Source organism: Hordeum vulgare, chromosome 4H (assembly GCF_904849725.1).
Source record: "Hordeum vulgare subsp. vulgare chromosome 4H, MorexV3_pseudomolecules_assembly, whole genome shotgun sequence".
Lineage (NCBI taxonomy): Eukaryota > Viridiplantae > Streptophyta > Magnoliopsida > Poales > Poaceae > Hordeum > Hordeum vulgare.
Window position 1 is genome coordinate 565854766 of NC_058521.1, and position 144179 is coordinate 565998944.

At 44.1% G+C, this 144179-nt stretch overlaps 2 protein-coding genes and 1 pseudogene across 2 annotated transcripts in view; 2 read left to right on the forward strand and 1 right to left on the reverse strand.

The window, feature by feature from the left end:
* Window positions 1-14046: 14046 nt before the first annotated feature.
* Window positions 14047-71067, reverse strand: LOC123450766 (annotated as a pseudogene).
* Window positions 71068-89521: 18454 nt separating this feature from the next.
* LOC123449571 (alanine--glyoxylate aminotransferase 2 homolog 1, mitochondrial) lies at window positions 89522-92913 on the forward strand. Its single transcript, XM_045126844.1, has 9 exons — window positions 89522-90005; window positions 90442-90672; window positions 90786-90956; window positions 91349-91492; window positions 91641-91820; window positions 91903-92128; window positions 92253-92366; window positions 92448-92534; window positions 92633-92913. Exons 1-9 carry the CDS (start codon window positions 89763-89765, stop codon window positions 92674-92676), a joined length of 1440 nt encoding a protein of 479 aa, XP_044982779.1. The 5' UTR covers window positions 89522-89762; the 3' UTR covers window positions 92677-92913.
* Window positions 92914-140325: 47412 nt separating this feature from the next.
* Window positions 140326-144179, forward strand: part of LOC123449572 (nuclear pore complex protein NUP96) — a 4625-nt gene continuing 771 nt past the window's right edge. The window contains exons 1-4 of the mRNA XM_045126846.1: window positions 140326-143123; window positions 143282-143405; window positions 143681-143829; window positions 143900-143997. Coding sequence (XP_044982781.1) covers window positions 140664-143123; window positions 143282-143405; window positions 143681-143829; window positions 143900-143997 — 2831 coding nt within the window. The 5' untranslated portion in view covers window positions 140326-140663. The remainder of the gene's footprint in view (window positions 143124-143281; window positions 143406-143680; window positions 143830-143899; window positions 143998-144179) is intronic.

Here is a 144179-nt window from a genome sequence, read left to right on the forward strand (position 1 = left end):
TCAATTTGGCACGAAGGCCTCGTCAGGGATAGAAGCGCATCTCGTCGTGTCGCAAGAATGGATATCGTTACAAATACATGCACTGAAAAGAAGAGATATATATACAGAGTAGGCTTACACTCGCCACAAGCTACATCAGGGTCACATCAGTACATTACATAATCATCAAGAGTAAGAGCAGGGTCCGACTACGGACGAAAACAAACGAGAAAAATAAGAACGACGTCCATCCTTGCTATCCCAGGCTGCCGTCCTGGAACCCATCCTAGACCGATGAAGAAGAAGAAGAAGCAACTCCAAATGAACAATCAACGCGCTCGCGTCAAGTAACCTTTACGTGTACCTGCAACTGGTGTTGTAGTAATCTGTGAGCCACAGGGGACTCAGCAATCTCATTTCCAAAGGTATCAGGACCAGCAAAGCTTAATGAGTGAGGTATGGTTAAGTGGTGAGGTTTCAACAGCGGCTAAGCATATATTTGGTGGCTAACTTACGAGTACAAGAAATAATAGGGAAGATCTACGCATAACGGACGTGAGCTACTGATGATCAAAAGAATGATCCTGAACACCTACCTACGTCAGACATAACCCCACCGTGTCCTCGATCGGAGCAGGGCTCACGAAAGAGACAGTCACGGTTACGCACACAGTTGGCAAGTTTTAATTAAGTTAACTTCAAGTTATCTAGAACCAGTGTTAAACAAAGCTTTAACGTTGCCACATAACCGCGGGCACGGCTTTCCGAAATATTTAACCCTGCAGGGGTGCTCCAACTAGTCCATCACAAATTACCACAAGCCGCATAGAAATCCTCAATCACGAAGCTCGCGATCTCGTCGGATTCCCTAGTGGAAAACCTCAACTCTGAGATTACCCAAAACATCACCGGAATCCCGATGCACGAGATATCTCGTCAAAGGCAAAACTAATCCAGCAAGGCCGCCCGACGTGTCGACGATCCCGATATGAGTCGCGTACCTCGTTCTCAGGACACGACGGATGAGCGATGGTTACCACGCCAAACGCCGAGTTGCCCCGGGTAGCATTAATAAGCTGCTCTGTTTTGGACCAACACTCATGAGGAGAACTGGCCCGGGGGTTCATTAAAATAGTCCGCGGGTGCCGGCGGGTCCCTATGCATTATTATTAGGTTATTAGGCAAATGTAGTACCAAAGTTGGGCCTTGCCAGACCAGCTTTAATCTAAAACGAATTATCAAGGGGGTCCCCATAACAACCCCGATCGTGTTAGGAGCGCTCGATTATGGAACATAACACCGGTAGCCGGAAACTAAGGGGGCAAAGGTGGAACAAAACACCAGGCTAGAAAGGCCGAGCCTTCCACCTTTTACCAAGTATATAGGTGCATTAAATTAAATAGCATTTAAATATGGTGATATAACAAGGAACCCATGTAATCACATGGAAGCAACTGCACCTGCAACTAGCAACGCTATCAACAGGGTTAAGCCAGCAGTAACATAGCCAATCAGTGGTTTGCTAGGTCGAACAGGTTGAAGGTTTCATGGCATTGTTGAGAGGCTAATATTTAACATGTGGTAGGCAACAAGACATAAACGGTAGCAACGGTAAAACTAGCATGGCAATGATAGTAATGGTATCTGGGGAAATGGTCATCTTGCCTGAGATCCCGCTTGGAAGAAGAACATCTCCGTGAAGCAGGCGAACCAACGTAGTCGAACGGGTCCTCACATTCCGACACGCTTGCGGAACTCTATCGAGACGGAGCAAACCGGAAACAAATATCAACACAGATATTCACCACACGATGCACAACATGATGCATACCCTAATATGATGCATGATCAATTCAATATGCAAGGGATGGCATGGCAAATCACCTCACGCAAACACTACACATCAATTGAAGCTCGATATGCAACGGGTTACATACCGACGAAACTCCACGATTAATTATTTAGTTCACTCCCGTTTATTTACACGGCAACATTAAATGTTGTTAACATGGCAAGGGGTGAAGCGATGATCCTACGTGTCATCCTAGTCGGTTTAACTCGCGGAACAAGAGCGGAACTACGGCACGGGAGACATGCAACACAAGATCATATGCCATGAATGCGTCATGCACGCAAGTTCAAACATCACGGGCAAGAAGAGAAGGAAACATGTGTCGCCACGGCAAGCGAGAGGGAACCATGGCGGCAAGACGGAAACGAAGCCACGACAACGTTCCCATCCCGATACTCGTCGAGATATCGTGCCAACGATCTGGAAGCGTGTGCGGGATCACTAAATAAGAATGGGGTGATCCCGTATATCGGGTTCCCATGTGTCGAGGCACGACGAAAGAAGACAACGGGCAACGGGCCACATACGGTGCAAACATACATTCAACTCATACAACACATGCATACGGTTCTCGACGCGTACCAACGGTATACCTTCGAAGCGTGCATATCGGAGCGGATCGGTTCGTAGCGAACGTCGTGGAAGTCGTGGTCGTCGAGGAACTCGGGTCTCGTCGACGGTAGTCGTACTCGGCGTTGTGGTACACGGTCTTCGACGTCGGTAGTCGATCATGTCACCGTCGATGTTCGGGGTTCGTCGAGGACGACGTGGTGCTCGTCGAATTGTCGGCTCCACGAAGGAGGGAATGGTCTACGCGGCGACGGCAGGCGACACAAGAGCATCTAGCGGGCAGCGGCCGACAACAACTACAACAACTAGCTTTGGCCACAGCACAGCAAGCTCGGCAACAGCATGGGACAACAACACCAACTAGCGGCGGCATAGCAAGCATCAAACTGCAGCACAACAACTAACACCTACAACACGGCAAACATCACCTAATCAACTAACACTAGCTAAGCAGCACACAAGCAGCAAAGCAAGCAACTATCTAGCAGGGCAAGCATCTAGCAGGCATCTACTAGCAACAACGCAAGGCAGCAGCAAACAACAGCAACTAAGCAGCAACGGCACGCAAGGCATCAACTACAACTACAAGCAAGCAGCAGCGGCTACAGCCAGCACAGCGGCTATCTATAGCAACATCAGCAAAACACAACAGGCAATATGGCACAGGCACGGCAAGGTTGCAGCAACACCGGGCAGCAGCTAGCGCGACAGCAACAGCAGCAGTAGGCGGCACGCGCGCATCAGGCCAGCAACGAGGCGGCAACGACGGAGGTCCTCGGGCCGTGGAGACTTCGCAGCGGCGCACCAGGTGCTCGGTATGGGGCACGACGGCCGGGCGAGCACGGCGGGCGCGCGGGACCTGTGCGGGAGGCTAGCACGACGGGGCGAGGGGCGACGCGGGGAACGGCGAGGTCGCCATGGCAGGGAGGCTGCGACCGGGGCGGCGAGCTCGAGGCCGAGGGCGAGCACGCGGGGAACTCGGGGGCGAGGGCGGCGCGCAGGTCGGGCACCGGCGGCGATGCGGGCGCAGGGGACGGGGAGCAGAGAGGCGGCTCGACGTGCAGATGGACGGCTGCGCGCGGGAGACCGCATGGCGAGGAGGACCAGGGGAGGCCGGCGAGCAGGGGGCTCGGCGCTGGCAGGGCGGTGCGGCTCGGGCCTGGGGCTGGCGGCGCGTAGAGGGGAGAAGAGAGGGCGAGGGAGGTGGCCACGGCGAGGCAAGGGGACCTGGAGGCGGCAGGGCGGAGCAGGGAACGAGGAGACGAGAATCGGGAGGAGACGGCGCTGTGGGTGACGAGGGAGAGGCGCAGCACGACGCTAGGGTTGGAGGGGGCCTGGGCCTTGGCCGGCTGGGCCTTGGTCTGGGTCCTCTCCTTCTAAAAGAAAAAATGTCTTGCACAAAAAAATAAAATAGCCGGTTTAAAAAAAGGAAACCACAACCAGAAGAAAAGGAATTTACTAAAACAAAAATACTTTTGGGCTCCTTAAAACATGCTCCAACTATAAAAATAGATTGGGCTCTTTAAACAAATAAAAATGAAACCTTTTCGAAGAGTAAAATGAAACCTTTTAAAGAATTAAAAATCAAAACCCTTTTTTAAAAGAATAAAATAAACCTATTTTATTTAAAGTGTAAAATAAAAGTTCTTTAAAAGAGATAAGAAAATGAGATTGTTTAAAGATAAAACAAAAGGAGAAAATGAAGAAAACCCAAGGGGTTGCCTCCAAATTAATAAAATGATTTTTCTTTAAAAGAAGACGAATCTTTAATTTTGAAAATAGGGATTAAAACTAAAGTCTTTAGCCAAACCACAAAAAGGAAATGAGAGGGGAGAGAAGGTTTTAGGTCCGCGGTGCAACAGGGCTTAGCGGTGGCTCTCACGCACCCTCTCTCATCACTCCAACAAAACAACGCCACTCACGAAGCACTATCACCCAACAACACGGAGCAGCAGGCGACACCGACTAAACACAGTTGACATGATGCCATGCATGATGCGATGATGCAAACTACATGACGATGCAACGAATAAATCTAATCACACGACGGAAACGGAATTGAAGGGGGAATCTTCTGGAATGTCGGTCTGGGCTGTCACAACTCTCCTACACTACAAGAGGACCTCGCCCCGAGATCCAAGAATGAAAGGGGGGAGAGGATAAGAAAGAACAAGATGTAAACTTAGTCGCTTCTTTGACAACGAGTGAAACAATGATCCCTGAAGGTTGCAAAGCGATGAGGAATGAAATGAGAAAGAAGTAAAATTCACGGAAAATTTCGGCAGCACTTCGGTAGGAAAATGGGACAAAAAAATTCGATAAGACGAGAGAATTAGACAATATACACAACAAATTAGTAAATAGAACAAGGGAACACCATGATCTTGATAGAACGACATGATAGACCCAAAAGAGCAACATCACAATGCCTCCGGAACAAGAGAATATGAACTAGCTCAAGCAGAAAAAGAGAATGAACAAAAGAATGCCAACTATCATCACCATAGGATTGAAGAGCCTCCGGACAGAGAATTGACGTAGCAATTGGAAAACCAACAACGAAAAGAACAAGAAAGTAGTGGGCTTATGAGAATCATCTCAACAAATGTGAAGTGACAACCAACCTCTAAAAGAAACAAGAATAGAAGAAAGAAAAGATATCAAAACTTCTTACACCAAGAGGGTGCATTGAGAACTGGGATTAATGACAAGCACCATGATAGCACAATCCATAGGAAAAGCTTTAGGTGAAGTCCAAACCAAGATAGCTCAATGAAGAAATCATGGTTGAAAATATCTCATGATCAAAGAATCGGTGGATTTAATTATCTCATTCTCGAAAGGAAAACTCTTCGAGGCTCCTACACTAACAAGAATGCTATAATACCACCGCAAAGGATAAAGGAAGAACAATTGCACATAGAAATGCAAGAGAAAGGATACTTGAGGTACTCCAACAAGAATCTTGAAGAACACTTGAGAATGAATTGATATCATGACGAACCACCATGAAGGACCTCCGTATACCAATGAATGATGCAAAGATATGAAGGTAGAAAAGAATAATATTATGACCTTGCTAGGATTTAGATGAAGCTTCACAAAAAGGTACTTGATAAAACTTGGAACTCCAGAAAAGAAAAGATAAAAACACTTCAGAAAAAGGAATTGATATCATGAGCCACTCCGGAAGAAGAATTCATATCTCTTGGAAGAAGGAAGAACAAGGATAAGAATTATGTTATGCTCATCCTTCATCAAATTAAATTTATGACAAGCAACGGATTTAGCGTACCACTTATTCCTCTAAAAATGAGTCTTGGAGAAACAGAGAAAAAAAAACACCACTTGAAGCATAATTGAAGGAAGCACCGGTAAGAAATCACAATTAAATGGGAATACCAAGGAAGCATGGAGACACATGAGAATGAAGAGATCATAAGCCACCTGAGAGAAAACTAGAACAAGGCACCGGATAAACGAGAGACGAACGAAGAGACAACAATTGAGAAGAATTGAGGATGAAAGCTGAAAGCTGAGAACGAAGAATCTTCTAAAATGATGGCCTTCGGAGGAACGAGAATGAAAACAACTCAGAAAACCACCGGATAGCGAGAAAGGGATACTCATGATTGACAATAGTTAAGATGATGGCACAAAGCTGAAATGACAATCTTCAAGAGAACGGACCAAGATTTGAGAAAACACACCTTCAGACTGTAAGCTGAGAATGATGAGAAAAACACCACCAAGAATTACTGAGACACTCCGGAATCATGAAGAATGAAAGGTTGAGCCAAATATGAGAATTAATTCAAATTGATCTTGAAGAAGGGATATGACTGATGAAATTCATACTTACATCATAGCTGAAAAGAATTAAGAGATCTCCGAGAAAAGATTAAAAGAGCCAGGTAAGATCCTGGGAAAGAACCTGTGGGTTATGGGCCCACTCAAAGAAACCACCGTTAGAAAAGATTGCTTAGAAGAGAGATAATGCACCGGTATGAAGAGAACTAGATGAGGTTAGCACCTCGAAATAATGAAAGATCTGAAACAAGAAACTCTAAGATGTCTTCAACACACCGGATAGAATAGAGATAACTGAATAATAGGATAGGCTGATAAGAATCTCCAACATGGGAAAGAATTACAAGGATGAATAGGATATGAAGACACGGATAATTAAATTGAATTCACCGGAAAAGATAACAATATTGAATACAGATGAACACGAAGCTCCTGAGAATCTTCACAACGAATCACCGGATAGGACACGGAATAAAAGATAGCGGAAGCAACAATGAAAAGAAAACTCTTGGATGAAAATTGAATCATTGACGAAAAAGGGTGGGATGGCGGGGAAAAACAAAGACAACTTGAGACAGATGAGATAACTCCGGAAAGAAATGAGACATTGATCTTGCAAAATTGGAGAGGATAGAATTCAGTTGAGGAGACGCACACCGGTTCGAAAAGAATTAACATGACGACTCCGGTTGACAAAATTGATGAGACAATTGATTGAGCAAAAGGATTAGCACTCTCACATAAAAATATGAGAACACAGATTAGGAAAGATTTGAAATCACCACTTGACATCGAAGCAACTTGAATTACCATATTCCAACAAAACAAAGGGTGAGGCTTATGAAACAAGCCAGAACAAACTCATGAGAAAGATTTCGTCCGATATTTTCGTGGACAGGAATCCACTAGATGTCGAACCCCAACCTAACATCATGCATTTGTTGGAAGATTGTCCTATAAGCAACTACTTAAATTCCCACCTAAGAATTCTCGAAATATCTGGTCATGCAATCTGGTACACGGATACAAGGAGTAATATCACACAACTCCTATACTAACCCGTCACCTGTATCACATCCGTCAACACACAACCAGAATCTCGGACCTTCATCTACAACAGACCCTCGTGATCACAACGATACCAAGTATGGCAATACTCCCAAACAATCTGCACCAGTACTGGGGACATCGGGGTTATCTCGCCACTACTAGTATTGAAGCAATTACGAACATCCTTCGTTATGAGATACTAAGAAATCTGAATGATAACGATGTGCTCAAGAATTCCCTGGAGCTCAACGCCCCTGAGACTTAGAGCAGATAGGAGGCACCAAGACAGAACTCCGTCACATCGGCATCATATAGATTCCAAAAATATCTGCATGATCCTAAAAAAAATGAGTGAGAAGAGAAGTAGAATAAATTATTACGTCAAGATTCCTCACGAGAGCATAGAAGAGGAGAAAAAAGAATCCTGCTCTCTGATATATAACTAGACTCAAATCAGTTTTTCGCTAGACTCGACTCGGCCAAATTCGATCAATCAAGGGGGCTCCTAGGTCAGTACTGCTCTGATACCAACTTGTCACGCCCCAGATGTGACCCTATCCTCAATTTGGCACGAAGGCCTCGTCAGGGATAGAAGCGCATCTCGTCGTGTCGCAAGAATGGATATCGTTACAAGTACATGCACTGAAAAGAAGAGATATATACAGAGTTGGCTTACACTCGCCACAAGCTACATCAGGGTCACATCAGTACATTACATAATCATCAAGAGTAAGAGCAGGGTCCGACTATGGACGAAAACAAATGAGAAAAATAAGAACGACGTCCATCCTTGCTATCCCAGGCTGCCGGCCTGGAACCCATCCTAGATCGATGAAGAAGAAGAAGAAGAAGAAGAAGCAACTCCAAATGAACAATCAACACGCTCGCGTCAAGTAACCTTTACGTGTACCTGCAACTGGTGTTGTAGTAATCTGTGAGCCACAAGGGACTCAGCAATCTCATTTAAAAAGGTATCAGGACTAGCAAAGCTTAATGGGTGAGGTATGGTTAAGTGGTGAGGTTGCAGCAGCGGCTAAGCATATATTTTGTGGCTAACTTACGAGTACAAGAAATAAGAGGGAAGATCTACGCATAACGGACGTGAGCTACTGATGATCAAAAGAATGATCCTGAACACCTACCTACGTCAGACATAACCCCACCGTGTCCTCGATCGGAGCAGGGCTCACGAAAGAGACAGTCACGGTTACGCACACAGTTGGCAAGTTTTAATTAAGTTAACTTCAAGTTATCTAGAACCGGTGTTAAACAAAGCTTCCACGTTGCCACATAACCGCGGGCACGGCTTTCCGAAAGATTTAACCCTGCAGAGGTGCTCCAACTAGTCCATCACAAATTACCACAAGCCGCATAGAAATCCTCAATCACGAAGCTCGCGATCTCGTCGGATTCCCTAGTGGAAAACCTCAACTGTGAGATTACCCAAAGCATCACCGGAATCCCGATGCACAAGATATCTCGTCAAAGGTAAAACTAATCCAGCAAGGCCGCCCAACGTGTCGACGATCCCGATAGGAGTCGCGTACCTCGTTCTCAGGACACGACGGATGAGCGATGGTTACCACGCCAAACGCCGAGTTGCCCCGGGTAGCGTTAATAAGCTGCTCTGTTTTGGACCAACACTCATGAGGAGCACTGGCCCGGGGGTTTATTAAAATAGTCCGCGGGTGCCGGCGGGTCCCTATGCATTATTATTAGGTTATTAGGCAAATGTAGTACCAAAGTTGGGCCTTGCCAGACCAGCTTTAATCTAAAACGAATTATCAAGGGGGTCCCCATAACAACCCCGATCGTGTTAGGAGCGCTCAATTATGGAACATAACACCGGTAGCCGGAAACTAAGGGGGCAAAGGTGGAACAAAACACCAGGCTAGAAAGGCCGAGCCTTCCACCTTTTACCAAGTATATAGGTGCATTAAATTAAATAGCATTTAAATATGGTGATATAACAAGGAACCCATGTAATCACATGGAATCAACTGCACCTGCAACTAGCAACGCTATCAACAGGGTTAAGCTAGCAGTAACATAGCCAATAAGTGGTTTGCTAGGTCGAACAGGTTGAAGGTTTCATGGCATTGTTGAGAGGCTAATATTTAACATGTGGTAGGCAACGAGACATAAACGGTAGCAACGGTAAAACTAGCATGGCAATGATAGTAATGGTATCTGGGGAAATGGTCATCTTGCCTGAGATCCCGCTTGGAAGAAGAACATCTCTGTGAAGCAGGCGAACCAACGTAGTCGAACGGGTCCTCACATTCCGACACGCTTGCGGAACTCTATCAAGACGGAGCAAACCGGAAACAAACATCAACACAGATATTCACCACACGATGCACAACATGATGCATACCCTAATATGATGCATGATCAGTTCAATATGCAAGGGATGGCATGGCAAATCACCTCACGCAAACACTACACATCAATTGAAGCTCGATATGCAACGGGTTACATACCGACGAAACTCCACAATTAATTATTTAGTTCACTCCCGTTTATTTACACGGCAACATTAAATGTTGTTAACATGGCAAGGGGTGAAGCGATGATCCTACGTGTCATCCTCGTCGGTTTAACTCGCGGAACAAGAGCGGAACTACGGCACGGGAGACATGCAACACAAGATCATATGCCATGAATGCGTCATGCATGCAAGTTCAAACATCATGGGCAAGAAGAGAAGGAAACATGTGTCGCCACAGCAAGCGAGAGGGAACCATGGCGGCAAGACGGAAACGAATCCACGGCAACGTTCCCATCCCGATACTCGTCGAGATATCGTGCCAACGATCTGGAAGCGTGTGCGGGATCGCTAAATAAGAATGGGGTGATCCCGTATATCGGGTTCCCATGTGTCGATGCACGACGAAAGAAGACAACGGGCAACGGGCCACATACGGTGCAAACATACATTCAACTCATACAACACATGCATACGGTTCTCGACGCGTACCAACGGTATACTTTCGAAGCATGCATATCAGAGCGGATCGGTTCGTAGCGAACGTCGTGGAAGTCGTGGTCGTCGAGGAACTCGGGTCTCGTCAACGGTAGTCGTACTCGACGTTGTGGTACACGGTCTTCGACGTCGGTAGTCGATCATGTCACCGCCAATGTTTGGGGTTCGTCGAGGACGACGTGGTGCTCGTCGAATTGTCGGCTCCATGAAGGAGGGAATGGTCTACGCGGCAACGGCAGGCGACACAACAGCATCTAGCGGGCAGCGGCCGACAACAACTACATCAACTAGCTTCGGCCACAGCAGAGCAAGCTCGGCAACAGCATGGGACAGCAACACCAACTAGCGGCGGCATAGCAAGCATCAAACTGCAGCACAACAACTAACACCTACAACACGGCAAACATGACCTAATCAACTAACACTAGCTAAGCAGCACGCAAGCAGCAAAGCAAGCAACTATCTAGCAGGACAAGCATCTAGCAGGCATCTACTAGCAACAACGCAAGGCAGCAGCAAACAACAGCAACTAAGCAGCAACGGCACACAAGGAATCAACTACAACTACAGGCAAGCAGCAGCTTGGCAGCAGCATAGCAAGCAGCAACGGCTACAGCCAGCGCAGCAGCTATCAACAGCAACATCAGCAAAACACAACAGGCAAGCTGGCACAGGCACGACAAGGTTGCAGCAACACCGGGCAGCAGCTAGCGCGACAGCAACAGCAGGAGCAGGCTGCAGGCGTGCATCAGGCCAGCAACGAGGCAGCAACGGCGGAGGTCCTCGGGCCCTGGAGGCTTCGCAGTGGCGCACCAGGTGCTCGGTATGGGGCACGACGGCAGGGCGAGCATGGCGGGCGCGCGGGACCTGTTTGGGAGGCCAGCACGACGGGGTGAGGGGCGACGCGGGGAACGGCGAGGTCGCCATGGCAGGGAGGCTGCGACCGGGGCGGCGAGCTCGAGGCCGAGGGCGAGCACGCGGGGAACTCGGGGGCGAGGGCGGCGCGCGGGTCGGGCACTAGCGGCGGCGCGGGCGCATGGGACGGGGAGCAGAGAGGCGGCTCAGCCTACGAGTGGACGGCTGCGCGCGGGATACGGCATGGCGAGGAGGACTAGGGGAGGCCGGCGAGCAGGGGGCTTGGCGCTGGCAGGGCGGTGCGGCTCGGGCCTGGGGCTGGCGGCGCGCAGAGGGGAGAAGAGAGGGCGAGGGAGGTGGCCACGGCGAGGCAAGGGGACCTGGAGGCGGCGGGGCGGAGCAGGGAACGAGGAGAGGAGAATCGGGAGGAGACGGCGCTCTGGGTGACGAGGGAGAGGCGCAGCACGACGCTAGGGATGGAGGGGGCCTGGGCCTTGGCCGGCTGGGCCTTGGTTTGGGTCCTCTCCTTCTAAAATAAAAAAATGTCTTGCACAAAAAAATAAAATAGCTGGTTTTTAAAAAAAAAAGAGGAACCCACAACCAGAAGAAAAGGAATTTACTAAAACAAAAATACTTTTGGGCTCCTTAAAACATGCTCCAACTATAAAAATAGATCGGGCTCTTTAAACAAATAAAAATGAAACCTTTTCGAAGAGTAAAATGAAACCTTTTAAAGAATTAAAAATCAAAACCCTTTTTTTAAAAAGAATAAAATAAACCTCTTTTATTTAAAGAATAAAAATAAAAGTTCTTTAAAAGAGATAAGAAAATGAGATTGTTTAAAGATAAAACAAAAGGAGAAAATGAAGAAAACTCAAGGGGTTGCCTCCACATTTAATAAAATGTTTTTTCTTTAAAAGAAGACGAATCTTTAATTTTTAAAATAGGGAACTAAACTAAAGTATTTAGCCAAACCACAAAAAGGAAATGAGAGGGGAGAGAAGGTTTTAGGTCCGCGGTGCAACAGGGCTTAGCGGTGGCTCTCACGCACCCTCTTTCATCACTCCAACAAAACAACGCCACTCATGAAGCACTATCACCCAACAACACGGAGCAGCAGGCGACACCGACTAAACACAGTTGACATGATGCCATGCATGATGCGATGATGCAAACTACATGACGATGCAACGAATAAATCTAATCACACGACAGAAATGGAATAGAAGGGGGAATCTTCTGGAATGTCGGTCTGGGCTGTCACAGGTGTCCTCATGAGTCATGTTGAATACTTTATCGACAACCTCAAAGAAACCTAGATCCATCATTATGGAGGATCAATGGTCAAGACCAGTCACTTTCCAATCGAGTACGTCATGACGGCCAAGAAAGGGAACGGGTAAAGTATTTTTGACCCAACGCCCATGGGTTTTCTACTTCATTTGATTTTTAGTTTTCCTAAAAGTTTTGTTTGTTGCATGTGTTGCCTTGCTTTTCGTCGTAGATGTGACCGCGTCTACTATATGTTGGAATACCTTGCAAAGTGGGAAGGATGAAGGGTTCTTTATATCACAGATGCAAGTGTAGCCGAGTTCCATAAAATCTTGACTTGGAACTGGGTCAGGAATGTAGATTTTAACAGGCAGCCTTCAGCACGGGATTTCATTGAGGGGGTTGTCAAAGCCTCCAACAAGAAGTATCAGTGATCACGTGGTGGTCGATGCCCATGTATGCCTTACATTCTTTTGCCGGATGAATGTAAGGTATCATCTATGTCTTTGAAACCATGTCCATGTGGTACGTTATCTCTTTCACTATAATCGCACTTTTTAATGGCAACTTGTATCCCCCTTTAATCATGTAATATATGTGTACAACTTGATCTGTTAGGTATAATAACTACTACTGATGTTTCTTGTGTTGTGATTGTATTAATGTCTAGAAAGGTATGGTTCTTGCATCGTTTGTGCGCTGGTCCGAAATGGGCTTTGAAATTCTGATGCCATCTGTTAGCTTGTTCATGGTCTTTTTGGGACGCGGCAGTTGGTTCAAAACTCTAACAAAGAAGTTGTGTACATTTTGCAACTGTTTATCTATAGAACTCGGTCAATCATGGATGGTGCACTAAGTCAGCCTAGTATTTTTCATTATAGTATGAGCACGTAAAAGGTTTATGAACTTTGTTAAATTCTTGTTATGCGTGCATTTACGAGGCAAATACCTTGTAGTCTCGAGTGGATGTGATGTGTGATTTTCTACTAGGAAATTGTAGTTTATTATGAGATATTTTCCTCATGGCAATTGTAGTTTATATCACATGGCATTTATAATGCACGACACATGGCAAATATAGGTCAACGCACATGGCGGCTTTACCTACATGAGTGCGGAAAATATAGTGATGTACATGTTGAAATTTCTACATATTGTCCACATGGGAACTACAACATTTTTGAAAACTTGGCAAACATACAACTGACCACATGTCCACTTCTAGATATGATCTTGTTTTAATTACTCTGCACTTAACACATCAAGTATATTACTTCATGCATTTGCAAATGTGGTTCTCTCCCACGGCAATGTCAGTAGTACATAGATGGCAATTATTTTTTGTCAATGATTCGTATGTGGCCAATACAATAATACTCACATGATGGGTACAGTAATAGCTATATGACAATTATTATTATTTTCCAAGAATGTGTGCACTGCAAACGGCGTTGCTATCCCATGGCAGTTCTAGTAATAGATACATGGCTCCTTTTTCATTTTTTATAATCCAATACCAATACCGCTCACTCTTCTAACTCATAATCATATATGTCGCAAAATTTTCACTAACCGCAAATCTAGCATCCCCCATGGTTGCCTATGGGTTGCCACCTCATTTCCTTGGTTTCTTGTGCTTTGCTTGAATAACTAACCCTGACTTGTATCTCACCTACTTTGGACGCCCTTTTGTGACGGACGGTGGCGGGTTCCTAACATGTGTCTGTGTGTTTGATGCTCCAGACCCTACTTCTGAGTTTTCAGAGGACGGCCCCGTGGATGTAGGTGCACTAGAACTATGTGAGGATCTATGTAAGGCCTCCTGAGCCTCCCTTTTTTTGATCTCATCGAGCTCTCTTTTCAAGGTCTTTATGTGTTTGTCTACTACCATTGCCATATCATCACTCTTGCATGGGTCATCTATTAGTTCAACATATTTCTTAATCAAGACCATGTGCCTCACGGAGTCCATGGTTGCCTCCGGTGTTTCCTCATGCACAATGAAGACTGCATTCGATGTTTGTGGCCCTAATGCATCGTTAACGTCCCAAGTCAATCGAAGGCATATGAAATGGCAGGGAAAATGCTTTACCGTGTGCACATCCGTAACTTTGAATATGTGGCAGCACACAATATCATCCCCTTTATACTTGCAGCATTCGCAATAGTAATCACCATCATTTATGTTGGCCTTCACAAAGTAGTTTCTTCCTTTGTACGGCTCTCCAGGTTTTGATTCAGACATGTCCCTGAGGTTACACACCGTGAATGTCCATTCGTCAATCTGATAAGCGGCATATGAGGAGGAACCCATTATTTCTTTGTGGAACCTGCATGTTTTGTGTTCATTAATTTCTCATTTCTTTCTAGCAGTATTTGATTGTTTTATAGTAGGCCACAAATAGCAACCATACTAAATTCAACACGGCAAACAAAGCATACTACACATGCCATGTTTGATTGTTTCCACATGGCAACTATAGTTCATTTCATATTGCATTCAAAGTGTGACGCACACGGTAATCATTATGTTTTCTTGCATTTTTTGCACATGTGAATCTAGCAGGTGTACATGGCATGTCATAGTAGGGCAAACAGGGCAATTATAGTGCATTCAACATGGCAAATAAAGTGTAATACTTATGGAAATTATGGTTGTTTTAATATGGCAATTGCAACAACTTTTCCCATGGCAACCATATTTCATCCTAAATAGCAACCACCTTGGATTCTACATCGCAATTACACTACATTTCACATGGAAAATATATTACATTGAAGATGGCAATCACATTTTCAGAACACATGGCAACTGATTTGTTTTCCATTTTGTCATATGTAGTACATTTTCATCTTGCAAACATAGTTCATTCTACATGGCAACTTGATTCGATTACCCATAGCAAACATATTTGTTATTTGTGTGTTACTTTTGCAACACATAGCATACACCATGGTTCTTGCTTTTTCATACCCATTTTTTAATAACGATGATGGTGAATGCATTCTGCCATACACGTTAAATAAGCCCGTACGAGCGTACACTTACTTGAAAAATATTTTCTTGGTGTATATTTTGCTCATCTACCTCTCCATTGGTAAGTACGTGAGTAATTTATGTTTCTTAAGTGTTGTGTTCGCTTCTTGTTGCAGTTTTAAAGCCAGTATTTTCTGCTGCAAAGTTGTATATTACTTGGTAAACTGTAGCAATGAGTTGTTGGGGCTCACATAATGCTTCAAAACAGCATTGAAACCCTCATTGTGTTGTGTAGTTTGCATAAATGGATAGAGCACTCATAAAGTAGGCTAGAACTGTTGGGGAGCGTTGCATGGGAAGCAAAAAAATTCTTACGCACGCAAAGACCTATCATGGTGATGATCATCTACGAGAGCGAGATCGGATCTACATACCCTTGTAGATCGCTAAGCGGGAAACGTTAAGAAACGTGGTGACGATCATCACGTGAGTCGAGTATAGTTTCAGTGGTGAACATCTCCATGTTGATCATATCAACTATATGATTCATGCTCGACCTTTCGATCTCTTGTGTTCCGAGGCTATGTCTGTACATGCTAGGCTCGTCAAGTTTAACCCGAGTGTTCCCCGTGTGCAACTATTTTGCACCCGTTGTATGTGAACGTTGAGTCTATCACACCCGATCATCACGTGGTGTCTCGAAACGACAAACTTTCGCAACGGTGAACAGTTGGGGAGAACACAATTTTATCTTGAAATTTTAGTGAGGGATCACCTTATATGCTATCGTCGTTATAAGAAAAATAAGGTGCATAAAAGGATTAACATCACATGCAATTCATAAGTGACATGATATGGCCATGATCTTGTGCTTCTTGATCTCCATCACAAAAGCACCGGCATGATCTTCATCATCACCGACGCCACACCATGATCTCCATCATCATGATCTCCATCATTGTGCGGCCATCGAGGTTGTCGTGCTATCTATGCTATCACTACTAAAGCTACTATCTAGCAATATAGTAAACGCATCTGCAAGCACAAATGGTAGTTTAAAGATAACCCTATAGCTCATGCCGTAGCATCGACGTGCAAGTCGATATTTAACTATTACAACATGATCATCTCATACATCCAATATGGCACATTGCTACCTCTTGAGGTTGCGTTGGTTTTTCCCTTGAAGAGGAAAGGGTGACGCAGCACAGTAGTAGTAAGTATTTCCCTCAGTTTGAGAACCAAGGTATCAATCCAGTAGGAATATCAAGATGAGGCACCAATGTACCGGCGCAAAAAACAAACAAACTTGCACCCAACGCTATAAAGGGGTTGTCAATCCCTTCACGATTATTTGCAAGGTGAGATCTGAAGGTGGAAAGTGCAACAAAGTAAAAGTGTAGATCTGAAAATATGATGTGAAGTAGACCCGGGGGCCATAGTGTTCACTAGAGGCTTCTCTCATGATAGCAAGTGTTACGGTGGGTGAACGAATTACTGTCGAGCAATTGATAGAATCGTGCAAAGTCATGATGATATCTAAGGCAATGATCATACATATAGGCATCACGTCCGAGACAAGTAGACCGACACTGTCTGCATCTACTACTATTACTCCACACATCGACCGCTATCCAGCATGCATCTAGTGTATTGAGTTCATAACAAACAGAGTAACGCCTTAAGCAAGATGACATGATGTAGAGGGATAAATTCATGCAATAGATATAAACCCCATATTTTTACCCTTGATGGCAACAAAACGATGCATGCCTCGCTACCCCGTCTGTCACTAGGTGAGGACACCGCACGGTATGAACCCAAAACCAAGCACTTCTCTCATTGCAAGAATTATAGATCAAGTTGGCCAAACAAAACCCACAACTCGAAGAGAATTACAAGGATATGAAATCATGCATATAAGAGATTAGAGGAGACTCAAATAACATTCACAGATAATCTGATCATAAATCCGCAATTCATCGGATCTTGACAAACACACCGCAAAAGAAGGTTACATCGGATAGATCTCCATGAAGATCATGGAGAACTTTGTATTGAACATCCAAGAGAGAGAAGAAGCCATCTAGCTACTAGCTATGGACCCGAAGGTCTGTGGTGAACTACTCACGCATGTATGTTGTTCCCTTTGTCCTTCGGTATGTTACTTGCCTGAGATACGATCGTCGGTATCTCCATACCTAGTTCAATCCCTTTACCGGTAAGTCTTTTTGCTCGTTCTGTATTACAAGATCCCATGACTAACTTGTTAGTCACATTGCTTGCAAGGCTTATTGTGATGTTGTATTACCGAGTGGGCCCCGAGATACCTCTGCGTCACACGGAGTGACAAATATGAGTCTTGATCCATGCCAACCCAACAGACACCTTCGGAGATACCTGTAGAGCACCTTTATAGTCACCCAGTTACATTGCGACGTTTGATACACACAAGGTATTCCTCCGGTGTCCGTGAGTTGCATGATTTCATGGTCATAGGAACAGATACATTGACATGGAGAAAACAGTAACAATAAACTGACACGGTCATATGCTACGTTTATAGTTTGGGTCTTGTCCATCACATCATTCTCCTAATGATGTGATCCTGTTGTCAAGTGACAACACTTGTCTATGGCCAGGAAACCTTGAACATATTTGATCAACGAGCTAGTCAACTAGAGGCTCACTAGGGACAGTGTGTTGTCTATGTATCCACACATGTATTTGAGTTTCCAATCAATACAATTCTAGCATGGATCATAAACGATTATCATGAACAAGGAAATATAATAATAACTAATTTATTATTGCCACTAGGGTATATTTCCAACAAGAACCTAGTGCATTTTCTTCTCCTATCGATTTTGAAGTGTCTCATTTGCCTGAACTTGATATTTTTCAATCATACCCATGCAGCCTCGTTCAAACTCTTCCACTATCAAACTATGTCCATGCACAACTCGAATTCGTTATGTTGACGGTCTGATAAGAACAGTAAGAGAGTCTCTTCTACCATCCTTATAATATGCCACCTTGAGTGCGTGTAGACTGCCACGGGCAATACCTCATTTATGCCTCCTCGCATGCTAAAGTATTCGTCTATTATCATGTGAAAGGATGTGGATGTCTCCTTGAGGGGGGTGAATATGCGCTTTAAAATAATTATGCTTTAGGCTTGAACAAATCCGGAATAAAACTACCATTTAATTAGTCAAGCACAAAACCTAAAACAACTAGGCTCACCTATGTGCACCAACAACTTATGCTAAGTAAATAAATAACTAAGTGATAGCAAGATATATAATATGAAACAATATGGATATCACAAAGTAAAGTGCGTAAGTAAAGGGCTCAGGTAAGAGATAACCGAGGCATGTAGAGACGATGATGTATCCCAAAGTTCACACCCTTACGGATGCTAGTCTATGTTTGTAGTGGTGTGGAGGCACACTTCTCCCCAAGAAGACACTAGGGCCACCATAATCTCCTCACGCCCTCGCATAATGCAAGATGTTGTGATTCCACTAAGGGACCCTTGAGGGTAGTCACCGAACCTGTACAAATGGCAACCCTTAGGGACAGTCACAGAACCCCTACACTTTGGCAACCCTTGGGGGTGATCACTGGAACCCATACAAATTGCTCGAGGCAATCTCCACAACCTAATTGGATACCCCGATGCTTGCCCAAAGCTTTCCACCACAATGATTGAGCTCTGGGGCACCACCGACCATCTAGGACGCCAAAGCACCCAAGATGCACAAGCTTTAGGGTACAAAGCACCCAAGAGTAAGAAGCTTCTCAACTTTTCACTTCCACATATCATCGTGGAGAATTCAAACTGATGCAATTAATGCAATGGCAAGAACACACGAAGTGGTCAAGTACCTCACTCTAAAATTCCACCACAATAATAAAATCTAAGGAGGAATATGAGAGGAAGAATAAGGAGCTCATAAAGAACCCAAAGATCTAGATCCAAGGGGTTCCCCTCACATGGAGGAGACAGTGATTGGTCGAAACGTAGATCTAGATCTCCTCTCTCTTTTCCCTCAAGAACTAGCAAGAATCATTTGAGAGATTGAGAGTTCAAGCTTGAAGAAGGTCAACAATGGGGGGCAAATATGAGCTCAAAGGATGAATACCATTGGGAAAGAAGGCCCCCTTAAATAGGCCTCCCCAAATCCAACTGTTATGTGCACTAGTCGTGCACAAGCGCTACTACCGCTTAGCAGAGCAGTACTACCGCTTAGTGTGGTAGAACCAGGGAAAAATGAGCAGGTGGCTATAAAATTGAGGCGGTAGTGTCACCGGAGCAGTACTACCACCCATGCCAGCGGTACATCCGCTAGGAACAGCATGAGCGGGTGAAACCACGGTAGTAGAGTGAGGCATCGCGGTACTACCATAGAGAGCGGTACTACCGCCCATAATTTTAGTTCTATCACCGATCAAAGGAGTGAGCTATCGAGACAGAAAAATATAATCGGAAGTAGCAGTAGTAGCATACAGCAGAAGTACTGCCTAAGCGGTAGTACCATGATACCGAGCGGTACTACCGCCTAAAGAGAGAAATACTATTGTGGCACTAAAACTGCCATAACTTCCGCATACGAGCTCCGAATTGAGCAAACTCAAGCTTATTGGATAGCAGACGACAAGTACTATCAAAATAGTGAGTATGAAAACGCCAATGATATAGATATGTGAAACCTCTATGAATGAAGAACCGGCAAAAAATCCAACATCGAAAACACCATAGGATATGCATATGGACTTCATTTTCGATGAACTCGAGGTTGTCATGAAGATGACCATGTTGGAAATATGCCCTATAGGCAATAATAAATTGGTTATTATTATATTTCCTTGTTCATGATAATCGTTTATTATCCATGTTAGAATTGTATTGATTGGAAACTCAAATACATGTGTGGATACATAGACAACACACTGTCCCTAGTGAGCCTCTAGTTGACTAGCTCGTTGATCAAAGATGGTTAAGGTTTCCTCGCCATAGACAAGTGTTTTCACTTGATAACGGGATCACATCATTAGGAGAATGATGTGATGATCATGACCCAAACTATAAACGTAGTATATGATCGTGTGAGTTTATTGCTACTGTTTTCTGCATGTCAATGTATATATTCCTATGACCATGAGATCATGCAAATCCCGGACACCGGAGGAATACCTTCTGTGTATAGAACATTGCAACATTACTGGGTGACTATAAAGGTGCTCTACAGGTATCGCCAAAGGTGTCTGTTGGGTTGGCATGGATTAAGACTGGGATTTGTCACTCCGTGTGACGGAGAGGTATCTTGGGGCCCACTCGGTAATACAACATCACAATAATCCTTGCAAGAAATGTGACTAAGGAGTTAGTCACGGGATCTTGTATCACGGAACGAGTAAAGAGACTTGCCGGTAATGGGATTGAACTAGGTATGGAGATACCGACGGTCGAATCTCGGGCAAGTAACATACCAAAGGACAAAGGGAACAACATACGGGATTAACTGAATCCTTGACATAGAGGTTCAACCGATAGATATCTTCGTAGAATATGTAGGAGGCAATATGGACATCCAGGTCCCGCTATTGGTTATTGACCGGGGAGTGTCTCAGGTCATGTATGCATAGTTTCGGAACCCGCAAGGTCTGCACACTTAAGGTTCGGTGACGTTTCGGTATAGTTGAGTTATAGGTGTTGGTAACCGAAGGTTGTTCGGAGTCCCGGATGAGATCATGGACGTCACAAGGAGCTCCAGAATGGTCCGTAGGTAAAGATTGATATATAGGAAAGTGGTTTTTGAACTCCGGAAAAGTTTCGTACATTGCTCGTAGTGTACTGGGGGTGACGAATGGGTTCCGGGGGTCCACCAGGTGGGCCCATCCACCCCAAAGGGTCTCATGGGCTGTGGGAGGTCATGGACCAGCCCTTAGTGGGCTTTACGAAGCCTCCACTAAAGCCCAAGGCATATTGGAGGTGGGAAGGAAAGAAACCCAAAGGTGGAAAAGGTGGAAAGGGTTTCCAAGTGGAGAGGACGAATCCTACTCCTAGTGGGATTGGAGTAGGACTCCTCCACCTCCAATTTCGGCCAAACCTTGAGGGTTTGAGGCTGCCTCCTCCCATCCCTCCCTCATATATATACTATAGGTATTAGAGGTGAGGCTAACCCTAATTGCCACGTGCTCCCTCTACTTCTCTCTAGATATGGATTGGTTTTTAGCAGCGCTTAGGCGAAGTCTTGCTGGAATAGATCCACCACCACCACCACCACCACCATGCCTCCATGCCGGAGAACTCATCTACCTCTCCGCCCCTCTTGCTGGATCAAGAAGGCGGGGATCGTCATCGAGTTGTACGTGTGCTGAACGCGGAGGTGTCGTCCGTTTGGCACTAGATCGGGGTGGATCGTGATGGGATTGCGGGACGGATCTTGGTGAGATCGCGGGATAGGCTGCGATTTGAATCGCGAAGATGTTCCACTACATCATTCGCGTTATATATGCTTTTTCTTAGTGATCTACAAGGGTATGTAGATTCACTCTCCCCTCTCGTAGATGATCATCACCATGGATAGGTATTGCATGTGCGTAGGAAAATTTTTGTTTCCCGTGCAACGTTCCGCAATAGTGGCATCGTGAGCTAGGTTCATGCGTACACGATATTTTGAGTAGAACACAAACGAGTTTGTGGTCATTGATGTTCAATTTGCTGCCCTCCTTAGTATTTTCTTGATTCGGCGGTATTGTTGGATTGAAGCGGCCCGGACCAACTTTACTCGTACGCTTACGAGAGACCGGTTTCATCGACTGACATGCAACTTGTTGCATAAAGATGATTGGCGGGTGTCTGTTTCTTCAACTTTAGTTGAATCGGATTTGACCGAGCCGGTCCTTGGAGAAGGTTAAATAGAAATTTGCATATCACCGTTGTGGCGTTGTGTAAGTAAGATGCAATCATGCTAGATACCCATAGCAGTCACGTAAAACATGCAACAACAAATTAGAGAATATCTAACTTGTTTTTGTAGGGTATGCATGTGATGTGATATGGCCAAAGACATGATATGATATATTGGATGTATGAGATGATTATGTTTTAATAGTTAAATATCGACTTTCACGTCGATGGTACGGCAACCGGCAGGAGCCATAGGGTTGTCTTTAAACTAATGTTTGTTCTTGCAAATGCTTTTACTATATCGTTAGGTAGTAGGTTTAGTAGTAATAGCATAGATAGCGCGACAACCTTGATGGCGGCACAATGATGGAGATCATGATGATGGAGATCATGGTGCGGCGTCGGTGAGGATGGAGATCATGCTAGTGCTTTGGTGATGGAGATAAAGAAGCACAAGTTCATGGCCATATCATGTCACTTATGACTTGCATGTGAAGTTAATCCTTTTATGCACCTTATTTTGCTTAGAACGACGGTAGCCTTATAAGGTGATCCCTCACTAAAATTTCAAGATAAAATTGTGTTCTCCCCGACTGTGCACCGTTGCGACAGTTCGTCGTTTCGAGACACCACGTGATGATCGGGTGTGATAGACTCAACGTTCACATACAACGGGTGCAAAACAATTGCACACGCGGAACACTCGGGTTAAACTTGACGAGCCTAGCATGTACAGACATGGCCTCGGAACACAAGAGACCGAAAGGTCGGGCATGAATCATATAGTTGATATGATCAACATGGAGATGTTCACCATTGAAGCTAAACTCAACTCACGTGATGATCGGACTTGAGTTAGTGAATTTGGATCATGCGACACTCGAATGACTAGAGGGGTGTCAATTTGAGTGGGAGTTCATAAGTAATATGATTAACCGAACTCATTATCGTGAACATAGTCAAAAGGTCTTTGCAAATTATGTTGTAGCTTGCGTTGTAGCTCTACTGTTTTAGATATATTCCTGGAGAAAATTTAGTTGAAAGATGATGGTAAAAATTATGCGGAGTGGGTCCGCAAACTGAGGATTGTTCTCATTACTGCGCAGAAGACTTATGTCCTTAATGCACCGCTCACTGTGCTAAACCCCGAGCGTCGTCTGTGGATGTTGCGAACATCTGACATACACGTTTTTCATGACTAATGATACTTCAGTGGATAATGCTTCAATCAGCTTAGAATTGAGGCGCTGAAGATGTTTCGAACGTCACGGAACATATGAGATGTTCCAAGATATGAAATTGGGATTTCATGCTCGTGCCCTTGTTGAGAGGTATGAGACCTCCGACAAGATTCTTTGTCTACAAAGTAAGGGAGAAAAGCTCAATTGTTGAGCATGTACTCAGATTGTCTGAGTGCTACAATCGCTTGAATCGAGTGGGAGTTGATCTTCAAGATGAGATAGTGATGGTTCTCCAAACTGCTACCAAGCTACTAGAGCTTCGTGATGAACTATAACATATCAAGGATAGATATGATGATCGTTGAGCTATTCGCGATGTTTGACACCGCGAAAGTAGAAATCAAGTAGGAGCATCAATTGTTGATGGTTAGTAAAACCACTAGTTTCAAGAAGGGCAGGGGTAATAAGGGATACTTGATGAAGGGTAAACCAGTTGCCGCTCTAGTGAAGAAACCTAAGGTTAAACCCAAACCCGAGACTAAGTGCTTCTATGAGGGGAACGGTCACTGGACCGGAACTACCATAGTTACTTGGTAGATGAGAAGGCTAGCGAAGTCGACAAAAGTATATTGGATATACATGATATTGATGTGTACTTTACTAGTAGTCCTAGTAGCACCGTGGTATTAGATATCGGTTTGGTTTCTAAGTGTTAGTAACTCGAAATAAAAGCAACGGAATAAACGGAGACTAGCGAAAAGTGAGGTGATGATGTGTGTTGGAAGAAATTTCAAGGTTGATGTGATCAAACATCACACGCTCTCTCTACCATCAGGATTAGTGTTAAACCTAAATAAATATTATTTGGTTGAGCATGAACATGATTAGATCGTGTTTATTGCAATACGATTATTCATTTAAAGAGAATAATGGTTATTATGTTTGCTTGAATAAATACCTTCAATGGTTTATTGAATCTCGATCATAGTGATACACATGTTCATAATATTGTTGCCAAAAGATACAAAGTGGTAATAATAGTACCACTTACTTGTGGCACTGTCGCTTGAGTCATATTGGTGTAAAACGCATGAAGAAAGCTCCATACTGATGGATCTTTGGACTCACTCGTTTTTGAATCGTTTGAGACATGCGAACCATGCCTATTGGTATGAACGCATGAAGAAACTCCATGCAGATGGATTGTTTGGACTCACTTGATTTTGAATCACTGGAGACATGCAAATCATGCCACTCGAGCAAGATGACTAAAGGCCTCGTTTTCCAGTGAGATGGACAAGAAAGTAGCTTATTGGAAGTAGTACATTTTGATGTATGCAGTCAAATGAGTGATGAGGCACGCAGTGGATATCATTATGTTTTTACTTCACAGATGATTTGATTAGATACTAGTGTATTTGCTTGATGAAACACACATCAGTATTATTGAAAGGTTCAAGTAATTTCAGAGTGAAGTTGAAAATCGTCGTGACAAGAGGATAAAATGTCTACGATATGATCATAGAGATGAATATCTTAGTTGTGAGTTTGGTACACAATTAAGACAATGCAAAAATTGTTTCACAACTCATGCCACCTGGAACACCATAGTGTGATGGTGTGTCCGAACGTCATAGCCGCGCCCTATTGATATGGTGCATACTATGATGTCTCTTATCGAATTACCACTATCGTTTATGGGTTAGGCATTAGAGACAACCACATTCACTTTAAATAGGGCACTACATAATTCCGTCGAGATAACACCGTATGAACTATGATTTGGAGAAACCTAAGCTGTCGTTTCTTAAAAGTTTGGGGCTGCGACGCTTATGTGAAAAAGTTTCAGCGTGATAAGCTCGAACCCAAAGCGGATAGATGCATATTCATAGGACACCCAAAAAGGTTGGGTATATCTCCTATCTCAGATCCGGACGCAAAGTGTTTGTTTCTAGAAACGGGTCCTTTCTTGAGGAAAAGTTTGTCTCGAAAGAATTGAGTGGGAGGATGGTGAAACTTGATGAGGTTATTGAACCGTCACTTCAACAAGTGTGTAGCACGGCGCAGGAATTTGTTCCTGTGGCGCCTACACCAATTGAAGTGGAAGCTGATGATAGTGATCATGGAGCTTCAAATCAAGTCACTACAAACCTAGTAGGTCGACAAGGTCACATACTGCTCCAGAGTGGTACGGTAACCCTGTCTTGGAGGTCATGTTCTTGGACAACAATGAACCTACGAGCTATGTAGAAGCGATGGTGGGCCCGGATTCCGACAAATGGTTGGAGGCCATGAAATCCGAGAGAGGGTCCATGTATGAAAACAAAGTGTGGACTTTGGAAGAACTACTTGATGGTCGTAAGACTATTAAGTATAGATGGATCTTTAAAAGGCACGTAGACGATGATGGTGAAAAGTCACCATTAAGAAAGCTCGACTTGTCGCAAAGATGTTTCCGACAAGTTCAAAGAGTTGACTATGATGAGACTTTCTCACTCGTAGTGATGCTAAGAGTTTGTTGGAATTATGTTAGCAATTGTTGCATTATTTATGAAATCTTGCAGATAGGATGTCAAAACATTGTTTCATCGATGGTTTCCTTGAGGAAAGGTTGTATGTGATACAACCAGAAGGTTTTTTCGATCCTAAGGATGCTAACAAGTATGCAAGCTCTAGCGATCCTTCTATGGACTGGTGCAAGCATCTCGGAGTTGGAATATACACTTTGATGAGATGATCAAAGTTTTTGGTTTTATAAAAGTTCATGAGAAACTTGTATTTCCAAAGAAGTGAGTGGGAGCACTATAGATGTTGTGATTAGTATGTGTGGTTGACATATTTTTGATCGGGAATAATGTAGAATTTCTCGAATGCATAAAGGGTTGTTTGAAAGGAATTTTTCAAAGGAAAACCTGGATTTAGCTACTTGAACATTGAGCACCGAGATCTATGGAGATAGATCAAGATGCTTGATAAAACTTTCAATGAATACATACCTTGACAAGATTTTTGAAGGAGTTCAAAATGGATTAGTTAAAGAATGGGTTCTTGACTGTATTGTAAGGTGTGATTTTGAGTAAGACTCAAAAAGCCTGACCACGGCAAAAGAAAGAGAAAGGACGAAGGTCGTCCCCTATGCCATAGCCGTAGGCTCTAAAGTATGCCATGTTGTGTACCGCACCTGATGTGTGCCTTGCCATGAGTTTGTCAAGGGGTACAAAGAGTGATCCAAGATTGATCGCTGAACAGCGGCCAAAGTTATCCTTAGTAACAAGTGGACTAAGGAATTTTTATCGATTATGGAGGTGATTAAAGAGTTCGTCGTAAAGAGTTACGTTGATGCAAGCTTTGACAGTAATCCGAATAACTATGAGTAGTAAACCGGATTCGTATAGTGGAGCAGTCATTTGGAATAGTTTCAAAGGGCGCGTGGTAGCAGAATCTATAGGATGACATAGAGATTTGTAAAGCACACACTGATCTAAAAGGTTCATACCCGTTGACTAAAAAAACTCTCTCACAAGCAAGACATGATCGAACCCTATAACTGTATGGGTGTTAGATTCATTAGAATCACATAGTGATGTGGACTAGATTATTGACTCTAGTGCAAGTGGGAGACTGTTGGAAATATGCCCTAGAGGCATATTTAAATTGGGTATTATTATCTTTCCTTGTTCATGATAATCGTTTATTATCCATGCTAGAATTGTATTGATTGGAAACTCAAATACATGTGTGGATACATAGACAACACATTGTCCCTAGTGAGATTCTAGTTGACTAGCTCGTTGATCAAAGATGGTCAAGGTTTCCTCGCAATAGACAAGTGTTCTCACTTGATAACGGGATCACATCATCAGGAGAATGATCTGATGGACAAGACCCAAACTATAAACGTAGCATATGATCGTGTCAGTTTATTGCTACTATTTTATGCATGTCATGTATCTGTTCCTATGGCCATGAGATCATGCACCTCCCGGACACCGGAGGAATACCTTGTGTGTATCAAACGTCGCAACGTTACTAGGTGACTATAAAGGTGCTCTACATGTATCTCCAAAGGTGTCTGTTGGGTTGGTATGGATCAGGACTGGGATTTCTCACTCCGTGTGACGGAGAGGTATCTTGGGGCCCACTCGGTAAAACAACATCACAATAAACCTTGGATGCAATGTGACTAAGGAGTTTGTCACGGGACCTTGTATTATGGAACGAGTAAAGAGACTTGCTGATAACGGTATACAGATTGCTACAGACTGGTCTGCTGTTAACAGATTCTGTTTTTGTTGTGTTGGTTGCTTATTTTTATGAAACTATGGATAGTATCGGGGTGTATTTGCCATGGAAGATTGAAAATACAGTAACCCAACATCAGCATAAGTAGAATTTAAGTTTGCTACAGTACCTAAGGAAGTGGTGGTTTGCTTTCTTATACTAATGTTATCACGAGTTTCTATTTAAGTTTCGTGTTGTGAAGTTTTCAAGTTTTGGGTGAAGTTCTTATGGACAAAAATATAAAGAGTGGCAAGAGCTCAAGCTTTGGGATGCCCAAGGCACCCCAAGATATTCAAGGATGTCGCAAAACTCTAAGCTTGGGGATGCCCCGGGAAGGCATCCCCTCTTTCGTCTTCAAATCCATCGGTAACGTTACTTGGGGCTATATTTTTATTCACCACATGTTATGTGCTTTGCTTGGAGCGTCTTGTATCATAGGAGTATTTTATTTTTGTTGTGTCACAATCATCCTTGCTGCACACCTAGAGAGAGAGACATGCACTCACCGTGATTTTGTTGTGCTTCACTTATATCTTTTGAGCTAGATGCTTTTGCTCTATGTGCTTCACTTATATCTTTTAGAGCACGGCGGTGCGTGGCTTGGTAGTTGATCTATGCTTTGAAAGTAGTCTCAAAGGGGGTAGTTATCCAAAGGGATATGAAAACTTCCACCTTCATGTGCATTGAATAGTTAGAGAAGTTTGATTCATCTCAATTAGTTTTGAGTTGTGGTTATGGTAATATTGAAGTTATGCTAGTAAGGTGTTGTGGATCTAGAAATACTTGTGTTGAAGTTAGTGATTCCCGTAGCATGCACGTATGGTGAACCGCTATGTGATGAAATCTAAGCATGATTAGTCTATTGATTGTCATCCTTTGTGTGGCGGTCGGGATCGCGCGATGGTTTATACCTACCAACCCTTCCCCTAGGAGTATGCGTTGAATGCTTTGTTTCGATTACTAATAAAACTTTTGCAACAAGTATATGAGTTCTTCATGACTAATGTTGAGTCCATGGTTTAGATGCACTTTCACCTTCCACCATCACTATCTTCTTAGTGCCGCGCAACTTTCGCCGGTGCACAAAACCCACCATTTGCCTCCCACAAAGCAGCCACCATACCTACCTACTATGGCTTTTTCAAAGTCATTCCGAGATATATTGCCATGCAACTACCACCATGACATGTGCCACCACTTCCACATTGCCATTGCATGATCGTAAGATAGCTAGCATGATGTTTCCATTACTGTCTATGCCATGCTAGATCATTGTCACGGTACACTACCGAAGCCATTCCATATAGAGTCATCGTTGCTCTAAGTTTTGAGTTGTAAGTGTGATGATCATCATTGATGGAGCATTGTCCCATGTGAGGAAATAAAAGAGGCCAGCGAAGCCCATATACAAAAAGAGGCCAAAGATGCCCACCAAAATAAAAAAATATAAAAAAAGAGGCCAAAGAGCCCACCAAAAAAATGAGAGAAAAAGAGAGAAGGGACAATGCTACTATCCTTCCACACTTGTGCTTATTAAGCACCATGATCTTCATGATTGAGAGTCTCTCGTTTTGTCACCACCATATAGCTAGTGGGAAATTTTCATTATATATCTTGGCTTGTATATTCCAATGATAGGCTTTCTCAAATTTGCCTTAGGTCTTCGTGAGCAAGCAAGTTGGATGCACACCCACTAGTTTTCTTTAAGAGCTATCACATACTCTTAGCTCCAGTACATCATTTTTATGGCAATCCCTACTCATTCATATTGATATCTATTGATGAGCATCTCCACAGCTCATTGATATGCCTAGTTAATGTGATCATCTTCTCTTTGTTTGTCTTGCAACATCCACCACACTCCACACCACTTATAGTGCTAAAACCATGGCTCACGCTCATGTATTGCGTGAGAGTTGAAAAGGTTCGAGAAAGTAAAGGTGTGAAAACAATTACTTGGCAAATACCGGGGTTGTGCATGATTCAAATTCGTTGTGCAATGATGATAGAGCATAGCCAGACTATATGCTTTTGTAGGGACAACTTTCTTTTGGCCTTGTTATTTTGAAAGTTCATGATTACCTTGCTAGTTTGCTTGAAGTATTATTGTGTCCACGTCAATAGCAAACTATTGTTTTGAATCTAATGGATCTGAACATTCACGTCACATAAGAGGAGTTACAAAGGACATCTATGCTAGGTAGCATGAAAGCATCAAAAATTCATTCTTTATTACTTCCCTACTCAAGGACGAGCAGGAGTTAAGCTTGGGGATGCTTGATACATCTCAAACGTATCTATAATTTTAGATGGTTTCATGCTGTTATCTTGTCATCTTTGGATGTTTTATGTACCTTTTATATCTTTTTGGGACTAACTTATTAATTCAGTGCCAAGTGCCAGTTCCTGTTTTTTCTGTGTTGCTCTTTTCAGATCTGATTTTGGAACGAAGTCCAAACGGAATAAAATCCCCGAAATAAATTTTTCTCGAACGGAAGAAGATCAGGGGGCTTGAGGTCCAAGCCAAGATAGCTACAGGGGGCCCACAAGCCCACTAGCCGCCACCAAGGGGCGGTGGCTAGCGGGCTTGTGGCCTCCCTGGCGCCCCCCTGACCTAGCTCCTTCGCCTATATATTCCCTAAAATACAGGAAAAAAATTGGGGAATCCACGAAAACACTTTTCCGCCGCCGCAAGCGTCCGTTTCCTCAAGATCTCATCTGGAGACCCTTCCTGGTGCCCTGCCGGAGGGGACTTGGGAGTTGGAGGGCTTCTACATCAACATCATCGCCCCTCCAATGACTCGTGAGTAGTTCACTTCAGACCTACGGGTCCGTAGTTAGTAGCTAGATGGCTTCTTCTCTCTCTTGGATCTTCAATACAAAGTTCTCCATGATCTTCATGGAGATCTATCCGATGTAATCCTCTTTGGCGGTGTGTTTGTCGAGATCCGATGAATTGTGGATTTGTGATCAGATTATCTATGATATATATTTGAGTCTTTGCTGATTTCTTATATGCATGATTTGATATCCTTGTAAGTCTCTCCGAGTCTTGGGTTTTGTTTGGCCAACTAGATCTATGATTCTTGCAATGGGAGAAGTGCTTGGTTTTGGGTTCTTACCGTGTGGTGACCTTTCCCAGTGACAGTAGGGGCAGCAAGGCACACATCGTGTACTTGCCATCAAGGATAACAAGGTGGGCTTTGTCGTAGATATGAGATTGTCCATCTACATCATGTCATCTTGCTTAAGGCGTTACTCTGCTCTTTTGGACTTAGTACACTAGATGCATGCTGGATAGTGGTCGACGTGTGGAGTAATAGTAGTAGATGCAGAAAGTATCGGTCTACTTGTTTTGGACGTGATGCCTATAGATATAATCATTGCCATAGATGACGTCACGACTTTGCGCGGTTCTATCAATTGCTCGACGGTAATTTGTTCACCCACCGTCTACTTGCTTTCATGAGAGAAGCCACTAGTGAACACTACGGCCCCCGGGTCTATTCACACCTATCGTTTCCACTTTCGCTTTTACTTTGCTTTGTTACTTTGTTGCTTTCAGTTCTCACTTGGCAAACAATATATAAGGGATTGACAACCCCTTCATAGCGTTGGGAGCAAGCTTTTTGTGTTTGTGCAGGTACTTGTGATACTCCTTCACTGGATCGATACCTTGGTTCTCAAAACTGAGGGAAATACTTACCACCGCTGCGCTACATCACCCTTTCTGCTTCGAGGGAACACCAACGCATGGCTCCAAGGCCACCGGGAAATCCTTTGCATATTTGCCTAGGAAGTCCCTAAAGGCGTAGCCATAGCAGAAGGATTCCCGGTGCCGTTGCTGAGGAGTATCAAGATGAGAACAGTCTCCCGTCAGCACGTGTTTCTGGCGCCGTTGGAAGGTCTTTTGTTGTAGTAGCAGAATTCTGGCCTGAAAAAGGAGCAAGTTTGAGATGCCTATTCTGCGCAACTCCAAAAGCCGAAAATCAACATGGTTTTTTTTGGGATTTATAAAAAATACTGGGCCGAAGAAGTGCCACAGGGGCGCCAGCAAGTGGCCACAAGCCTGCTAGGCGCGGCCACCCCCCTGGCCGCGCCTAGGGGGCTTGTGGGCTCCCTGCTCGCCCACTTGCCCCCCTCTTTTGCTACAAGAAGGGTTTTGGTCTAGAAAAAATCAGGAAGAGGCTTTTCGGAGGATTCGCCGCTGCCACGAGGCGGAACTTGAGCAGAACCAATCTAGAGCTCCGACAGGACGATCCTGCCGGGGAAACTTCCCTCCCGGAGGGGGAAATCGTCGCCATCGTCATTACCAACACTCCTCTCATCGGATGGGACTCATCACCATCAACATCTTCATCAGCACCATCTCATCTCCAAACCCTAGTTCATCTCTTGTAACCAATCTCCGTCTCGCGACTCCGATTGGTACTTGTAAGGTTGCTAGTAGTGTTAATTACTCTTTGTAGTTGATGCTAGTTGGATTACTTGGTGGAAGAGTTTATGTTCAGATCTTTGACGCTACTCATTACCTCTCTAGTCATGAATATGATTATGCTTTGTGAGTAGTTACTTTTGTTCCTGGGGACATGGGATAAGTCATGCTAATAGTAGTCATGTGAATTTGGTATTCGTTCGATATTTTGATGTGTTGTATGTTGTCTTTCCTCTAGTGGTGTTATGTGAACGTCGACTACATAACACTTCACCACTATTTGGGCCTAGAGAAAGGCATTGGGAAGTAGTAAGTAGATGATGGGTTGCTAGAGTGACAGAAGCTTAAACCATAGTTTATGCGTTGCTTCGTAAGGGGCTGATTTGAATCCACTAGTTTAATGCTATGGTTATACTTTGTCTTAATTCTTCTTTCATAATTGCGGATGCTTGCGAGAGGGGTTAATCATAAGTGGGATGCTTGTCCAAGTAAGGGCAGTACCCAAGCCCCGGTCCAGCCACATATCAAACTATCAAAGTAACGAACGCGAATCATATGAACATGATGAAAAGTAGCATGACATAAATTCACGTGTGTCCTCGGGAGCGTTTTTCCTCCTATAAGAGTTTTCCAGGCTTGTCCCTTGCTACAAAAGGGATTGGGCCACTTTGCTGCACCGTTGCTACTTTTGTTACTTGTTGCTTGCTACGAATCATCTCACCACACAACTACTTGTTACCGACAATTTCAGTGCTTGCAGATATTACCTTGCTGAAAACCACTTGTCAGATCCTTCTGCTCCTCGTTGGGTTCGACACTCTTACTTATCGAAAGGACTATGATAGATCCCCTATACTTTTGGGTCATGAAGACTCCTTTCTGGCACCGTTGCCGGGGAGTGAAGCGCCTTTGGTAAGTGGAACTTGGTAAGGAAACATTCATATAGTGTGCTGAAATTTATTGTCACTTGTCACTATGGAAACTAATCCTTTGAGGGGCTTGTTCGGGGTATCTTCACCTCGAACGGAAGCACAAAGAGTTGCTCCTCAACCTGCTGTACCTACTGAAAATATTTGCTTTAAATTTCCTTCGGGTATGCTTGAGAAACTGCTGGCTAATCCTTTTTACAGGAGATGGAACATCACATCCAGACTTGCATCTAATCTATGTAGATGAAGTTTGTGGTTTATTTAAGATTGCGGGTTTGACCGAGGATGAGGTCAAGAAGAAGGTCTTTCCCTTATCTTTGAGGGATAAGGCGTTGACATGGTATAGGCTATGTGATGATACTGGATCATGGAACTACAATCGGTTGAAATTGGAATTTCATCAAAAGTTTTATCCTATGCATCTAGCTCATCGTGATCGGAATTATATTTATAATTTTTGGCCTCATGACAGAGAAAGCATCTCTCAAGCTTGGGGGAGGCTTAAATCAATGTTATATTCATGCCCCAACCATGAGATCTCGAGATAAATTATCATTCAGAATTTCTATGCTCGGCTTTCTCATGATGATCGCACCATGCTTGACACTTCTTGTACCGGTTCTTTTATGAAGAGAGATATTGACTTCAAATGGAATTTATTGGAAAGAATTAAACGCAACTCTGAAGATTGGGAGCTTGAATAAGGTAAGGAGTCAGGTATGAATTTCAAGTTTGATTGCATTAAATCCTTTGTTGAAACAAATACTTTTCGTGACTTTAGCGCTAAGTATGGACTTGACTCTCAGATAGTAACTTCATTGTGTGAATCATTTGTTGATCATATTGATCTCCCCAAAGAGAAGTTGTTTAAATATCATCCTCCCTTATAAGTCAATGTAGTTAAACCCAATCCAGTTGAAGAGAAAGTCATTGCCTATAATGATCATGTTCTTCCCAGTGCTTACATTGAGAAACCACATTTCCCTGTTAGGATAAAGGATCATTCTAAAGCTTCAACTTTGATATGTAGAGGCTACATTAGAACACCTACACCCTCTGAGCAAATTAGAGTTGAACCTAGCATTGCTATTATCAAAGATATCATGTCCGACGATGTTGAGGGACATAATATTCACTTCTGTGAAGATGCTTTTAGAATTGCTAAACCTCATGCTAGAGACAAACATAGGCCTCTTGTTGGCACGCCTCTTGTTTCTGTTAAGATAGGAGATCATTGTTATCACGGTTTATGTGATGTGGGTGCTAGTGTTAGTGCAATACCTCATTCCTTATATGATGAAATCAAAGACGAGATTGCACCTATTAAGATAGAACCTATTGATGTGACTATTCAGCTTGCCAATAGAGATACTATCTGCCCTGTGGGAATTGTTAGGGATGTTGAAGTCTTGTGTGGTAAAAGGAAGTATCCTGCTGATTTCCTCGTTCTTGCTACCACCCAAGATAGCTTTTGTCCCATCATATTTGGCATACCCTTCCTCAATACCGTCAATGCTCATATTGACTGTGAGAAGCAAACTGTCACTATTGGCTTTGAAGGTGTGTCACACGAGTTCAATTTCTCCAAGTTTGGTAGACAACCTCATGAAAAAGAGTTGCCCAGTAAGGATGAAACTATTACCTTAGCTTCTATTGTCGTGATTCCTACTGATCCCTTAGAGCAATACTTGCTTGAGCATGAAAATGATATGCATATGGATGAGAGAGATGAGTTAGATAGAGTTGTCTTAGAACAATATATCCTATCCTTAAGAATAATTTGCCTGTTGAACTGCTTGGGGATCCACCTCCACCAAAGGGTGATCCTGTGTTCGAGCTTAAACAGTTGCCTGATACTCTTAAGTATGCTTATCTTGATGAAAAAGAGATATATCCTGTCATAATTAGTGCTAGCCTCTCAGAGCACGAAGAAATAAAGTTACTAAAAACTCTGAGGAAGCACCATGCTGCTATTGGATATACTCTTGATGATCTTAAGGGCATTAGTCCCACTCTATGCCAACACAAGATTAAAACTGATCATGATTCCAAACCAATTGATGATCATCAAAGGAGATTAAATCCTAAGATGAAAGAGGTAGTAAGAAAAGAAATAATAAAGCTCTTGGAAGCAGGTATTATTTATCTTGTTGCTCATAGTGATTGGGTGAGTCCGGTGCATTGCGTCCCTAAGAAGGGAGGCATTACCGTTGTCCCTAATGATAAGGATGAATTGATCCCACAGAGGATTATTACTAGCTATAGGATGGTGATCGACTTTAGGAAATTGAATAAAGCCACTAGGAAAGATCATTACCCTTTGCCTTTTATCGACCAAATGCTAGAAAGACTATCTAAACACACACACTTCTGCTTTCTAGACGGTTATTCTGGTTTCTCCCAAATACTAGTTGCACAATCTGATCATGAGAAAACCACTTTCACCTGCCCTTTCGGTACCTTTGCTTATAGACGTATGCATTTTGGCTTATGTAATGCACCTGCCACCTTTCAAAGATGTATGATGGCTATATTCTCTGACTTTTGTGAAAAGATTGTTGAGGTTTTCATGGATGACTTCTCCGTTTACGGGTCTTCTTTTGATGATTGCCTCAGCAACCTTGATCGAGTCTTGCAGAGATGTAAAGACACCAATCTTGTCTTGAATTGGGAGAAGTGCCACTTTATGGTTAATGAAGGCATCGTCTTAGGACATAAAATTTTGGAAAGAGGTATTGAAGTCGATAAGGCTAAGGTTGATGCAATCGAGAAAATGCCATACCCCACAGATATCAAAGGTATAAGAAGTTTCCTTGGTCATGCTGGTTTCTATAGAAGGTTCATTAAAGACTTCTCTAAGATTTCTAGGCCTATTACAAATCTCTTGCAAAAGGATATTCCTTTTGTTTTTGTCGATGGTTGTGAGGAAGCCTTCGAAATACTTAAGAAGGCTTTGATAACTGCACCTATTGTTCAACCACCTGATTAGAACTTACCTTTTGAGATCATGTGTGATGCTAGTGATTATGCTGTTGGTGCTGTCCTAGGGCAAAGAGTTGATAAGAAGTTGAATGTTATTCACTATGCTAGTAAAACTCTAGAAAGTGTCCAAAGAAACTATGCTACTACGGAAAAGGAATTTTTAGCAGTCGTGTTTGCATGTGAAAAGTTTAGGTCTGTGACGCCCTCGATTTAATCGTACGCTAATCATACACGCAAATGCGTACGATCAAACCCAAGGACTCACGGGAAGATATCACAACACAACTCTAGACACAAATAAAATAACATCAGCTTCATATTACAAGCCAGGGGCCTCGAGGGCTAGAATACGAAAGCTCGATAAACACACGAGTCAGCGGAAGCAACAAAATCTGAGTACAGACATAAAACATGGGGTGCCTTAGAGAAGGCTAGCACAAAAGATACAACGATCGAATGAGGCGAGGCCTCCTACCTGGGAACCTCCTAACTACTCCTGATCATCAGCGGCCTCCACGTAGTAGTAGGCACCGTCGGGGTAGGAGTCGTCGTCGGCGGGAACCTCCATCTCCTGGGCTCCATCATCTGGTCGCAGCAACGGATCGAGGGGACAAGAGGGGGAGCAAAGCAGAGGTGAGTACTCATCGAAAGTACTCGCAAGTCTTACATCAGAACTATTCTAATTATGCATCAGTATCAAAGAACGGGGGGGTTATATGTGGACTGACTGCAGCAATGCGAGAATAGAGAGAGAAGGCCTAGTCCTATCAAAGACTAGCATCTTCAGGGTCTTGCAGCAATAGACGAGAGTAGAACAGGGGTAACAGATTAAAAGTCATATTGTTGCAGCAATATTAAAGTGAGGTCATGCCTAAAGATCCTCCCTCGACTCCCTGCGAGGAAGCAATCCCGAGGCAAACTAATTCCAGTTAAGTAACAATTGTAGTTGTATAAGATCGGGGCACAACTCCAAGTCGTCCTGCAACCGTGGACACGGCTATCCGAATAGTTAATTTTCATCCCTGCAGGGGTGCACCACATGTCCCGTCACGCTCGATAACACTCTGGCCGGACATACTTTTCTGGGTCCTGCCCAGCCTCGGAATATCGACGCGTCGCAGCCCCACCTAAGACTAATCAGAGAGGTCAGCCCGTCGGTCTAAATCCTAAGCGCAAAGGGTTCATGGGCCCAGTTCCCCTCCGCGCTCCTGCACGATGCGAGGGCGGCCGACGTCAGTCCTAGCATCCCTTAATCACAAGCGCAATGCATCTCGGGACCACTCGGGCGCGCGCCACTACGATTGCTGACATCTGAAAAGCTTCGGCTGATACCGTGACGCCGAGTACCCATAATTCTTCCCGTGTAGCAGGTTAGTGCGAAAAGGTCTCCAACCAACCCAGATCAAATACCCAAATCCATTAACATTTTAATTAGGCCAACAACACAGTCTCACGGGAATCCACCCGTCTTACAACTAAACATCAACGATCCCAGTAACATGCACGAGTAACTGTGTGGTTGTAACATCGGGGGGGTCCGAGGTATCACCCTCGTTGGATTCCAAATGATGTACCCGTCAAGGTGGTCTTAGAGGAATCACCCTCGGGGGTCCCACACTTGAGGGGTTGCACGACAGAGGCGTCATCGGGAATGGTGAAAGAGGAATCACCCTCGATAACCACGACCGACTAGCTATACTACAGAGATATCATCACGAGTACTTAGCGAGGTACCCGCTAGTATCAACGAAGGGGGTCTAAGTGGTGTGTCGGGTCTAGCTCGTCGATCAGAGATCGAGATTTGAAAACAAGCGGGGCAACTGGACTACGGGGTCAGAGGGGATGACTGCTCCACCTATACTAAGCAGATTTAAAGTACAGGACTGAAAGTAGCAGTTCATCAAAAATAGGTTATGCATCAGATATAGGAGCTAACTACAACAGTAGCAAAATACTAATGCAAGCAGTAGGAAGAAAGACATAGGCAATATAGGAATGATCAAGGGGGGGTTTGCTTGCCTTGCTGCTCTGCGGCAAAGGACTGATCGGCAGGGTCATAGATGTACCCGGCAGCAGAGTCAGTCTCGGGGCCTACCGGTAAGAAGAGGGGGAAGAAACAATAAATAATAGCAACGGTGTGTTGGAATTATGCCCTAGAGGCAATAATAAATATAGTTATTATTATAATTCATGTATCAAGATAACCGTTTATTATCCATGCTATAATTGTATTGAATGAAGACTTATATACATGTGTGGATACATAGACAAAACACTGCCCCTAGCAAGCCTCTAGTTGGCTAGCCAGTTGATCAAAGATAGTCAGTGTCTTCTGATTATGAACAAGGTGTTGTTGCTTGATAACTGGATCACGTCATTAGGAGAATCACGTGATGGACTAGACCCAAACTAATAGACGTATCATGTTGATCGTGTCATTTTGTTGCTACTGTTTTCTGCGTGTCAAGTATTTGTTCCTATGACCATGAGATCATATAACTCACTGACACCGGAGGAATACTTTGTGTGTATCAAACGTCGCAACGTAACTGGGTGACTATAAAGATGCTCTACAGGTATCTCCGAAGGTGTTCGTTGAGTTAGTATGGATCGAGACTAGGATTTGTCACTCCGTGTGACGGAGAGGTATCTTGGGGCCCACTCGGTAATACAACATCACACACAAGCCTTGCAAGCAATGTGACTTAATGTAAGTTGCGGGATCTTGTATTACGGAACGAGTAAAGAGACTTGCCGATAAACGAGATTGAAATAGGTATACGGATACTGACGATCGAATCTCGGGCAAGTAACATACCGAAGGACAAAGGGAATGACATACGGGATTATATGAATCCTTGGCACTGAGGTTCAAACGATAAGATCTTCGTAGAATATGTAGGATCCAATATGGGCATCTAGGTCCCGCTATTGGATATTGACCGAGGAGTCTCTCGGGTCATGTCTACATAGTTCTCGAACTCGCAGGGTCTGCACACTTAAGGTTCGACGTTGTTTTATGCGTATTTGAGTTATATGGTTGGTTACCGAATGTTGTTCGGAGTCCCGAATGAGATCACGGACGTCACGAGGGTTTCCGGAATGGTCCAGAAACGAAGATTGATATATAGGATGACCTCATTTGATTACCGGAAGGTTTTCGGAGTTACCGGGAATGTACCGGGAATGACGAATGGGTTCTGGGAGTTCACCGGGTGGCAACCCACCCCGGGGAAGCCCATAGGCCTTGGGGGTGGCACACCAGCCCTTAGTGGGCTGGTGGGACAGCCCAAGAAGGCCCTATACGCCATGGGAAGAAAATCAAAGAGAAAAGAAAAAAAAGGAGGAGGTGGGAAAAGGGGGAAGGACTCCTCCTTCCAAACCTAGTTGGACTCGGTTTGGAAGGGGAGGGCTGCCCCCCTTAGCTCGGCTGAAGCCCTTAGGGGTCCTTGGACCCCCAAGGCAAGGCTCCCCCTCTTCCCCCTATATATACGGAGGTTTTAGGGCTGATTTTAGATGACTTTTCCATGGCAGCCCGACCACATACCTCCACGGTTTTTCCTCTAGATCGCGTTTCTGCGGAGCTCGGGCGGAGCCCTGCTGAGATAAGATCACCACCAACCTCCGGAGCACCATCACGCTGCCGGAGAACTCTTCTACCTCTCCGTCTCTCTTGCTGGATCAAGAAGGCCGAGATCATCATCGAGCTGTACGTGTGCTGAACGCGGAGGTGCCATCCGTTCGGCACTAGATCGTGGGACTGATCGCGGGACGGTTCGCGGGGCGGATCGAGGGACGTGAGGACGTTCCACTACATCAACCACGTTCACTAACGCTTCTGCTGTACGGTCTACAAGGGTACATAGATCACACATCCCCTCTCGTAGATGGACATCACCATGATAGGTCTTTGTGCGCGTAGGAAAAATTTTGTATCCCATGCGACGTTCCCCAACAGTGGTATCATGAGCTAGGTTCATGCGTAGATGTCTTCTCGAGTAGAACACAAAAGTTTTTGTGGGTAGTGATGTGCGTTTTGCTGCCCTCCTTAGTCTTTTCTTGATTCCGCGGTATTGTTGGATCGAAGCGGCTCGGACCGACATTACTCGTACGCTTGTGAGACTGGTTTCATCGCTACGAGTAACTCCGTTGCTCAAAGATGACTGGCGAGTGTCAGTTTCTCCAACTTTAGTTGAATCGGATTTGACCGAGGAGGTCCTTGGATGAGGTTAAATAGCAACTCATATATCTCCGTTGTGGTGTTTGCGTAAGTAAGATGCGATCCTACTAGATACCCATGGTCACCACGTAAAACATGCAATAACAAAATTAGAGGACGTCTAACTTGTTTTTGCAGGGTATGCTTGTGATGTGATATGGCCAACAATGTGATGTGATATATTGGATGTATGAGATGATCATGTTGTAATAGATAATATCGACTTGCACGTCGATGGTACGGCAACGGGCAGGAGCCATAGGGTTGTCTTTATACTAACGTTTGTGCTTACAGATGCGTTTACTATTTTGCTAGGATGTAGCTTTAGTAGTAATAGCATGAGTAGCACGACAACCCCGATGGCGACACGTTGATGGAGATCATGGTGGCGCCGGTGACAAGAAGATCGTGTCGGTGCTTGGTGATGGAGATCAAGGAGCACGTGATGATGGCCATATCATGTCACTTATGAATTGCATGTGATGTTAATCCTTTTATGCACCTTATTTTGCCTGGAACGACGGTAGCATTATGAGGTGATCTCTCACCAAAATTTCAAGACGAAATTGTGTTCTCCCCGACTGTGCACCGTTGCTACAGTTCGTCGTTTCGAGACACCACGTGATGATCGGGTGTGATAGACTCAACGTTCACATACAACGGGTGCAAAACAGTTACGCACGCGGAACACTTGGGTTAAGCTTGAGGAGCCTAGCATGTGCAGACATGGCCTCGGAACACATGAGACCGAAAGGTCGATCATGAATCATATAGATGATATGATTAGCATGGGGATGCTTACCACTGAAACTATGCTCAACTCACGTGATGATCGGACTTGAGCTAGTGTAAGTGGATTATGAACCACTCAAATGACTAGAGAGATGTACTTTTTGAGTGGGAGTTTAGCGAGTAATTTGATTAAGTTAAACTCTAATTATCTTGAACATAGTCTAAGTCCACTTTGAATATATTTGTGTTGTAGATCATGGCTCACGCGACAGTCACCCTGAATTTTAATACATTCCTAGAGAAAGCTAAGTTGAAAGATGATGGAAGCAACTTTGTAGACTGGGCTCGCAATCTTAAGCTAATCTTACAAGCTGGGAAGAAGGATTATGTCCTTAATGCTGCGCTAGGAGATGAACCACCCGCTACGGCTGATCGGGATGTTAAGAACGCTTGGTTAGCACGTAAGGAGGACTACTCAGTAGTTCAATGTGCAGTCTTGTATGGCTTAGAACCGGGACTTCAACGTCGCTTTGAGCGTCATGGAGCATTTGAGATGTTCTAGGAGTTGAATTTTATCTTTCAGAAGAACGCCCGGATCGAGAGGTATGAGACCTCCTATAAATTCTATGCTTGCAAGATGGAGGAGAACTCGTCTGTCAGTGAACATGTGCTCAAAATGTCTGGGTACTCAAACCGTCTAGCTGACCTGGGGATTGAACTCCCGCAAGAGGCTATCACTGACAGAATCCTTCAATCACTGCCGCCAAGCTATAAAGGCTTTGTGTTGAACTACAACATGCAAGGGATGAACAAGACACCGGCGAGTTCTTTGCGATGCTGAAAGTCGCAGAGTCTGAACTCCGTAAAGAACATCAAGAGTTGATGGTGAATAAGACCACTAGTTTCAAGAGAAACGGCAAAGGCAAGAAGGGTAAATCAAAGAAGAGCGGCAAGCCTGTTGCCAATCCGACGAAGAAACCCAAAGGTGGACCTAAGCCTGAAACAGAGTGTTACTATTGCAAGGGTATGGGTCACTGGAAGCGCAATTGCCCCAAGTATTTGGCTGATAAGAAGGTGGCCAAAGAAAAATCAGGTATATTTGATATACATGTTATTGATGTGTACTTAACCGGCTCTCGTAGTAGTGCCTAGGTTTTCGATACCGGTTCTGTTGCTATTTGCAACTCAAAACAGGAACTGCGGAATAGACGAAGGCTGGCGAAAGATGAAGTGACGATGCGCGTAGGAAATGGTTCCAAGGTTGATGCAATCACCGTCGGCACAGTTTCACTTCAGTTACCATCAGGATTAGTTATGAACTTGAATCATTGTTATTTAGTGCCTGCATTGAGCATGAACATTATATCTGGATCTTGTTTATTGCGAGACGGTTACTCTTTTAAGTCAGAGAATAATGGTTGTTCTATTTCTATGAGTAACATCTTTTATGGTCATGCACCCAATGTGAGAGGATTGTTCATATTGAATCTTGATAGCGATACACACATACATAACATTGAGGCCAAAAGAGTTAGAGTTAACAATGATAGCGCCATATTTTTGTGGCACTGTCGCTTAGGTCATATTGGTGTAAAGTGCATGAAGAAACTCCATGCCGATGGACTTTTGGAGTCACTTCACTTTGATTCACTTGACACGTGCGAACCATGCCTCATGGGCAAGATGACTAAAACTCTGTTCTCCGGAACAATGGAGCGTGCAAGTGACTTGTTGGAAATCATACATACCGATGTGTGTGGTCCGATGACCGTAGAGGCACGCGGCGGATATCGTTATTTTCTCACCTTCACTGACGATTTGAGTAGATATGGTTATGTCTACTTAATGAAGCACAAGTCTGAAACATTTGAAAAGTTCAAGCAATTTCATAGTGAAGTTGAAAATCATCGTAACAAGAAGATCAAGTTCCTACGGTCTGATCGTGGGGGTGAATATCTGAGTTTCGAGTTTGGTGCTCACTTAAGACAATGTGAAATTGTTTCACAGTTGACACCGCCTGGAACACCACAGCGTAATGGTGTGTTCGAACGTCGTAATCGTACTTTATTAGAGATGGTGCGATCTATGATGTCTCTTACTGATTTGCCGTTATCGTTTTGGGGTTATGCATTAGAAACAGCTGTATTCACTTTAAATAGGGAACCATCAAAATCCGTTGAGACGACACCATACGAACTGTGGTATGGCAAAAGGCCAAAGTTGTCGTTTCTTAAAGTTTGGGGATGTGATGCTTATGTCGAAAAGCTTCAGCCTGAAAAGCTGGAACCCAAAGCGGAAAAGTGCATCTTCATAGGTTACCCAAAAGAGACAGTTGGGTACACCTTCTATCTCAAATCCGAGGGCAAAGTGTTTGTTGCTAAAAACGGAGCTTTTCTCGAGTAGGAGTTTCTCTCGAGAGAATTGAGTGGGAGGAAGATAGAACTTGATGAGGTTGTCGAACCTCTCATCCCTCTGGATGGTGGCGTAGGGCAAGGGGAAACCTTTGTCGTTGCGACGCCGGTTGAGGAGGAAGTTAATGATGATGATCATGAAACTCCGGTTCAAGTTTCTGTCGAACCACGCAGGTCAACGAGACCACGTGCTGCTCCAGAGTGGTACGGTAATCCCGTCTTGTCAATCATGTTGTTAGACAACAATAAACCTGCAAATTATGAAGAAGCAATGGTGGGCCCAGATTCCAACAAATGGCTAGAAGCCATGAAGTCCGAGATAGGATCCATGTATGAGAACAAAGTGTGGACTTTGGAAGTACTACGTGAGGGCCGTAAGGCTATTCAGAACAAATGGATCTTTAAAAGGAAGACGGATGCTGACGGCAATGTGACCATTTATAAAGCTTGACTTGTGGCAAAGGGTTTTTCACAAGTTCAAGGAGTTGACTACGATGAGACATTCTCACCCGTAGCGATGCTTAAGTTCGTCAGAATCATGTTAGCAATAGCTGCATTTTTTGATTATGAAATCTGGCAGATGGATGTCAAAACGGCGTTCCTTAACAGTTTCCTTAAGGAAGAGTTGTATATGATGCAACCCGAAGGTTTTGTCGATCCTAAGAATGCTAACAAGGTGTGCAAGCTCCAGCGATCCATTTATGGACTGGTGCAAGCATCTCGGAGTTGGAATAAACGCTTTGATGAGGTGATCAAAGCATTTGGGTTTATACAAGTGGTTGGAGAATCTTGTATTTACAAGAAAGTGAGTGGGAGCTCTGTGGCGTTTCTAATATTATATGTGGATGACATATTGCTGATTGGAAACAACGTAGAGTTTTTGGAGAGCATAAAGGATTACTTGAATAAAAGTTTCTCTATAAAGGACCTAGGAGAAGCTGCTTACATTCTAGGCATTAAGATCTACAGGGATAGATCAAAACGCCTGATAGGACTTTCACAAAGCACATACCTTGATAAAGTTTTGAAGAGGTTCAAAATGGAACAGTCCAAGAAAGGGTTCTTGCCAGTTTTACAAGGTACGAGATTGAGTAAGACTCAGTGCCCAGCAACTGATGAGGAGAGAGAGCATATGAGCGTCGTCCCCTATGCTTCAGCCATAGGTTCTATCATGTATGCAATGCTGTGCACTAGACCGGACGTTAGCCTGGCCATAAGTATGGCAGGCAGGTTCCAGAGTAATCCAGGAGTGGATCACTAGACGGCGGTCAAGAATATCCTGAAGTACCTGAAAAGGACTAATGAGATGTTTCTCATGTATGGAGGTGACGAAGAGCTCACCGTAAAGGGTTACGTCGATGCAAGCTTTGACACATATCCGGATGACTCTAAGTCGCAGACCGGATACGTATTTACTCTTAATGGGGGTGCGGTAAGCTGGTGCAGTTCCAAGCAAAGCGTCGTAGCAGATTCTACATGTGAAGCGGAGTACATGGCTCCCTCGGAGGCAGCTAAGGAGGGTGTCTGGATGAAGCAGTTCATGACGGATCTTGGAGTGGTGCCAAGTGCACTGAATCCAATAACCTTGTTCTGTGACAACACGGGTGCCATTGCCTTAGCAAAGGAACCATGGTTTCACAAGAAGTCCACACACATCAAACGACGCTTCAACCTCATCCGCGACTACGTCGAAGGGGAGGACGTGAATATATGCAAAGTGCACACGGATCTGAATGTAGCAGACCCGCTAACTAAACCTCTTCCACGGGAAAAGCATGATCAACACTAGAACTGTATGGGTGTTAGATTTATTACAATGTAATTCGCATGATGATGTGAGGGCTAGATTATTGACTCTAGTGCAAGTGGGAGACTGTTGGAATTATGCCCTAGAGGCAATAATAAATATAGTTATTATTATAATTCCTGTATCAAGATAATCATTTATTATCCATAATATAATTGTATTGAATGAAGACTTATATACATGTGTGGATACATAGACAAAACACTGCCCCTAGCAAGCCTCTAGTTGGCTAGCCAGTTGATCAAAGATAGTCACTGTCTTCTGATTATGAACAAGGTGTTGTTGCTTGATAACTGGATCACGTCATTAGGAGAATCACGTGATGGACTAGACCCAAACTAATAGACGTAGCATGTTGATCGTGTCATTTTGTTGCTACTGTTTTCTGCGTGTCAAGTATTTGTTCCTATGACCATGAGATCATATAACTCACTGACACCGGAGGAATACTTTGTGAGTATCAAACGTCGCAACGTAACTGGGTGACTATAAAGATGCTCTACAGGTATCTCCGAAGGTGTTCGTTGAGTTAGTATGGATCGAGACTGGGATTTGTCACTCTGTGTGACGGAGAGGTATCTCGGGGCCCACTCGGTAATACAACATCACACACAAGCCTTGCAAGCAATGTGACTTAATGTAAGTTGCGGGATCTTGTATTACAGAACGAGTAAAGAGACTTGCCGGTAAACGAGATTGAAATAGGTATACGGATACTGACGATCGAATCTCGGGCAAGTAACATACCGAAGGACAAAGGGAATGACATACGGGATTATATGAATCCTTGGCACTGAGGTTCAAACGATAAGATCTTCGTAGAATATGTAGGATCCAATATGGGCATCCAGGTCCCGCTATTGGATATTGACCGAGGAGTCTCTCGGGTCATGTCTACATAGTTCTCGAACCCGCAGGGTCTGCACACTTAAGGTTCGACGTTGTTTTATGCGTATTTGAGTTATATGGTTGGTTACCGAATGTTGTTCGGAGTCCCGGATGAAATCACAGACGTCACGAGGGTTTTCGGAATGGTCTGGAAACGAAGATTGATATATAGCATGACCTCATTTGATTACCGGAAGGTTTTCGGAGTTACCGGGAATGTACCGGGAATGACGAATGGGTTCCGGGAGTTCACCGGGGGGCAACCCACCCCGGGGAAGCCCATAGGCCTTGGGTGTGGCACACCAGCCCTTAGTGGGCTGGTGGGACAGCCCAAGAAGGCCCTATGCGAGATAGGAAGAAAATCAAAGAGAAAAGAAAAAAAGGAGGAGGTGGGAAAAGGGGGAAGGACTCCTCCTTCCAAACCTAGTTGGACTCGGTTTGGAAGGGGAGGGCTTCCCCCCTTGGCTCGGCCGAAGCCCTTAGGGGTCCTTGGACCCCACGGCAAAGCTCCCCCTCTTCCTCCTATGTATACGGAGGTTTTAGGGCTGATTTGAGACGACTTTTCCACGGCAGCCCGACCACATACCTCCACGGTTTTTCCTCTAGATCGCGTTTCTGCGGAGCTCGGGCGGAGCCCTACTGAGATAAGATCACCACCAACCTCCGGAGCGCCGTCACGCTGCCGGAGAACTCTTCTACCTCTCCGTCTCTCTTGCTGGATCAAGAAGGCCGAGATCATCGTCGAGCTGTACGTGTGCTGAACGCGGAGGTGCCGTCCGTTCGGCACTAGATCGTGGGACTGATCGCGGGACGGTTCGTGGGGCGGATCGAGGGACGCGAGGACGTTCCACTAAATCAACCACGTTCACTAACGCTTCTGTTGTACGGTCTACAAGGGTACGTAGATCACACATCCCCTCTCGTAGATGGACATCACCATGATAGGTCTTCGTGCGCGTAGGAAAATTTTTGTTTCCCATGCGACGTTCCCCAACACGGTGCAACACAAAGCATGACATGGCAAGATGCAGGCTAGACATGAGCTAACGCAGCAACATCCGTCATAGACGGGTCGGAAGAATATCTGACAATATTTTCCGGGTCTCGGGCTACTACTGGTCATACTACGATGGGAATGTTCCATGTTTGCTATACTAGGGACGCGTGACACACGAATGGACCGTGTATCCGGGTTCGTCTCGTTCTGCTAATCAACTTTCATGTTGAAAATATTTTGATCTGACTTATGGATTATTTAATATTAATTTTTAAAGTTTTATTCAATAATTAGGAATTAAAAACAGATTTAAATAATTCAATAAAAAGCTATTATGACATCAGCATGATGTGATGCTCACATCAACAATTGACTGGTCAACTGACCAGCGGGTCCCGAACGTCATAGGCACAAGTTTTAATTAAGATTAAATATTAATTAATCAGATTAATTTAGTGGGGGACCCGCATGTCATACTCTAATTATTCTAATTATCCAATTAATTAATTTAACTAATATATCTATTTATTTATTTAATAAAAACATTAACATTATTTTTATTTTTTTAATTATCGCGTGGGGCCTCCCTGTCATAGACAGCGGGTGCGTTGGCCCCACCGGTAAGTGACTTTAGGCCATATACTCATCTTTTTCACACATACATAATCATGCAATTATCGTATTCCTCCAAATACCTATATACGCAATACATACATCGCATCTCATACATACATACATACATACGTATCTTATACATCATTTATTTTATTTATTTATTTTAACTCTCACAACTCTCACCTCTCTGTTAACACACAGAACTTCACACAGAGAGAGAGAGAAAGCTACATCTCCTCGAACTCCTACATGAACCTAACGGCGCCGGATCGGAGTGTCGTTCGTCGGAACGGAACCGGGACGGCGAGGGGAACGAGATCGTGGGAGGACCCCGAGGAGGGGCTCACCAACGTTGATGAGACGGCCCGGTGAAGCCGGAGTTCGCGGGAAGGCGGAGGTGACGGTGGTGATGGCGCGGCGATGACGGTGGTGCCGGTGAGGACGTGTCGGCGAGATCGAGGCCCTCCCGGAGGGGGGCGGCATTGAAGGAGGGAGTCAGCCGAGGTGAGGCCGGCCGGATCCGGCGAGGTTGAGGTCCTCCCTGCCCGGTCCCTCGTGGACCGAGCGGAAGGAAGGCCGATGGGGGTTGGGGCCGGCCGGCGGGGTGGGGGCGCCGGAGCTTGGCCGCCCGGGAAAAAGTGGGGTGGCTCGGTGGGGGGTTGAGGGGCCGACGGGGGCTGGTGCCGATGGGGACGTGAGGCGAGGTGAGGAGGAGGGGGCCTCGGGGTGGCTCGCCGATGGGAGGAGGAGGCCGGGAGGGAGAGGTGGCTCGCCGGCGAGGGTGGATCTGGGAGGGTGTTCGGCCTCTAGAGAGGAGAAGGGAACGAGAGGAGGAGGCTCGTGGGGGGACTGTCGGTGGGTTGTGGGTTACGAGAGAGAGACGAGAGATATTTTCTCTCGTGACCGAGAGGAGCGGAGGGATCGGTGGGAGGGGGGCACGTGGGGGTAGCGAGAGGGGGAGTTGTCGGTGGGAGGGGGCCCCCACGAGGGGAGTTGGTTGCGGGATCGAGGGCGGGAGCCCTGGCGGCGGCGCAAGTGGGAGGGGAGGGAGCGAGGCAGGGGGCTCCCTCGCCCTAGGGTTCCAGCAGCGTGGGATGGGCTGGCTCGGCTCGGCCCCTTTGGCCGAGTCGGCCAGGGGGTGGGGGGTTTTCCTCTTCTTTTTTTTTCTTTTTTTTTCTTTTTTTTTGTTTTTTTTCTTTTTCTATTATTTCCTCTTTCTAATTTCCTTTTTTTAATTTCTTTTCTTTTCTTTCTTTTATTATTATTATTTTTAATACTTTCTTTCTATACATGTCTTCCTTTAATAGTTAATATGAATTTATAAATATACTTTTCTTTTGTTTTCAATTTCTGAATCCGGATAGAAATTCAATGCGGGTCAACGACGGTAATTCTCGATGATGTGGCATCATTAGCGGGTGATCACTGTAGCTTAATTACAATATTTACTGTAGCAAAAGTCGAGGATGTCACAATTCTCCCCTACTAACAAGAATTCTCGTCCCGAGAATTAAGAGGTAGAGGGAAAGAGCCTGGGGTATTCATCACTAAGATGATCCTCGCGTTCCCAAGTGGCTTCATCTTCAGAGTGATTTGACCACTGCACCTTAAGGAACTTGGTGACCTTGCGACGAGTCTTACGTTCAGCTTGGTCAAGAATGCGGACCGGATGCTCTTTATAAGAGAGGTCTTGTTGTAGCTCAAGCATATCGTGATCCACTGCTCGAATAGGGTCCTTGAAGCAGCGACGGAGCTGAGAAACATGGAAGACATCGTGAACCTGAGAAAGGTTCGCCGGCAGTTCCAATTGATAAGCCACTCTTCCACGCCTTTCGATAACAGTGAAAGGACCAATATAACGAGGAGCTAACTTGCCCTTGATTCCGAAACGGTGTGCACCTCTCATTGGTGTGACACGAAGATAAGCCTTTTCGCCAGGTTGATAGACCATATCTTGATGATGACGGTCATACTGACTCTTCTGACGAGACTGAGCAGCCTTCAGATTCTCATGAATAATGCAGACTTGATCTTCGGCATGTTGAATAATATCTGGACCGAAGAGTGATCGTTCCCCAATTTCTGACCAATTCAGAGGAGTTCGACACCTTCGCCCATACAATACTTCGAAAGGGGCCATCTTCAGACTAGCTTGATAGCTATTGTTGTAAGAGAACTCGGCATACGGGAGATATTCCTCCCATTTCTTACCGAAATAAATGACACAAGCTCGAAGCATGTCCTCGAGAATTTGGTTGACTCGTTCAACTTGTCCCTGGGATTGAGGATGAAATGCAGTGCTGAAGGACAGATGAGTCCCCATAGCCTTCTGAAAACTTTCCCAGAATTTTGAAGTGAACAAGCTGCCATGGTCCGAACTGATTACCAACGGAATACCGTGAAGTGAAACAACTCTTGACATATAAAGATCTGCCAGCTGACTAGCATTAATTGTTTCTTTGACGGCCAGGAAATGTGCAACTTTGGACAGTCGATCAATGACGACAAGAATAGCATCATTACCTTTCTGAGATCTGGGAAAACCAGTGACAAAGTCCATTTCAACATGGTCCCATTTCCACTCCGAAATAGAGATAGGTTGCAGAGTCCCAGCAGGCTTTTGGTGTTCTGCTTTGATACGCCGACATATATCACATTCTGCCACATAGCATGCAATGTCTTGTTTCATATTGGGCCACCAGAATCTTTGCCGGATGTCTTGGTACATCTTGGTACTACCCGGGTGAATAGACAATGGTGTGTCATGAGCTTCTTCCATCACCTTCCCGGTCATCCTGAGATTTTCCTTCTTATTTGGGACGAATAGGCGACCCTTGAAATACAAGGCGCCATCTTCATCAACAGTGAAAAAGGAGGGTTTACCCTTCGCAATATAGCTCTTAATCATGTCGACATCATCGTCAAAGCCTTGCAGATTCTTTATGGAGCTCACAAGATCTGGTTCAACCACTAGGTTACTGAGGGAACCCTGATTAACAACACGAAGGTTCATATTTTGACACTCTTCAGGAGGGGGAACAAGGTAACCCTGAGGAACAACGTGGAGGTTCAGCTTACGGAATTCCTCTTGCAGACGATCGTGAACCTTATGAACCTGGAGGTGGTTGCAGTATGACTTGCGACTCAAGGCATCAGCCATTATGTTAGCCTTGCCAGGGGTATATGATATACTACAGTCAAAATCTGCTATACGCTCCATCCATCTTTGTTGACGTAGGTTCAGCTCCGGTTGAGTGAACAAGTACTTCAGACTTTGATGGTCGGTGTAGATTTCACAGCGATTACCGACAAGGTATTGTCACCATTCCTTCAATGCATGAATGACTGTGGCAAGCTCGAGATCATGAACTGGGTAGTTCTCTTCATGAGCACGCAGTTGACGTGAAGCATAAGCGATCACCTTGCGATCCTGCATTAGGACACAACCTATTCCTTGACGAGAAGCATCACAGTATATGACGAAATCCCTTTTCGTATCTGGAGGAGCAAGTACTCGAGCGGACGTACGTTTGTCCTTGAGCGCCTGGAAACTTTCCTGACATTTATCAGTCCACTCATACTTAACACCTTTGTGAAGCAGATTGGTTAAGGGCTTCGCAATCTTGGAGAAGTTCTCGACAAATCGACGGCAATAGCTGGCGAGTCCGAGAAAACTTCTGACTTGCTTAACATTCTTCGGGGGAGTCTAGACAAGAATAGCTTGAATTCGTTCGGGGTTGACCGCAATACCATCCTTGGAAATCACATGACCAAGGTAAGTCACTTCGTCTAGCCAGAACTCACATTTGCAATACTTCGCATAGAGTTTATGCTCCCGAAGCTTATCCAGTACAAGACGAAGATGTTCAGCATGCTCTTCTTTGTTCTTCGAAAATACCAGAATATCATCCAGATATACCATGACAAATTTGTCGAGGTAGTCCATGAATATATAATTCATCAATCGAGAGAAGGTTGCCGGTGCATTGGTTAAGCCGAAGGACATGACGGTGTACTCGTATGATCCATATCGAGTAACAAAGGCGGTCTTTGGAATATCCTCCTTGCGAACATGGATCTGGTGGTATCCCAACCTCAAGTCGAGCTTAGAGAAGACGGTGGAACCAGCAAGTTGATCATACAAATCATTTATCCGAGGGAGAGGATATTTGTTTTGAATAGTGGCCTGGTTGATAGGACGATAGTCTTGAACCAATCGATTTGTCCCATCCTTCTTCTTAACAAAGAGAGAAGGTGCTCCCCAAGCAGAGGAACTCGGACGGATGAAACCCAGACGGAGCGAGTTGTCAATTTCTTGCTTAAGTTCAAGGAGTTCATGTGGTGGCATTTTATAAGGGCGCTTTGCAATAGGAGTGGTACCGGGTACCAAGTCAATGACAAACTCGACAGCTCGAGTAGGGGGAATCCCCGGAAGTTCTTCTGGGAAGACATCTTGAAATTCTCGGACCACTGGGATGTTTTCAATCCCTTCAAGAGGCGACGCATTTAATGCATTCAAAGCATACAACCGTGCCTCAGCATTACGGACGAGATGAGCATGGTAGCTTATTAATTCATCTGAAGGGTGTAGGAGGTGGACGGTCTTGGTGGCACAAACGACCGATGCCGTATGAGCTTTAAACCAGTCCATCCCCGGTATGAGATCAATGTTGGAAGAACTTAATAACATGGGAGAGGCAAAGAATTCCAATCCTTCAATTTCAATGGGACATTGGAGCAGACCATGGAGGGTCGGCATTGGCCCGAGGGGGTGTTTACAACTATTGGGACGTTCATCTCTTCGTACTTAATGCCATGCATGAATGCAAAACTTTCCGACATAAAGGAATGTGATGCTCCTGTATCAAACAATACAGAAGCAGGTACTGAGTTAACGAGAAGTGTACCCATCACGGTAGTAGGCTGGTCTTGAGCTTGACCCATATCAATGTTGTTGGCCTGACCACGAACATAAGCAGGCTTAGCGTTGAAGTTGCGGTTCTGGTTGTTGCCACTGCCAGTTGCGGGAAGTGTCAGCTGATTCGGATTCTGCCTGCAGTCTCTAGCACGGTGACCTGGACGGCCACACTTGAAGCACAGCCCGTCCTCAGGACGGGAAGGAGGAACTCGAGGCGGTGGAGCTGGAAGCCTCGGCTGCCTAGGTGGTGGAGGAGGTAGGCGAGGTGCAGCATAGGACAGCCTCGGAGCAGGAGCAGGTGCATGGTACATGTTGTTGGGAATCCAGATCTTTCGCTTCTGTGCACATGAGCCCGAAGATGAGCCCATGTCACGGTTGCGCTTGCTGCTATCTTTGTATTCCTGCAGACCAGTCTCAACCTGAATAGCCTTGTTCACCAGGGTGGCGAAATCAGCATAGTCCTGAACGAGGAGTGTCAGCTTGATATCAGGGTGGAGGCCTTCACGGAACTTCTCCTGCCTGCGTGCATCAGTTGCAATGTCTTCTTCAGCATAGCGAGATAAGTCGAGAAATTCCCGCTGATAAGCATCCACAGTCTTGTTGCCCTGGACCAAGTTGCGGAACTCACGCTTCTTCTAGTCCATGATTCCCTAGGGAATGTAGCGAGCACGGAAAGGAGCCTTGAACTCTGCCCAAGTGATGATAGTTCCATCGGGCTGAGAGCGCCTGTGGCTGTCCCACCATTGAGCAGCGGGACCCTTCAGAAAGTAGGCGGCAAAGTTGACATAGCTCGCCTGGGGCACATTGGCACACTCCAGCTCATAAGAAATGTCACGGAGCCAGTCATCGGCATCAAGAGGCTGAGTTGAGCTGCGGTAGATCGCAGGGTTGAGGCGGCAGAAGTCTTGCAGTGTCACGCCTTGTGGTTGGTTCATGTTCGGCCTTTGGAACTGATCCATGAGCCCTTGCATAAACTGACGGTTCAGCTCAAACTGTTGGATCATCCCCGCCATATACTCAGGAGGCGGGGGTGGTGCATCGTTGGCAGGGGCACGCGGGCGGCCAGCTGGTCTAACCATCCTGTTAAATATTTAACAGGGGTAGTTTAGCTTAAAGTAATTGCAAAGGCATCGCACACATTCACGAAGTAATCAAGCATAATGAAAGGGAAATGCGATAGTTACTCCATAGTAGTTGAGTTCGACATACAGACCCACACATAAGTTCGAGTACAGACTAACGATTACAAATTCGAAATTTTGCGATAGCCCAGACGCATTAGACGATACCCTGGACTCACTAGGCGGCGCGCAGGCACGCGGTGGAAGAGTACCACAACAAGATGTAGCGATAAGGCTACATCAACGTCGGAGAGGACGATCGAATCCTGGTAGCTGGCGGTGATAGAAGGTAGTAACAGGACCCTGTGTCCCGTTGTGACTCTGGTGAGGGTACCGCATCCAGTCGAGGAGCTGAGGTCCAAGTGCAGGGTTTCTACCCCCAACATCAGTCCACTCGAGAGCTGATGGTAGCTCTGTCCTGCTCGGCTCGCGGATGCGCATAGGGGGGAACCCTCGGGCAGTGTGATGGTTGCAGCTCTGTCAACGCGTCGTAAAGACGAGCGCGCGTAGCATACAGCTCCACAGTTAGAGCTCGGAAAGCACGATCCATTGCCTGAGTGTACTGCACCAGAAACCGTGCGTCGTAGCGACGCGTCACGTAGGGGGCGCAGACAGCGACGTAGGAACGGTCGATGCGCTCCCGAACTTCAGAAGCGTAGGCAGTGAGATCAGACCCAGTCTCATCCCAAGCAGGAGCATGCGGGATGTATCTGAAAGGGCTCTCCTCCAGGTGAGGGTACGCTCCATGGAGACAGGTGATGGCGATGTAGGCCACATCATGGACGGCCATCTCGACCGACACTCCAATACCACAGAAGACGTGGCGCTCGAGGGTCTTGCCTCCCCTCTGGTCGAAGATGCGAACCTCATCCTGGTACTGGTACTGGTTGTACTCGCGGAAATCCTCGAACACAGTGTACTCGGGGTACCAGCGATATCCCAGCCTGGTCAGGAGGTCGACCAAAATGGCCGGGAACCCAGTCGTCTCATTGGCCTGTGTCAGGCGCACGTGCTGTCTTGCAGGACGCATCTGAAAATAAGATTGACGGATGTCAAAAGACAGTGTGTGTAATATATATTCAGGAGAAAGAGTAGATAGTCCAGCGCTCCGGGTCGATGTGATTCGAGAACCTAATGTTAGAGTTAGTAAAATCTTTGACCCGAAAGAGAAGAGAGAGTAGAACCCAGAGTATAGGAAGGAGTAAAAGATACTAATACCACCCAATTGAGATGTGGGCCCGTAAGGCACAACATCAGTGTTAGTAAAGTATTTCAAACACTGGACTAAACTTCGGCCAAGGAGTTGGAAAGGGGGCTACCTAGAGGCAGTCGGCTCTGATACCAACTTGTGACGCCCTCGATTTAATCATATGCTAATCATATACGCAAATGTGTACGATCAAACCCAAAGACTCACGGGAAGATATCACAACACAACTCTAGACACAAATAAAATAACATCAGCTTCATATTACAAGCCAGGGGCCTCGAGGGCTAGAATACGAAAGCTCGATAAACACACGAGTCAGCGGAAGCAACAAAATCTGAGTACAGACATAAAACATGGGGTGCCTTAGAGAAGGCTAGCACAAAAGATACAACGATCGAACGAGGCGAGGCCTCCTGCCTGGGAACCTCCTAACTACTCCTGATCATCAGCGGCCTCCACGTAGTAGTACGCACCGTCGGGGTAGGAGTCGTCGGCGGCGGGGACCTCCATCTGCTGGGCTCCATCATCTGGTCGCAGCAACGGATCGAGGGGACAAGAGGGGGAGCAAAGCAGAAGTGAGTACTCATCCAAAGTACTCGCAAGTCTTACATCAGAACTATTATAATTATGCATCAGTATCAAAGAAGGGGGGGCTATATGTGGACTGACTGCAGCAATGCGAGAATAAAGAGAGAAGGCCTAGTCCTATCGAAGACTAGCATCTTCAGGGTCTTGCAGCAATAGACGAGAGTAGAACAGGGGTAACACATTAAAAGTCATATTGTTGCAGCAATATTAAAGTGAGGTCATGCCTAAAGATCCTCCCTCGACTCCGTGCGAGGAAGCAATCCCGAGGCAAACTAATTCCAGTTAAGTAACAATTGTAGTTGTATAAGATCGGGGCACAACTCCAAGTCGTCCTATAACCGTGGACACGACTATCCGAATAGTTAATTTTCATCCCTGCAGGGGTGCACCACATGTCCTGTCACGCTCGATAACACTCTGGCCGGACATACTTTTCTGGGTCCTGCCCGGCCTCGGAATATCGACACGTCGCAGCCCCACCTAAGACTAATCAGAGAGGTCAGCCCGCCGGTCTAAATCCTAAGCGCAAAGGGTTCATGGGCCCAGTTCCCCTCCGCGCTCCTGCACGATGCGAGGGCGGCCAACGTCAGTCCTAGCATCCCTTAATCACAAGCGCAATGCATCTCGAGACCACTCGGGCATGCGCCACTACGATTGCTGACATCTGAAAAGCTTCGGCTGATACCGTGACGCCGAGTACCCATAATTCTTCCCACGTAGCAGGTTAGTGCGAAAAGGTCTCCAACCAACCCAGATCAAATACCCAAATCCATTAACATTTTAATTAGGCCAACAACACAGTCTCACGGGAATCCACCCGTCTTACAACTAAACATCAACGATCCCAGTAACATGGTCGAGTAACTGTGTGGTTGTAACATCGGGGGGGATCCGAGGTATCACCCTAGTTGGATTCCGAATGATGTACCCGTCAAGGTGGGCTTAGAGGAATCACCCTTGGGGGTCCCACACTTGAGGGGTTGCACGACAGAGGCATCATTGGGAATGGTGAAAGAGGAATCACCCTCGATAACCACGACCGACTAGCTATACTACAGAGATATCATCAGGAGTACTTAGCGAGGTGTCACCCTCGGTACCCGATAGTATCCTTGTAGCATCGTACAACGAAGGGGGTGTAAGTGTTGTGTCAGGTCTGGCTCGTCGATCAGAGATCGAGATTTGAAAACAAGCGGGGCAACTGGACTACGGGGTCAGAGGGGATGACTGCTCCACCTATACTAAGCAGATTTAAAGTACAGGACTGAAAGTAGCAGTTCATCAAAAATAGGCTATGCATCAGATATAGGAGCTAACTACAACAATAGCAAAATACTAATGCAAGCAGTAGGAAGAAAGACATAGGCAATATAGGAATGATCAAGGGGGGTTTGCTTGCCTTGCTGCTCTGCGGCAAAGGACTGATCGGCAGGGTCGTAGATGTACCCAGCAGCAGCGTCAGTCTCGGGGTCTACCGGTAAGAAGAGGGGGAAGAAACAATAAATAATAGCAATGGTGCAACACAAAGCATGACATGGCAAGATGTAGGCTAGACATGAGCTAACGCAGCAACATCCGTCATAGACGGGTCGGAAGAATATCTGACAATATTTTTCGGGTCTCGGGCTACTACCGGTCATACTAGAAACGATGGAAATGTTCCATGTTTGCTATGCTAGGGACGCGTGACACACGAATGGACCGTGTATCCGGGTTCGTCTCGTTGTGCTGATCAACTTTCATGTTGAAAATATTTTGATCTGACTTATGGATTATTTAATATTAATTTTTAAAGTTTTATTCAATAATTAGGAATTAAAAACAGATTTAAATAATTTAATAAAAAGCTATTATGACATCAGCATGATGTCATGCTGACATCAACAGTTGACTGGTCAACTGACCAGCGGGTCGCGAACGTCATAGGCACAAGTTTTAATTAAGATTAAATATTAATTAATCAGATTAATTTAGTGGGGGACCCGCGTGTCATACTCTAATTATTCTAATTATCCAATTAATTAATTTAACTAATATATCTATTTATTTATTTAATAAAAACATTAACATTATTTTTAATTTTTTTAATTATCGCGTGGGGCCTCCCTGTCATAGACAGCGGGTGCGTTGGCCCCACCGGTAAGTGACTTTAGCCCATATACTCATCTTTTTCACAGATACATAATCATGCAATTATCGTATTCCTCCAAATACCTATATACGCAATACATACATCGCATCTCATACATACATACATACATACGTATCTTATACATCATTTATTTTTTTTATTTTTTTTAACTCTCACAACTCTCACCTCTCTGTTAACACACAGAACTTCACACAAAGAGAGAGAGAGCTACATCTCCTCGAACTCCTACATGAACCTAACGGCGCCGGATCGGAGTGCCGTTCGTCGGAACGGAACCGGGACGGCAAGGGGAACGAGATCGTGGGAGGAGCCCGAGGAGGGGCTCAGCAACGTTGATGAGACGGCCCGGTGAAGCCGGAGTTCGCGGGAAGGCGGAGGTGACGGTGGTGATGGCGCGGTGATGACGGTGGTGTTGGTGAGGACGTGCCGGCGAGGTCGAGGCCCTCCCGGAGGGGGGGCGGCGTTGAAGGAGGGGGGTCGGTCGAGGTGAGGCCGGCCGGAACCGGCGAGGTTGAGGTCCTCCCTGCTCGGTCCCTCCTGGACCGAGCGGAAGGAAGGCCGACGGGGGTTGGGGCCGTCCGACGGGGTGGGGGCGCCGGAGCTTGGCCAACCGGGAAAAAGTGGGGTGGCTCGGTGGGGGGTTGAGGGGCCGACGGAGGCTGGTGCCGGTGGGGAGGTGAGGCGAGGTGAGGAGGAGGGGGCCTCGGGGTGGCTCGCTGGTGGGAGGAGGAGGCCGGGAGGGAGAGGTGGCTCGCCGGCGAGGTTGGATCTGGGAGGGTGTTCGGCCTCCAGAGAGGAGAAGGGAACGAGAGGAGGAGGCTCGTGGGGGGACTGTCGGTGGGTTGTGGGTTACGAGAGAGAGACGAGAGATATTTTCTCTCGTGACCGAGAGGAGCGGAGGGATCGGTGGGAGGGGGGCACGTGGGGGTAGCGAGAGGGGGAGTTGTCGGTGGGAGGGGGCCCCCACGAGGGGAGTTGGCTGCGGGATCGAGGGCGGGAGCCCTGGCGGCGGCGCAAGTGGGAGGGGAGGGAGCGAGGCAGGGGGCTCCCTCGCCCTAGGGTTCCAACGGCGTGGGGTGGGCTGGCTCGGCTGGGCCCCTTTGGCCCAGTCGGCCAGGGGGTGGGGGGTTTTCCTCTTCTTTTTTTTCTTTTTCTCTTGTTTTGTTTTGTTTTTTTTTCTTTCTCTATTATTTCCTCTTTCTAATTTCCTCTTTTTCTTTTGTTTTGTTTTGTGCTGATAACCCAGTAGCAGATAACTTGTCTAGGTTGGAGACCATTCTTGATGACCCACAACCTATTGATGATAGCTTTCCCGGTGAGCAATTGAGTGTCATCAATGCTTCACGTAGTGCACCGTGGTATGCTTATTATGCAAACTATATCGTTGCCAAATATATACCACCTAGTTTCACATACCAGCAAAAGAAGAAATTCTTCTTTGACTTGAGACATTACTTTTGGGATGATCCTCACCTTTATAAGGAAGGAGTAGATGGTGTTATTAGACGTTGTGTACCTGAACATAAACAGGGACAAATCCTACAGAAGTGTCACTCCAAGGCCTACGGAGGACACCATGCGGGAGATAGAACTGCACACAAGGTATTGCAATCAGGTTTCTATTGGCCCACTCTCTTCAAGGATGCTCGTAAATTTGTCTTGTCTTGTGACGAATGTCAAAGAATAGGTAATACCAGTAAACGTCAGGACATGCCTATGAACTATTCACTTGTCATTGAACCATTTGATGTTTGGGGCTTTGATTATATGGGACCTTTTCCAAAATCCAACGGGTATACTCATATCCTAGTTGCTGTTGACTACGTCACTAAGTGGGTAGAAGCTATCCCCACTAGTAGTGTTGATCACAACACCTCTATCAGGATGCTTAAAGAAGTTATTTTCCCTTGATTTGGAGTCCCTAGATATCTAATGACCGACGGTGGTTCACATTTCATTCATGGTGCTTTCCGTAAAACGCTTGCTAAGTACGATGTCAACCATAGAATTGCGTCTCCCTATCACCCTCAGTCCAGTGGTCAAGCAGAGCTAAGCAATAGAGAGATTAAACTGATTCTGCAAAATACTGTCAACAGGTCTAGAAAGAATTGGTCTAAGAAGCTCGATGATGCACTGCGGGCTTATAGAACTTCCTATAAGAATCCCATGGGCATGTCTCCGTACAAAATGGTGTACGGTAAAGCATGTCATTTACCTCTTGAGCTAGAGCATAAAACTTATTGGGCAATCAAAGAGCTCAACTTTGATTTCAAACTTGCTGGTGAGAAGAGGTTATTTGACATTAGCTCGCTTGATGAATGGAGAACTCAGGCATATGAGAATGCCAAGTTGTTCAAAGAAAAGGTTAAGAGGTGGCATGATAAGAGGATACAAAAGTGTGAGTTCAATGTAGGTGATTATGTCTTGCTATATAATTCTCGTTTAAGACTTTTTTGCAGGCAAGCTTCTCTCTAAATGGTAAGATCCCTATATTGTTGAGGAAGTATATCGTTCCGGTGCTATCAAGATCAACAACATGGAAGGTGATTGTCCGAGAGTGGTAAATGGACAGAGAATCAAGCATTATATCTCACGTACTCCCATTAATGTTGAAAGCAATATTATCAATACCAGAACTCCGGAAGAATACCTAAGGGATATTTATCAGCCTGTTCGAGACTCCAAAAACGAAGAGGTATGTGATTCGGTAAGAAAACAGACTCCAAAACTTTTCCAGTAGGATTTTTTTCTCCGTTTTGGAATATTTGAAAAAATAGAAAAATTGGAAGTAGTCCGGAAAGCGTGCGAGGAGGCGACAAGCCTGCCAGGCGCGGGCCCACCCCCTGGCCGCGCCTGGGGGGGCTTCTGGCCACCTTGTGTGCCTCCCGGACTCCATTTTCGTGCGGAGTACTCTTTCTGGTCTGAAAAGAATCATTATATAATCTCCCGAAAGGTCTGACCCTTGTATCATGCAGATTTCCTCTGTTTTCATTTCGAGCCTGTTTTCTGTCGCAAATTTAGAGCAAGATGTTGTCTCAGGAATCTGTGGGGGAGAACAATCTCCCTCAAGTTTATGGAGAAGTAAGTGTTGATCTAAAAAGGATGGAGGTCATGGAGGCTAAGTAAAGGCTAGCTAAAGAAACCAAGGGCAAAACTAAGGAGAAGAATCAGGCGTGGGATGAAGTGCAATCTGTGCTCAACAAGGAAGAAGTTGAAGAAGTGGATTTCCTCCAACCCTACTTCCACCTACTGTCTCCATCCTTGATTGAACTCTTGAGGTCTTGTGAAACAACTCATGCTCGCAATACTTATCTCGCTCGTGAAGTTGTTTTGCTGGAGGAACATATCACAGATCTCCAAGGTATAAATTAAAGATTAATGGCCCTCTTGGAATCAAAGATTGCAACAACTCCACCACCATCACCTCCAAAGAAAGACAACTGAGCATGGGTATGGGCAATCCCGTTGGCTTGTGCCAAGCTTGGGGGAGTTGCCCCGGAATCGTATCACCATCACCTCTTTTGCCTTTACCTTTGTTTTAGTTTGTTCCTTTTAAGTTTTCTCTTTCTCTAGTAGAATAAAAGTCTTAGTGTTTTAGGCTTGAGTTTTGCTTTGTGTCACCCCTGATGTATTCGAGCTCGTGAGCCATATAATAAAGAGTGTCTTGGTTAAGGGCTTTGTCTCTTGTCATGATCAAAAGGATGAGAAAAGAACAAAAGCATGAAAGATCATGTAATGATCTTATGGGAAGTGATGGCTCCACATATAAAAAGAATGATGATTGAAACTTGTTGAGGGTAGACAAACGTAGACCTTGGTCATTGTTGCAATTAAAAGGAAGTGATAAAGAAGGAGAGGTTCACATATAAATATCTCATCTTTGACACCATCTATGATTGTGGACACTCACTAAACTATTGCATGCTTAGAAGTAGATGTTGTCCAAGGAAGACAACATAATGAATTGTGTTTGCTTGGTTCTGAACAATGTTATATGATTAGAGATCCCTTAGCATGTGACGATTGCTTCCACCTCATATTAGCCAAAACTCCCGCACCAAGTAGAGATACTACTTGTGCATCCATAAACCTTCAACCCAGTTTTGCCATGAGAGTCCACCATACCTTCCTATGGATTGAATAAGATCCTTCAAGTAAGTTGTCATCGGTGCAAGAAATAAAAATTGCTCCCAAATATGTATGATCTATTAGTGTGTGGAAATAAGCTTTGTACGAACCTGTGATGAGGAAGACATAAAAGCGACAGACTGCATAATAAAGTTCTTTATCACAGGAGGCAATATAAAGTGACGTTCCTCCGCACTAAGAGGACACACATCCAAACCTCAAAAGCGCATGACAACCTCTGCTTCCCTCTGCGAAGGGCCTATCTTGTACCTTTACTTTTTGCCCTTGAAAGAGTCATGGTGATCTTCACCAATTCCTTATTTCTCCTTTATCTTGGCTAACGTCATATGCTAGGGAAAGATCTATATTCATATGTCAACTTGGAAGTAAGTATTCATGAATTATTATTGTTGACATTACCCTTGAGGTAAGCAGTTGGGAGGCAAAACTATAAGCCCCTATCTTTCTGTGTGTCCAACTGAAACTTTGATCTCATGAGTACCACGTGAGTTGTAGCAATTGTAGAGAACGAAAGGATGATTGAGTATGTGGATTGCTTTACAAGCTCTTATTTGACTCTTTCTGATGTTGTGATAAATTGCAATTGCTTCAATGACTAAAGGCCATCGGTTGTTAATTCTCAGTAAGGTTCTTGATCCATACTTTACTTTGTGAATGAATTGTCACTTTAGCATAAGAGATGATATGATGGTATTGCTGTTCTGATCATGATCATGATGCCCGCATGTTCGTATCTTGTTTTGTCGACACCTCTCTCCCTAAACATGTGGGCATGTTTATTGATCTAGGCTTTTGCTTGAGGACAAGCGAGGTCTAAGCTTGGGGGAGTTGATACGTCCATTTTGCATCACGCTTTCATGTTGATATTTATCGCTTTTTGGGCTGTTATTTCACTTCACGGTACAATACTTATTCCTTTTCTCTCTTATTTTGCAAGGTTTACATGAAGAGGGAGAATGCCGGCAGCTGGAATTCTGGCCTAAAAATGAGCAAGTTTGATATGCCTATTCTGCGCAACTCCAAAAGACGTGAAAATCAACGTGGATTTTTTTGGGATTTATAAAAAATACTATGCCGAAGAAGTGCCAGAGGGGCGCCAGCAGGTGGCCACAAGCCTCCTAGGTGCGGCCACCCCCCCCCCCCCCTGGCCGCGCCTAGGGGGCTTGTGGGCTCCCTGCTAGCCCACTTGCCCCCCTCTTTTGCTACAAGAAGGGTTTCGGTCTGGAAAAAATCACGAAGAGGCTTTTCGGAGGATTCGCCGCCACCACGAGGCGGAACTTGAGCAGAACCAATCTAGAGCTCCGGCAGGACGATCCTGTCGGGGAAACTTCCCTCCCGGAGGAGGAAATCGTCGCCATCGTCATCACCAACACTCCTCTCATCGGAGGGGACTCATCACCATCAACATCTTCATCAGCAACATCTCATCTCCAAACCCTAGTTCATCTCTTGTAACCAATCTCCATCTCGCGACTCCTATTGGTACTTGTAAGGTTGCTAGTAGTGTTAATTACTCTTTGTAGTTGATGCTAGTTGGATTACTTGGTGGAAGAGTTTATGTTCAGATCTTTGACGCTACTCATTACATCTCTGGTCATGAATATGATTATGCTTTGTGAGTAGTTACTTTTGTTCCTGAGGACGTGGGATAAGTCATGCTAATAGTAGTCATGTGAATTTGGTATTCGTTCGATATTTTGATGTGTTGTATGTTGTTTTTCCTCTAGTGGTGTTATGTGAACGTCGACTACATAACACTTCGCCATTATTTGGGCCTAGAGGAAGGCATTGGGAAGTAGTAAGTAGATGATGGGTTGCTAGAGTGACAGAAGTTTAAACCCTAGTTCATGCGTTGCTTCGTAAGGGGCTGATTTGGATCCACTAGTTTAATGCTATGGTTAGACTTTGTCTTAATTCTTATTTCGTAGTTGCGGATACTTGCGAGAGGGATTAATCATAAGTGGGATGCTTGTCCAAGTAAGGGCAGTACCCAAGCGCCGGTCCACCCACATATCAAACTATCAAAGTAACGAACGCGAATCATATGAACATGATGAAAACTAGCATGACAGAAATTCCCGTGTGTCCACGGGAGTGTTTTTCCTCCTATAAGAGTTTGTCCAGGCTTGTCCCTTGTACAAAAGGGATTGGGCCACTTTGCTGCACCATTGCTACTTTTGTTACTTGTTGCTTGCTACGAATCATCTCACCACACAACTACTTGTTACCGACAATTTCAGTGCTTGCATATATTACCTTGTTGAAAACCACTTGTCGGATCCTTCTGCTCCTCGTTGGGTTCGACACTCTTACTTGTCGAAAGGACTACGATAGGTCCCCTATACTTGAGGGTCATCAGTTATTGACTGGGGAGTGTCTTAGGTCATGTATGCATAGTTTTCGAACCCGCAGGGTCTGCACACTGAAGGTTCGGTGACGTTTCGGTATAGTTGAGTTATAGGTGTTGGTAACCGAAGGTTTTTCGGAGTCCCAGATGAGATCCTGGACATCACGACGAGCTCCGAAATGGTCCGGAGGTAAATCTTGATATATAGGAAAGTGGTTTTTGAACTCCGGAAAAGTTTCAGACATTTTCGGTAGTGTACCGGGAGTGACGAATGGGTTTCTGGGGTCCACCAGGTGGGCCCACCCACCCCAAAGGGTCTCATGGGCTGTGGGAGGATCTGGACCAGGCCTTAGTGGGCTGTACGAAGCCTCCATAAAGCCCAAGGCGGATTGGAGGTGGGAAGGAAAGAAACCCAAAGGTGGAAAAGGTGGAAAGGGTTTCCAAGTGGAGAAGGGGAATCCTACCCTTGGTGGGATTGGAGTAGGACTTCTGCACCTCCAATTTCGGCCAAACCTTGAGGGTTTGAGGCTGCCTCATCCCCTCCCTCCCTCCTATATATACTAGAGGTTTTAAAGGTGAGGGCTAACCCTAATTGCCACATGCTCCCTCTACTTCTCTCTAGATTTGTTCTTCCTCTAGATCGGTTTTTCAGCAACGCTTAGGCGAAGCCCTGCTGGAATAGATCCACCATCACCACCACCATTCCTCCGTGTTGGATAACTCATCTACCTCTCCACCCCTCTTGCTGGATCAACAAGGTGGGGATTGTCATCGAGTTGTATGTGTGCTGAACGCGGAGGTGTCGTTCGTTCGGCACTAGATCGGGATGGATCGTGATGAGATCACGGGACACGCTGTGATTTGAATCGCGGAGATGTTCCACTACATCAAACGCGTTATATATGCTTCCACTTAGCGATCTACAAGGGTATGTAGATTCACTCTCCCCTCTGGTAGATGATCATCACCATGGATAGGTATTGCGTGTGCGTAGGAAATTTTTTGTTTCTCAGCAATGTTCCCCAACAGACCATAAGCTTAAGAACCCACACACAGAAAAGTTAACCAAGAACCAAGAATTCAATGGTTTGACCTCTCAACGAACGATACGATCAAGCTAGTTACTTGAGAGCCCCCCTTGATAGTACGACAACCGATCCTATAACCTGGTCTCCGAACTAACACACTGAGATCGGCAAAATAGAATACATAATAAGGACAAAGCTTTGCCTTGCGCATAGTACACTTGAGCTAGATGATGACGATCTTCTCCTCCTCAAGACGGACCACCTTTCTTGATTGCGCCGGCTTGAGGAAGATTAGAGATTGCTTCCCCATACTCCACTATGTATGGGCCACTCTTTGGCACATCTTCACAAGTCCATTGTCACCGCAATGGATGGCAAGCGTCAAGCATGATCTCTCCGTGATACTTCACTTGAACTTTCGCACCACAAACTTGATGACGATCACCACTTAACGTCATCTTCCATGGGTTGTATGAGATCTTGTTTTCGATGCAAGCCCATGGAAAGATACCTAACACCACATGGAAACCTCACAAACATCATGGGTTAGTACACAAAGCATAATGGACAATGCTTTCCATACCATGGGATCGCTTGATCCCTCTCGGCACATCTTGTATGCTTTTTTGTGTTGATCAACTTGATTCACTCACTACCATAGTCTTGATCAACCTAGTATCTTATCTTTTCTTCATAAAAGACGATGTCTTGAAGATAAACATGAATATTCACACAATCTTCTTCTTTAAGACATTCTTGCAATAAGCTCAACTCTTGCATGATCAATCTTTGGATAAAACCTTCAATACCACCTTGGTTACCATATAAACTCTTTGAAACCAACAAACAGACTTCAAGAAGTGCTTATGGACAAATACTTGGAATATAACTCAAGGAATCAATTAGTCCATAGGGATTGTCTTCAATTACCAAAACCACACATGGAGAAATATGCTCTAACATTATGTTCATTGGAGAAAGTCCATCCATGCACTCTAAGAAGGTATTGAACAACCATGTGTAGCCATCGATATCTTTGTTCTGCACAAGGACGCAACCAAACAGCAAGGACTGGTTATGGTTATTTATGCCTATAAATGGAGCACATGGCATCTTGTAGATATTCGTGGGATATGTCGCCTTGAAAGAAATGTAGTCACGAAAATGCTTGTAGGCTCTCCTTGCTGCACCATCGACCCAGTACATGTTTTTGACGTGTTCCTCATCATCGAGTCTTATTATCTAGAAGAAATCACGATCTTCTTTTGCTTTCTCTTCGGAGTAGGCAATGGTGTATGCTATGTCAGCTAACTTGCTTTCTCTATGGTACTTTGCCTTACGTTTGGGACGTGCACTATTAGGTAGGGCATGCTACTCAGGTTCCCATCTTTGTTGTGGATGAGGGACAATGTCTAGACCATTCTTGGAGTATTCACATTACAATCATGCAGGAATTTTATAATTTGCTTCTCCTAGGCACTGAATCCTTGGTGGGCGCTCGAAAATTTTACAAGGTCAAACTTCTTGACCGTATCGTGGTTGTATTCGCTGTCAAACTCTATGACCACCCACCAAGCTCCATCTACGTTTAGCCTCATTTTGGCAGGGCATCCTGTCTTGAGAATGATGCCCCTTCTCCATTCTCAGACGACTGGCACAGTACCTTTAACTTTCTTGTTCTTTCGTGCCTTATAGCATCTCAGCTCACCTCTGATGTACTCTCTAGTTTTTTCTAGTTTCCTTTGGTACTCCGGGTTGATAGCAAAGCCATGAAACAACGTGTAACTCTTATAGTATTTCTTGGCATCTTAAAATGAACTAAATCTCTGTCCAAGATAAGGTGGTTAAGTTGGCATGAATTCTCACTCTCCCTCTTCTTGTTCCCATGCATTTCGTCATTACTTTCCTCATACACTTCTGTATTGATGGTTGTTTCTTCTATTTGTATGTCGCTTGTGCTAGTGAGCACAACCGTCTTTGTCATCGTTGTTGTAATGATGGCAAGTTCTAACACTGACTCTGCATTGTTCATGATGGTCTGGTTGACCGACTCGTGGAGCGAACCTTTTGTGTGCTGCGAGGTACCCGTAATAGATGTAGGTGGGACACTCACGAATGTAGTAAAAGCTCCTGAATTTTTTATCAAGTACGTGTGCAATTAGTATTTTTGAGTGACAACTTTTTATGATCACACATGGCAACTGCAGCTGATACTATATGGCAACTGTAGTTGACCATGAGGGGGTGATGTACTAAATGAAGGCATGACAACTGCAGTTGTTCATATATGGCAAATGCAGCTGATAAATCATGGCAATTGCAGTTGACCAGTCATGGCAACATGCAGTTGACCAGGCATGGCAACATGTTGTTGACGACATATGTCCATCACAGCTCTTAAGACATGGGAGTGCAATTGATAAATCATGGCAACTACAGTTGACTAGGCATGGCAATTGCAGTTGATCAGAGATGGCAAATGTGATTCAACACAAATGGCAACTGCAGTTGTCCATAAATGGCAAATACAGTTGACCAAGCATGGCAGGTGCAGTTGATCACAAAATGCTAAACCATAACTACATATTTTGTAATTCTGATATCAGTTTTCGATGCAAATGTAAGTTATTTTCATTTGTCAACCCATGGTAATTGCTACATACTTTATTAGTTTTATTTATACATTGTGTGTGCGAGCAGTTTTTTATGTCTCACATGCGTAAGATGTTGATGACAGGTCTCCCATTGCCATCTATTGCCACGCGCTACATGATGTTCCAGCGTTTCAAAAATTTGTAAGTTTAACTATTCATCATCTATGCCGCTTCTTTTACTATTTTGATTATTTCAGATTTTTGTTGGCCTACTTGTTATTGTTACATTACTTTATTTGCATGATTTTTTTGTACATAATACCTTGATTTGTCGTACGTGCTACTTGTAGTTGGTGTCTTGCATGTGTAGTACTGGTAGCTCCTTGTGGTTCAGCTTATCACGGGACTCCCGACGATTTGGTTGTATCGTAAAACCCTGCGAACATGTCAACATAAACATAAAACATATGTCATTTTATTTTTACAAACATGGCAAATCTGTCTTTTTACCTTCGAGTGTCCTATCCATGTATGTGTATTGTTATAGTAGCGATAGCAATGGACCTGCTGAATGAGTTTATTGTATCCTAGTGCATCTCAAGGGGGCGCGTGTGGCTGTCCAAAGAACCAAGTATTAGACCCATTTTTATGATCCATTTGCTTCTTCCCTTGTTTTCCAACTCCTGTAGAATGATCTACCACGGTATGCATGAGTATGCATTACTGTCCCCATACTTTTTTGTTAGTTCAACTAAAAGAGACATGGGAAAATCTTCGTTGCCATATAAAAGAGAGGTCGTTTATCTAAAAGAGGCATGTCAATCATGGTATTAATGATCAATCCCTTGTTTTTCAACTACGGTAGAATGATGAATCTCGTTTAACTAAAAGAGACATGACATGCATCCCTAGCATAGAATGGCAAATAAAACATTGACGTTGTGCATCTTTTGACAATACAACCTTCTGCATACATGCAAAATTTGGTGGATAGCCAGCGCTGGTAGAGTGTCATGGCAACTCACATGAAGTATTGGCGGTAATTTTCACTGTAATTACATGACAAGTGCTGGTTTCTGGGCATTTGGCGACAAGAACTTCTATAACCGGGTTGCAACTCACAGCAAAGATGGACGGCAATTTTTTCCCCAATCCCCAAACGAAAAACTATGTTTTCGCTTGTCCCTCCCCATACCCCCACACACACCTCCTTCCCCACCTCCCCTTGATTCTAACCGCACCCGATCTTCGCCAGATGGGACGCCAGGACGTGCGGGCAACGAGCTGGATACCCGGACGTGCGAGGGTTCACTATTTTGCCCGTACGAAGATGTGAAGGCTGTTTTACGCAGACACCACACGAAATGTGCGGTAAGGCCCCCTTAACGCCCGCACGTGTGGTGAAATCGTGACCCAAAAAGTATCATATTTCTTAAATTTTATTGTAACGAAAGTGCATTTGAGCTCCGGTGTAGATTTCCTGCAAAAGAAAAAAAACTCCGGAGTAGAAACACTTGAGAGAGACGCATAAACTAGCTGAAACTAGCTGTTTGTTTATGAGTTCCAAAACCCTGGAAGGGCCACCCGCCGGTGTTGAGGTTCAGGTTCAGGTACGTGCGTGGAAAGCAGAGCCGGAGATGCGTGCATCCGCCCCAAGACTGACTTGCGTGCGGGTGTGTCTGTGGGAGCAAGGCATGGAAACGGTCTCGGCTCCGAGGGAGCGATTCGTGGAGGAAACAAACTTTTTGTCTGCAACGTGAAGCCAGCCCGGCCGGTGCGGTGCGGTGCCCCTGTCCAGTCTCAGTCTCCGCCTAGAAATGTGCTTCACTTGTCTTGTCAGGCCGGTCAACACATCGGCGAGCTGCGAATCCCACAACTCCACAAGCCACGGGTGAACTAGTGCTAATCTATTACTCCATCCACGTGTACGTCCGTCCCTAGCTAGCCAGTGCAGCGAAGCGAATTCCAGCAAACTGCCCGGTGGCTCGTGCGCATTATACTCTACTCTACTACTCTATCTACATGTATGGTCTATGGCAATGGCGTACGAGACGTGCACGAGGAACGCATGCACGCCCGGCCGGCACGGTGTACTCGCACCTTGCATCTCATGTGTGGTGCGGGATGGTGTGACGTGCACCTTCATGCGGAGCCTGTCCTGTCAGAAAGAAAAAAAAGAGACGTGGCATGCGATGATGAGAAGGAGTCGGTCGGATCTGGGAGGTGCACGTACGGCCGTGGTCGCTATTACTGTTGCAGCTACCGGCGGCCGGCGGGTGGACTGGCAGGTGGTGGCCGGGGGTCGATGGGCTGGTTTTGGTTTGGCTTCCTCCCTTTCCCGGCGATCCACTTGCCTGCATGCCGGACAGCAGGGGTCCGGCGGTGGTACGTACTGTGCAGGGCCGGCGGGGTCGCTGTCGGCGTACCGTTGGATCCGGCACGGCAGCTGCTCATAAAAGGCGAATCTGTCCCGGCGCGCGTAGGGGCCGGCCGGCCAGTCCGTCGGTCGGGCGGGCAACACGGACGGACGGACACAGGCACGCGTTGGCGTTGCTGAATGCCGATGAGTGATGAGATAGATAGATGGAGAGGAGAGATGGTCCTGACCACCACCCACACAGATCTCGCTCTCGCTCTCCCTGTGCCTCACTCGGTCTGGACCATGCATGTAGCTATCCGGCACAGCGGCCCGACTGAACTAATAAACTCATCACGCCTGTGTTTTGCGCTGCAAGCGAGCGTCATGGCCAAGCAAGCGGCAAGCAAGCCACCATGGCCATGGGACGCGCACGCTCCTTGGCAACAGCCAACAGGACGTCTGAAAGAAAAATATCCCGAGCAAGGACTTTCCAAAGGACAGCGTTTGTAGGCTTGCGCGTCGCGTCCGGGCCGGTGTCCTGCACCGGCGCCGCGAGACACCGCAGGACGGCCCCTTCTGTTCGTTTCATTGGACGACCGAGGGCGACTCGTCGGCAACGGAAAGCGACGGCGAAAAGGTGGCTCGACCTTGACGGAGCGCGCGCGCATGTACGTGGTGGAAGCTGCGCCGCGCTTGCGTGCGTGCAGGACGCGCGCGCGGCCGTGGCGGTATGGCGCGCGACGCCCTGCGCCATTGACCGAGGCGAGCGAGAGCATGGGCGCGTCGACGGTGTCGGATCTAGTCTCCCGGACCGGCGCCGCGGCTGGCCCGCTGTCGCGCCCGGCGCAGGACATGGCCCGGGCACGAGGGGGGACGGACTGGTGAACCATTGATTCTGCTGCCTGCCGAGATCTAATTAAGACCCTGCCAGCCGGACCGGCTACAGCGACCACGGTAGAAGAGCAGGCCCGTATCGGCCTATCGGGTATACGCCTAGGTATGCCATGCCGATCAACACGTGTATTCTATTTTCGAGAAAAATGTCAATTTTAAATACTGAATTCGTAGAGATTCGGCGAAAATGAATCCCAAAGATAAAAAAAATTATCGATTGTATCCTGAATTATGCAATCTTCATCTGAATTGAACCCTGAAATTATTTGTCAAACCGGGATTATAAAGGATAGTCGGGATTGAATTTTTCGCTCAACGGGCCGGACTAGTTCGCTGGTTTTTTTTCGTTTTTTTCTATTTCTATGTTTATATTTTTTATGTTTTTGATGTGTATATGTCCTCATTTTTAAAAAATGCCCGTATTTTCAAAAAACTGTTTGTCTATTTAAAAATATTCAACTTTTTCAACACAATGTCGCAATTTAAAAAAATGTTCATCTTTCTGACAAATGTTCGCGCTTTCAAAAGAATGTTTCCAATTTTTAAATTTGTGAACTTTCGTTTTCAATAAATTTTCTCATATTTCAAGTTTTTCGACACAATGTTGCAATTGGAAACAATGTTCATCTTTTGTTTTGGATTTATAAAAATTGTCCGTGTTTGGAAAAATGTTCGGGGATTTCATAAAATGTTTGTATTTCAAAGAGTGTCCACAAATTTCAAAAAATGTTCTTGCTTTTTTTCACTACTTACGTAAAATGTCCGTGTTTCAAAAAAATTGTGTTCCTGTAATTCAAAACTATTTTAAAATGTTCTGCATATTCAATAAATTCTTCGTATTTTCAAAAAATGTTCTTATTTTCAAAATATAGTTGTACATGCAGGTTTTTAGAATATAGCTGAAATCAGGAAGGAACGTGGATCGGGCGGCAGTGTTGGGCTCCGGGATCCAGGGCTCGATGACTGCAGATGGTGGATCCTCGCTTTGCGATGGCTGGATCCGACGTGCAGTGCTTGGGGAAGAGTGAACGAAGCCGGCGGCGGCGCTTTACCAGACCAGAGGCGATGAAGCTTAACGAGTGCGTGATTGCGGGGGAGCTTGGCGAGGGCGCGACGGTGGGGCTCGAGAGGGCACGACGGCGATGGAGCTCAATGAGGGCGCGGCAGTGAGGCTCGAGAGGGCGCATCAGTGACACTCGAGAGGGCACGACAGCGGCAGAGCTTGACGAGGGCGCGACGGTGGGGCTCGAAAGGGCACGGCGGCGATGGAGCTCAATGAGGGCACAACAGTGAGGCTCGAGAGGGCGCGTCGGTGAGACTCGAGAGGGCACGGCAGCGGTAGAGCTTGACGAGGGTGCGACGGCGGTGGGGCTCGAGAGGGCGCGGCGACACAGGAGCTTCACGAGGGCGCGACGATAGGGCTCGAGAGGGCGCGGCCGTGGACCGGCTTAGGTTACCCGTCCGTGCACCAAACCCAGGCATTTGGAAAAATTTAAGTGGGCCGGTCCAACACGGAGTAGCGTGTGTGCGTGTTGGCATTTTTTTCGAACGAAAAAATTAAAATGGGTCGGCCCATCAGGCGAATCCCAATTAACACGGTGCGACGGTAGCCACTAGTTAGCTAGCGCTTTTCCGGGAGCCTCCCAGCGAGCACCCCCGCGCGTCGTCAGTTGACGCGTTTTCAGCTCCCGCCACAGGTCGCGCTCGAAGCGCTCCCTCCAGATTTTGTTTTTTAAACTTTTCACACGCGTTTTCTGCTTTTTAGAACAAAAATCTGATTTTCTTTTGTTTTTGTTTTTTACCGGTCATTCTTAGCTTTCTCACAAAACAAATATTCAAAAAAAAGTAAAAAAATGTTTATTTACGAGAAGCAAGGTTTTGCTTTTGTGAGAGGCACGATTTTGTCGTGCCTCTTAAAAACGGAAAATGCGTGTTTTTTTGCGTGAGGCATAATTTTGTTTCCGCGAGAGGCACGGTTTTGCCACTGCGAGAGGCATGGTCGTGCCTGTCGAAAACGAAAAAAAAACATGTTTTCTTTTTTTGCGAGAGGCACTTCGAAAAAAAAACATGTTTTCTTTTTTTGCGAGAGGCACGATTTTGTTTTCACCAGAGGCACGATTTTGCCTTCGTGAGAGGCACTGTTATGGCTCTCAGAAAAGGAAAAAAACCCGAGGTTTTTTCGCGGGAGGCACAATTTTGCCTTTGTGAGAGGCGCGCCTCTCAGAAAGGGGGAAAATGTTTTTCCGCAAGAGGCACAGTTTTGCCTTTGTGAGAGGCGTGCCTCTCCGAAAGGGGGGAAATGTTTTTTCGCAAGAGGCACGATTTTGCTTACGCGAAAGGCACGGGTTTGTTTTCGTTAGAGGCACAATAGTGCCTCTCAGAAAGGAAAAAACACACGAAAAAACTCGTTTCTGGTTTTTTCTATCGCGAGAGACACGGTTTTTTATCCTATTTTTTATGAGAAAACAAGTTCGTCAAAATCTACCAACATGGGATCTAGTTTTGAAGATGACGACGCAAGAAATTCAACAATGAAAACGGTTTGTCGCTACATGGGAAGGTGAGAGTGATCTAAGAGATAAAACGTTTCGAAAATACGAATGTACGGAAAAAGGAAAACTTTCATGATGTGACAAGTGACATGCATGCAGTGTGCCATCACACCTGAGATGTGAGAGTGATCTTTGAAAGATCACGACGTGAGGGTTCGATTTAGATCGGATTTACATAATTCAGGGTACAATCGATCGGGATTTTAATTTGAGGTTCATTCCACCCGACAAATATAGTTTAAGCTTTAAATTATTATTTTTTCATTTTGCAGAGACATGTCGCTCTCTCGTCACGAATTCGGAGTAGCATGCTCTCCTGCGGTACACCAAAAACGCCAAAAGTGTATTCCACATCACAGCTGGCTTGGCAATTTATTGGGCACACATGTTATCGTACCGCCGATAGATACACACGTCTCTTTCCTTGCTGCCGTGTAAGTATGCACGTGCCGGGAGCAGCAGTAAGCTAGAGACCTAGAGCACCAGCTACTTTTTTGTCAAGGTGATATGGACGGCCGGGGTGGCGGTGGCGACGGTGCTACATTCCTGGGAAGACGAAGCAATGTCAAGGCGTGTTCCGTTCTTCCCGGGTGAAACACTGAGACAGAGCAAAGGTAATCGTCGTGCGTGTTGCAATCAAACAGCGCCCAGGGAAAAGCCCTAGCGTCAGAAACTTAACGGATCAGCCGGTCATGTCACCCCGTACCAGACGTCGGGATCTTGACGTCTTGCACGTAAACCAGACGTTGTTGGCGTCAGAAAAAGAGGTTAGATTCGAATTTTTTTTGAAAACGAGATCAATTGTGCATTTTCTTTGCCCCATAGATTAAAACAGAAAAATTGTCCCAGCAATACATGTATAGAAACTGCTTCTCCTTGATAAAAAAAACTGCTTCTCTTGAAAGCAAAATGTGAACACATGCGGAAATTTGCCTTTTGGAAGCATATGCTTCTATCCACCAAAAATTATTTCCTGTAAATGTCAAAACAAAATTGAAAAACAAATCGATGTGTTCATTGTCACATCGAGACGATACCTTCAATTTATTAGGGGGAAAGCTTAAGTATTTTGATATGTGAAAAAAAAAACAAATCGAACGACAAATGTTACACTCATTTTTTGTTTATTTTGCCGATGAAGCACCGTCATCACATTTCGCATGAAAAATGACAAGCACACTTGTTACACTAACAAGAACATCTAGATAAAAGAAAAAAATTAAACCTTGTTTAATATTTATTTTAAACTTATTGTTTATTCGGAAGCATACTCACCCCACAGTCGAAGCGGCCCTCCCGAACACATCTATGAATTGTCTGGCCTTTATGGCCCAGGATTCCTTGCCTTACCATGGAGTGTGCTACTATCTGTCACACATAGCAAGATGCAAGGAACAAGGCAAGCGCCAGAGGACCGGCCCAGCTCGTGCGAGGCAACAACTTTTTTTTTTCTGTTTTTTCACGTTATTATTTTTCAAATATTACTTTTACTTCCCAACATTCTAAATAAACGTATTACAAAAATCAAATTACAGAAAAAAGGTCAATCACCCATTTAAAAAATGTTAGATATGTATAGAGAAATATTCTTATGTATACAAAAAATTACATTGTGTACGAAAATAAATTGATCATGTATTTAAAATTTTAAGTAATCATTTGAAAAACAAAATATTAAGACATAAGTTGAGATACGCCAATATATAATTTTAAAAGCGTTAAATGTGTATATAAATGTTGATCATATATTAAACAAATGCTAATATTGCATTTCAAAAATACTATAAGCATTTTAAAACGTTTCAAAAATATTTTCTTTGTATACAAACATGTTAATCTTGTATTTAAATTTTTTTAATCATGAGTTAAAGTATGTATAGAAAAAAATTTGACTGTGTATTACATGAATATTGAATACATATTTAGAAAATATTAAATATATATTGAAATATGGTTTCGATGTATACCAAACCATAGAATGCGAAAACAAACATGGGAAAAATTAAAAACCAATGAAAACCGAAAAGAAAACAAAGGAGACCAAAGAAAAAACAAAACGAAAAAAACAAAGAAACAAGTGCGAAGGAATGTAAAACATTGAATATCATTAAAGAAACAAAGGAAAACAAAACAAGATAGTTAAAAACCAAAAAATTAAACAAAAAAGAAAAAAAGGGCAAGCAAGAAAATCATGAAATAAACAAAAAGGAATATAATAAAAGCAAAAGAAAACACCAAAAAAGTATAAGAACAAAACAAAGAAACCAAAGAAAATTGGATAATAAATAAAAAAGAACAAAAAACAAACGAAAAACTTCAGCTAATAGTCTGATGACAGAACGAACTGAGCCAGCCCATAGGCATGCCCGCTACAAGAAAGCTTCAGGCGATATGGATGCTAGTCTCGCTATAAGTGAAGCTTGAGTAGGTCCGTCAGGGCTATGTATTGTCGTACTAATTTTCATTAAGGCCCGCCAAGGCCATGTACCGTCGTTTGACTACTTTCTATTGTTTGAATTGGTTTCTTTAGTCTTTTCATCAAGTCCTCTTTTTTGTCATTTTTTCATTTTATTTGTTCGCCCCTTTATTTTCATCGGTTTTTTACATTGTTCCAGTGTTTTCTTTGGTCTACTTGGTATTTCATTTCCCTTTTTATTTTCCTTTTTATTTGTATTTCCCTTTTTCACAGAAAATGTATATTTTTATTATACATCAAGAATATTTTATATATATAACATTTCATAAATACACGGTTACAATTTATTTATATTTATCTTCCTGACTTATATATATTTCGTATACACCAATAACATTTTTATACATGTTTAACAATTCTTGAATATGTGATTATTATATATTGTTAATATATGTATTAGATGTCTACTTTTTTCATATACATATTAAACATTATTTGTATACATATTAAAAAATATACTACACTATTAACATTTTTCTAATATTTTTTATATGTACTTTTTCCATATACATTATATATTTTATATGCTAAGTAACATTTTTTGATACACATTTACATTTTTATACACTCTAGCACATTGTGTAGTAGTTGTAAGGAGGTTGTTCATTAAAAATCAATAGTTATTTGATGTTATGAACAAAAGGCTAAACTTCTGCTATGAATAGGATGTGTGTTCTCAATATTTGATAATAAAATTGACCGTCCATAACATTGATGCTAAATGTCACAAGACTAAAAGAATAGCACATATGTGTGGCACTACATTTAGTCACATTGGAGATAACCGCATGGAAAAAATCACATAGTGATGGATTTTGAAGTCATTTGATTATGAATCATTTGACAATGCAACTTTCGTCCTAATAGTGAAGTGAACTAAAATATGTTCAAAGGCCATAAAGAACAAGCAACATAATAATTGGAAACATGCATATTGATGTGTGTAGTTTAATAAGTCTTGTTGCCAAGCAGTGGATTTATGTATCTTTAAAAAATGACTCGATAGATTTGAGACGTAAATATGGATTCTTTGAAATGTTTCAAAATATTTTCGGAATGAAGTAGGAATTATCGTAACAAGAGAGTTATGTTTCTACAATTGGATTGGAGAAAGAAAATATTGAGTTACAAGTTTAACGAATATTTGATGAGTTATAAAAAGAATTTTATAGCTTGCACCTCCTAGAACACTACTAAGGGTAGAGTGTTTTTGAGTAGACGTAATCAATCTATGTTTGACATGGTAAGATCAAAAATGGTATTAACTCAATTGTCAATATACTTTGATTGTGATGTTTTAGCGATTGTGTTGTTTACACTAAAAAAGAGCACCGTCAAAACTGCTGAAATGACACCATATAAGGTATGAAATGATAAGTGTTACTTTGTTGGTTATCCCATATTGGCTGGTTATTCCTTTACGACTACGCCAAGACAAAGTGTTTTGCCACAGAGTGCAGAGATTTTTGAAGAAAATATTTTCTGCAAAAGAGTGTGTGGGAGGACAATGGAACTCGATGAGATTACAGAATCTTCATAATCAGGTCAAAAAAATGCTAGAAGTGGTTCTAGAATTTTCTACAGCGACTGGTATGAAAGCCTCTACATGAGATATAGAGACTTATGTTGAACTTGCGGCTGGACTATATAGGTTGAGGACAATTCGTGCAAACCTTCATGGTGCGTAGATGAAATATTGTTGACACAAACAATGAACTTATGATACACACGGAAACGTTGATGGGTCCTAACTCCAAAAATGGCTAAATGCCAAAGTAATGTGAGATAATATCCGTATACCTGAATCAAGTTTAGAACTTGATGAACCCTCTAGAAGACTTAGTCTAATGTATAGTAATGGATCGATAAATTGGAAAGGATAAAAAAGTTCTATAAAGCTTGAATTGTTGCAAATAGTTTAATATAAGATCAAGTAATTTACTAAATGAGATTGTCTCATCATGACAATACTTAAAAGTCAGTTCAGGTTAAACTAGCAATTACTACATATTTCAATTATGAGATATAATAGATGGAGATCAAAAGGATTCCATGAGATGGAAATAGAACCAAGGTTGTATATTTTATATGGTCCAAGATATTTTTGTCAATTCAGAGGATACTTGTAAGTGTGCAAACTCAAGAGTTTCTATAATGGACTAAAGCAAGCATAATGGAGTTGGAATTTTTGTTGTGATGAAATTGCCAAATAATTTTATTTCATCAAGGATAGCAAAGATGCTTGTATTTACAAGAAAGTAAGTGGAGCATGATAATATTTCTAAACACTGTGTGTGCATGACATGCTGTTGGTTGGAAATTATATAAAACTCTTGACACGAATTAAGACTTTATTGAAACTTTTAGTAAAGTACTTAATTAAGCAATGTAGTCATGTTATTATGCATAATAATCTATGCAGATAGTAGTGTCTAATCGGGCTTAAACAAAATACATATTGACAAAATACTAAAGTACTTTAGTATGAAGAACGCCAAGAAGAATTTCTTGTCAATGTCATGGAAGAAGTTTTAAGCCAGAATCGGTATCCTAAAATACTAATAAGTTTTAAGCCACAATTTAGGACAAGGTGAATTGTAGTGGGTATGATGATCATAGAAAATAAATCGAGTTGAAAGGACCAAGGAAATATGGGTTTTCCTCTCAAAACATGGTGATTTCGCTCCGCGAACGATGAAACATCTTAGGTGACGGTTCGATTATGAAGAGTGTGTATGACTACATTAGCTAAACCTCCCCAAATATTTGCCATATTACATTGAGGCCCTACCAAGGCACCACACAAGGTATCATGTTTTTCACACATGTATTTTCATTTTTCTAGAGTAAAAAATCCAATAAACGACACATATATGGTTGCCTCTTCCCACACATGTCTTTTAATTTTTTATTAATTTCCTGTATAATAGATGGGGTGTTATTCAATGCCATAATTAAGCTTTTTACAACCCCTTTTTACATTATTTTTCATCCATAGATTGTCGGAAAATGAATTATAAGCACAAAAGGCCTAGAAAAATGCACATAAAAATAGATATAGTAAACGAGCCTGAAAAAATGACAAATTTGGACACGGTGTATTGTAATGGACATGATGATCGTAGAAAATAAATGAAGTTGAAAGAACCAAGGAAATATGGGTTCCTCTTTTAAAACATGGTGATTTCGCGCCCCGAACCATGAAACATCATAGGTGACGGTTCGATATATGAAGAGTGTGTATGACGACATTAGCCAATAGTCCCCAAGTATTTACCACATAATATTGAGGTCCTCCCAAGGCACCACACATGGTATCATGTTTTTTAGTCATGTTTTACATTTTTCTAGAGTCAAAAATCCAATAAACCACATATATATGGTTTCCTCTTCCCACACATTCTTTTAAATTTCTATTAATTTCCTGTAAAACAGATGGAGTGCTATTCAATGACATAATTATGATTTTTAAAACCCTTTTTAATATATTTTTATGCATAGATTGTCGAAATTTAATTATAAGCACAAAATGGCTAGAAAATGCACACAAAACCCTAAATATAGTAAATGAGTCCGAAAAATGACAAATTTGGACACGATGCATCGTAATGGGTATGGCGATCGTTGAAAATAAATCAAGTTGAAAGGACCAAGAAAATAAGGGTTCCCCTTTCAAAACATGGTGATTTTGCTCCCCAAACCATGAAACATCATAGGTGACGGTTCGATATATGAAGAGTGTGTATGAAAACATTAACCAAACCTCCCAAAGTATTTCCGAGATCATATTGAGGCCTGCCAAGGCACTACACAAGGTATCATGTTTTTCACGCATGTTTTCCATTTTTCCAAAGTTACAAAAATAATAAACTACACATCTATAGTTGCCTCTTCACACACATGTCCTTTAAAATTCTTTTAATTTCCTGTAAAATACATGAAAATTTATTCAATGGCACAAATATGATTTTTAAAACCCTTTTTGAACACTTTTTCATGTAGAGAACATTCAAACTTGAATTATAAGCCGTAAATGCCTAAAAAGTGCACATAAAAGCCTAAATAGAGTGAAGAAGCTCTAAAAATGTCAAATTTAAACACGGTGCATTCTAGCGGGTATGTTGTATTTTAGAAAGAACATCATGGGGAAACGATCAAGGAAGTATGGGTTTCCCTTGAAATATGCCATTTGTTTGGGCAGACGATAACTTTGTGAAGACCGTGTGCCTTTTGGTACCGTGTGCGTTCACCATATTTTGCTGTGTGTTTTGTTTGGCCAGAACTCCAGCCACAAAGATCGCACATGCGCACCGTAGGATGCACCGCGATCGAACGGCAATCCACAACTCTCTCATCACACCCGCAGTCGAACAAAAACTTGCAATCAAATATATACAATGATATTAATCGCACACATTATCTGTTTACGAACCGTTTCCTACGCAGACCCTCAACCCCAGCCCTCTCCCCATTCGTCCTCATTCGCACTGTTGTATAGTTGCTTGAGCACGCACAAAAGTACAATATATATAGATAGCCCAACCCATACAATTGACATATTTGGCATGCATGAACAATTTAATTGAGCATTTACATGCTTAAATTGGTACAATGCATAGTTGATGGAGTAATTTACAAAATATTAGCTCGCTATTTTACATCAATATAATACATATGAACTGTGCACGCACAAAAGTGCTACTGCCCCTAACACCGACCCAACACGCATAGCTTCCATCGTCCATCGATATCTGATGACCCACAAGTATAGGGGATCAATCGTAGTCCTTTCGATAAGTAAGAGTGTCGAACCCAATGAGGAGCAGAAGGATCTGACAAGTGGTTTTCATCAAGGAAATATCTGCAAGCACTGAAATTGTCGGTAACAAGTGATTGTGTGGTGAGATGATTCGTAGCGAGCAACAAGTAACAAAAGTAGCAACGGTGTAGCAAAGTGGCCCAATCCTTTTTGTAGCAAGGGACAAGCCTCGACAAAGTCTTATAGGAGGAAAACCGCTCCCAAGGACACACGGGAATTTCTGTCATGCTAGTTTCATCATGTTCATATGATTCGCGTTCGTTACTTTGATAGTTTGATATGTGGGTGGACCGGCGCTTGGGTACTGCCCTTACTTGGACAAGCATCCCACTTATGATTAACCCCTCTCACAAGCATCCGCAACTACGAAAGAAGAATTAAGACAAAGTCTAACCATAGCATTAAACTAGTGGATCCAAATCAGCCCCTTACGAAGCAACGCATAAACTAGGGTTTAAGCTTATGTCACTCTAGCAACCCATCATCTACTTACTACTTCCCAATGCCTTCCTCTAGGCCCAAATAATGGTGAAGCGTTATGTAGTCGACGTTCACATAACACCACTAGAGGAAAAAACAACATACAACATATCAAATTACCGGACGAATACCAAATTCACATGACTACTATTAGCATGACTTATCCCATGTCCTCAGGAACAAAAGTAACTACTCACAAAGCATAATCATATTCATGACCAGAGAGGTAACGAGTAGCATCAAGGATCTGAACATAAACTCTTCGACCAAATAATCCAACTAGCATCAACTACAAAGAGTAATCAACACTACTAGCAACCTTACAAGTACCAACCGGAGTCGGGAGATGGAGATTGGTTACAAGTGATGAACTAGGGTTTGGAGATGAGATGGTGATGATGAAGATGTTGATGGTGACGAGTCCCCTTCGATGAGAGGAGTGTTGGTGATGACGATGGCGACGATTTCCCCCTCCAGGAGGGAAGTTTCCCCGGCAGGATCGTCCTGCCGGAGCTCTAGATTGGTTCTGCTCAAGTTCCACCTCGTGGCGGCGGCGATTCCACGAAAAAGCTCCTCCCTGATTTTTTTTCTGGACGAAACCCTTCATATAGTAAAAGAGGGGGGCAAGTGGGCCTGCAGGCTGCCCACAAGCCCTCATGGCGCGGCCTGGGGGGGTGGCCGCGCCGTGCAGGCTTGTGGCCACCTGCACGCCCCCTCTCGCACTTCTTCAGCCCAGTATTTTTGATAAATCAGGAAAAAAATCCTCGTCGATTTTTACGGTGTTTGGAGTTGCGCAGAATAGGTATCTCAACTTTGCTCCACTTTCAGGCTAGAATTCCAGTTGCCGGCATTCTCCCTCTTCATGTAAACCTTGCAAAATAAGAAAGAAAGGACATAAGAATTGTACCGTGAAGTGAAATAATAGCCAAAGAAGCGATAAATATCAACATGAAAACATGATGCAAAATGGACGTATCAATATCATATCGTTCCTTATCTCAGGAGGACACGAGGTCGCCAAGTCAATGACGTACACCTTGATCGATCGAGGCAGGGTCAGCCTCGACGTTAGTGATCGCCGATACTACCTCAGGCGCAGATCTCACGAGGACTGCCGCATAGTCCGTCGGGTCTTCCTACATCGTCCCGGCGGCCGACGAGACCCTGACCATCACCAATGCCGCAACAATGGCGCAAGTCCTCCCCGGCGTCTGGAGCTGCGTCCTCCTTCATCTGGGACATAAGCATGTGCATCATGCGATGGTCATTGTCGTAGTTGTCCTTGCGGCATCGGCATCGAGGTTCCTGCTCCGCCGCCCGCACCATCCGACGCACTCTGCCCTTGAAAGTGCATGCTATGCCCCTAATTGTCTTTTGGTGTTAATGACAACACATACATAGGAAACTAATCCTATTTGTTGAGTGTATCTCAGGACGGCAAGTACTTTAGTAGATTAAGATTTATGTGCCAAAGGTTGCCTGAAAAGATTGGTGATGTATATTTCGAGAAGACTCGGGATTAAGAAGAGATGTTGTAGAATAGTCTTTTGAGTTTACTGATATTGAGTATAGGGATCCCGCACTATTAAGAGGGGATCACAGGCTTTGCGATAAACTTGCTCATACCACATCTCTACAAACATATCAAACACCACATACTGTCCACTGTCTACAATTCAATATATGTCCAATTAACTCGGACATCCGGCTCCGTCCGGACGTCCGAGGGCCAGACATCCGGTTCCCTCCGGAAATCCGCAGCCAGACACCAGTAGTATGTAAGGCTTATATCTCGGAAATCCGGCTCCCTCCGGACGACCGAGGGCCGGACGTCCGGCCAAGCTCCGGAAATCCGGAGGTCAACACCAGTAGAATGTGTGCATTATATCTCGGAAATCCGGCTCCCTCCGGATGGCCGACACCCATCGGAAACCCGGAGGTCAACACCAGTAGAATGTGTGCACTATATCTCGGAAATCCGGCTCCCTCCGGATGTCCGAGCGCCGGATGGCCAACACCCATCGGAAATCCGGAAGCCACCACCAGTAGAACTTGTGTTGTATAACACGGTCTTCCGGGCCACTCCGGACGTCCGTATGCTGATGAATTCAAATATGTTCACGCACATCTACAGGCCTCGGACGACCGACCCCTGTCGGACGTCCGGCCGCTGATGAATTCATAAGAGTTCCAGTCATGCCTACAGGTCTCGGACGACCGGCCCCTGTCGGACGTCCGGCCCCTCACGGACGCCCGGACTTCCGACAAGTGTCGGACGTCCGGACCCTGTGTGACTTATTGCACCTCCAACGGCTGGATTTCACTCCACACTATAAATACTCTTCTCCCACCTCGTGAAAGGGTGTTCAACACAGCTAAGACACACCCAAGAACACCTTTCCTCTCACTCACTCTTGTCTACACCAAATCCTAGATCCCAAGAGCATTTGTGAGTCCTTTTGAGTGTTGTTCCAATCAAAAGATAGATCGTCTCCCTCTCCTCCTTCCCACCAAAGTGATTTGTGATTTGAGCAAGTTTTGAGCAATCCCCGTGATCTTGTTACTCTTGGAGGTTGGAGACTCCTAGGCGGTAGGAGTCTTCGGAGAGGAATCAAACCATTGTGATATCCCTCGGAAAGTTTGTGAAGGTTTGGAAGCCACCTCAAGGCTTACCACTAGTGGTTGAGAAACGCCTTCGTGGAGTTATATCAAAGGGAGAATAGGGTGAGCCTTCGTGGCGTTGGTGTGCCTTCGTGGTAACATCCGCCCCTCTAACGGTGACGTAGCTTCCCTCCAAGGAAGTGAACATCGGGATACATCCTTGTCTCTCTCGGAGTTTCGGTTATTCCTAACCCTAACTCTCTACTTGTGTTAATCCTTATTACATACTTGTATTTGCTTATTGTTTACCACTTGCCTTGCTTCACTCCTAATAGCTTACTCTTTGTCATTGCAATTATTAGGCTTACACTTATATTCCGCACTTTAGCCTAAAATTGCCAAGTAATTATTAAAATTTGGATTTGTACCTATTCACCCCCCCTCTAGGTCCATCTCGATCCTTTTCAGCCCTGATTCCACAATATCGCCCGCTGGCGATCCCTAGCTGCTTTCTAGACGACCCTGGCTAAACTGCTGGCTTGTTCATGCTGTGATTCTTGCCTCGTCTGGCTGTCATCGAGAGAGGTAGCGGCATGGCCGTCGACTCTCAAGCCGACCATCACGCCGGCAACCTCGGTTCCATCGTCTCCCAACTCCATCGTGTCATCGGCCATTTGGGTCTTGATGGTATGTGTGGGAACTAGCCGTGGGATCATTGAATTGCCGCCGCTGGCCATCGCTATGGTTATTTATAGCTAGCTGCTACCAAGGGGGCTCGGGATTTTATAATTGACCGTTCTAGCTCGCACTTGCTCTTGCGCGGGAAGCATGTTCATAGTTTTTGGATTATTTTCGGTGCACACATAATCACACACGCAACAAATATAGCAACTATGTGAAATCGTGTATAGGTTCATACATAAATATCACCACTTTTCGCTCTCCATTGTCTATTTCCCCTCTTGCAGACCCCAAATCTGACCTTTTTCTTCCCACTGTCCTCGCCTCCACAAAATCCTCAACATTACACATGTCATTAGAATCTTAGCCCCGCCTCTCCATGGTAGATAGCGCGCTGTTGAAAACGTCCGCACACATCTCTCCTGAACCTTTTCATTATGTGGAAGAGGCAACACCTATGAACACTGCCCTTGAAAATAGCAGGAACAACATTTTTCATTGCAACGTCTTGGTCTGTAATGATTGACAAAGGAGCTTTTTGATGCATGCAGTCCAGAAATGTTTTGAACAACCACTCAAATGTGTCAAATGTTTCATTGTTCACAATAGCACAGGCAAACAAGCAATTGAGACCATGTCAACTGATGCCAACAAAAGGTGCAAACGATAGATTGTAACGATTTGTCTTGTATGTTGTGTCAAAACTCAAACAATCACCATAAAGCTCATACATTTTTCTGGAGTAGCCATCTGCCCAGAATATGCACAACACCTTGTTGATGTCTTCATCAGCAACTTTGAAAGCATAGTAGAAATTTGGATCCTCCTTCTGCTTGTTTCTAAAGTACTCAAGCACCTGTATCATATTGCTCTTGTCATTTTCTCTGTTTATGGTTGTCCTCACATTGCTAACATATTTCTTAGTGTAGGGTGCATTGCTGCCACACACGTAAGAAAGAATGGCCATAATCTTCCTAGTGGGCATATGCACTAACTCGAATGTTCGGATGAACAACTTCTCCTGCTGTGTCATATGCTTGTGTGATCTTAAATATTTGGACTCGTCTGGAGGGCTTAGGGTGTGGTTGTGTTCCAGATCAATAGTTGTGACAAACCAAACTTCTCCTTTTCGTGTTGCAACCATCTTAGCCTGACACCTAGTTATTTCAATGAAGTTTTTCCTCTTCCTTTTCACCTTCTCAGGCGGGGAACCCCTGTTATCTCTTGCTTCTTGAGTTGTCTCGTTTTTTCCTTTCTTCCAGCACATCCTCGCTAACAACTTTTCCTGAGCGGTTGCATTTGAAAGTATAATGTGTCACTACCTTGCCATCAGGTTTAGTGGCATGTTAATTGCCTACTTTTTTAATTGCAAAACCACAAATGGCTGCGTACTCATTGTAGAATGCATAGGCAGCTTCATGAGAATCAAAGAGCATGTCCACATATGGGACATGATGGCTGCGAATTTCTTGGCTACAAGTCTGAGTTGCGGCAACACTATCATTTTCTAGAAACATCAAAATGTCCTCTTGTGAAAGTTGTTATATATTCCCATGTTGCCCAGCACCACCTTCTTGTTGATCAGCACATTCAGATACATTCTTGTTTTTTTCACATGTACATGCTTGTTCAGAATTGTCTGAATCACCATCAACACTCATGCCATCAGTGAAACTAGGACCATGGCTCGAACCAGCAGGAGATGTATCATCACCAAAATGTTCAACAAAAGTATTGCCTTCTGCAAAACTATCTTGATGGCAAAAACCAGCAGCAGCTTCATCAGCATGAATGGCGAAATCATCGTCTAATTCATCATCTAGGCCATCAAAATCCAAATCATCGTCTTCACTATTGTGTTCTGTGTATCTAGAGTGGTAGCTACTGCCCGCGTATTCTTGAGTTGTGTTGTCATCCCAGCTCCAACTAGGGAAACCTTCTGCCCCAACATCAACATTTTGTGTTTGCTGCCTTTTTGTTGTTCGGCCAATGTTGTTATGTTCTTCCAAGCGTCCATATCGTTCAGTCACCATGAACATGCCATTCTGCATCATCAATAACAGAATCAGTATCATTTTTTGCTGACATGGGGCATAAGAGACCGGTCAAATGTACACATGTAAATCAAACAATTTTACCTCATGATTAATTCCTCCACCAGGATCTTCTTTGTGCACAATTTTTTTGGATCATCTTTGTGCACCAATCCCACCCTGTCATGAGTAAACATGTTATGCAATTTCCATTTTTCAATTGTTTGACATTGTTCTTTTTTGCCTTATACATGTAAAAGTATATAAAAAAGCGACTTCTTTTACGGTACCTCTTGACTGGCAGCCATCAACAACTATGTGTAACTTAAGTTGCTACCTACAAGGAAATCCATATCCTGCATTTATGTTTTACTCTTTTTTGCATGTTAGAATTTGAATTGGAATGGAGTAGAAGATTATATACATCAAAGCACGGAACTTAAAGAGTATTTTTTTCAATCAAGCAAATACCTGCGGTGCAAATGGACTTGAAGGTGGTTGGAGTTCCAAATCTACGCCAGCTTGTTGCTACAGAACACGTTGGACATTAAGGCATGGTTGCTGGAGCAAACAAAGTAATGTTTTACATCAATTTCTTAATCTTTCTTTTTTTCACAAGGACTTGTAGTTACAATCTAACAGAATATTTTGTTTCTTCTATTTGTTTTCTACCTTACTTGAATAGGGGTCACGAAATTGTGCGGAGCTGGAGCATCAAAATTCAAAAATATTTGTTCCAAAGGGACTCTCTAGTTGGAGTAATCAGTATTTTCTGCCTGCTACAAATAAAACTATCAGTGTGGACCCATCAGTTAACAACAAGGTATGGTTGCTTCAAACAAACAAAGTCAAAATCATATTTTCTGCATGATACAAATAATTTTTTTGACTACTGTCTTTCCATGTGTCAGTCTGCCAAAACAATATGTGTAATACAAGAATTGTGTCCTTGAGTAAATGTCAAGAACACAAAAAAATATATAAACTGTCAAGAACAAGTGTTTATATATGCTACATAAAGTGGCCAGAAAACATACCTACAAAAATGTTTATGAATTACTAACCATCCTTGTATTACCAGATTTACAGTTCTTTCTACATCTTTGGTCAGACTTAACAAGGTATCTCTTTTTTTCGCATCAGATGGCATCTTAAGGCAGACACAGTTTTTGCATGCAAAAGTGATGTGAAAAAAAAACATGCTTGCCCATCAGGAAACTGTCATACTACTCCAAGATTGCTGTGGAAAAAACAGAGTTTAGTAAGATTTTCAGATCCAAAACGAAGAGGGGAAAAAGAACTTCAAAATTGGACAGCTCCATATGGATCCATCGATGGAGTAAAACCACCCTGGTGAGCTTGTTTTCCTTTTCCTTTATCCATGCTATTGTTCTTGCTTGTGAATTTCTTCCATGTCATAGCACAACCACCACCTTGCATGGTTTAGGGAGGGAGGGAGGGGAAAGTGGGGGAGGGGGTGAGGGCTAGCGTGTTCTCTCTCGTGGGTGGGATGGGTTCACGGGGTTTACTTGCCAGATGAAGAAAGAACTTTCAGGGTTTAGAAAAGTTACCTGTCGTGTAGCTACATAATGGGCTGTTTTTTTTTCTGTGTCCAAATCTCAAGCCCAGATCTAAGAGGTAAAATAGGCCCAACAAATAAACACAACACAAACAAAGCCCAAATGACAAATCCATCACGAAGACATTACATCGCAACGTGGAAGCGACCGAAAACGGACCTAATCTATTTGGGGTCACGTGAGTCAACCGAGACTTCGCCAAGTCTTAGTCGACTTAGGCTGGTTGTAATGAGAGTATCATATACTAGTATCATGCATATGATACTAGTGTATGATACTACACCCGTAATGCATAGTATCATATGTTAGTATCATAAGATATGTCATTTATTGTTATGCATAACACATAGTAGCACAACATTTAATATGATACGGTATCATAATATGATACTCAATCATCTTTTTCTTCATTTCAGATCCAAAACGAAGAGGGGAAAGATAATTTCAAAATTGGACAGCTCCATATGGATCCATCGATGGAGTAAAACCACCTTGGTGAGCTTGTTTTCCTTTTCCTTTATCCATGCTATTGTTCTAGATTCTGAACTTCTTCCATGTCTAAGCACACTCCACCTTGCATGGGGTTAGGGACGGAGGAAGGAGAAGAACGAGGGAAAACTGGGAGGGGGTGAGGGCCGGTGTGTTCTCTCTCACTGGTGGGATGGGTTTAGGGGGTTTACTTGCAAGATGAAGAAAGAACTTTCACGGTTTAGAAAAGTTACTGTCGTGTAGCTACAGAATGTACTGTTTTTGTTATTTTTTTGTTTGTGTCCAAATATCAAACCGTGATCTAAGAGGTAAAATGAGCCAAACAAATAAATACAAACAAACAAAACCCAAATAACAAATCCATCACGAAAACATTACAACGCAACATGAAAGCGATAAAAAACGGACCTTATTTAGTTGGGGTCACCTCAGTCAAGACTTCGCCAAGTCTCAGTCGACTCATAGACTTACAAAGGCCTTTTCTAATAAACACATATGGTGTCACCACGCAAGCATGAGCATATCCACCCGCTCAACACATATGGTGTCACCACGCAAGCATGAGCATATCCACCCGCTCACGAACCCCGACGAGATTCCTTCTCGCGTGGCCGCACGTCAGTGACACGAGCGGCCGTCAGACAGCCCGATCCCGCACCGATAGTTTTAAGTTTCTCGTGGCGCATCACTATCGGAGTGACGGAGCCTGAACCTTTTCCACGTCACTGCCAACTACGGGCGAGCCCGTGCCAGCCGCCATTGGCACCACACCAGCACCCCTCCACTCCACCAGCACCAGACGGACGTCAAGACCCGTGCCAATCCCACACTCCACTCTCCTTCCCACCCCACCTAACCACCCCCGAGCTAATCCAGCTCCGTCTCCCTCGCTGTTCTGTTGTAGAGCACCACAGCTCCTGCCCCTAGCTAACTGACCCGGGCTCATGGCCGCCTCGCTGCTTCGCCGCGCGTCCGCCGGCCGCGGGCGGTGTCCCTCGCCGGCGGAGGCGCTGCGGAGGCTGGTGTCCTCGGAGGCGGCGCCGGAGCAGGCCCTGCCGCGGCCTCTGCCGGAGATGCCGCCGTTCGAGCACCGGCCGAGCCCGTACGCCGGGATGGGCGGCGCGGAGATCCTCGAGAAGCGGAAGAAGTTCCTCGGCCCCTCCCTCTTCTACTACTACCAGAAGCCGGTACATACATCGTATACATATCCTCTGTTGCTTCGTATAAAAAGACGAAATTTGTGCTTGAAAGCAATCCTTTATCCTTTTAGTAGGAGAATAAATAAATTTTGAAGTAGGGGATGTTGTATGAACTGCATCAATCATCAGGTAAGATTGGGTTTCGATATATTTTGCCACTCCCATCACCGTCTCGCTCACACGCTGTCACGGGGCCCACATGTCAGTGAAACATCAAGCGACCCATTTTTTCTTTTTGAAGGCAATAGATATCAAGTGATACCTATTAAAACGCCGCTAAGTAACAGTGCCAAATTCCCAAAGGCCCTGATCAAAATCAATGGCACTATGTGTGAAATAGTGTGGAAGATGTCTGAAATACTTATGGCAGCATATATATAAAATTGTAGTACCATCTTGATTCCATTCTGTTCTGTATTCGCAGCTCAACATCGTCGAAGGGAAGATGCAGTACCTATACGACGAACAAGGCAGGAGATACCTTGATTGCTTCGGAGGCATCGTCACGGTGTCATGTGGCCATTGCCACCCTGATATCGTCAACGCCGTGCAGGAGCAGACCAAGTTGCTTCAGCACACCACCACCATATACTTGCATCATGCCATAGTCGAGTTTGCCGAGGCGCTTGCATCCAAGATGCCAGGCAATCTCAAGGTAAAGAAATACTTCCGTCCTTCGGTGGCTCAGTGCTACTACAAGTTACAGCATGGATGGACTCAATGACGAGAAGGGAGTGTGAGTGTCGCATGTTTTGGGATGGTATGCAGGTTGTGTACTTCGTCAATTCCGGGACGGAAGCGAATGAATTGGCAATGTTGATGGCTCGGCTGTACAGCGGGAATCTCGGTATGGTTGCTTTGAGAAATGGATATCACGGTGGGAGTGCTGGAACAATAGGTCTCACCGGTTTGCAGACGTGGAAGTACCCGATTCCTCAGGTATGTATCTGATTGTTAAGACATACAAAATAACATAGATTCTCAGTGCAAGTCTTTTTTTCCAGTTCAATTGATGTACTTGAAAAGATTGAACTATTGTTAGAATTCACATTTTGGCGATGCTAAAATTAACACTGAAGCACAAAAGTATTTCGATATCCGTATTTTTTTTGTCAGGTGCATTATGGGCTTCATCTCGGTTAGTTAATCCACTCAAGTTGTGTGCAATGTGTTGTCGTAATATAATGAGTGCCCCTTATTCCTTTTCACATAAAAAATAAAAAAATGAGGGGAGGCAACCTATAGTGCGTTCTTGCGCATTGTTTCAGTATGACCATCTGTAGTTGTTTAAATTCTTTCTTTTGTATGAGCCATTTATTTATCAATCGCAGGGTGAGATTCATCATGTCATGAATCCGGATCCTTACCGTGGAGCTTTTGGGTCTGATGCTGCAGCTTATGCCAGGGAAGTCGAAGAACATATAAATTTTGGCAGTTCAGGAAGGGTTGGAGGTTTTATCGCAGAAACTTTCCAGGTATGACCAATTTAAAGTTGTACATTATACTGTAAAAAACTTATAATATAGGTTTTATCGAGCTTTTATCCGGGTTTTTTTCTTATACGGGTGAATCCAGACGAACGTACTCATATATCAGCTTTCCGATGAATGAACATGATTGCAGGGTGTAGGAGGTACTGTTGAACTAGCTCCTGGATACCTGAAGTCAGTCTATGATACTGTCCGGAAGGCGGGTGGTGTCTGTATAGCTGATGAAGTCCAAAGTGGTTTTGGCCGTACTGGAAGTAACTACTGGGGATTCCAGACGCAGGACGTCATCCCTGACATCGTAACGATGGCAAAGGTTCGAAAAACTCTGCCTCAAAGGTTTCATTATGTTGACAGTATCATTTCAGTACTAATGATTTTTTTTTCTTTATTTCTAGGGAATCGGTAATGGTCTACCACTCGGTGCAGTTGTAACAACTCCTGAGATTGCTAGCGTGATGGCTCAGAAGATCCAGTTCAACACATTCGGTGGGAACCCAGTCTGTTCTGCTGGTGGATTGGCTGTGCTTAAGGTTCTTGACAAGGAGAAACGCCAGGCGCATTGCGCAGATGTCGGCACTCACTTGGTGGAACGTCTGAAGTCGCTTCAGCAGAAGCATGAAAGTAAAGTTTCCCATCTTTTGGTCCATTTGAAGTAGTAACCATTTCAGTCAACTATTTGATTTTGGATTCGACTTGATGTAATCGGATCGATGATTATCCATCCCTTGGCCTTGCTTCTGCTCAGTCATTGGAGATGTCAGAGGAAGAGGGCTGATGCTTGGGGTGGAGCTCGTCACTGACAGGACGGAGAAGACACCGGCCAAGGCTGAGACCGCTGTTCTGTTTGAGAAACTCAAAGGTAATAGCCCACATTCCCTACCTCCATGATCGCGAAATGTTTAAATCTACAGCCCCTCATATGGTTCTCTTGTTCTACCAGATCTCGGCGTTCTACTCGGCAAAGGCGGTCTGCACGGCAACGTCTTCAGGATAAAACCACCGATGTGCTTCTCCAAGGACGACGCAGGTCAGTGGCTCCAACTATCTCCACAAGATACCCGTTGCTTTCTGCATTGCTTGTAGTCGTAGAGACTGACTGACCGGACAACGGATCGGATCCTGCAGATTTCTTGGTGGACGCCATGGACTACGCCATGTCAGGGTTCTGAGGACCATGAACGTTCTCGCGCCTGCTCCTGAACAGTCGCCGGGCGGCGGCGCGGAATGCATGAATGCTGGTAGCATGGTACGTGCTCATCGCTGGGATGCGTCACTGCGTGTTTACACGCAACGCATGTGTATGTAATGCGTGTTTGCACTGCTTGCCCGTGTGGCTATATGGTCGTGATGGTGGAACACAACCCCTACACAGGGATGAATAAATGAAGGGGGGAAAGCATCAGAAATGCGCAATGTGATGTCTGGCTTATCTGCTGTTGTTTTGCAGGGATATCTGAAACGAAATGATCAAATGGTAGAAGTTGTAATCTAAATGTTTTCCACGCTCGTTCTCAATGATCATATCGTGCATAATCACGCAAGTAGTCGTTATCTATCAAAGGATCTTTTTATCCCAGAATCTAGATGGTCCTCACACAATAGCAAATTGAGATTGCAAAATCCCGAAAGCCCTCTCAACATCTTTTCTAGCGGCCGCTTGTGCATTGTGAAAGATGAGTTCTTTCTTACCTTCGGGTTTCGCAGCCGGCCTAACAAATGTATTCCACCTTGGGTAGATCCCATCGGTAAGATAGTAGCCATAGTTGTATGTGCGGCCATTTGATTTGAAGGTCACTGGTGGTGCTTCTCCATTTGCTAACTTGGCAAACAGAGGTGACCTGTCGAGCACGTTGATGTCGTTGCAAGATCTAGGTATCCCAAAATATGCATGCCAAATCCATGTTTCATGATCGGCAACTGCTTCAAGAATGATAGTGGCATCCTTCCCATGACCCTTGAATTGTCTAGGCCATGCTTTTGGGCAGTTCTTCCATTTCCTATGCATGCAATCCACAGACCCGAGCATACCTGGAAACCCTCGAGCTTTGTTCATCTCCAAAAGCCTCTGAGTGCACTGAGCATTGGGTGCTCTCAAGTACTATGGACCAAACACTTCTACCATAGTCATTGCAGATTGCTTGACATAGAAGATAGCAGTGTTCTCTGCCATCGCCAAGTTTTCATCAATGTAATCTGCCGAAACACCATATGTCATCATGCGCAAAGTGGCAGTGACCTTCTATTCATTGATATGGCCAAGCAACCCATCACAGTTCCTTCTCTACTCGAAGGCTGGATTATGCTGCTTCACGGAATTGTAAATATGGATGAACGAGTCTTTCGACATTCTGAAATGACGTCAAAAGTAATTCTCCAGGAAATAGGTTGTGACCCAAAGTAGTTGCGCATCAACCGTTTGTGTGCATCAATCCGTTCTCTTCAAATGAATGCACGACCATAGAAGGAACCACCATGTTTTGGCTTCTCCCCCTTGTGCATGGCCACTAGCATAACAATGTCCTCTTCTTCATGCAAATCAAATTCCTCGTCCAACATGAATCATCCATGAATGAGGAGTCAACCGAGCTCATCTACAATGCAGACAACCACCATCAAACATACTATCCAATCCCAATTTAAATCATCAAGTTTCATCATTTTTTACCTTGGGGAATTCTCTCGAACACCTTGTGTGCGGGGTGGAAGACGATGGCCGGTGGTTGGATTGGTCGATGCTGCGGACGGTTGTGGACGGCAGCGTAGAGGAGAAGGGAGCACGACGGCCAGTGGAGCAAAGCTATATGGGCTGTCGGACTGCCGGAGTCGGCGAATCCAACCGCAGATGGTTCCCAAAATGGCGGTGCCGGGGCGGCCACGAGACGCCCTCCGGCGAGGGAGGTGACATAGGCTAGGGCAGCGGAGGGCGACGGCGGCGATTTGGGGCGACGGCGGCGACGGCGACGGTGTCTTGGGCGGTGCCGGCGGCGACTTTCGGCAGCTGGTACTCGGCCACGGGCAGGTGGTCGTGAGGCGGAAGGGGAATGAACTCACGGTTGGTTGTTTGGCGAGTGGCCGCGGTTTTATATCAGTTGTATCTCATGATGTAAATTTGCATCACGAAGTTTTCATTTTTCACATCTCCGGGAGGCGGTGATGTAATTTTTTTACATATGGACCATCTGTTGGAGTATCGTTTTTGCTCACAAAGATCCAAAAGTCAGGTACTTTTACATATGGACCGTGTATTGGAGATGCTATAAGTACGGTTGCTGACGAGGGTTGCTAAATCATCACGCATCCCAGAGAGCCAATTCGGCTCACGCACTATGGTGCGGACAAAACTGGGAAACGACGAGGCACTGGTGGGTGGGGCCATGTCAACGACGCATGCGTATTTACGGGCATAACATAGATTAGGCCGAAACACGCCATCTCATGGACGCGTAACGACGCCATGAGCGGGTGACGGCTCAGAGTTGGACGAGGAGGTGGCGGTGAACGATGCAGTCCCTGAAGTAGATCCGGGGGCGCTGGCGATCACGGAGGAAGCATGTGGCCCATCAGAACCGGAGTTGGAATATGTGTGCACGCGCAAGATGGGAGGGTAGCCCGATCGAAGGATGACGATCCAGCGAGTCCATGAGAAGGAGGAAGAAGCATAGGCTGAGAGGGTGCTCGCAGACCCGGAGATGGAGTGTCAGCGGCGTGGTGTGAAGGCGAAAACACGCGGTCCTAATGGACATGTCCCACCTAGAAGAGGCATCGTGGAAGGTGCAGCGCAAGGCGAGGCAGAGGCGGACGCGCTGACTGCAAACAGGAGCACACGCTCGTCGAAGCGAATGTGCCGTGACGAGAGGCCTGATCGAAGCACCGGTAGCTGCACTGGTCGGAGGAGTACCCGAGGAATACACATGCGAGAGAGCGGTGATCGAGTTTGTGGCGGGCGATGGCGGGTGTGTTTGGGTAGCAGAGGCAGCCAAAAACACGAAGAAGAGAGTAGTCAGGCGCAACTCGAAGGAGGAGCTCGTGCGGCGTAGTGGATGAATTGGCACGGCACGACCTGCGGTTCAAAAGGAAGGTGGAGGTGCCGAGTGCCTCGTCCCAAAGGCGGCGCGGCATGGAGGAGTGAAAGAGAAGGGAGCGAACTCCATCATTAAGCATCCGCAAGATCCGCTCCACTCGGTCGTTTTGCTTGTTAGATGTGTATAGTCCATTTTCTTTATATCCCCATTGTATAAGGGGTTTCTTGCCTTTTACCACATGCATAAGTATTTTCCATTGCCCCCTATGAATGTCAGTTTCTCATTCTCTAACATGGTATCAGATGCCCGGTTTTCCCTCCCGCACGCTGCAGCTCTGTGCGCTCTCTGCCTCCCCCGTCGTCGTCGCTGTTGCTAGACGCAACTCCTACCTCGCCGCCGATCGCCCTTGCCCTGCCTCACTCGCTGTTAGCCGACCCCTGCTTGGCCTCGCCCGGATCTGCCGCCAGCAGTCTATTGATAACCCACAAGTATAGGGGATCAATTGTAGCCTTTCTCGATAAGTAAGAGTGTCAAATCCAACGAGGAGCTAAAGGTAGGACAAATATTCCCTCAAGTTCTATCGACCACCGATACAACTCTACGCACACTTTACGTTCGCTTTACCTAGAACAAGTATGAAACTAGAAGTACTTTGTAGGAGTGATAGGATATGTTTGCAAGAAAAGAAAGAACATGTAAATAAAAACTAGGGGCTGGTTAGATAAAGAAACAATTACGTTAGTTTAACGAGTGTGGAAAAGTGGTGGTAGGAGTTGTGGAATTGTCCCTAAGCAATTGACTACATTACTAGACCGATAGCAAGTTTTATGTGGGAGAGGCCACTACTAGCATGTCATCCCTTACTTGGAATTCTATGCACTTATGATTGGAACTATTAGCAAGCATCCGCAACTACTAACGTTCATTAAGGTAAAACCCAACCATAGCAATAAGATATATTGGTCCCCCTTCAATCCCGTATGCATCAATTTCTATGCTAGGCTGCAGCTTCTGTCACCCTTGCCCTCCAATACATAGTCCTATCAACATACTACTAACCCTATGGTGTGATCCACGCGCGTGCTCATATGATGGGCACCAAAGGACAACAAAATAACCACAAGCAAATTAAACCAATCATAGCAATTCATCAATCACCGATAGGACAACGAAAATCTACTCAGACATCATAGGATGGCAACACATCATTGGATAATAATATGAAGCATAAAGCACCATGTTCAAGTAGAGGGTACATCGGGTTGCGGGAGAGTGGACCGCTGAATATAGATGGGGGAAGGTGATGGAGGTGTTGGTGAAGATGACGGAGGTGTTGCTGTAGATCGCCGTCACACGATGATGTCCCGGGCGACGTTCCGGCGCCGCCGGGAGAGAGGGGGAGAGAGCCCCCCTTCTTCTTCTTATTCCTTGACCTCCTCCCTAGATGGGAGAAGGGTTTACCCTTTGGTCCATGGTCTCCATGGCGGCGGAGGGGCGAGAGCCCCTCCGAGATTGGATCTCTCTCTGTGTCCTTCCGTTTCTACGCTCCCAGATTCTGGCTTTCACCGTTTCTTAAATTCCCGGAGATCCGTAACTCCGATTGGGCTGAAATTTTAACATGATTTTATTCCAGATATTATCTTTCTTGCGGCGAAAGAAGGGCCCCAACCGCCTTAGGGATTGGCCACAAGCCCGCTAGCCGTGCCCTAGGGGGGGTCGCGCCTCCTGGGCTTGTGACCCCCTCGGACATCGTTTCACGTTGATTCTTCTTCTCAAAAATCATAAATATTCCATAAAAAAGGTTTTTATTGCGTTTGGACTTCGTTTGGTATGGATATTCTGTAAAACAAAAAACATGCAACAAACAGGAACTGACACTGGGCACTGGATCAATATGTTAATTAGTCCCAAAAATAGTATAAAAAGTTGCCAAAAGTATATGAAAGTTGTAGAATATTGGCATGAAACAATCAAAAATTATAGATACGATGGAGACGTATCAGCATCCCCAAGCTTAATTCCTGCTCGTCCTCGAGTAGGTAAATGATAAAAAAGATAACTTTTGATATGGAATGCTACCTAGTATAATCTTGATCATATAATCTAATCATGGCATGAATACTAAAACACGAGTGATTCGAAGCAATAGTCTATCATATGCCATAAAGACAATAATATTTCAAGCATACTAACAAAGCAATCACGTCTTCTCAAAATATCATGGCCAAAGAAAGTTATCCCTACAAAATCATATAGTCTGGCTATGCTCCATCTTCCCCACACAACGTATTTAAATCATGCACAACCCCGGTTTTAGCCAAGCAATTGTTTCATACTTTAGTGTTCTAAATTTTTTCCAACTTTCACGCAATACATGAGCGTGAGCCATGGACATAGCACTATAGGTGGAATAGAATATGGTGGTTGTGGAGAAGACGAAAAGGAGGAGATAGTCTCACATCAACTAGGCGTATCAACGGGCTATGGAGATGCCCATCAAAAGATATCAATGTGAGTGAGTAGGGATTGCCATGCAACAGATGCACAAGAGTTATAAGTGTATGAAAGCTCAAAAAGAAACTAGTGGGTGTGCATCCAACTCACTTGCTCACGAAGACCTAGGGCAATTTGAGGAAGCCCATCATTGGAATATACAAGCCAAGTTCTATAATGAAAATTTTCCACTAGTATATGAAAGTGACAACATAGGAGACTCTCTATCATGAAGATCATGGTGCTACTTTGAAGCACAAGTGTGGTAAAGGATAGTAGCATTGTCCCTTCTCTCTTTTCTCTCATTTTTTTTATTTTTATTTTTTGGTGGGCTTCTTTGGCCTTTTTTATTTGGGCTTCATTGGCCTCTTTTATTACTTCCTCACATGGGACAATGCTCTAATAATGATGATCATCATACTTTTATTTACTTACAAACTCGATATTTAGATTAAAATATGACTCTATGTGAATGCCTCCGGCGGTGTACCGGGATGTCCAATGATCTAGCGTAGCAATAACATCAAAAAACGGACAAGCCATGAAAACATCATGCTAGCTATCTTACGATCATGCAGAGCAATATGACAATGATGGTGCGTGTCATAATAAACGGAACGGTGGAAGTTGCATGGCAATATATCTCGGAATGGATATGGAAATGCCATAATAGGTAGGTATGGTGGTTGTTTTGAGGAAGGGTATATGGTGGGTGTAATGCAGCGGCAAAAGTTGCGCGGTACTATAGAGGCTAGCAATGGTGGAAGGGTGAGAGTGCGTATAATCGATGGACTCAACATTAATCATAAAGAACTCGCATACTTATTGCAAAAGTCTATTAGTCATCGAAACAAGGTACTACACACATGCTCCTAGGGAAAGGGTTGGTAGGAGTTAACCATCGCGCGATCCCGACTTCCACACAAAGGATGACAATCAATAAATAAATCATGCTCTGACTTCCTCACATAACGGTTCACCATACGTGCATGCTACGGGAATCACAAACCTTAACAAAAGTATTTCTACGAATACACAATTACTCACTAGCATGACTCTAATATCACATCTTCATGTCACAAAACTATTGCAAGGAATCAAACATATCATATTCAGTGATCTACAAGTTTTATGTAGGATTTTATGACTAACCATGTGAATGACCAACTCCTGTTAACTCTCTAAATAGGTATAAGTGAAGCATGAGAGTTTAATTATTTATACAAAAGATATGCCCCGCTCTAACAAATATAAGTGAAGCAAAAGAGCATTCTACAAATGGCAGTTTTCTATGTGTAGGGAAATAGGCAATCCAAACTTCAAATGATATAAGTGAAGCACATGACGCATTCTATAAAGCCATACTCAAAAGATATAAGTGAAGTGCAAAGAGCATTCTATAAATCAACCAAGGACTATCTCATACCAGCATGGTGAATAAAATAAAAAGGAAAAATAAACACAAAAGACGCTCCAAGCATTTGCACATATCATGTGACGAATAAAAATATAGCTCCGAGTAAAATTACCGATAGATTGTAGACGAAAGAGGGATGCCTTCCGGGGCATCCCCAAGCTTAGACGCTTGAGTCTTCCTTGAATATTACCTTGGGGTCCCTCGGGCATCCCCAAGCTTAGGCTCTTGCCTCTCCTTATTCCTTCATCCATCGTGGTCTCACCCAAAACTTGAAAACTTCAATCACACAAAACTCAACAAAACCTTCGTGAGATCCGTTAGTATAATAAAGTAAATCACCACTTTAAGTACTGTTGTGAACTCATTCCAAATTCATATTAGAATTATATCTACTGTAATCCAACTTCACCATGGTTCATACCCCCCGATACTACCCATAGATTCATCAAAATAAGACAACAATGCATAGAAAACAGAATCTGTCAAAAACAGAACAGTCTGTAGTAATCTGAACGCATACCATACTTATGATACTCCACAAATTCTGAAAAATTATGAAAATTAGGTAAATTTGCATATCAATCAGCAGAAAAAAGAATCAACTCAAAAGCTCTTTCTGGATAGGAATTAAAAATAATTTCGTGAGCATAAAGTTTCTGTCTTTTTCAGCATGATCAAACAACTATCACCCAAACTAATCATAAAGGCTTTACTTGGCACATTATTTTTATAATACAATGAAATTTTACAAGGGGATAATTATTTTTGCGAGAAACTTCCATGAAAAATTCTACATTGTTTCCATGAGCATGAACACAAGTGTTCAAGGTCGACCCTCACTTCTGCAATGCATCACCTTTCAATCGCTTCTCTTTTTTGAAAAAGTTTTAAGTTCCCCTCTATATTTTTTTATGTTTTTAAACTATATAAAAGCAATCAACATAAATAAATGACTCTCTAAAACTTCCAGGTTGTCTCCCAGACAACGCTTTCTTTAAAGCCATTAAGCTAGGCATAAAGTTCTCAAGTAATGGATCCACCCGGATCCCAAGGTATATCAAAGCCAATTATAATTAACAGTTATTTGTAGTTTAGTAGTGAGCACAAGGTAACATATATCATGCAAGGACGAAGTCTAACTCTCTTTCTATGCATTGGCATGTCATAAAAGAACAATTCATGCACATCAAGTAAAGGCCAATACATAGCATAAGCAGTTTCTTGCAATTTTATCGTATTGAAAACATAGAGAGGTGGAGATGTAGTTCCTCTCTCATAATAATTGCAAGTAGGATCAGCAAGAACATGCATATTATATTCATCAAAATCATCTTGTGTAATAGTAGAAGGCAACCCATCTATGTAATCCCTTATAAGAGCAAACTTCTCCGATATAGTGTAGTTGGGAGAGTTCAAAAAGATAATAGGACTATCATAAGTGGGTGCAATAGCAACAATTTCATGTTTAACATAAGGAACTATAGAAAGTTCATATTTATAAGCATCATTCATATTGGCATCATGGCCACAAGCATAGCAAGCATCAAGTTCATCAAAAAGGGATATTTCAAACGAATCCAAGGGATCATAGCAATCAACATAGCATTCATCCTTCGGTAAGAACGAAGGGGAATTAAACAATGTAAGAGTTGAAGAGTTACTCTCATTAGAAGGTGGGCACGGGTAGCTAGTCCGCTCTTCCTCCTTTTGTTCTTCGCTCTCCTCGTCATCGTTTTCATCTAATGAGCTCACAGTTTCAGCATTTTCTTCTTCCATAGTTTCTTGCAAAATATTAGTCTCTTCTTGGGCAGCGTAGAATTTCTCCATAAATCGATAAATATGGGCATTATATTCATAGTTAGTATAACAATAACGAAACATAACCAAATTTTCAGATTGGTAAGCATCATCATCATTATCATCACACCCTTTAAATAGAGCTTCAATTTCATAAGCACCCATAAAAGCAACAAACTCTTCTATTTGTTCCACATCATAGTAATCATATATATCATTAGCATAAGAAGCCAAGGTTTAATTAGCATTAAATTTACAAGAAAAGGGAAGGTGTTTAGCCTTCATCCTAGAGCAACAAGTAATATCATATCTCGAGCATAGCTCCCAAGCATACCATTTCAACATATGAATTTGATCCCATAATAGTTTCCCTTTTTGAGTCAAGCGATAATCCCTAAAGTATTCACGTTGATCCAACGTGTATCCCATTATATAATTTAATGGGGTTTTCTCAGGATTATTAAAGAAGTGCATAATATTTTCCACATAACGAGCATCGAGGATTTTAGGAGGTTCCCCGTCTCCATGAGTAGCAAGTACAACTAATTTTTTTGGTATTTCGTGTTCCATATACATAACTAAAGATAGAGAACAACTTAGAACATCAAATAAATCTACTTAATGATAAAGCAAACAAGCACACACGAGAATATTCACCCCACGCTATTGCTCCCCGGCATCGGCGCCAGAAAAAGGTCTTGATAACCCACAAGTATAAGTGATCAATTGTAGCCTTTCTCGATAAGTAAGAGTGTCGAACCCAACGAGGAGCTAAAGGTAGGACAAATATTCCCTCAAGTTCTATCGACCACCAATACAACTCTATGCACACTTTACGTTCGCTTTACCTAGAACAAGTATGGAACTAGAAGTACTTTGTAGGAGTGATAGGATAGGTTTGCAAGAAAAGAAAGAACACGCAAATAAAAACTAGGGGCTCGTTAGATAAAGAAACAATTACGTTAGTTTAACGAGTGTGGAAAAGTGGTGGTAGGAGTTGTGGAATTGTCCCTAAGCAATTGACTACGTTACTAGACTGATAGCAAGTTTTATGTGGGAGAGGCCACTACTAGCATGTCATCCCTTACTTGGAATTCTATGCACTTATGATTGGAACTATTAGCAAGCATCCGCAACTACTAACGTTCATTAAGGTAAAACCCAACCATAGGAATAAGATATATTGGTCCCCCTTCAATCCCGTATGCATCAATTTCTATGCTAGGCTGCAGCTTCTGTCACCCTTGCCCTCCAATACATAGTCCTATCAACATACTACTAACCCTATGGTGTGATCCACGCGCGTGCTCATATGATGGGCACCAAAGGACAGCAAAATAACCACAAGCAAATTAAACCAATCATAGCAATTCATCAATCACCGATAGGACAACGAAAATCTACTCAGACATCATTGGATGGCAACACATCATTGGATAATAATATGAAGCATAAAGCACCATGTTCAAGTAGAGGGTACATCGGGTTGCGGGAGAGTGGACCGCTGAATATAGATGGGGGAAGGTGATGGAGGTGTTGGTGAAGATGACGGAGGTGTTGCTGTAGATCGCCGTCACACGATGATGTCCCGGGCGACGTTCCGGCGCCGCCGGGAGAGAGGGGGAGAGAGCCCCCCTTCTTCTTCTTCTTCCTTCACCTCCTCCCTAGATGGGAGAAGGGTTTACCCTTTGGTCCATGGTCTCCATGGCGGTGGAGGGGCGAGAGCCCCTGCGAGATTGGATCTCTCTCTGTGTCCTTCCGTTTCTACGCTCCCAGATTCTGGCTTTCACCGTTTCTTAAATTCCCGGAGATCCGTAACTCCGATTGGGCTGAAATTTTAACACGATTGTATTCCAGATATGTTTCTTGTGGCGAAAGAAGGGCCCCAACCACCTTAGGGATTGGCCACAAGCATGCCAGCCGCGCCCTAGGGGGGCGGCTCCTGGGCTTGTGACCCTCTCGGGCATCATTTCGCGTTGATTCTTCTTCCCAAAAATCATAATATTCCATAAAAAATCATTGTATGTTTTTTATTGCGTTTGGACTTCGTTTGGTATGGATATTCTGTGAAACAAAAAACATGCAATAAACATGAACTGGCACTGGGCACTGGATCAATATGTTAGTCCCAAAAATAGTACAAAAAGTTGCCAAAAGTATATGAAAGTTGTAGAATATTGTCATGAAACAATCAAAAATTATAGATATGATGGAGACGTATCAGCTGTCTCCTTCTCGGCCTTGCCATGATACTCCACCAGCATGCCTTCTCCCCCTCGGCCTCCTCGGATCCGCCGTAGGCTAGCCGTCTGCAGCTCGGCCTCGCCCGGATCCGTCGCCGGCCGGACGTCTACAGCTCGGCCTCGCCCGGATCCATAGCCGGGCAATCGTCTCCTGCTCTGCCTTGCCCGACTACATTGCGGGCCGGTCGCCTCCTTCCCTTGTCCAGTCACAGCTGCTGCCCGTCCGCCCCTGGATCGGGGGCCGGACGCTGCCCCTGTTGTGCATCGACGTCGGCTACCCCCAGCCCTCATCCGGTCGAGGCTATTGCAGCTTGGCGCCCGTGCTACGGTAACAAAAGTCCTTCCTTGGCGCTAGGAATTCTTCTTGCTACTTCTCTTGTTTGCGTCACTTTTTCCCTTGAAGAGGAAAGGTGATGCAGCACAGGAGCAGTAAGTATTTCCCTCAGTTTGAGAACCAAGGTATCGATCCAGAAGGAGGGTCTCGTCAAGTCCAGAGTACCTGCGCAAACACAAACAAGCTTGCACCCAACGCTTCAAAGGGGTTGTGAATCCCTTCAAGATTGTTTGCAAAGTGAGATCTGAAGGCGGAAAGTGCAACAAAGTAAAAAGTGCAAGGCTGAAAATATGGTGTGGAGTAGACCCCGGGGCCATAGTGTTCACTAGAGGCTTCTCTCAAAATAGCAAATATCACGGTGGGTGAACAAATTACTGTCGAGCAATTGATAGAACCGCGCAAAGTCATGAAGATATCTAAGGCAATGATCATACATATAGGCATCACGTCCGAGAGAAGTAGACCAATACTTTCTGCATCTACTACTATTACTCCACACATCGACCGCTATCCAGCATGCATCTAGTGTATTGAGTTCATGACGAACAGAGTAACGCCTTAAGCAAGATGACATGATGTAGAGGGATAATCTCAAACCAATGATGAAAACCCCATCTTTTTACCCTTGATGGCAACAACACGATGCGTGCCCCGCTACCTCTTCTGTCACTGGGTGAGGTCACCGCATGGCATGAACCCAAAACCAAGCACTTCTCCCATTGAAAGAATCATAGATCTAGTTGGCCAAACAAAACCCACATCTCGAAGAGAATTACAAGGATATGAAATCATGCATAAGAGAGATCAGAAGAAACTCAAATAAGATTCATAGATAATCTGATCATAAATCCACAATTCATCGGATCTCGACAAACACACCGCAAAAGAAGATTACATCGGATAGATCTCCATGAAGATCATGGAGAACTTTGTATTGAGGATCCAAGAGAGAGAAGACGCCATCTAGTTACTAGCTATGGACCCGTAGGTCTATGGTGAACTACTCACGCATCATCGGAAAGGTCATGGTGTTGATGAAGAATCCCTCCGTGTCCGAATCCCCCCTCCGGCAGGGCACCAGAACGTGCCCCGGATGGAATCTTGTGGAAACAGAAGCTTGCGACGGTGGAAAAGTTCTTTCGATGATCTCCTGATTTTTTGGGATTTTTAGGGAATATATAGGCGCAACCCCTAGGGCAGAGGGCGCCCAGGGGGCCCACAAGCCTGTGGGCCGCGACCTCCCCCCTGGCCGCGGGGTGGGGGCTTGTGGGGCCCGTGAGGCCCCCTGCCTTGGCTCTCAAGCTTCCCAATCTTCTTCCGTTATGGAAAAAATCTTTTCGGGGATTTTCTTCCGTTTGGACTCTGTTTCAAAATCTCCTCTGAAAGGGGTAAAAAACATGGAAAAAACAGGAACTGTCACTTGGCACTGAGTTAATAAGTTAGTCCCAAAAAATATATAAAAGGCATGCAAAACATCCGAAGTTTGACAAGATAATAGCATGAAACCATAAAAAATTATAGATACGTTGGAGACGTATCAAGCATTCCCAAGCTTAACTCCTGCTCGTCCTCGAGTAGGGAAGTGATAAAGAATGAATTTTTGATGTGGAATGCTACCTAGCATAGCTGTCCTTTGCAACTTCTTTCACGTGACATGAATGTTCAGATCCGTAAGATTCGAAACAATAGTTTGCTATTGACATGAAAACAATAATACTTCAAGCAAACTAGGAAGGTAATCATAAACTTTCAAAATAACAAGGCCAATGAAAGTTATCCCTACAAAATCATATAGTCTGGCTATGCTCCATCGTCCTCACACAACTAATGTAAATCATGCACAACCCCGGTATTGGCCAAGTAATTGTTTTCACACGCTTACTTTCTCAAACTTTTTATAATTATCACGCAATACATGAGCGTGAGCCATGGATATAGCACTATAGGTGGAATAGAGTGTGGTGGTGGTTGTGAGACAAAAAGGGAGGAGATAGTCATATTGACTCGGCGTATCAAAGGGTTATGGAGATGCCCATTAATAGATGTCAATGTGAATGAGTAGGGATTGCCATACAAGAGATGCACTAGAGCTATAAGTATGTGAAAGCTCAAAAGGAGAACTAGTGGGAGTGCATCCAACTTGCTTGCTCACGAAGACCTAGGGCAATTTTGAGGAAGCCGATCATTGGAATATACAAGCCAAGTTATATAATGAAGATTCCCACTAGCATATGGTAGTGACAAAGCAAGAAGCTCTCAAACATGAAGAACATGGTGCTATTATGAAGCACAAGTGTGGAAAAAGATAGTAGCATTGTCCCTTCTCTCTTTTTCCCTCTTTTCTTTTTTTCCATTTGGGCTCTTAGGCCTTTTTTTTCTTTTCTTTTCTTTTCTTTTTCTGTTTTTGGGCTCTTTGGGCTCTTTTTTTTATTTCCTCACATGGGACGATTCTCTAATAATGATGATCATCACACTTTTATTTACTCACAGCTCAAAACTCACAATGATGACTCCGTAGGAAATGCCTCCGGCAGTGTACCGGGATGTGCAACGATCTAGCATGGCGTATGGCGTTGAAACATCTCGCTAGCTATCTTACGATCATGCAATGGCAATATGAGAGTGACGGCACAAGTCATGAGACGGAACAGTGGGAGTTGCATGGCAATATATCTCGGAATGGCTATGAAAATGCCATAGTAGGTAGGTATGGTGGCTGTTTTGAGGAAGGAATATGGTGGGTTTGTGCACTGGCGAGAATTGCGCGACACTAGAGAGGCTAGCAATGGTGGAAGGTGAAAGTGCATATATACCATGGACTCGCATTAGTCATGAAGAACTCACATACTTGTTGCGAAAGTTTTTATTAGTAATCGAAACAAAGTGCTAAATGCATACTCCTAGGGGAAGGGTTGGTAGGTGTTAACCATCACGCGATCCCGACCTCAACACAAAGGATGACAATCAATAGATCAATTATGCTCCGACTTCCTAACATAGCGGTTCACCATACAAGCATGCTACGGGAATCACTAACTTCAACACAAGCATTTCTAGATTCACAACACCCTACAAACATAGCTCTTAATATTACCAAATCCACGTCTCAAAACTATTTAAGAGGAATCAAAACTTCTCTTTCTATTCAATGCACATGAAGATGGAGGTTTTTGCATCCTCTTTGGGTATCTATCACCTTTGGGACTACTTTCATATCATAAGCCAACTACCAAGTCACGCACCGCCCTGCTCTAAAAGATATAAGTGAAGCACTAGAGCAAAAGTATCTAGCTCAAAAGATATAAGTGAAGCACTATGAGCATTCTAGCATAATCACGATGAGTGCATGTCTCTCTCTCTCAAAAAGGTGTGCAGCAAGGATGATTGTGACACAACAAAATAAAAATACTCCTACGATACAAGACGCTCCAAGCAAAACACATATCATGTGGTGAATAAAAATATAGCTCCAAGTAATGTTACCGATTGATTGAAGACGAAAGAGGGGATGCCTTCCCGGGGCATCCCCAAGCTTAGGCTTTTTGGTGTCCTTGAATTTGGCTTGGGATTCCTTGGGCATCCCCAAGCTTGATCTCTTTCCACTCCTTATCTCTTTGTCCATGAGAACATCACCCAAAACTTGAAAACTTCACAACACAAAACTTAAACAGAAACTCGTGATAACATTAGCACAAGAAAACAAACTACCACTTCTTTTGGTACTGTAGAAAACTTGAATTCCATCTATATTGGTGTTGGGCTACTATATTCTCAATTTTCCATGGCTATTACCCCCCGATACTAACCATAGTTTCATCAAAACAAGCAACCAACTCAACAAAAACAGAATTTGTCAAAAACAGACCAGTGTGTAGCAATATGTATACTTCGTATACTTCTCATACCTCAACAAATCTGAAAAATTACGAAGGCCTAGGAAAAAAGCATATCAACCAGCAGCAAAAAGAATCAACTCAAAATCTCTTTCTGAATAAAAATGAAAAATCATCTCGTGAGCAAAAAGTTTCTGTCTTTTTCCAGCAGGATCAAACAACCATTACCAAGACTAGTCATAAAGGTTTTGCTTGGCTCAAACACAAGAAGAAACACAAAAAACACAATCACAACAGAATTGTGATGGTGTGGACCCAACAAAACAGAAAGAAAAAAAGATAAATTCATTGGGTTGCCTCCCAACAAGCGCTATTGTTTAACGCCCTTAGCTAGGCATGATGATTTCAATGATGCTCACATAAAAGATAAGAATTGAAGCACAACGAGAGCATCATAAAGCATGTGAAAATCACATCTAAGTCTAACATACTTCCTATGCATAGGAATTTTATAGGAGAACAAATTGGCAAGACAACCAATAGTTACCAAATGCAAGGAAGAAGAAAGAGACAATAGCAATCTCAACATAAGGAGAGGTAATTTGGTAACATGAAAGTTTCTACCACAATATTTTCCTCTCTCATAGCAATTACATGTGGGATCATAATCAAATTCAGCAATATAGCTATCACATAGGATATTATTTTCATGATCCACATGCATTCAAAGTTGACGCTCTTCAAAAATAGTGGGATTATCATCAACTAAAGTCATGACTTCTCCAAACCCACTTTCAATATCATTGCAACAAGTAGTGGACAAAGCAAAACTAGCATACCCAAGCTTAGGGTTTTGCATATTTTTAGCATGATTGTCACTAATAGAATTTATAGTGAAACCATTGCAATCATGCTTTTCATTCAAGGAGCCCTCGTGAATCACTTCATAAATTTCTTCATCACGATTTTCAGATTCACGCATCTCAAGCAAAACTCCATAGAGAAAGTCAAGTGCACTCAACTCACTAGCAATTGGATCAACATAATTGGACCTCTTAAAGAGATTAGCAAGTGGGTGAGGATCCATATCACTAGATTTTCAGCAAACGAATATGCAAGCATATTGAAGGCACATAGCACACAAGCAAAGGAAAGGCAAACGAAAAAGGCAAATATTTTTGTAATTTTTTTTCAGAAGTGGGGGAGAGGAAAATGAAAGGCAAAAAAGTAAATGCAAGAGATGAGTTTGCGACACTTACTTGGATGAGTTCTTGACTTGATCCTCCCTGGCAACGGCGCCAGAAATTCTTCTGCTACGGTAACAAAAGTCCTTCCTTGGCGCTAGGAATTCTTCTTGCTACTTCTCTTGTTTGCATCGGTTTTTCCCTTGAAGAGGAAAGGGTGATGCAGCACAGGAGCAGTAAGTATTTCCCTCAGTTTGAGAACCAAGGTATCGATCCAGAAGGAGGGCCTCGTCAAGTCCAGAGTACCTGCGCAAACACAAACAAGCTTGCACCCAGCGCTTCAAAGGGGTTGTCAATCCCTTCAAGATTGTTTGCAAAGTGAGATCTGAAGGCGGAAAGTGTAACGAAGTAAAAAAGTGTAAGGCTAAAAATATGGTGTGGAGTAGACCCGGGGGCCACAGTGTTCACTATAGGCTTCCCTCAAAATAGCAAATATCACGGTGGGTGAACAAATTACAGTCGAGCAATTGATAGAACCGCGCAAAGTCATGACGATATCTAAGGCAATGATCATACATATAGGCATCACATCCGAGAGAAGTAGAGCGATACTTTCTGCATCTACTACTATTACTCCACACATCGATCGCTATCCAGCATGCATCTACTGTATTGAGTTCATGACGAACAGAGTAACGCCTTAAGCAAGATGACATGATGTAGAGGGATAGTCTCAAACCAATGATGAAAACCCCATCTTTTTACCCTTGATGGCAACAACACGATGCGTGCCTCGCTACCCCTTCTGTCACTGGATGAGGTCACCGCATGGTATAAACCCAAAACCAAGCACTTCTCCCATTGCAAGAATCATAGATCTAGTTGGCCAAACAAAACCCACAACTCGAAGAGAATTACAAGGATATGAAATCATGCATAAGAGAGATCAGAAGAAACTCAAATAAGATTCATAGATAATCTGATCATAAATCCACAATTCATCGGATCTCGACAAACACACCTCAAAAGAAGATTACATCAGATAGATCTCCGTGAAGACCATGGAGAACTTTGTATTGAAGATCCAAGAGAGAGAAGAAGCCATCTAGTTACTAGCTATGGACCCGTAGGTCTATGGTAAACTACTCACACATCATCAGAGAGGTCATGGTGTTGATGAAGAAGCCCCCCGTGTCCGAATCCCCCCTCCGGCAGGGCACCAGAACGTGCCCGAGATGGGATCTTGCGGAAACAGAAGCTTGCGGCGGCGGAAAAGTCCTTTCGATGATCTCCTGATTTTTTTGGGATTTTTAGGGAATATATAGGCGCAACCCCTAGGGAGAGGGTGCCCAGGGGGCCCACAAGCCTGTGGGCCGCGGCCTCCCCCCGGCCGCGGGGTGGGGGCTTGTGGGGCCCCTGAGCCCCCCCTGCCTTGGCTCTCAAGCTTCCCGATCTTCTTCCGTTACGAAAAAAATCTTTTCGGGGATTTTCTTCCGTTTGGACTCTGTTTCAAAATCTCCTCTGAAAGGGGTCAAAAACATGGAAAAAATAGGAACTGGCACTTGGCACTGAGTTAATAAGTTAGTCCCAAAAAATATATATAAGCCATGCAAAACATCCAAAGTTTGACAAGATAATAGCATGAAACCATAAAAAATTATAGATACGTTGGAGACGTATCAGCCCGTCAGACGCTCGCGTGGTAGCCACCGTTAGCGCTGCCACTCTCCGCTTGGGCCTAATCCAGATCGGGATGGGTCTGGGTTGACTCTCCAAAAAAAAGGAGCGAGATGAACATGTCTTCTTCAAGCTATGTCGTTGTTCCTCGGTGCTCGGTGATCTTCGATGGCACCAACTATGCTGAGTTTGTGGACTTCATGCATACCCACATGCGCGGTCTTCTACTGTGAGGCGTTCTCTTTGGTGAGCTCCCTTGTACTCCATGCCCTGTTGCTCCCGTGGCTCCTACCCCGCTGGTCCCGCCTGTTCTGGCTGCTGATGCTTCCCATGCTGATCGAGATGCAACCAAGGCCCTCGATGATGTTGCGGTTGATGCCTATGATCAACATGTATCAGCTTATTTAGATGCTCTTTCTGTCTACCGTGATGATTTGTCTGCTTACACTGAGTGGTGCAACGATGATGCTCGGGCTACTGTTGTTCTCATTGCGAGTGTTGTCCCTCAGTTTGCCTCAGAGTTCATGGGTCTTGGCACTATTGCAACAATGTAGTCTTATCTCTGTCAGCGCTATCAGCCCTCTGGTGATGCTCTCAACTTATCTGTGATGCGCCAAGAGCACGCTCTTCAGCAAGGTGACTCTTCTGTTGATGAGTTCTACACACAAAGTTCCATCATCTGGCGCCAGCTTGACTCTCTTCGAGTAGCAGTTTGTGGAGCTTGTCGTTGTTGCCAGAATATGCGGTCCGACTTGGAGTTTCAGCGTGTCCATGAGTTCTTAGCTTGCCTCCGCTCCGAGTTTGAGCCTCGACGTGCTCACTTGGTTTCTCGAGGCCGTGTTCCTATCACAGAGGTACTTGTTGAGCTTCGTGCAGAGGAGACCCTCCTTCGTTCCGTTGGATTGCTTGCGGTTCCTTGTGGGTTGGTTGTTGTTAGAGCATATTTCTTTGTATGTGGTTTTGGTAATTGATGACAATCCCTATGGACTAATGGTTGCCTTAAGTTATAGTCAAAGGATTTGTCCATAGGCACTTCTTGAAGTCCATCTTTTGGTTTCAAGGAGTTTATATGATGACCAAGATGGTATTCAAGGTATTATCCAAAAATGGTCATAAAGACATAAGGTTGATCAAGACTAAGACAAAGAGTGAATCAAGATGATCAACACACAAAGTGTACAATATGTATCAAGAAGGATCAAGTGATCCCATGGTATGGTAAGCATTGTCCATAACACTTTTGTGTACTAACCCATGGTCTTCCTGAGAGTTCTATGTGGGGTTAGGTGTGTTTCCATTGGTTTGCGTCAAGAGGAATATCTCATTCAACCTATGAAGGATGACATCAAGTGGTGATCATCATCAAGATTGCGGTGTGCAAGTTCAAGTGGAGCATCACGGAGATATCATGCTTGAAGCTTGTCGTCCATTGTGGTGGCAATGGACTTGTGAAGATGTGGTGAAGAGTGGCTCACCCATAGTGAGTATGGGGGAGCAATCAAGAAAGGTGGTCCATCTTGAGGAAGCCAAGATCATCATCATCTATCTCAAGATGACTAGGTGCAAGTTATAGGTTTGCCCTTGATAGGTTTTTCTTTTAGGATAGATTGTCGTACTGTCAAGGGGGGCTCTCAAGTGAGTAGCTTGATCATATCGTTTGTTGAGAGCTCAAACCATTTGCATGCTTGCATCATCTTTCTTGGTTCTTGTTTGGTGTTTCTATTTGTAAGTTGTAGAGCTTATGGTCATCTTCATGACAAGCTCGAGTTCATCGAAAACGGAGTCCATATGCATCTTCTATGATGTTTTCAATGTTGAAAGTTTTTGCTCGTTCGTCATTCCTAGAGGTTTCACATCTCTATATCATTGGCATTTTCATTGCTGCATGTTCTTAAGATTTCCATGTTGCTGTTTGGATTTCTCTTGTCGTCGTGAATCCAACAAGCTTGAGTTTGCTCGATTCGGAGCTCGTATGCGAAAGTTATGGCAGTTTTAGTACCACACCTGTTTTTTCTCTAAATAGGCGGTAGTACTGCTTGGGAGGTACTTTCGCCGTGTAAAGAGCAGACTTAGTTTTTTAGTACCGCCCACAAGCGGTAGTACCGCAACTATGTCCGATATTACCGTGTCGTCGGACTTTTGCATCGGAGGTAGACATGGAAGTAATTTTTTTTTACTTCCGTGGCAGTTGGATACCACCCTGCGGTAGTATCGCACCGGCAGTGGTAGTACTGCTTTACTCGGGCTGAAAGTGGGGATAACGGGCAGATTCTTTCCCCCACTATATAAAGGGGGTCTTCTTCCCCAATGATTATCCATCCATTGAGCTCGTGCTCTTCCCCCATTGTTGACCTTCTTCGAGCTTGCTAACTCTCAATCCCTCCAATGATTCTTGCTCCTTTTTGAGGGAAAAGAGAGAGGAGATCTAGATCCACATTTCCACAAATCACTTTCTCCTCTTAGTGCGGGGAACCCCTTGGATATAGTTCTTGGAGTTCTTGGTGCTCTTCTTTGTTCTTCCTCTCATTTCCCACCATAGCATTAGTTGTTCTGGTGGGATTTGGGAGTGAAGGACTTGGGAACTCCGTGTGCCCTTGCCATTGCATTTGGTGCATAGGTTTGAGTTCTCCACGGTGATACATGGAAGTGAAGTTTGAGAAGCTTATTACCCTTTGGTACTTGGTACCCTAGAGATTGTTCTTCGTGGATGCTTTGGCATCCTAGAAGCTTGGTGGTGCCTCGAAGCTCAATCATTATGGTGTAAAGCTCCGGGCAAGCTTCGGGGTCTCCAATTAAGTTGTGGAGATTGCCCTAAGCATTTGTGGTCACCTCGAAGCCATATGCCATTGTGGTGAAGCTTTGTGGTGTTGTTGGGAGCCTCCAATTAAGTTATGGAGATTGCCCCAACCTTGTTTGTACGGGTTCGGTGACCACCCTCAAGGATTCCTTAGTGGAATCACGACATCTTGCATTGTGCGAGGGCATGAGGAGATTACAGTGGCCTTAGTGGCATCTTGGGGAGTATTTTGACTCCACACCGCTCCAAACGGAGATTAGCATCCGCAAGGGTGTGAACTTCGGGATACATCGCCGTCTCCGCTTTCCTCGGTTATCTCTTACCGAACCCTTTACTTATGCACTTTACTTTGTGATAGCCATATTGTTTCTTGTTATATATGTTGCTATCACTTAGTTGTTTATCTTGCTTAGCATAAGTTGTTGGTGCACATACGTGAGCCTAGTTGTTTTTGGTTTTGTGCTTGACGAATTAAACATCAGTTTTATTCCGCACTTGTTCAAGCCTAAACCATAATTATTTTAGAGCGCCTATTCACCCCCCCTTTAGGCAACATCCACATCCTTTCAGTTGTCCGAGGTCCTGTGCCATCTGCTCGTCCCACTGCACCGCCACTCCTGCCCACACCCGTGGGGGGGGGGATCGCCCTCCTTATGCTGAGAAGGGTCAGTCTCGCCGTGATATAGCCTGTGGCTACTGCTCCAAGTCAGGCCACCTAGAGTCTAATTGTCACCAGAAACAACGAGACCAGAGGTATTCTTCCTCCAGTGGGGGTTGTGCATCTTCCTTGTGTCGGGACCCCGATCCTGAGTCATAAGAACCTAGCCTGTAACACATCACATCACTTTGCGACCTCACGCACGGTAAACTCCACGGCTGCCACCTTACCTTGGCCGGGACCGTTTGCGTCTTTTGGCTCACGTATATGAATATGTTGCTAGCGTTCAAACGACAAAGAACCCGGGTCGCCATGACTGCTTATAAACCCAAGCGGTACATCCGTACAGGGACAGGCATACATAACCCAGCAAAGCAGGTGTCGGTCATCAGCGTGTGTAGACGAGTCGTAGCAAGCTACAAGGACTCCATTACACCGCGTGACATTTCCCCGAGGGGACAGACACATCAGCAAAGAAGGATACATGCCGGTCAATCAATGTGTTCCGAGCAGTAGCAAACTACCAAGGCTCGATGGAATCACAAAGAGGCATTTCCCTGTAAAGAGTACTACTAAAGGCAAACAACTAGGTGTCGAATCCCACACATATAATGCATTTCAAACATACACACATTATGCACGATATGTGTAGATACAACATGGCATCACAACATAAATCTATGACTCAAGCATTTATTAAAGACTCATAAGAATCAACATAGTGTGATATTACAAACATCGAACACATCGCGTAGAACCTTTTAATGAGTCTAAGTCTTCTCTGCAAAAACATAGATAAAGCAACCGTGAGTACAAAGGTACTCAGCAAGTCTTACATCAGAACTATCTACATATGCATCATGTTTCAAGGAAAGGATTGTGGGGTTTGATTGCAGCAAGCCAGCTTTGACTCTTGGCTAACCTGTACTACAACTACAAGTTCTTTCTTTGAGGTGGGATAGCGCACACGAGTCCACATATTCACCAATTCAATACACCACTATGGATCCACTCTCGTCTTCCTACGAGAAGGCCTTCCATAGCACTCACACTTATCTTGCATGTTTTAGAGTATCCATTTAAATTGTCTATGTACCACGTAATGTTTCCAAGTAGGTCATATCCGAGGACGCGGCTATTCGAACAGATTACAACACCCTGCAGGGGTATACTTCTTCACACACGCTCCCACCACTTATCACCATATGCACGTCATGCATCTCGGCAACCTTCAAGCGGAAGCACTGGCGTGGGTGTCGGCCAGGACCGTTAACCACACAAGATCCTAGTCCAGGTTTATCGCCTATTTGAGACTGAACCCGCAAGGAAGTCCGGCCGAGGTTTCCTATACGACCCCAAACGATGCGCGCAGGGTTCCCAAGCCCACCATCCGGGTGCCACTTGGTACACCGTGCCACTGTGTATCTACCGTAGTGAAGCCTACCCCGTCGGGCAGAGCTAAACACGTCCGCCAACACTTTTCCTACAAACACCAAAAACTAATTGCAACTCCTGGACAAAGATCTAGGCGATTATTAAGACGAGAGGGTCAATTAAGTATCCCAATGTGTGGTAGTATCTTGTCTTGGATAACACACACAGAACTCAGTTCTTAAGGACGGTCCCAATGAGACAACCCACCATGTACTCCTACATGGCCTCTCATCTCTACCTTTACCAAATCAGATTCACACCTTTACTCTCACACTATAGAACATGATCACAACCATTCTGATTCATCATCCAGATGGATCAGACCCGACATGACTCTAAGCATAGCAGGCATTGTAAACAAGCATGGATGAGTAAGCACAACAAGGCTCAAGTAGTTGCTACTCATGCTAAGTGGTTTCAACTATTTACTGTGACAAAATCAGGTCATGCAAAGGAATGGGTTCAACTACCGATAACATGTACAGTTGAATCGTGTTTGTCCTAACGCAGTAAAAGAGAGCAGGAGCGAGAGAGTGGGTTTATTTCAATATGCTCAAGGGGGTTTGCTTGCCTGACACGTCTGAAGATAGCAATGAGTCTTCATCAATGTCAACGATCACATCGTCGGAAACATCGTTTACCGAGAGGGAACAACACCGGCAAACAAGAAGGAACAACAATTACTTCACAGAAATGCAACACTATGATGCATGCTCAAGACATGAAATGAAAGGTGGCAGGCCTAATGTGGCTATCATTACTTAAATTGAAGTTGGTTTGAATTAGGATCCAAACATCACTTCAAGCCGGTTATTTTTCCGGATACCCTTTTAATTGATTCAACCTGAAGCTCAAAACAAATTGTTCCAACATGTATGGAGTTAGTATCTTGAGGTACTGATTTGCATTGACCCTTGTTTGGTCATAACAATTGAAGTGAAAATCAAATAAGTATCAATTTCCAACTCCAAACTATTTATTAAATTTACCCTATTCATCATTTTGCCTATTTAGTGTTGTTAACTTTTTCAAACATGCATGAAAATGCCATAATCAGATTCCTTGGATTTTTCTGATACTTTTTCATATATAAATTATTTTCATCCGAGTCATATTTTAATTTCTATGATTTTTACAAGTTTTAGCAATTTCCTGGATTTATTTTATAAACAGAAATACTAATATTGCATCAGTACTGACGTCAGCAGATCAACTGGCCGGCCAGGTCAAACCCTGACCAGTGGGGCCCACTGGTCAGTGACCCAGAGGCTAACCCCGCGCTGACCAGCCCCTAATTGGGGTTTGACCAGGCGTGGGGCCCTCTGGCAGTGGCTCTGGGGGGGGGGGGGGTTAGTACTGGCTAACGACTGGCCACGTCGGCCCTCACCGGAGTGTGGTCGCCGGCGACCAAGCCTGCGGCGGAGGGCTCGCCGGAGTTGCCTGGATGGCACTACAGGGGCCGGAAACAAGCGCTGAGAGCACTTGGGCGTAGCCCAGGCTCGACCACATCGCACAGGGGGCTCGAAGGGGGGGCTAGGTCGCCGGAGAGGCGCCGGCGACGAGCCTAAGCGGCGACGGGGTTCGGCCGTGGCGGGGAGCGGGGCTACGGGGCATGGGAGAACGTGGAAATAGAGGGGAAATGACGGCGAGCTCACGACGGTTCCATTTGCGGTGACGGGGAGGTCGGGATCGCGTCGGAGGGGTTGAATCGATGGAAGGGGGCCGGTGGCCGGAGGTGAGGAAGACAATGGCGATGGCGACGACAGGGGTCATCCGGGCTCGATTCCAATGGCGAGGAGGATCAGGGCGTCGAGGCGGTCCTTCTGGGCTTCTCGGAGAGGCGAGGGAAGGCCGGAGACCAGAGAGGCGAGCTCGAGCTCTAGCTCGGCAATGGAGGCAACGAGGGAAAGCAGAGAGAGAGAAGGGGAAACTAGAGAGAGGAGAGGAGGATGAGCTCGAGGGGGGGGTCTGGGGCATCCACGGGCGAGGAGATAAGGACGGGGGCGAGCAGGAGGTGGCCAGGGGACGTGGCGGTGCCCGGCGATGCGTCGGGCACGCAACTGCTTCTCCTCCTGGCAGGAGGAAGAATACAGTGGTGCCCCTGATGGGCTGGGCCGCTTCAGGTGAGCGCAGGTAAGTTTCTCTCTCTCTCTTTTCCTATTTTTCTTTTATTTTCTTTCTGGCATTTAGATTTAGGATTTTAATAAAACATTTAATCATTTTATAAAACCCTAAAATAGTATTATGTGACAGTAGTAAAAATAATCAATGCCACAAATTAGTTTTAACATTTTATAAAACTAGGAAGTATTTGAAATCAATTAATTAATTGATTTCAGTGGCTTTTGAGTTTAAAATAAAATGCCAAAAGTATTTTCAAAAATAAAACCAATCCTAAATTGTGTTTTCCAAGATTTATCAAAAATGATTGACTTTTATGGAGGCCATTTTGGGTTCATTGATTTGTCACCACTTTGGATTGTTTTGCATATAGAGTTGCTAGGGGTTTTCTCTTGTTTTTCCATTTCACTTCTAATGCAATAATGAAGATATGAGCACAACCTTGCTATTCATCAAAGGGGTAACTAGGGATGTGACAACTCACCCCCACTAAACAAGAATCTCGTCCCGAGATTCAAGCATAGTCGGGAAGAGGAAGAGGAGACACTAAACTATCACAATCTTCATGATCCATTTGCTCCTCTCGAGGATGTTGATTCAACGCACCATGTGGATCTTGACATCTTTGTCCTTGAGGTCTTCATCTAGCTTGACGACAAAAGAACAGGGAGACTACACAAGATTCGATCTCCTCGAAGATCGAGAAACTCAAGATCAACTCATAGAATGAGACATAGGAACGTCCCTTGAGCTGAAACACAACACTCATGACAGAAACGAGGAAGTGAGGCATAAGACAAAGGTTCAATTGGTAGGCAACATATCCATGCTTAAATCAGATGGTGACGAGGTTTCAAAGTAGCGAGGATTAAAGTGCCATTCATATCATAACGGGCCACCTTAGGAAGGTGACTCTTAGAGTTATTCCCTTAAGTGGCAAAAAGAATCACTTTTGATCCTAAGATCTTTGAAACTCTTCATACCAGAGTAAGGCAATTCACAAATGATTGTTTGAAGGATTTGGAAAGAATGGCATACTCAGTTGGAAAGAAACTAGGGTTATAGAACAACTCAGCGAACGGAAGGCACATTCCAATTATTACCGAGGATATAACCTAGTGTCTGAGCGTGCTCTCAAGAACTTGAGCATTTCCATATTCATCAAAGTTTTACCAATATATGTGCCAAGATCTTGGTGAAACAACATACTACCATGATGAACAGTGATGGAAGATGCAGATGCAAGGGAAGACAACACTTCCTCAGATTTCACCTTAGCTGTGCCAAGGGAACGAAATCTGATTGATCGACCGAGAGACATTTAGCACTCCGCTTCTAATGTTCCCCTTGATGTACTAGCACAACCCAATTATAAATCGTGCTTGATATCTAGCGCATCAAGTATAGGTCGGACTTCGGGACATCAAAGGAAGTCCATGAGGAACAACTTCCAAAATAAGTCATACAAAACCTCACGGGGAGATGACTAAGATTGCTGATACAAGATATTATAATATCAAGTCTTCCGGCTAGATGTGTTAGCCATTACATCACTTTACCGGGTTACATAGAGACCAATATTATAATTATTGGGGAAAATTCCAACCATTATAACTGCCTGAGACTCAGCTCCGGTTGGTGACATGATGCTTCAGACTCAGCATGTCTGAAAAGAAAGTTTGCAACACAAATCAACGAGATAACGTTGCGAGATTCTCAGGAAATGAACTGCGGAAGACAACTCCAAAACATGAGTTGGATCACAAGACCCACGTGAACACACTTCCCAAGACAACTGTGAACACATGAAAAGTCTTACAACAAAACACTACCGAGTTCTGGATGGGAACCATCATTGCGGATGACGAAGCCATGTGCAAGTCCGTTTGGTACCTTCAGGAATGGCACTTAACTTCTTTTACTTGAAAAAATCAATCAGTGGCTTGGTGTGTTAGGAAATACATATGGAGAGAGAGGTTGCAAAGCTATCACACCACAACATACTTCGCACATGCATGGCTGATTTGGGATGATTCTGAAGAAACAAATTAACTTTTCTCGAATTCACGGCGGCAACTTGCATCAGATGCACATGAATTAGAGGAAATCACTTCTTACACCTAACATATACCTCGTGTTCGAGACGCGAAGACAATGTCTACAAAGTTTCCCGCACTAGCTTGATGTCCAACATAGATTATGGAACAAATTAGAATGTTGCCGATGGGCTCAACAACAATTCATCAAGATACCCATATAAATGGATTCCCGTAACTATGTGAGCAAGATAATAGCATTGGTCAGATCAAAGAATATAATGGTGTATGCTCAGAGAAATCCATGAGTAAAACAACGCTACGAAAATCTTTGGTTCTGAGTTTGATTTGACAATAGCCCATGCTCAAATCAAAATTGAACAAGATAATATATGCAATAGTTGATCACATGAATCAACCGATGAAAATATCATATTTCTTCAGACTCACACAACAAAAAGGATATCCCTTTTAATTGAGCTGAGTTTAGGCGAAGCTTTTATCTTCCAACTCTCCAAGTTGTTATTTAGCTTAACCAACTAGCTCGGGGTATCCAATACAGATTCTTGGAGGAGGGGTTGGTTTATAGAAAAACCAACTTGATCACGAGCTCTATCATAACAGTCAGGAAACAACCTGGTAATACTTTCGAGAAGATATTCGGAAAATCACGAACCACCGATATATTATAAAGCTCGGGAACAATCTCGCTTTTCAGGGCAAGATGATGTGATCAACAGAGCGAGGGATTGACACAATCCTAACCCATCGATCGAAAAGTGCACCATGAAACATGGACTAGGTAGCACGGTCAATCTTAGAATGACGATTCAATCACCATCACCATAAGAGTGAAATTATTGTCCATTAGCTACCAAGCAATAACATTGCTAGGAGTATTGATTTCACACATCATGGTTCACTTGTCGATATTCCGGTTACAACCAACACGAAAACCGAGGGATGAACAATGATAGCGAGAAGTATCGCTACATCAAGAGCCCATAAGAGATGGTGCAATTCTCATAACATTCTTGACAAAAAGAGGGTAATACTCCAAGATAGAACAGAACAAAAGCTGGTTTAGCATTTCGATCTGCGGAATGCAACTACTTTGACCCAATCCAAGAAATGGATGTGGTACTGGAGTTTGCTTCTCCCAGTAATTCGAGAATAGAACAACTTGACAGACCACAAAATAGAAGACATCGATGACATGGATGCACAACTACTCTTGACTATCCTTTCAATGATGAAGGTCAAAATTCAACTAAAGAGGGGCAACTCAAAAGCACATGATTTCTTGAGTTATGGATGCATGGATTAGAATGTCGAAAGAGCTCAACATAATTCTTCCAGATAACCCATGCAGAAGAGCGGAGTAGGCAAAATCACAATATGGAGTGGGGAACTCATCACGAGCACTCTTGTTATGATCTTAAGTTCACGAAGGACTTTTGACAGAGATGGTCCATGGTATTGGAAGAATGATATACCACGCACCTTGAGGATTACAACAAGGTTACTAATCATTCTAAAGGAACTAGCAACACTATCAACAGAGATGAGCAGAATGATCCTTGGATTCAAAGACCCAGAAATAGAGTACCTACAAGCTATTTAACATCACGAGATGTTTTTTTGAAAATGATGGCCAGAACTATCACACTAGAAGACATACCACACATCTAGACTATTGGGTAGTTTTCGGAGTAACATGTTTTCCTAATACTTCAACAAAACATCGAGGTAATAAAGTACCTCAACACAATTATTGGTGTGCTTTGTCCGGCCAAAAGACATTGGGAAAAGAGAAAGGAATTTGCAATTGCATCAGACTATTTGGGAACTTTGGAAAACTCGGACAGCATAACGGCTGTACGGGCATGAATTATGAGGCAACCTGCAAGAAAACTAACAACATAACAATTGAATTCTTATGGAGACACTGATCCTTGAAGATATCAACTTTCCTATAAGTCTCCAACATAGTAACTCGTCATCCTAATGAATAGATGGGAAAGCCTAATTCTTAAACCCCGTAGAATAAAGAAGAGGGTGACTCAGAATAAGAATGACACAAGGAAAGGAGTAAAAGAGCCTTACGTTCCTTTCCACAAACAATTCCCTTATATAACTAAAGAGTTGCTAGACTCAACATCGACCAGTTTGACTTGGTTATCCTACAGGCAGTCAAGCTCTGATACCAAAGCTGTCGGGACCCCGATCCTGAGTCATAAGAACCTAGCCTGTAACACATCACATCACTTTGCGGCCTCACGCACGGTAAACTCCACGACTGCCACCTTACCTTGGCCGGGACCGTTTGCGTCTTTTGGCTCACGTATATGAATATGTTGCTAGCGTTCAAATGATAAAGAACCCGGGTCGACATGACTAGTTATAAACCCAAGCGGTACATCCGTACAGGGACAGACATACATAACCCAGCAAAGCAGGTGTCGGTCATCAGCGTGTGTAGACGAGTCGTAGCAAGCTACAAGGACTCCATTACACCGCGTGACATTTCCCCGAGGGGACAGACACAACAGCAAAGAAGGATACATGCCGGTCAATCAATGTGTTCCGAGCAGTAGCAAACTACCAAGGCTCGATGGAATCACAAAGAGGCATTTCCCTGTAAAGAGTACTACTAAAGGCAAACAACTAGGTGTCGAATCCCACACATATAATGCATTTCAAACATACACGCATTATGCACGATATGTGTAGATACAACATGGCATCACAACATAACTCTATGACTCAAGCATTTATTAAAGACTCATAAGAATCAACATAGTGTGATATTACAAACAGGGGTCTCATGACCCGACACTCAAGTCATACAAACAACAAGCGGAAGCAATTCATGTCTGGGTACAGACATCTACTAAAAGTGGCTGGAAGAGCCTGAAAAGCTACTACGACCCTACCAAAGGAGCCAGACCTCTGTCTGGGATTCCCAAGCTATTCCGGTCAACATCGAACACATCGCGTAGAACCTTTTAATGAGTCTAAGTCTTCTCTGCAAAAACATAAATAAAGCAACCGTGAGTACAAAGGTACTCAACAAGTCTTACATCAGAACTATCTACATATGCATCATGTTTCAAGGAAAGGATTGTGGGGCTTGATTGCAGCAAGCCAGCTTTGACTCTTGGCTAACCTGTACTATGACTACAAGTTCTTTCTTTGAGGTGGGATAGCGCACATGAGTCCACATATTCACCAATTCAATACACCACTATGGATCCACTCTCGTCTTCCTACGAGAAGGCCTTCCATAGCACTCACACTTATCTTGCATATTTTAGAGTATCCATTTAAATTGTCTATGTACCACGTAATGTTTCCAAGTAGTCCATATCCGAGGACGCGGCTATTCGAACAGATTACAACACCTTGCAGGGGTATACTTCTTCACACACGCTCCCACCACTTATCACCATATGCACGTCATGCATCTCGGCAACCTTCAAGCGGAAGCACTGGCGTGGGTGTCGGCCACGACCGTTAACCACACAAGACCCTAGTCCAGGTTTATCGCCTATTTGAGACTGAACTCGCAAGAAAGTCCGGCCGAGGTTTCCTCTACGACCCCAAACGATGCGCGCAGGGTTCCCAAGCCCACCATCCGGGTGCCACTTGGTACACCGTGCCACTGTGTATCTACCGTAGTGAAGCCTACCCCGTCGGGCAAAGCTAAACACGGCCGCCAACACTTTTCCTACAAACACCAGAAACTAATTGCAACTCCTGGACAGAGATCTAGGCGATTAATAAGACGAGAGGGTCAATTAAGTATCCCAATGTGTGGTAGTATCTTGTCTTGGATAACACACACAGAACTCAGTTCTTTAGGACGGTCCCAATGAGACAACCCACCATGTACTCCTACATGGCCTCTCATCGCTACCTTTACCAAATCAGATTCACACCTTTACTGTCACACTATAGAACATGATCACAACCATTCCGATTCATCATCCAGATGGATCAGACCCGACACGACTCTAAGCATAGCAGGCATTGTAAACAAGCATGGATAAGTAAGCACAACAAGGCTCAAGCAGTTGCTACTCATGCTAAGTGGTTTCAACTATTTACTGTGACAAAATCAGGTCATGCAAAGGAATGGGTTCAACTACCGATAACATGTACAGTTGAATCGTGTTTGTCCTAATGCAGTAAAAGAGAGCAGGAGCGAGAGAGTGGGTTTATTTCAATATGCTCAAGGGGTTTGCTTCCTTAACATGTCTCAAGATAGCAATGAGTCTTCATCAATGTCAACGATCACATCGTCGGAAACATCGTTTACCGAGAGGGAACAACACCGGCAAACAAGAAGGAACAACAATTACTTCACGGAAATGCAACACTATGATGCATGCTCAAGACATGAAATGAAAGGTGGCAGGGCTAATGTGGCTATCATTACTTAAATTGAAGTTGGTTTGAATTAGGATCCAAACATCACTTCAAGCCGGTTATTTTTCCGGATACCCTTTTAATTGATTCGACCTGAAGCTCAAAACAAATTGTTCCAACATGTATGGAGTTTGTATCTTGAGGTACTGATTTGCATTGACCCATGTTTGGTCATAACAATTGAAGTGAAAATCAAATAAGTATCAATTTCCAACTCCAAACTATTTATTAAATTTACCCTATTCATCATTTTTCTTATTTAGTGTTGTTAACTTTTTCAAACATGCATGAAAATGCCATAATCAGATTCCTTGGATTTTTCTGATACTTTTTCATATATAAATTATTTTCATCCGAGTTATATTTTAATTTCTATGATTTTTACAAGTTTTAGCAATTTCCTGGATTTATTTTATAAACAGAAATACTAATATTGCATCAGTACTGACGTCAGCAGGTCAACTGGCCGGCCAGGTCAAACCCTGACCAGTGGGGCCCACTGGTCAGTGACCCAGAGGCTAACCCCGCGCTGACCAGCCCCTAATTGGGGTTTGACCAGGCGTGGGGCCCTCTGGCAGTGGCTCTGGGGGGGGGGGTTAGTACTGGCTAACGACTGGCCACGTTGGCCCTCACCGGAGGGTGGTCGTTGGCGACCAAGCCCGCGGCGGAGGGCTCGCCGGAGTTGCCTAGATGGCACTACAGGGGCCGGAAACAAGCGCTGAGAGCACTTGGGCGTAGCCCAGGCTCGACCACATCGCACAGGGGGCTCGAAGGGGGGGCTAGGTCGCCGGAGAGGTGCCGGCGACGAGCCTAAGCGGCGGCGGGGTTCGGCCGTGGCGGGGAGCGGGGCTACACGGCACGGGAGAACGTGGAAAGAGAGGGGAAATGACGGTGAGCTCACGACGGTTCCATTTGCGGTGACGGGGAGGTCGGGGTCGCGTCGGAGGGGGTGAATCGATGGAAGGGGGCCGGTGGCCGGAGGTGAGGAAGACAACGGCGATGGCGACGACAGGGGTCGTCCGGGCTCGATTCCAATGGCGAGGAGGAGCAGGGCATCGGGGCGGTCCTTCTGGGCTTCTCGGAGAGGCGAGGGAAGGCCGGAGACCAGAGAGGCGAGCTCGAGCTCTAGCTCGGCAATGGAGGCAACGAGGGAAAGCAGAGAGAGAGAAGGGGAACCTAGAGAGAGGAGAGGAGGATGAGCTCAAGGGGGGGTCTGGGGCATCCACGGGCGAGGAGATAAGGACGGGGGCGAGCAGGAGGTGGCTAGGGGACGTGGCGGTGCCCGGCGATGCGTCGGGCACGCAACTGCTTCTCCTCCTGGGAGGAGGAAGAAGACAGTGGTGCCCCTGATGGGCTGGGCCGCTTCAGGTGAGCGCAGGTAAGTTTCTCTCTCTCTCTTTTCCTATTTTTCTTTTATTTTCTTTCTGGCATTTAGATTTAGGATTTTAATAAAACATTTAATCATTTTATAAAACCCTAAAATAGTATTATGTGACAGTAGTAAAAATAATCAATGCCACAAAATAGTTTCAACATTTTATAAAACTAGGAAGTATTTGAAATGGCTTTTGAGTTTAAAATAAAATGCCAAAAGTATTTTTAAAAAGAAAACCAATCCTAAATTGTGTTTTCCAAGATTTATCAAAAATGATGGACTTTTATGGAGGCCATTTTGGGTTCATTGATTTGTCACCACTTTGGATTGTTTTGCATATAGAGTTGCTAGGGTTTTTCTCTTGTTTTTCCATTTCACTTCTAATGCAATAATGAAGATATGAGCACAACCGTGCTATTCATCAAAGGGGTAAGTAGGGATGTGACACCTTGACTCCGTCACTCACTGACCAGGACATTATCCGGCTCAAGCGCCTCCTCGCTTCCTCTGGCTCTTCATCAACGGGTTCCGCTACCGCTGTGACCGTTCCCACCCCTTCATCACCATCGGCACCTACATAGTCAGGTACATCTTCGTGGGTTCTGGATTCTGGAGCTTCTTTTCATATGTCTTCTGATTCTACCATGTTATCTTCTCTTCAGCCTCTTAATTCGCATGTTAATGTTCTTATTGCCGATGGCACACCCCTTCCTGTTGCTAGTCGTGGCACCCTTTCTACTCCGTCTTTTTTTTCTCCTAGTGTTTCTCATGTTCCCCGTTTTATAATGAACCTCTTCTTTGCTGCCCAACTTACTTATTCTGGTTGTCGTGTAATTCTTCACACTGACTCTTGCTCTATTCAGGATCTTCACACCAAGGCTTTGGTTGGTGCTGGCCCTAAGCGTCGTGGGTCGGACGGTCTTTGGGAGGTTGACTGGATTCATGTTCCTTCCGCTGCTACCACTTCTGCCAGGTCGCATGCACTTGATGCCTCCTCTTCTATGACCTTCCAATAGTGGCATAATCGACTTAGTCACCTATGTGGTTACCGCTTGTCGTTGTTGGTGCGTTAGGGTGTCTTAGGGTCTTCTCTGGAGATGTATCTTTACATTGTAATGATTGTAGACTTGGCAAACAAACTCAATTACCTTATCCTACTAGTGAGTCAGTATCTCAGCGTCCTTTTGACTTAGTTCATTGTGATGTTTGGGGTCCTATTCCCTTTGATTTGAAAGGTGGCCATCGCTATTATGTTTTGTTCATTGATGATTTCTCTCGCTACACTTGGTATACTTTATGAAATCTCGTAGCGAGGTTCTCTCTATATACAAATGATTTGCTGCGATGGTTCACACCCAGTTTTCCACGCCTATTCATACTTTTTGTGCTGACTCCATTGGAGAGTATATCTCCCAGATGTTGTCTGCCTTTCTCGCACAACACGATACTCTTGCCCGGTTCTCCTGCCCTAGTGCCCATGCTCAGAATGGCGTTGCGAAACGCAAGCATCGTCATCTACTTGAGACGGCTTGTGCTCTCATGATCGACGCTTCCCTTCCACCTCATTTTTGGGCTGAGGCCGTCTCCGCATCCACCTATCTCATCAACATCCATCCATCGACTGCCTTGCAGGGTGGCATTCCTATGGAGTGTCTCACTGGTCGTTCTCCTCACTACTCAGCTCTTCGTATGTTTGGGTGTGTATGCTATGTCCTTCTTGCCCCGTGAGAACGCACCAAACTGACTGCTCTGGTGACCGAGTTTGTTTTTCTTGGCTACAGTGATGAGCACAAGGGCTATCGCTCTTGGGATCCTGTTGGTCATCGTTTGCGCATTTCGCGTGATGCGAATTTTGATGAGTCACATTATTACTACCCACGCCCTTCCGCCTCGCCCTTTTCTATGGATGATATTTCTTTTCTTCTTCTTCCCAATACACCCTCCTATGTGCCTCCTGTCTCCTCCCTTCCTCCGGCACATCTCACTCTTCCTCATCCACCACCGACACCACCTTCCACTCCATCCTCCTCTCCACCCTCATCATTCGTATCTCCTTCAACTACATTCTCCTCCACACCCTCATTATCCATCTACCCTTTTCCTCTCCACTACACTCGTCGCCCTTGTAGTGACGATGATCCTACTTACATGCCCTCCACTTCCGGAGCGCCTCATTGGGAGCCCTGTCTATCTTGGTGTTACGCGTCCTGACATCTCCTATCATGTCAACATTCTTAGTCAACTTGTTGCAGCCCCCACCTCTGCCCACTATAGTCACCTCCTCAGTGTTCTACAATATCTTCGTGGCACAATCTCTCATCGCCTTTTCTTTCCCCGCTCCAGCTCACTCGAGCTCCATACCTACTATGATGCTACGTGATCTAGTGATCCCTCTGAGTGTCGCTCGCTACCTGCTTAATGTGTCTTTCTTGGTGGTTCTCTTATTGCTTGGAAGACCAAGAAACAGACTGTAGTTTCTTGCTCGAGTACCGAGGCTCAGTTGCGTGTGATGGCTATGCTGACGGCTGAGGTGATCTGGTTACGATGGTTACTTGAGGACTTTGGTGTCCCTGCTACTACATCGACTCCCTTACTGTCCGACAACATAGGTTCTCTCAGTATCACGCGAGACCCAGTGAAGCATGAGCTCACCAAGCACATCGGTGTGGATGCCCACTTTGTGCATGCTACTGTGCAAGATCAGACTATCGCTCTTCACTATGTGCCCCCTGAGTTACAGTTGGCGGACTTCTTCACAAAGGCATAGACTCGAGCGTAGCATGGGTTCTTTCTCTCCATACTTAGTGTTGTTGACCCGCAATGAGTTTGAGGGGGGGTGTTAGATGTCTATAATCCATTTTCTGTATATCCCCATTGTATAAGGGGTTTCTTAATTTTCATCACATGTATAAGTACTAGTCCTTGGCCCCCCTCTGAATGTCATTTTCTCATCCTCTAACATCACTAACTAGTGTACGGACAGGAGAGGCGCGGGACAGTGCCATGAGAAGCAAGGAGAGAGCGGATGGCAACATTGTCGAACTTGCGACCATTGTCAGTTTGCAGAGCGAGGAGAGAGCGCTCAAATTGAGCCTGAACATACGCATAAAACTGAACAATGATAGATAGTATTTGTGTTGCAAAGGAAACCTCCATACATAATGCATATAGTCATCGAGAATTACAAGGTAAAACTGATCTAGAGACACTCGCCACACAGGAGGTCCAAATGTCTAAATGACAACTGAAAATAGGAACAAACTGCTACTGAGCGATTCATGAAACAGGAGGCGTGTGTGCTTGGCCAGACGACACGTGATGCAAGAGTGTGAGGAGGATTGGGTGCATGCGAACTCGAAGCCGGCGAGCAGTGCACGCCCCGGGTGGCCCAACCACTGGTGCCAGAGGTCAGTGGTGACCATGCCAACGAAGGGCAGAGAAGGACGCGACGGTGAAGCACCAACAACGAGATACATATCGCCCTCTGATTCACATTTAAGAATCACCATCCAGGTGTAGAGGTCTTTGACATAAATACCAAACTTATCAAGCCTTACTAAAACTATATTTAACGATAGAGTTGACAAAGAGAGAGCAATTTTTTGACAAGGGAGGGGTAAGAAGGACATTGTGGAGATCAAGGGGTCCTGTTGAAGTGGTGATCGAACCAAAGCCGATGTGCGTGATGGGCATATGAGCTCCATTGCAAACAATTACTGAGGTGCGTGGAAGAGGGACGAAGAGAAGAGAGTGTAATGGGATTGGATGCCATGTGCGCGACAGCGCCCCAGTCGAGGTACTAGTCGGAGATACTGCCAGACGACAAGGGCCTGAGGTGGTGTTCTGTAATGCAACTTGGGGCCAGTTCTTTTCAGGCACGATTCTACAGAATCAAGATTCTGGTAAATTTTCCCAGAATCTGCTTCTCCCAGAATCTATCGTCAAGTTCTTTTTAGAGATTATAGTTTCAGATTCTGGAAAGTGTTGGGTGTTGAAATGTCTGTATTACCCTAAAAAAGAAAGAACAAAGACTTGGAAGAGAGAGGATGGCTTCGGCGGAGAGAACGGGCCGGCGACAACGAGTTCTCGGACGGCGGCGAGGTGGGGCCGACGGCGGACAGGCAGGGTCGCGGAGAAGGAACTTGGGCCGGCGGCCTGGCGGGTTCGCGGAGGAGGAACTAGGGCCGACGAAGGCGAGGTCCTAGCTGATGGAGGTGACGCGGGGCCGGCGGAGGCGAGGTCCTAGCTGATGGAGGCGACGCGGGGCCGGCGGAGGCGAGGTCCAGGCCGACGGCAATGATTTCCGGACCGGTGGCGCGAGGCGGGGCTGGCGGCGGGGTTTAGTCGTGCAGGACTGCGGGGTGGCATTCTTGACGTAATAACGAACTGGAACAGGGGTACTCTATTAACTCCAAACGTTTTCTTTTGAGGGACTAGCCAGAATCCCAGATTCTGGGAAAATCCAACTATTTTGAAGATTTTGGATTGCACTAGGATAATGCAGAATCCTCTACAGATTTTGGAGAGGCAATCGAGTTCTTTTGGGCAAAGATTTTCCAGACCGAGATTCTTCATAATCTGCTCAAAAGAACTGGGCATTGGAGCGGTGTCATATCCCAGGGCTTCTGTGGTTATTGAGGCGAAGGCGGTGTAGCAGCATAGCCAATTTTCATGTTTTGACCATTTCGCCTAAGTTAAGCCAGATCTGACCCTGGTGGGAATTTTTTCCGGATCTGGCCCTTTTTCTACCGCCGGACCCCTTGGCGGTAGGGTATAACAACCTACCGTCGAGGTCCCTCGCGGTAGGGTTGCATGCCTACTGTAAAAAAAGCTCTAAGTTGCAGACAAAGTGCACGCGCGAGCCTACCGCCGGACCCCTTGGCGGTAGGGTTACACATGCTACCACCAGGCCCTGCGACAGGCCATTTTCCTACTGCCAGGGACCTCAGCGGTAGGTTGTCATACCCTACCGCCAAAGGTCTGGCGGTAAGAAAAGGGCCAGATCCAAACAAATTCACGATCAGGGTCAAATCCGGCTAAACTTAGGCAAAAGGGTTAAAAGAGTGAATTTGTCCGCCAAGAGGAGGCTGAGGCGTTGGCGGTCTAGCAGAGCTCGAGGTCCCACCATTACCGCGTCTGTGCTTATTTCCGCACCGTGACCATGAACCGCGCTAGAGGTGTTGGGGTTGACAGGTGAGGCAGGAGCGTGGTGGGGCACGTGACAACTAACGCATGGGTGCTCTAGTGGCACACCGCCTATTCAACGTGGAGATCTGTGAGCAGTAGGAATGACCATGCGTGCAACAAGAAGGTAAGGGGATTACGTGTCATGAGGTGGGGGATGACAACATGATATTGGTGGTTTAGACCGCGCAACAGATGGAGGATTTGTCGGGTTTCTGTGACCGACTGGCCAAGATCGCGAAGTTGACCGGTGTATACCTTGAGATTGGTGCATGATGGGCATGTCCCTTGCACAATGGTGTGGTACTCCACATTGGTGTGGATGACACGGGAGAGTTGGTTGGCCCAGAAGATGGCATAGACGACAGCCCACACAGCGGCAGAAGTGTCCTCGGGTTACATGACCATGTCGAGGAGGTCGGGCGAGAGGGTGATGGAGAGCGAGTGCACAACGACGTGACCCGCCATCACCCAGTCTAGGTCATTGGAGCGATGTAGTGCGCTGGTGCCGATGTGGTCGTGGAGACCAAACATGCCGAGCACGGTGTCGAAGTGCCGACGCCATTGGCCGTAGTTGTCGGCGGCAAGATCAAAGACCACCAGACCATCTTGAGAACACGGGTGGGGGCATGATGTGCCATGGCTACCGGAGCGGCAGGGGTCATGTCTACTACATAACTTTATTCTTGTAGGCTATGTTGGGCATCCAAGTATAGAGTTTTGTAGGACAGTAGCAATTTTTCTCTCAAGTGGATGACCTAAGGTTTATCAATCGGTGGGAGGTATAGGATGAAGATGGTATCTCTCAAACAAGCATGCAATTAGATACAAAAAATCTCTTGTGTCCCCAACACACCCAATACAATGGCAAATTGTATAGGTGCACTAGTTCTATGAAGAGATGGTGATACAAGTGTAGTATGGATAGTAGATATAGGTATTGTAATCTGAAAATATAAAAACAACAAGGTAGCAAGTGCAAAACATCGAGCAAAATGTTGTATAAATGGCCGGAAATAAGGCCTAGGGTTCACACTTTAACTAGTGCAATCTCTCAACAATGCTATCATAATAGAATCATATGATCATCCCTCAACGTGCAACAAAGAATCACTCCAAAGTTTCTATCTAGCGGAGAACAATAAGACGAAATTGGTGTAGGTAGTAGAACCACCTTAAAGTTATTCTTTCTGATCAATCTTGTGAGCTATTCCTATAAGTGTCACAAACAACCCTAGAGTTCGTACTATAATAACACATATGATACATATCAATCAACCTTAATGTCACCTAGATAGTCCAATGTCACCTCAAGTATCCGTGGGTAAATTATGCGACATGCATCAAACAATTTCAGATCTAACATATTCAATCCAACACAAAGAACTTTAAGGAGCACCCCTAGATTTCTATCGGAAAACATAGTATGAAAATGCGCAATCAACACCTATGCATAGATCCCCACCGGAATCCGCAAGTTGATGTCATAACGTATATCAAGCGAATCACTTGAATTCCCTAATGTCACTACGGGTATCCGCATGCAAGACATACATCAAGTGTTCTCAAACCAAAGTATTCAATCCAACATAACGAGATCTTAAAGGGAAAGATTCAATTCATCACAACAAGATGGCAAGGGAAGAACACCATATGATCCAACTATATTAACAACGCCCGTGATACATCAAGATCGTGCCATCTCAAGAACACGAGAGAGAGAGAGATTGAACACATAGCTACTGATACATACCCTTAACCCCGAGGGTGAGCTACTCCCTCATCATCATGGACTCCGCCGGTATGATGAAGATGGCCACCAGCGATGAATTCCCCTATCCGACAGGGTACCGGAAAGGCTCCAGATGGGTTTTCTGTTGATAGAGAGAGTTGCGCCGGCGGAGCAAAAGTACTCTCTTTATTTCTGGGGTTTCTGGTATGTATAGGATTTTCCAGTGTTGGAATCACGCCAAACAGAGCCATGCGGTCCCCACAAGCCATCAGGGCGCGGCCTAGGAGGATGCCCTGTTAGCTTGTGGGCCAAAGGGGGCTCCCCTTTGGTGGTTCTTCGCTGCAATATTTCTTATTTCCTCTAGAAAAAAAAGGTTTCGCTTCATTTTGTGCAGAAAACAACACAATGGTAATTCTGCTAAAAACAACGTCAGTCCAGGTTAGTTTTAAATAAATCATATAAAGTGTATCAAAACCATATAAAAGTATTGTAAACATAGGCAAACATGACATGAATTACTTCATAAACTATCGATGCGTTGGAGACGCATCAGCATCCCCAAGCTTAATTCCTACTCGTCCTCGAGTAGGTAAATGATAAAAATAATAATTTATGAAGTGTGAATGCTAGCATAGTATATAAGTTTGATCAATGATAATTCCAATCACTTTTTCTAGCATCATAACCAACAACTTTTTCATAAAAATCATCATGGTTGGGTAGCAATCAATTCACATGTCATGGTTTAAACAATGCATTCTCTTGAAACTCAACATCATATGTTCTTATTCATCAAACAATTTCAATGCATCATCAAGTCTAAGTAAGAGCTCCACATACTCAATTATCATATAGTCTTCTATGATTGCTAATATTCAAAGCATATTTTTAGAACAAATAACATCCATCGAACACAAAGAAAGATAGGGGCTTAATGTTTCGCCTCCTAACATATTTATCATAAAGATAATTGCCAACAATAATGAATCATGATCAAATATATTTGAGTGGGTATATATGTTTGGATCTTTCCCCATCAGATGGCGCTTGCCAACTAATAGACCGATGTTGGAATAAGAAGTTGACTCAACATGAAAAGTAATTAACATGGAAGTAAATAGATTGTACCTTCATAGAGGGAAGCATGGATTTGTAGAGGGGCCAGAACTCATTGTTTTAAAATAGAGATGAATATGTAATTTTGGGTGGTGTGCCTTTTGTGTCAACGTCACTACAGAGTTTTCAATATCTTCCATGCTAATCACATTATTGGCGGTTCCCAAACAGAATAGAAACTTTACCCCCCTCCACCATTCAAACACATTCCCTGGCTAGTCGTATCCATGGGTACCATCCAAACCATCAACTTTATAGGGGGAGTTCTTGTTTATTTAATTTTGTATTATGCAGGACTAGACATCCTTTTTAGCAACCTCTCTCATGCAATGACATGTGAATAAACACTCATCTTGAGAATAACTCGCTTAACATGAAAGATAATGACCGCCCCGTCACTCCATGAGTGGTACGAGCACACAAAATGGATGTTTATTTGAATGTTTAGAGGTGTCACATGCAAATTTACTTGGAATGGCAATGAAAATACCGTATATAGGTAGGTATGGTGGACTCTTATGGAAGAAACTTGGCTCAGGGATTTGGATGTACATGTAGTATCTCTACTTAGTACGAAGGTTAGGCTAGCAAAAGGTTCTAAACAATCACCACATGTTGGAGAGTCCATAACAATATAACTTCTATGCAAATATACCCAAACATAACCATTACGTTGTTGTCTTCCTTGTACAACTTCAACTATTTTATGAAGGCTTAAAATAATTAATGGGTACTCACAATCATAAAAGATGTCCAATATAATATATTTGTATGTGAAAGTTCTTTTTCTTATACTAATTATTCATGAATTGCTTGTATGACCAATATTGTGAGTGTCAAACTTCAATAGTTTTTCACTTTCTAAACAAAGTGTGAAACTACTACTAAGCATAAAGCACGTTGATAATTTCATATTTATCATATTTAATTCATTCACAATTTACTCTTAGTATATAAGTGAAGCACAAGAGTAAACATCAAACTACTCTCAAAACATATAATTGAAGATCAATGAGTAGTCAAACAATTAAGTAGATATGTGAGGACTCTCTCTCAATAAAGATTTTCAGATCTTAGAATTTTATTTCAAACATGAAGGAAAACAAAATATACATTCCAAGAATAGCACATATCATGTGAACAAAATAAAACTTAGGATCAACATAGGCTAACCGATATTTATCGATGAAGAGGGGTGGGATTCGTAGCATCCCCAAGCTTAGAATCTTGAGACTTCTTGAAATATTTACTTGGGGTGGCTTGGGAATCCCCAAGCTCGATATTTTGCATCTCTTTCAATCCTCTCATATCCTGGTTTCACCTAAGTCTCAGAAACTTCATCCACAATACTTGAAAAGAACTCGTGAGATAGGTTAGCGTACATAAGAATAAATCAACTCTTTATGTGCTACCAAGAAAAGTTGCATGATAATTTCAAAATATCATCTACCGTTTACTATCATTTCCACAATTTATATCTACCAATGTAGTCTGTGGAAACTATAGGATAAGTAGATAACAAAACTATGCCAGCAGTGTGTCTAAACAGGACATTCAGTAGCAATTAATTCAAAAAGTATACCTCTGTAAATCAAAAAATCTGACAATTTAGGACATGATAAAGTATTTGTATTATATAATTGTGTAAAACTTCAGAAACTTTCCTTGTTCTAGTAAAATCTGATAATTCAAATACTACATGGAAAGTTTCTGTTTTTATACACCACATATCACAAATGCAATTCAAGCATCTAAAGACAATTCTTGGAACTTTTTATTGAATAACAAGAATATAAATAACATATAATAGAGAAGAACAAAATAAAATGACCCTCCAAGCAAAATACATATCAGTGATGAATAAAAATATAGCTCCAATTAAGATATACCGATAATGTTGTATACGAAAGAGGGGATGCCTTCTGGCGCATCCCCAAGCTTAGACGCTTAAGTATTCCTTGGATATTACATTAGGGGTGCCTTGGGCATCCTCAGTATTAGGTTATTTCTGCTCCCTATTCTCCTTATATTGGTATCTCACCAAAAAATTGAAAACTTCAATCACACAAAACTTAACGGAACTTTGTGAGACGGGTTAGTGTAATAAAGATAGATCATTCACTTAGGTACTATCATAATAAGATTTATAATTGCTATCACATGATACATACTGTATTCTATCATTTCCATAATTTATATCACTAAATATAAGCTATAGAAACACTAAACACAAGCAAACTATGCATGCAAAACAGATGTGTGAAAAATATAAGAGTCCGTGAATATCTGACTCAACACCATACTTTCCCAACTCTAAAACTTCTGAACAATTAGGATAACACATAGAATTTTCATATGCAAACTATGTAAAAGTTTCAGATTTTTTTGACATTCTAGTAAAATGAGAGAAATTCTGCACTCGACGTAAAAGTTTCTGTTTTTGCAAAGAATCAAACAAGCAAATATCCACATTATCCCAAAGGCTTTACTTGGCACCTTATTGAAATAAATGACACAAAATATGATTACTACAGTAGATTAATCATGTGAACACATGAAAATAGAAAGTAAAAGTGTTGGGTTATCTCCCAACAAGTGCTTTTCTTTAATACATTTTATCTAGGCATGATGATTCCAATGATGCTCACATAGGAATAGTATTTGAAACATGCAAGAGAGCATCATGAATCACATTGCAAGCACATTTAAGTCTAACCCACTTCCTACACATAGGGATTTTTAAGCAAACAATTTATTGTAGCAAGAATCAACTTGCATAAGAAGGCAAAACAAGCATAACTTCAAAATCTTGAACACATAGAGAGGACACTTGATATTATTGCAATACCTACAAGCATATGTTCCTCTATCATAATAATTTCCAGTAGCATCATGAATGAATTAAACAATATAACTATCACATAAATCATTTTTTCATGATGCACAATCATAGAATTTTATTACTACCCACACATGCAAAATTCTTATCATTCATAGTAGTGGGAGCAAACTCAACAAAATAACTATCATGAGATACTTGATTGATATAATTCATGCGATCATTAAAATCATGACGACAAGTTTCATGGTTATCCTTATTCTTTATAGCATAAATATCATCACAATAATAATCATAGATAGGAGGCATGATTTCATCATAATAAATTTGCTCATAAAAACTTGGGGGACTAAAAATAACATCTTCATCAAACATAGCATTCCCAAGCTTGTGGCTTTGCATATCATTAGCATCATGGATATTCAGATAATTCATACCAACAATATTGCTACCATTCTCATCATTCAAGGATTCACATTAAGCATTTTCATAAATTCTTCCTTTAGCAATTGAGCACAATTTTCTGAACCATCATTTTCGCGGAAGACATTATAAAGACGAAGCAAATGAGGTAACCTAAACTCCATTTTTTGTAGTTTTCTTTTATAAAAACAAACTAGTGAAAAACAAGCAACTAAAAGATTTAATTGCAAGATCTAAAGATATACCTTCAAGCACTCACCTCCCCGGCAAGGGCGCTAAAAAGAGCTTGATGTCTACACAACTTTATTCTTGTAGACTATGTTGGGTTTCCAGCCGCAGAGTTTTGTAGGAGACTAGCAATTTTCCTTCAAGTGAATGACCTAAGGTTTATCAATCCATGGGAGGTGTAGGATGAAGATGATCTCTCTCAAACAACCCTGCAATAAAATACAAAAAATCTCTTGTGTCCCCAACACACCCAATACAATGGCAAATTGTATAGGTGCACTAGTTCGGCGAAGAGACGATACAAGTGTAGTATGAATAGTAGATATAGGTTTTTGTAATCTAAAAGTATTAAAATAGAAAGGTAGCAAGTGTAAAACGGCGAGCAAAACGTTGTATGAATGCTTGGAAATGCTATCATAATAGAATCATATGATCATCCCCTCAACGTGCAATAATGAATCACTCCAAAGTTCCTATCTAGCGGAGAACAATAAGATGAAATTGGTGTAGGTAGTAGAACCACCTCAAAGTTATACTGTATGATCAATCTTTTGAGCTATTCTTATAAGTGTCACAAACAGCCCTAGAGTTCGTACTAGAATAACACCCATGATACATATCAATCAACCCTAATGCTTCCTAGATACTCCAATGTCACCTCAAGTATCCATGGGTAAATTATTTGACATGCATAAAACAATTTCATATCTAATATATTCAATCCAACACAAAGAACTTCAAGGTGCACCCAATATTTCTATCGGATAACGTAGTATGAAAACGTGCAATCAACCCCTATGCATAGACCCCCAAGGTCATTGGAATCCGCAAGTTGATGTCATAACATATATCAAGTGAATCACTTGAATACCCCAATGTCACTACGGGTATTCGCATGCAAGACATACATCAAGTGTTCTCAAACCAAAGTATTCAATCCAACATAACAAGTTCTTAAAGGGAGAGATTCAATTCATCACAACGAGATGTTACGACAACAAAGGACAACCTCGTCGCCGCCGAGAGAGGGAATGGGAGTGTGGTTGGGGTTTGAACCCATGGCAGCGGAAGCGGGATTATGCCCGAAAGGATTGAACAACTCCTCTGCGACTGATACAATGTAAACAAGATTAGGATTCAACACACTTTGCATTAGCTTAAAGGTTGTGTATATGTACACTTACAGGGTCATAACCGTGGCTAGGACGTGTGTCACTACCTCAGTAAGCCCACTACAACCACTAACACGGGCTAGGCCGTGGGCACAACCGTTCACGGTGACCACTACGTCAACGCACGCACGCGCACAGGTCATGTGTACTGAAAAATTGTAAAAAGGATCATTAACATGAGTTTTTCTTACAAAATTAACAATCAAATCTAGCTTATACAGCTAGAAAATGGGACAACTAGACCAACCGATGTACTCCCCCTGTTCCTAAATATAAGTATTTTTACAGACTCCACTCTAAAGAAAATGGGACAACTACAACAAAGTGAGTGAACCTACACTCTAAAGTGTGTAGATATACATCCATATGTAGTCTCTTAGTGAAACCTTTAAAAAGATTTATATTTAGAAACGAAGAAAGTAGAAATGACCTTAAACAAAGGAGAAATTACAACCAAAACTCTGGACCTTAGAATTCTCACCAAAGTTGTAGCCGATATCATTGCGACACAATAGCTCTCATGAGCGATAGACCTGTAGAGGACCAAACCTTGTTCAATAACTGTAGCATTAAACCACCATAAATGGTGGATATTATCAATCATGCCAAGCTCTTCGACGAGGGCATCACCTGATCTAGGCAAACAACCACTCTAGCATAGCTAGACCAGGGGGTGACCTTGCTCAAAAGTAGTGTCATAAGTGAAGGCTGTCGCCGATACCCATGGAGCCACGTCGATGGACAATAAACAAATCTCCTTGGCAACACCGGACGGGTCACCACAATGATGAGATTAGAGTGTGAGAACTTCCGTTCAAGATGACACCACCATCATTGTTCAAATGATGTTACCAAAACACAAACAAATATCCAAAAAGAACCTCCCCTACACAATAAGAAAGACGAGGATCTCCTCCCCTTTGCCCCCATAACATCGAAGTGGTAGTTGGAGGCACACAGGAGCTACAATAAGATATGGATAGATCATCAAATGAATCTTATCTTTATTATGGCTTAAAAGGGTTTTATGTGTTTTTGTTTAGCTAAACTAACATATTATATTTATTTTTGAAAATAGTTACATCATCCGCTAAATACATACACCAGGAAAAATGAGGGATTCATATTGGCTTCCCTAAGGCAGTGCTCAAATGAAACTTGTGAAAAACTACGACATAAAACATACAAGTCTTCATTACTAGACATATTGGTTTCATGCAGGGGCGGACCTAGAAACTATTTTAAGTGGGGGCAAATAATAGGAGTGGGGGCACACTTTGTACAAATTTACATAGTTTTGGCAAAAAATTCTAAAATTTCAAAGAAATATAACTGGAGTTTCATATTTTGAGTGGGGTCCTAGGCCCCCACTCCCATGAATGTGGGTCCGCCCCTGGTTTCATGTGTTGTTTAGTAGAGAGGATTCTCTTAATCATAGATGAAATTTTTAAAAAAGAAAATGGAAATTAAAGTTCTTTGATCGAAAAAAGAAATTTAAACCGGTAAGATTACACTTGCCCTACCAAAGTTAAGTAGGTCTCCATTCAAATAAAAAAGGGGCATGCTACGCGTCATTTGCCGTATCTTTTCAGAAAGATCCGTCGCCTTACAAGTCGTCCGATACATGATGCAAGTTGTGAGTTCCTCTTCTCTAATTTTCTGTAATAATACTCTTATTGCGAAACTCTTTTTTTTTAAATTTCCTGCAATAATGCATTTGATACGAATCCCCTCTTCTCTAGTTTCCTCCAAGAAGTCCCTTGTTGTATTTTTTTTCTAAATTTTTTGTAACAAGACCTTTGTTGCAAAAAATGCAAACACATCTCCCGTAGTGTTCAATTTTCTGTAACAAGACACTTGTTGCGAAAGTTGCAACAACATCTCCAGCCGCATCGCGCACTAACACAATCGTCTTTTGTTGTCGTTGTTCTGTTGTTATATAAATTTGGAGCGGACATGAAGGTACGACATGGTGATGTGGCTGCTGCTAGAGTTGGTGGTGCCCAAAACGGCACAACTGAAACAAGAGGTGAGTTGCAAAAACTGTATTAGGATAATGATTGCTTTTAAATAATTCGATTCAAATAAAATCCAACGGTTACAAAGGAGGTGGACGCGTACACAAACGTTCGCCGATTGGACGATAGCTTTTTCCAATAAAAAAACGTCAAGTAAGCCTAGAAATGAGGATGGACCGTGGACGCGACCTAACCTTTTTTTAAGCACAGGCCTAGTTCTGGACCGCAATAGCCCAATCGACCAATGTGATTCGGTACGGCCCACGGGTCTGACGGATGGAATGGACGCGCCCTAACTCGCAGATCGCACTTCGCAAGCCGCGCCGCCGCCGCTCCCCACGCTCGTCGGGCACACGCCGTCAAACCACTCCACTCCACCCACCCGTCCGCCGTCTCCCACGCGGCGAATCCATCGCCGCGCGGTGGCCACGCCCTGCAGCTCCTGCCCCCCCAGGGCTGCGCGCCGGCGGCGAGCCCAGCGATAGGGCAAAGCGCGACTGAATCGGCGTGCAATCGGAGGCGCCGGGCGGGGGCGGCACCGCGGCAGGCTGCCAGCGAATCGGTCGGTTGCCGCTCCGTTCGTCTTCGTCTGATGGCTGTCGACGCCATGTTCCCTGTCCTGCGCTTCTCCGACTACTTCACCCGGCCGTCCATCGACGAGCTGGTCGAGAGGGAGGCGGCTGACCCGGGCTACTGCAGCAGGGTTCCAGATTTCGTCGTCGGCAGGGTGAGGTATGGGCAGGTTAAGTTCTCTGGCAGCACCGACGTGAGGGGGCTGGACCTGAACGAAATCGTCAAGTTTGGCCGCCATTCTGTGGTGGTTTACGGGGACGAGGCTGGCAAGCCGGCCGTAGGGCATGGCTTAAATAAAGCCGCGGAGGTGACGCTGAAGCTGGATTTGAGTACACTTCCGAAACCCGGTGTCCTAGTCGAGTTGCTAAGGTGCCGCACGAAGAAGCAAGGCGCTAGGTTTCTCTCATTCAATCCTGTGAATGGTAACTGGAAGTTCCAGGTCGACCACTTCAGTAGGTTTGGGCTTGTGGACGAGGAGGAAGATGATGTTGCCATGGATGAGCCGGTTGTTCGACAACCGGTTGCTGAAGCAAGAGACCCACCTCCAAATGGGCATGAGCTGGAGCTTTCGCATTCGTTGCCTGCTCATCTTGGGCTTGACCCTGCAAAGATGCAGGAAATGCGGATGGCATTGTTTCCCAATGATGAAGAAGACGAAGATATGGAGGATGGCTTTCCATCTGATCACAGACACCTCAGCAGAGAAAGGATGAATGTGGATTCACCCAACACAAGTGGTAAAGGTCAGAGGATGAGGTCTCTGTCTCCTTTGCATGGTTCTTCTCAGAAATTTGGAAGGAGATCTGGTGTGCTTGCAAGGAAAGAACCACATGCACTGCTGGAATACAATGTAAAATCTACAGAGCTTGGTCCATCTTCTCATGGTATTCTCATGTCTGGAAAAAACAAGGGATTTCCGGTGAGAATGACCAAGGTAGAAGGCTTCAAACTACCAGCTGAGCAAGCAACTCCTGTTGCTGGAAAAGTATATTCTAACTGTGTAGTGGATGCTGCTTTATTTATGGGTAGATCATTTCGAGTTGGTTGGGGACCAAATGGCATCCTTCTCCATTCTGGTAGTCTTGTCAATGCTCCTGGGACAGGCCTTTCTTCTGTTATTCACATAGAGAAAGTAGCAGGTGATAAAGTTGTGCGTGATGAGCAGAACAAAGTTAAAGAGGAGCTGGCAGAACTATGTTTCTCGGACCCAATGGACCTCCATAAGAGGCTTGACCGCGAACTTCTGGAAACCGAGTCTGGCTCGTTTAAATTAAAACTTCAGAAAGTTGTGGCAAGTCGTTTGGTTTTGCCAGATATTTGCAGATCATATATTGATATCATCGAAAGACAGCTAGAAATCAGCGATTTATCCATGTCTTCACGTGTGCTGTTAATGCACCAAGTTACAGTTTGGGAGTTAATTAGGGTCCTGTTCTCAGAGAGAGAAGCTGGTAACCAGTTGGAATTTAGTGGCGATGAGGATCAGGAGGGCATGATTTTGGATAAGAAAGAAGGTTCTGTGAACATAGATCCTGAAGCACTGCCTTTGGTTAGGAGAGCAGACTTTAGCAATTGGTTACAGGACAGTGTTTGTCATCGGGTACAAGGAGAGGTGGGTTCCTTAAGTGATGCCAGGTACTTGGAGCATATTATTCTGCATTTGTCTGGTCGGCAACTGGACACAGCCACAGAAATTGCTGCTTCAAGGGGCGATGTCCGCTTGGCAGTCCTGTTAAGCCAGGCAGGTGGATCGATGTTAAATCGTTCTGATGTTGCTCAGCAGCTGGATCTGTGGAAAATAAATGGTCTGGACTTTGATTATATTGAGGAAGACAGGTTAAGGATTTATGAGTTGCTTGCTGGTAACATACAAGGCGCGTTACTTGATTCACCAATCGACTGGAAAAGGTATCTTGGTTTAATCATGTGGTATCAGTTGTCACCAGATACATCACTTGACATTATCATTCAGTGTTATCACCAACTACTTGGTGAGGGCAAAGTTCCAAATCCTGTTCCTGTATACATCGATGAAGGACCTCTTGAGGAAGCACTTCAGTGGTCCCCAGGTGACCGTTTTGACATATCTTTTTATTTAATGCTTCTTCATGCCAACCGAGATGAGAAGTTTGAGCTTCTAAAAACTATGTTCAGTGCATTCTCGTCATCGTATGATCCCTTAGACTACCATATGATCTGGCATCAACGATCTATTCTTGAAGCTATTGGTGCTTTCAGTACAAAGGATCTTCATGTACTGGATTTGAGTTTTGTCCATCAGTTACTATGTCTTGGGAAGTGTCATTGGGCTATCTACGTCATTCTGCATATGCCACATCTGGATGATGCCCCTTACATCCATGAAAAGTTAATCAGGGAAATTTTGTCACAGTATTGTGAGATATGGAGCAAAGATGGGGCTCAGAGGCAATATATTGCAGAACTTGGTATACCAGCAGAATGGATACATGAGGCTCTGGTTAGTAGCAATATCGTAACTTCCTGCTAATTATCTGACCTGCAGTCAATGTGTTTTCTTTGATGAAAATATGTCTAACCATTGATTACAAATATTTATGAATGCCACTACGAGAACACTAAGCATGATCCTGCTTAGCTGACAATACCTATATGCAGGCTCTTTATCACGAATATTATGGAGATCGACAAGGTGCACTGGGAAATTATATTCAATGCGGCAATTGGAATAAAGCTCATACTATTTTCATGACATCTGTTGCTCATTCTTTGTTTCTGTCATGTAAGTCTTCCCTACAATGCACTAAACAATAGTTGTAAAGACCCGATTCAATGTTTCACTTTCCTACCTACATAAATATGCAGCTAAACCTACTTGGCTACTCCTCCAGAACCTAATCAAATGAAGATTCTTGTGAATTTCCATGCTATTCTCTTAGTTACACTTTCGTTCATAAAAATATGTATGACTGAGGATATCTTATCAATTTTGTACTGTTTCTGTTAATAAACATTGCATGAGTTTGTAATTGCTTGTTTCTTCGGCATATGGTTCAGCAAAACATCAAGAAATCTTTGACATTACAAGCGCTTTGGAGAATCACAGATCTGAAATTGCTGACTGGGATGTTGGGGCTGGAATATACATAGATTATTTCGTTATAAAAAACTCTATGCAAGAAGAAAGTACTATGGACGATGATTCAGTAAGTATTTTTACCCATCAAAGTTTACCTGAATATTTCAGAGTCGACACAATCTTACTTTATCTTCCAGGACACACTTGAGGGGAAAAATGAATTGTGCAAGAGTTTCTTTGATCGATTAAATGAGTCGCTGAGTATCTGGGGAAGCAAATTACCCATTGAGGCAAGGTAAGATGGTATCCGTTGATGTAATAGATCTACAACCTGCTAGTAATCAAATATTGATGTTTACATGAAATTGTTTGGACTTTCATGTCATGTTTGAACTGAAGTAATCCTGCTTCTAAGAAACATAATTTTGATTTGCAGTGTTGACAAGTTCCCATATAATTAGATTCTTTGCATAGAGC

What these genes read in the sequence shown, in the direction of transcription:
- LOC123449571 (XM_045126844.1), top strand. Translation starts at nt 89,763, where the DNA reads ATGGCCGCCTCGCTGCTTCGCCGCGCGTCCGCCGGCCGCGGGCGGTGT. An exon ending in GGAAGTACCCGATTCCTCAG is followed by an intron (nt 90,957 to 91,348) that starts GTATGTATCTGA and finishes TATCAATCGCAG; the next exon opens with GGTGAGATTCATCATGTCAT. An exon ending in GCTTCAGCAGAAGCATGAAA is followed by an intron (nt 92,129 to 92,252) that starts GTAAAGTTTCCC and finishes GCTTCTGCTCAG; the next exon opens with TCATTGGAGATGTCAGAGGA.